The sequence below is a fragment of the Capra hircus genome, chromosome 23 (assembly GCF_001704415.2).
Source record: "Capra hircus breed San Clemente chromosome 23, ASM170441v1, whole genome shotgun sequence".
Classification (NCBI taxonomy): domain Eukaryota; kingdom Metazoa; phylum Chordata; class Mammalia; order Artiodactyla; family Bovidae; genus Capra; species Capra hircus.
Window position 1 is genome coordinate 23,229,203 of NC_030830.1, and position 144,179 is coordinate 23,373,381.

The following is a 144,179-nucleotide window of genomic DNA, read 5'->3' on the forward strand; positions in this document are numbered from 1 at the left end:
ACAACAGAGGATGAGATGGTTGGATGGCATCACGACTCAATGGACATGAGTTTGAGTAAGCTCTGGGATTTGGTGATGGACAGGGATGCCTGGCGTGCTGCAGTCCACTGGGTCGCAGAGTCAGATAACACTGAGTGACTGAACTGAACTAAACTGATTCCATTTGTAAGATAAAATAAGAGTTTATTATCATTTTTTAAAAAATAGTTTATTACTATTAAAAAAAAATAGTTTCCCTGTCTTTCACCAGGGAAGCTAAAAGGATAGAATTGTCTATTTCTAAGTTTATATCTTTAAACTCTATCTGTAACAGTAGTCATGTGCTCATTAAATAGATGAATTTTTGAAGTGAATTCCATTGAAATATAAAATACAGTTGTAATACATCATTACCCAAAACACATTAAACAGTAAAAATTTTATTTCTGATTGAAAATGATTCAAAGAAATGGAAAGATATTCCATGTGCTTGGATTATAAGTAATAATACTGCTAAAATATCCATACTGCTGCTGCTGCTGCCAAGTCGCTTCAGTTGTGTCTGACTCCGTGCAACCCCATAGACGGCAGGCAGCCCACCAGGCTCTGCTGTCCCTCAGATTCTCCAGGCAAGAACACTTGAGTGGGTTGCCATTTCCTTCTCTGAAAATGTCCATACTATACAAAGCAATACAAAGTTTAATGTGATCCCTAAAAATTACTTCTGACATTTTTCACAGAACTATAGCAAGTAATACTGAAATTTCTATGAAACGACAGAAGACCCAGAATTGCCAAAGCAATCCTGAAGAAAGAGAACCAAACTGGAGTCATAACACTTCCAAACTTCGGACAATACTACTATTTTCCAGAAGAATCATGTAAAATTATTTGTATACCTGAAAATGCTTGAACAATAAGGTAAAGAGAACTGGATAAATGAGCTTCAAATTCTTTTTTTTCTCTCCCTCTCTCTCCTTTTTTTAAATTTTTTAAAATATAAATTTCTTTATTTTAATTGGAGGCTAATTACTTTACAAGATTGTATTGGTTTTGCCATACGTCAACATGAATCCGTCACGGGTGTACACGTGTTCCCCATCCTGAACGCCCCTCCCTCCTCCCTCCCCATACCATCCCTCTGGGTCATCCTAGTGCACCAGCCCCAAGCATCCAGTATGAAATTCAAATTAACTAATGGTTGATGTTTACTCATGTCTGCGTGGACAATACATGGAAAAACATTACTCACATGATAGACATCTCTCATCTCTAAATGTTTGATAAGTATCATTGCCATAGAAATGTTCCTTGAACTTAATATATGTGATGGACATCCTATCTTTGGGTGTGTTTCAGAAGGGAAAAGAAAAGGTACCTATCAGACTAATGCCCTTTGTCTCACCAACTACTCAGTGAAATGACTGCAAGTGTCTGGAAAAGCCAATATCCAGAGGTAAAAAATGGTTTGGAATTTAAAAAGCAGGAATGGAAAATAAAAGAAGCTTGGGAAACTAAAACGACACTAACTCTAGAGCACTTTAGAAAGAAGCGCCATCCCAGTGCACCAGCCCTGAGCATCCTGATTCCTGCATCGAACCTGGACTGGCAATTTGTTTCACATATGATATTATACATGTTTCAATGCCATTCTCCCAAATCATCCCAACCTCGCCCTCTCCCACAGAGTTGAAAAAAATTGTTCTATACATCTGTATCTCTTTTGCTGTCTCGCATACAGGGTTATCATTACCATCTTTCTAAATTCCATATAATGCATTAGTATACTGCATTGGTGTTTTTCTTTCTGGCTTACTTCACTCTGTATAAGAGGGATGGTATGGGAAGGGAGGTGGGAGGTGGGTTCAGGATGGGGAACATGTATACTCCCGTGACGGATTCATGTTGACGTATGGCAAAACCAATATAATCTTGTAAAGTAATTAGCCTCCAATTAAAATAAGCAAATTTGTATTAAAAAAAGAAATCTGAGAAGAAAAAAAATAAGTGCATAATCGATTAATGGGAGGGAAATGTAGACATTCAGGAGATGAGCAGGCCAATAGTAGATACAGATTAAAAGGCAGAAAATGAAAAAAAAGAAGGCAGAAAATGGTAATGCAGTGAGAAACCATCATTTTAATGGAGCTGGGAGCAACAGGTTTTTTGAAAATTTACCTACTGTCCTTTCAGGTCTTTCTGAAAGAGAAAATAAAGAGAACAAAGTAAATACAATATAAAAATGGGAAGGTAATTTAAATGGAATGAAAAACTTATGTTTCAAAGTGAACCCACATGGATGTGCACACAAATACACACATGTACATACCACTGCATGAACACGCACACTCCCACAATATACACATGTCCAGTGGCTGAGAGCTCAAATTTTTCCAAACAGTGATTTTCTCAAAATGAAAATGGGCATAAAATGAATGAGTATTCTGATTTGATAGAACATTTAAGAAACTTCAGTTCTTGTTGTACCCTTTAAAAAGTTCCTCATCCTATTTGATATAGCTAGGCTTTTATCATTCAGTTTGTATGATGTGATAAGTATTTTGCCTTTTAGTTAATATGTGCATTCATTTTGGTTATTACATCTAAGTGATATAAAGTAGCCACAAACACTGAATTAGAGGATCTACCACTACTTCTAGTGATACTATAGAATATATCACCTGGGCTCAACCATTAAAAATATTTTCATCAACTAGGAATACATAACACTGTGTATGTGAATTTCTCTTCTCCTAAATAAAATTTCTCTTAAGTTCCTTGAGAAGAAAAATAAAATAATGATTGTGAAGTGGGTCTGAATCAAGTGACTTAGGTATATCTTGGACAAATCTTTCACTTCAGCCACTTTGAAATCCCTAATGGCTACAGAAACTAGAATTAGTAAAATTTACTTGACTGAAAAGGAAGGCCTTCATTCATTATAATAGCAGGACAAAACAAATAATAATATTGAGAGAATAATTAAATAGCAAATGAAGATGAAACCCTTAGTTGCAAAGATAAGATTCAGAAAAAAAATCAAGTAAAATATTCATAACTTAGAGTCGAGAAAAATGATCTTTAGAAGTTGAAGTGAAAGGCACAAGTAACAGATGAAACCATGTTTACATACAGGGAAACACACTTATAGGACTTACCTTGCTCCCCTTCACATTTATCAGTAAAAAAAAGAAAGAAAAATTTATTCAAAATTAATCATGATGTCAGAAAGAAGAGAGACAAAACTTTCAAATACTTCCAAAGTTATTTCTGAGAGCTGTATTCTGAGAATAAAGACTGCAATGTTCAAAGACCATCTCATCAATCAAAGAAAGATTTATTGCACTTCTGTACATGATGCACCTCCTGATGACAAAAGGGATAAAGAGATAATTATAGACTGCAAGGCAGTCTGATAGTCCTCCCTCCAGGTTGAAGGATATGGGATATCCTTTAACCATTGGTTTGTATTGGGCTTTCCACCTTTTTCAGAGTAAAAGGAAAACACACATTCATAACCAAAAAGAGATATTTGCAAAGAGAAAGAATAGATCAAAACCACCATTGCCCAATAATCTGTGCATTACATACAGCTTCATTGATATATTAAATCAATATACAGTGGAATTTCCTTTGAAATAGAAAGTATTTAAAAATACAAATACATGGAACCTGTTAAAGTTCTAATTGCATTATATTTGCATTTAAAGACAATATCTTAGGCCAAATCCCACAGTAATGATTTCTGTCTTTCACAGGAAAAAATGAGAAATCAGAAAAGTAAAAAGTTTAGTTGTTCAGTAGTGTCTGACTCTTTGTGAACCAAGGACTGTAGCCTGCCAGGCTCCTCTGTCCATGGGATTCTCCAGGCAAGAATACTGGAGTGGGCTGCCATTTCCCCCTACAGGGGTCTTCCAGACCAAGTGTTTGGACCCGGATCTCATCCACCCAGGGACTGAACTTGAATGTCCTGCATTAGCAAGTATATTTTTAACACTGAGCCACCTGGAAGGTCCAAATATTCATATATTTTGGAATGCTCGGGTAATATGCTCTATACCATTGGAATAATGAGGCTCAAATTCGTCTTTGACCAATGGACAGTATCAGAATTTACACATGCCTTTTTAGTTAGACAAACTGAAATCAGCAAATGAGAGTCTTCTCTCATCTCTTAGATTATAAAAGCATCAGTGGTATGAAAACTGGCCCACGCACGTGGCCTCTGTGACAGGAGTCCTAATATTGGATGTGTTCCAGAAAAAGGTACAAAATGGAAACAATGTCCCTATCAGACTAGTGCACTTTATCTCATCGCTTTGAGTGAAATCATAGCAAATACTTGAAAACAGAAAAAGCTAACGTCATAGGGAAAGAGCACTTTGGAATGAAAAGAAAGGAATATGGAAAATATAAAAAGAAGAAAGTTGTAAGAAGAGAATTTCATCTGGGAAAAGTCTGTAAGATGTTAATTGAGAAAGGAAAGGTAGACCCCCAGGAAAAGGTGAACATGTGATTGACATCAGATGAAAAAGCAGGGAATGTTAAGGCAACAGGAGTGCAGTCATTCTACTGAGGTGGGGAGGAGGTTTATAGGATTTCAGAAAATTTACCATATGATGTCTGACGTTGTTCTGAAATGAAAATGGAGAGATCAATGTAAATATCATGGAGAAGAATGAGAGAAAATTCAAATTTAATGCAAAATTTATATAATAGTAAACCAATGAGGACAATGATGCACACACACATACACACACACATGCTGTGGTATAGGGCCGGTTTTACCCTGAGTGTATACTCCCTGAAATAAAAGTGTTATTAAATTAGTGAATTTAGTGGTCTGCGAGAAAAATTTAAGGAAAATTTTTTAAAAATTTAGTTCTCATGGTTGCCTTTTAAAATGTTCCTTATCCTTTTAGACATTACTTAGGGTTTTATTATTCAATTTGTATGATTTCATAAGTACACTGGTTTTCAATTTACATGTACTGTTTGATTCTACTTATTATATAATGTTTTCCACAGTAAATACTAGATGAGAGGATCTTGAAGCACTGCTTCCAGAGATACTACAGAGAAATTTACCTGAGCGCCTCAACTCACATTTTAACCAATTGATACATACATAACCTGTGTTTTGTAAGTTTCTATTTTTAATAAATGCCTAATGTTCTTATTAATAAAATTCCATGAAAAGAAGGAAATGAAGTGTTACATTGCAGTGAAATGTAACTGTAATGGTTTAAGTCAAAATGTATCTTGGACAAAACTTTCCCATCTGCATTATCGAAAGTGCCAATACTTTAGATGTATATGTTTAATAAATTGGCTGCCTTGAAAGGAATATCTGCATAGGTTGCAACAAAAAGACAAATCAAAGAAGAAACAGAGTTGGGTATTTGAATAGCAAATGATGATGGCTACCATCCAGGCAAAGATAAGTTTGGAGAAAATAAAGTAAACATACATAAGTCCAATGAGAATGATGATTAAGGGGTTTAGAGAAAATACAAAAAACAGATAATTCTTTGATTATGTACACAGGGAAATTCATTAATGTGATTTACCACTTTCTTCTTCATATTTATTGACAAAATAAAAACAAGAAAGAGACTATTAATCCAAAATGAGAGCCCAATGTCAAGAAGAAAGGAAGGCAGAACTTTCAAAGACTGTTATAGTTCTCACTGCGATCCTCACTGGCACACATTTCTGAGAATTGGTGCTACAAGATTGAAAACCATCTCACCAATCAGAAAAAAACTGTGTGTGTCTTACTTCCTTATACCCCTTATTGAAAAAGGAACAAGATTGCCAGTATACCACACAAGGAAGTAGACTGAAATGCTATTCTATTTCTCTCAGATACAAGATATATCAATCATTGGTCTTGTATTTTGCCTTCTACATCTTTCAGAATAAAATGAGAATACACACTTATTCATAAGAGAGATACTTGAAAATAGATGAAAAGAACAGTATAAAGCTGCCCATCTGTCCACGACTCTATCTGTGGCAATAGTCACATAAAGATTATATACATGATAAATCAGTATATTCTTGAGTTGAATTCTCATTGAATTAAAAATTCCATTGAAAAACTATCATTAAAAGAGGTCATTCAACCTTCTAAGAAGTGTATCTGTGTATAAGAAATATATTTTTTAAAAACTTACAATAATAGTTGCCCATGCATTACACATGAAAAATTGAGAATTAACAGATACACTATGATTGAACACTCCCTGTGCTATAGAACTCCTCTTTACATATCTAATAGAAATTGCAGTTTGTGTTAATGATAAATGCAACACTGAAAATACCCAAATCACAAAACGATGTTTTGGTTCAAAAAAAATTCTGAGAATACTCATGGGAAATATTTTTACACCTGGGATTCTTTGGATAATAAATTCTGTCACAGAGAATAAGCCTTAATTTCTCATTGTCTGGTGGATTGTAACATAAATTTCACAGGCTTTGAAAGAACAAGATGGACAAAATTCACTCAGTATGTGAGATCACTTCTCATCTGTTTTAGTTTGGGCAAGTTTCATTGCCATTGAAATGAGCCCTTAAACTTGAGATATGTGCCAGAGTTCCCATCTTGCAATGTGTTCTGGAAAAATGTGCAGAATGGAAACAGTGTGCCTTTCAACTGAATGCTCTTCATCTCAACTTCTTTTTTTTTAAATTTTTTATTAATATAAATTTATTTATTTTAATTGGAGGCTAATTACTTTACAATATTATATTGGTTTTGCCATGCATTGACATGAATCTGCCATAGGTGTACATGTATTCCCCATCCTGAACTCCCCCTCCCCCACCTCCCACCCCATACCATCCCTCTGGGTCATCCCAATGCACCAGCCCCGAGCATCCTATATCATGCATCTAACCTGAACTGGTGATTTGTTTCACATATGAATGAAACAGCAACAGGTCATGGAAAGACAGAAAATACTAATGATTATGGGAAAAAAATTATATGGAGCAGAAAAAGTGAGAACTGAAAAAGATAATTAGAGAAACTAAGGAAAGAGAACATAATCTGAAGATCTGCAGCTTAAAACTTAGGGAGGGAAAGGTAGAGACGTAGGAAAAGAACAAATCAATGAAAGGTGTATAGATTAAGAGCATGGGAATATTAAGGGCTCAAGAAGTCAATCATGTGAAAGCAGTCTGTGAGTAGCAAGTTTTCAGAGATTTTACCATTTTTTTCCTGAGGATCTTCTGAAAAATAAAAGGGGAGATCAATAAAAACATAATGTAAATACAAATCAAATGCACAATTAATTCAAAATTTATGTTTCAAAGTAATCCTATCACAAGTCAGACAAACACATTCTTACACACACATACAAGCATGCATACATTGCATGTAGGTAGACATAAACTCATGCATACAGATGCATCATATCTAAGGTCTCAATTTTGTCCATAGCATGCACGCATGCTAAGTCGCTTCAGTCGTGTTCAACCCTATGCAACCCATTTATGTATCCACAAGTATACATTTATAGGAATTACCTTTGACTTCTTCATATTCATGAATAAAATAATTGAGAAAGAAGCAAATCAATATGAGGACACAATATCAAAAAGGGAAGAGGATAAAGATTTTAAACACTTCTATAGTTTTGTCTGGAGCTCTAATTGATACACATTTTGGAACCAGGAAGTTCAAAAACGATCTTACCAAAGAGAGTAAATACTGTTTTTCTAGAATACAACATTTGCTGTCAAAACAACTAAACTTGAAAATGATACCATATTAGGAGAAAGAGTAGCACTTCCTCTGGGATAAAGATGTATATATAACAAGCATTGATTTTTCGTTGAGGCTTCTACATTTTTTTTTAATTTTATTTTTACTTTATTTTACTTTACAATACTGTATTGATTTTGCCATACATTGACATGAATCCACCACGGGTGTATACAAGCTCCCAATAAAATTAAGTCCTGCACTTACATAAGAAAGATACTTATAAAGAGATAGAAAAACAGCAGAGTAAAGGCACCCCTCTGCCCAAAACTATTTTAGCAGAAGTCAGATAAAGCCCAGTATATGTATTAATTTGATATATTTCTTAATTGAATCCTCTTGATATTAAAAATTAAGTTGAAGAAATGGCATTAGAAACAGGATGCTATAGTTCTAATAATTATATTATTGTAAGGAAAAAAATGGCAACATTCTAGAATAATTGCTTCGCATATCATGTAAGTGAAAAGTAGGTCACAGGCCACACAGCACTTGGCTCCTGCTTCTTTTGAAACACAGCTGGTAAGAGGAGAGATCCATTAGAATCAACATCCCAGATAAAGTATATTATCTATCTCCATTGCTACTTTATTTGATTATATCATGAGTTCTTGCCAATGAAATAACAAAATTTATAGGATTGTTTCTTGCCTGGAACTGGTTTCCACTGTGACTTTCTCATGACCTCTTTCTGCATGAAAAGAAAAAATTATTAAAATCATTTACTTCATAATTTTTGTTAAATTCATTCAATTTCCCAGTTTTCTTACTCTGATGAAATACACATAACAAAATTCATTATCTTAACCATCTTCCAGTGTAGAATTTGACTGTATTAAGTATATTCATATTGTGCAACCATCATGAACAACCATCTTGCAACACTGAAACTTTGTACCTATTAAAAAATAATACCTATGGTTCCCTCTTTTCAATCCCTGGGAACAATAATTTTACTTTCATTTTCTTTCCTTTTAAAAAAAATTTCTCCCTTTTCTTCATGCTCCTGTTCCTGGTAGAGCAACCTTCTATTCTGTTTCTGTGCTTGGATTTTTTTTTTTTTTTGAGTTCACTTATAAATCACATCATGCAATATTTATCTTTATATGTCTGGCTTATTACTCTTAGCAAAATGTCTTCCATGCTCATTCATCCTGTCAAAAAAGGTAATATTTTATTGTTTCTTAAGGCTAAATAATATATCATTGTATCCTATACATATTCTCCTTATATACTTGTCTGTTGATGTGCAATTAGGTTTTTCAATGTCTTTGTTATTCTATAATGCAGCAATGAACATAAGAGTGAAGATATTGCTTTGAGATCCTGTTTCCTGCTAGTGGTTTTATGATTTCAGATCTTATGTTTAAGTCATTCACAAGGGAAATAATTCCAGAAGAAAAATCGGAGCATCAGAAAATAAACAACATCAGAAGTGGTAAATATCTATGTGTATATGTGTAGTTAAATCTTAGTCACTCAGTTGTGTCCAACTCTGTGACCCCATGGACTATAGCTTGCCAGGCTCCTCTGCTTGCATGGAATTCTCTAGGCAAGAATACTGAATGGGTAGCCATTCCCTTCTCCAGGGGATCTTCCCGATCCAGGGACTGAACCTGGGTCTCATGCATTGTGTGCAGATTCTTCATTGTCTGAGCCACCAGAATAAATATCTAGGTATATAAAATAGTTAACTTTTCTTTTAAAGACATAAATATCTGTTTTATAAAAAATCAAATATTGATGTGTATTTTTCAAAAATTATGGAAGGTAGGGGAGTTAAAAGGACCTATGTTGTTGCTGTTTCTATATTTTGAATAAATATAAAATGCAAGAATTAAGTAAAGTGTTAGAGCTAAAATGTCAAAAGATAAAACAATATCCTATCCTGAAATTATTTGAATAATCCAAAGGAAACTGAAAAGGGAAGACAAAGTGCAAAAATCAGAGGAGGTAAGTAAAAATATATACAAAATGGTAGACATACATCCAACCATATTAAGAATTACACCAATGCACTGCAGATCATACTCTAGAAGCAAACTGAACGCAGACTATAATTAGAAGAAAGACAATACTTACACTACTTTGAATGCTTGTTTAGCAACTTGTCAACTTCCACAAAACAACAAAAATCTACAAAATAAAAGAAACAAATAACTGGGAAAAAATTTTTAAAGTCAAAATTTGGGTATTTGCAAAGAGCAACAAAATTGATAAAATATGCATCTATCAGATCAAGAATAATACAGATCAATAGATATTACAAATCACCAACATTAGGAATAAAGGTAGAGCTGTCACCATAAATTCTGTATATATTAAAAGGATGAGAGAAGATTTTATCAACTTATAGGATAAATTGGACAACTTTTATTAAATTTTTAAAAATTCCTTGAAAATACAACCTACTAGAGGTGATGCAAGAGAAACATAGAATATCATTATCCCTAAGTCTATTAAAGAAATAGAATTTATCAAAACCTTTCCTCGAAAAATGTTCAGAACAGTGATTTCACTGGTGAATTCTTCTATTTAAAGAAGAAATAACAAGTCTTTTACAAACTCTTGCAGAAAATAGTAAATGAGGAAACATTTATCAATTTATTTCATGAGATTAGTATATATCTGAAAACAAAACCAGGCAAAGATATTACAGAAAAAGTAAGTTTCACACCAACAGCACTAATAAGCAAAAATGAAATCTTTTACAAAGAAACTGCAACTCCAAATCCAAAATATATGAGAAGACTGGGGTCAGCAGAATTTATCCCCACTGCAAGACTGTTCAATACTCTTAAGGCAATCAGTGCAACTCTTCATATTAACAAAGTAAAGGGAAAATAACAGATAATCATTTCAAGGTCTTTTAAAGAAGCATTTGACAAAATATGCCATCTGTTCGTAGTTTTGAAAAAATAAAATGTCATTGTAATAGTAATAGGGGGAATCTCCTCAACTTGATCAATGACATTCATGAAAAATCCTAAGGCTTATATTGTACTTAATGTTGAAATATTGAATGTTTTCCTTCAAGATTGAAAAACAGGAAAAGGAACCCATTCTTACCACTTTTCATCAATAATTTACTTAAGGTACTAGCCATTGCAGTAAGAAGGAAAAGAACATTTTAAAATCAGAAAGTTAAAAACTAACACTATCTCTATTTGCAGATAATGTGTAGAATATACGTGTAAACTTTCTAAGGAATCTGCAACATCTGCAACTAATAAGAGTATTTAGCAAGGTTACAGAATACTGTTAATATATAAATATCAATTTAACTTTATGGTTTAGCAATAGACAGATGACAAAGTAAATATAGAAAATGCATTTGTATTAACAAAAGTGTGAAATACTTAAGACTATACATAACAAAAGACATGCAGGATATCTTCTGTGAAAACTGCAGATTATTGTTAGGAAAAATTAAAGAAAGCATGACAGGAGAGAAATTTCTTTTCTTTTCTTTTTTTTTTTTTTTTTACAATTTATAAGGCTCATAATTGTTAATTGTCTGCTGCCGCTGCTAAGTCATATCAGTTGTGTCCGACTCTGTGCGACCCCATAGACGGCAGCCCACCAGGCTCCTCCTTCCCTGGGATTCTCCAGGCAAGAACACTGGAATGGGTTGCCATTTCCTTCTCCAATGCATTAAAGTGAAAAGTGAAAGTGAAGTCGCTCAGTCGTGTCCGACTCCACGACCCCATGAACTGCAACCTACCAGGCTCCTCTGTCCATGGGATTTCCCAGGCAAGAGTACTGGAGTGGGTCACCAGTGCCTTCTCCAGTTAATTATCTATTCTCCCTAAAATCATCAATAGCACCAACCTCATCCCCATGAACAATTCAGCTGCCTTTTCCTTTGTGGAAATTCACAAACTGATACTGAAGGGCCTAGATTAGTCAAAACAATATTAAAATGAAGAAAAAAGTGAGAGTTTATATATATAGTTTTAATTTCAATAAAGGCACATTAACTCAGAAGTATGTCATTAGCATTAGGAGAGATATATAGACTAATGAACCCGAGAAATACAGAAATCCACCCTTATTTATATGCTTAAATAGCAATAAAAGTGGCAAACTCATTCAACAGGAGAAAGAATAATTTTTCAATGAATGGCATTGGGACAACTGACTATCCACTTGGAAAAAAATAAGCAGCAACTCTAACTTCATAATATTTAAAAAATCAAATAGTAATAGAGTTGCATATAAAAGAAGTTATAGATGTTCTAGACAAGCACACAGGGGAAATTTTCAAGACTTTAAGCAAGTATTTCTTGGAACATATAAAACATGAATCAAAAATAATTTATAAATTGGATCTTAAATTTTTAAATTTTGTTCTTCAAAAGATATAATCAAGGAAAGAAAGGAAAATGTTTACAAAATAGCTGGCAATTTTTTGTGATACAGCAATGCCAGTTCTACAGGTAATCTACTCCCTTATGGGATGACAGAGCATAGTACTCTCAAATCGGCAACAAACGTCTAATTGGTACAATTCTTCTGTTTTCTTAAAAACTAAAGCTTTGATTTGAGCATCTGTATGAAGGAAAGTGGAGAGAATTATGTTTTTAAGTCTTACAGGTCTCTTTTAACATGCATTGTATTATCATGGTTTTCATATCCTCTTTTGTCATTGCTGTTTAGTGGCTAAGTCATGTCAGACTCTCACAACCCCATAGACTGTAGCCTGCCAGGTTCCTCTGTCCTTGCGATTTCCCAGGCAAGAATCCTGGAGTGGGTTGCCATTTCCTTCTCCAGGGGATCTGCCTGACCCGGAGATTAAACCCATGTCTCTTGCAAGTCTCTTGCATTACAGGTGGATTCTTTACTGCTGAGCCACCAAGGAAGCACATCCTGTTTTAGATATTAATATTAAATAAGTAAGAGTATAAAGAAGTCTTATGAGGGATTTCAGTTTATAAAGGATTGACTTTAAGTAGAGAAGCACAAGGCAGAAACAGGACTCAGAATAAACAGGACTTTATTTCACCTGACAGAAATGAATGACCGTTGGACAGATGGTGGTGGAAGGAGAATTCAGAAATGAAGGAAAGACGCAGAGACGATGGAAGGGATCCATGACCAACTGGGAAAGAGCCAGACTAGTTGTGAGGACCAGAGAGAGCAGGGTGAAATCCCAGTATCCAATACTGGAGAGCGCTCGGCTCTTCTAGAGGAGCTCTTAAGATTTTCTAACTAGGGAAGGAAAAAATAAAAGGGACAAATCATGAGGATCAGAGCCACTATCTAGACCATTTTATCTAAATTCACCATGTCTCTATCGTGCTTTCTCCCGCCCTTCATGCACACACACAGACACAGACACACACGCACATGCACTCCACTTCTAAATTCTCAGGAAACAAAATACCTTTAACTCACCTGGCTTAATTATCAACAAAGCAGTGTCCGTTTCCTCTCTTCTCTTGAGCCGCCTCTGAAATACTGAAGCCTCAGTCAGACCACCCAGCTGTCTCCCTCCCTGTTCTGTAACCAACAGGGATATGAGGGTGGCACAAGAGCAGGAAGCAGCAGAGAAGGAAACTCTGGACTGTACTTTACTCCTCCTCGTTCATACGATGGTAATAAATACGGTCTCACATGAACTTAAAGCTGATATATATGCTCATGTGAAGACACACATACATTTAAAAACCCTGTGAAGAATGGCTGTCCTTCCTGTTTTTATTATGTTCAAGAGAATAGCATAGATATAGATATTTAAGTAAAATATTATCATACCAACTTTCTAGAATTCTGTTATTCCCTTTTCAGAGTAAGGAATTGTGTGTGTGTGTGTATATATATATATATATACACGCCTTCACTACAGTGGGTTTTTTTTTTTTTTTTGCAATCTGAACTTATTAATCCTACAGTTTGTGGAAAATCTACCTGGGACAATGAGGGTGGCTGATTCTTAATTTTATAGTCCCATAATTGTTTATAACCTGTCTGTGCAAAAAGTTCTGATAAATATTTACAATTGTCAAGAGGTTGCTTTCTCCAGGATACCCCCATGCCTTAAACAATATCAATCCATAAAACTAAATTAGAGATTCTAGTAGTTGCTACAGGCAAGAATTCAGAAACAACCCAGCTTTCATTTGTTGGTCATTTGCACTAACTTTTCAGGATATAAACTAAATTCTAGGGGTTATTACCTGAGTATATTAGATACATCTTGATTCCTCGCATTTTGATACCTGCTTGAGAACACAACTGACCCTCATGGGGTGGTCAGCCCCCACGCTAACATCAGCATCATGCATTTCTTTGGCCTTGGAGTCAGTCATTCCCTGTCTGAGAATGATCCCTGCTCTCAGGTGGGCAATTTGGATGACTGAACACAAGATGTTCCCACACCTACCCCCTCCTCCTATCAGACAGAGTAGTGAAAATATGTATCCCGAACATGTTGTGGATAAGAAATGCAGAACTCTGCTATTTGGAGGATGTACTTTGAAAATAACAGAAGATTAAAAGCAGATTTTAATGGTCTTATATGCACAGAGGACATCAGATGAGCAAGCTCCTTTAGATCCTTCTTTCCTCCATGCTTTGTAGAATTTCAAGAACTTGAAGAAAATTGTGGCCATAGTTTTGTGAATGTATAGATGTCACGATGTCAAGGTGATGGTTTTCATATCTTTCTTAATCTATGAGCCTATTACTTGCTATTCACTGCCTTACTACTGGTGAAATTGTTGTTCCATATCAGTGTAAAAAAATCAAATAGGAATAAATTAAGCCAATAACACCCAAGTCCTACCATAAAAATCCTATTGAAAGTATCAGGAATTTCTGCCAAGTAAGTGTACTTAACTTTCGAAGCTACTCAGTGACAGACCTTTGGCCTATTGCTGACTGGACTAGTGGGGGTGGTTTCTCTACAGTTAACTCATTATGGAGAACAGAAAAAAAGTTAATACTGATAAATGCATTCTGGGGAATCTTCAGAAATCCTTCCCTTTAAATCCTAATCTTATTGGTAAAATGACTGGCTCAGCTTCCCTAGATTGAGACTAGCTTGTGTCTCGCTCAGATTTGTCAATCCTCTGTGCAACGTCCCTTCCATTTCAGTTTTTGGCACTTCTAAGTTATATGTATATTTTTTTTACTTTTGGATTGTGCTGTAATTTTGTGTGTCTGTGATTTTGTGCTGTTACTTTAAGTGTGAACTCCATGGCCCAACCTTTTGGTGTCAGAATGGGAATTGAGCCTGGCACAACTCTTACAGGGGCAGATGAGGAAATGCCATGATGTACATTCCTCCAAGTACATAGTTTTCTCTCAAAATATATTTTCAACAATAGAATTAAGTCAGACATCAAATAAAAGGATAATCATTTACTTGCCCCACCTAATGCTCAGATTCCTTGCTATCCAGCTTTTTACATTTTTATTAGTTCATACTTGCTTGTGCAATATGAAAAAGAGTGTAACTAAGTGCTTTTAGAACAAATGAACAGTTGAATTAATGGATTTCATATGCCTTTATATTATTTTTATGACTCTATTGTAACCTACATGTTTAAGTAGGTCATATGGCATAATTCATGCATCTTCTTTTTCAAGAGCTTGCTGATTTTCCCATCTCCATCTCTCTCCATGAATTCTCTACTGAGTGTAACCAGGAGCCTGTCTCCGTGTCATTCTCTTTCTCTTCACTCACTTCTTGGTATGTTGTTGATCTTTGAACACAGGACTTCAGAAAATATGAGAAAGGCATACACATGTTTTTATTGCCCAGATAAGAATGATTGAAGAAATAAATCAGCCGAAACTAATACTTAGCAAAGATATCTCTCAGAGCTATAAATTTGTTCACCTTTTGTCCTAAGATTGGGGAGGGGTGGTATTGTTCTTACTGCTGGAATAAGAACTTAATGTAGAAACTTTTTTTGTGTTTCAGCATTGAAATTTTGGAGAATATTCTAGGTTTCATAAAAAGGAACTAAAATATTGGTACTTTTCAGAGGCAAAAGTCATGATAAAATTAGTGCATGAGAGATATTAGAGGAAAGATTTTAAAAGGCCAAGACTTAGCTATTTCAGAAAATTTCTAATATGATTATTATGGCTTAAAATTCTTTGAAAGAAACCAATATATCCTTCATCAGGAGAACGGATAAACAAACTGAAACACACTGATGATGGAATGTGAAAGTGATAGTCACTCAGTTGTGTCTGACTCTTTGTGACCCATGGACTATAGCCTGTTAGGTTCCTCTGTCAAGGGAATTCTTCAGGCAAGAATAGTGAAGTGGGTAGTCATTTGTTTCTCCAGGGTTCTTCCCAACCCAGGGATTGAACTCAGGTCTCCTGCAGGCAGATTCTTTACCATCTGAATCACGAGCGATGTTATTCATCAATTAGAAGCAATGCACTATCAAGCCACAAAAAGGCTTGGAGGTAACTCAAATGCATTTCTCTCAGTGAAAGAAGTCAGTCTGAAAAAGCTACAATACTATATGATTTCTACTATATGACATGTAGAAAAAGGCAAAACTATAGAGATGGTAAAAAGATCAGTGGTTGCTAGGGATTTAGAAGGAGGGGAGTAAGAATGGACAGGTGGAGGGTGGAGGCCAGCTGATGTTGGTTCCTCAATTATAATGGACATACCACACCAACACAAGCTGTTACTAGGTGGAAGAGTGTTCAGGGAATAAGGGATATAGGTAAATTTTCTGTATTTTCTGCAAAACTTCTGTAAACCTAAGGTTGCTTTTAAAATAAAGTCTATTATAATGCATGTAAAATAGATTAAAGATGCCCAGAAGGCACACAAAGAGTAAATAAGCACAGGATTATTATTATTAGATGGATTCAAATGTTAACACAATGAAATACCATCCCATACTTATTATAATGGATAGAATTAAATATCAATAATAAATAGTGAAACAAGAAATTAAAACTAACAATACCAGGTGCTGGTAAGGATATGAGGCAATTGGAACTCTCAGTCGTTTCTAGTAGGAGTGCAGAATGGTACGGCCACTCTAGGAAGTTAAAGTTGTAACTGCTCTAATCACATGACCCAGTCATTTCATTTTTATATATTTACCATAGAAAAGTGGAAACTGATATTCACATACAAATGTTTACATTAATGTTTACAGCATCTTAATGGTTGTGGTAGTCTCAACCTTGGGTTTGCAAAGAATTTCCAGACATGGAGTATTGCAGAAAGGAGGGAGTTTACTAAAAACAAAGAGCAGAGATAAGGTGGGCACTGCTAGTGTCTCAGGTGCACTCTCAGTGCAAATTCAACACTTTTTTGTGGGTTAGTAGCCAATTTTTATAGCTTCAAGACAAAGAAAATTTCTGCTGCAAAGTTGGCATTCGGGTGATATAGGGTGGGTATATTTTTGCCTAATATGTGGTCAGGAAGCCTACTGGTGATGTTCATGGGGGCTTTTGACAATTATTATAATGGGGCTTCGTCAGCTTCCGAGATTACCTTGGTGCTGGGCTCTTCTGTGGCCTTGGGGCAGGACTTCAGATTAATTTATAGTCATCCCAATTGGAAAAAACATAAATGTGCTTTAGAGATTAAATGGTCAAATTACTGTACATTAATTCACTGGAATACTACTCAGCAAATAGGAATCAAGTATTAATACCTCTAATACCTTGGTTAAATATCAAAAGCTTTATTCCAAGGGAAAGGAGTCAACCTCAAAACACAAAATATACTGATTCTATTTATATGAATTTCTGGTAAAATACAAAACATACAGAAGCACTAATCTGATCAATTGTTTCCAGGTTAGGTATTAATGAAATGTTTGACTACACAAATCTATCACAAAATAGTTTTTTGGATTAATGGAACTATCTTTTATCCTGAATCTAGTAGTGGCTAGATGAGTCTATATAAGTGCTAAAACCCACAAGATTGTTCTAAAATGTAATTCATACTCCATGTACATTAAGAAACTGTCTTCCCAAGCTATACATAGTAGCAAGGCAGGAATGAACCAATACCTCAGAGTGAATGGGAGGGTAAAAAGTGTAAGGATGGAATATAGATGCTCACACAGAGGAAGCTGAAGAATATGCTTGAATACATCTGTTTCCCTCTGAATGCCACTAAGTTGGACAACTGAGAACAACTCAATTATTTTTTATTTGAATGCTTTACTTTATTGGTCTGCATTTCACTTTATACATGTAGTACAAAACCCAAAGATGCTAAAGAATACAAAACAAAAAGTTATTCTCCCCTGATTTTCACCCTTGATATTTTAAATTTGTAATCTTAAAGACATTGCAACACTCTATGGACAATCACATACACTAGTGCTTTGTATACATTCATAATGATGAAATGATTATATTTTATGATCTCTTTTTTTCATTACACAGACCACAAGCAACACATAGTTTTCTACCCTGCACCATGATTTGGGGAAGCTGTATATGAAGAAAATAAAAGGATAGGGAAAACCATAAAAATGGATAAGGAAAAATAATTTGCTTCTGGTCTAAGAAAAGTCATGTCATGATCAAATGCTTCAAGCCACACTGACCTGCAGTTTATATGATGCTCCTAGTACAGGGGATTCTGGGCTGCTCCAGGCCCCGGGCAGATGGTCAAATGCTCTGACTCACTGGGCCAAAGCCTGAAAAAAGGCTTTAAGGGCCCACCAAAGGCACCTTGAGACAAGGTGTGAATGTGAGATTTGTCTACCATATTATAAAATGAAATGCTTCCCTCCTCATATTCTAGGAAAATACACACTGTGGCCGGGTGCGCCTTTACAGTGAGTTTTGTTTCTGGAGAGGTGAGTGCCCAGTACTCCTCCTTATAGAACCTGAGGGCCCAGAAACCGTCCTCGGGTTTGATACACACCCTGCCCTTTCTCATTACATGAGGCCTACAAATCCCCAGGTCCCATGCGCCATGGCTCCCGACTTTTACTTCCCAGTACCACCTCCCTGAGGTGATGACCTGATGACCCAGCACACAGGGAAGAGAATAAAATCTCTGTGGGTCCTCAGGTAGATCTTGAGACTTCTCTGCCCAGGTTACACGTCTGTTCCCTTCTGACAAGAAGAGGGAAGGATGGGCGGTGGCTGGATCCAGAGTAATATCCACTGCAAAGACAATAACCATTTTAATATCTGAAAAAGAGGGATCAGGAAGCAGACATACTGCCATTATTAGCCTGAGGTATTTTTGAGCTTATGGGACACTCATATATTCCCACATGGACTCTTTCATCTGCCCTTTTTCAATAAATCCTCAGACTGATCCTGAGAGAGTAAGGAGTAGTCTCGCTTCTGCCATCAGGGAATAACTCACCAGCCTGGAAAAATTCTTTCCTCCAGTCTACAAAGAAAATAAATAGCCATTATCAGATATAGTACCTGAATTTCCTTGTACAAGAGATAATTTCTTCTTTCTAATGCTTCTTTTGCTAAGGATCCAAAAGTATTCTATAACTTTAGCTTGAACTAAAGCTTTCACTGCTTTCCTTATTAAATATTCTTATAAGAATGGATTCCTCTAAATTATTCTTTATATAGTGCAGACTATAGGCGTTCCCAGCAAACAGTTATCCTCTTCTTAAACAAATAGCTAAATTACATGCTTGCCTTTCATCACCTTCATTGAATTTAGTTGAGACTACGCGACTGAATTATAGGCAAGAAAATCTGCTTAGCACGGGACCATATCATTTCTAGATTTGACAATAAAATAGTTCATGTGATTTTTCTTCATTTTCATTCTCACTGTACACTTTCCTACCCAATCTAAGAACTGTAAGGCCCTAAAAATGGAAAAAACTGGAAAGAAACCTAGACTGTTTTTAAGAGAGTTGCTCTGGAGAACCACTGACCAAGATGATATAACTTATATGAGTGTGGTTAAACTGTGGAGATAATAGGAATTGCTTTTTCAAAAAAATCCAAGCTAATTACACTGCTTGTTGCAGAAAGTGCTATTGTGAAGTGAAAGCAAAATACTGTAACCAACACTTAAGAAATGTGTGGTCTTGGTTTAATGCTTAGGTAATAAGAGTGACAAAAAAAGGTGAAACCGATTGCATATAGAGACATCCATGATATGTGTGTGTGTTAAGTTGCTTCAGTCATGTCCAGCTCTCTGCAACTCTATGGACTATAGCCTACCAGACTCCTCTGTTCATGCGATTCACCAAGCAAGAGCACTGGAGTGGGTTTCCATGCCCTCCTCCAGGAGATCTTCCCAACCCAGAGATTGAACCCGTGTTTCTTATGTCTCCTGCATTGGCAAGTGGGTCCTTTACCACTAGCGCCACCTGGGAAGCCCAAGATATCCATGATAAGAGGAGACAAAACAGTTGCTAAGACAGTTTCCTATGATTATTTAGGAAACATACATTATGCACTCAGTTCAGTTCAGTTGCTCAGTCGTGTCTAACTCTTTGCGACCCCATGAATCCCAGCACTCCAGGCCTCCCTGTCCATCACTAACTTCCAGAATTCACTCAGACTCACGTCCATCGAGTCAGTGATGCCATCCAGCCATCTCATCCTCTGTTGCCCCCTTCTCTTCCTGCCCCTAATCCCTCCCAGCAGCAGAGTCTTTTCCAATAGTCAACTCTTTGCATGAGGTGGCCAAAGTATTGGAGTTTCAGCTTTAGCATCATTCCTTCCAAAGAAATCCCAGGGCTGATCTCCTTCAGAATGGAGTGGTTGGATCTCCTTGCAGGCCAAGGGACTCTCAAGAGTCTTCTCCAACACCACAGTTCAAAAGCATCAATTCTTTGGCGCTCAGCCTTCTTCACAGTCCAACTCTCACATCCATACATGACCATAGGAAAAACCATAGCCTTGACTAGATGGACCTTTATGCACTACACAGAACTAAAGGAGCTAATTTGAAGAGGGTATTCACTGGGTCTGTTATTGACATCCTATTAAAAAAAAAAAACTTCATTTAAAAATAATTATTCACCTTTTTTTCACTCATAAATCAAAATATATGAAAAGCTTCCATAATGGGTAAATTTTCAAAGTTAAAAGATGACTTTCTAGCCAAGAGTGAATAAACTATGTATGGCCTGGGAGCCAAACCTGGCCCACCCCATGTTTGTTTAAATACAGTTTTATTGTAACATAGCTGTGTGTGTGCATGTGCGTGTTTAGTTTCTGAGTTGGGTCCGACTGTTTGTGATCCCATGGACTACAGCCCATCAGGCTCCTTTGTCCATGGGATTCTCCAGGCAAGACTACTGTACTAGGTTGCCATTTCCTTCTCAACACAGCCATACTAATAATGTATTGTCTGTGGCTGCTTTTGTGCTAAAAGGGCACAGTTGAGTAACTGTGACAGAGACCATGTAACCCACAAACCTTACAATATTTACAGTTTTGGCCTTTACAGAACAAGTATGGCCATCACTGTTGTAGGCCACCTAAAATAAGAGATGAAATTAAGAGTGCACTCAGCACAAGGGAATGGTGCAATTTATTTACGGAATAGAGTGTTTTAGGAAAATTAAGAGTGAGCAGAAATCAAGATGATGGACTTTTTACAGCTTTACCAGGGAGCTTCAAGTGAGCAACCATAAAGGGGGAACTTATGAGGTTGGAAAATAAATCTATAGTTGTATTTTTCATACAATGATTGACACATGAAACTAACTGAAAGAAAATACATGAAACTAACTGAAAGAAAATGTATGAGAAACCTACTTAATTAGGAGAAAAATGTTGTTGAAATCAACATGAAGAATATTTATGGAAGGGCTGAGTAAATAACTTAGGCAAATCTTCCCCAAGACAACAACTGAGACTGGAGAAATTGTGAAAAATGATCACTTTATACTGAGACGCAGTCATTCATGAAAAAATATTTAAAATTGTTAATTGAAGAATGACAATAAAAGGATGATCTCTTTTTAAAATAAAATTAAATTAGTAATTAAAAAAAGAAAATTTTAGATATACAGAACATCTGTGTATTAATCAATATATTTATAAATAATCTGTGAATCAAAAAGAAAATTTTGAAAATACTTGGAATTGAATAAAAACGTAATTGCTACCTACCAAACTATTGAATGCAGCTAAAAGTATTGCCTAGAGGGAAATTTAGGGCTTTAAATGTTTGAAGCAGAAAAAGTATTATTTTAAGCCAGTAACCTAAGCTTCTCCCCAAATGGACTAAAAGGAGAATAAACTAAATTAGGGCAACAGAACATAATTTTGAGTCTAGAAGTCAATTTATGATCAAGTGATGTCTTTTCAAAAGTTACAAAGGCAACTCAATGAGGAAAAGTATACTGTTTTCAAGAGTTGGTGCTAGCACCATTGGATATCTACATACCAAAAGAAAATATGTTAAGATCTTTCTCTCTACCTACACAAAATAACTAACTCAAAATGTGTTATAGACCTAATGGTAATAGCTAAAACTATAAAATTTTCAGTAGAAAAAAAATAGAGAACAAATTGAATAATCTTTTTATACAAGGATAACTGAAGATGTAATATAGTAAGAATAATAAAAACCACAAAAGAGAAAATTATATTTTACTTTCACTTTTTAATTTCTGCTTTAATCAACTTGTCAGACACATGTGAGGAAAAGATGAAAAGAAAAAATACTTTAAAAATTATTGTTCTTGCTATGTTTGCTAAGGACAAGAAGTTGTGTTCTGTATTTTTTTTCTGTTAGTAGTACAATATTTGCATAGACTTTAGGAGCTTAATTCTATATTTTAGAATCATCTTCTTCAGGGCCATGTACTTACCAGGGTACAATGATGTCTTCTGCCAGCCTGAAAGTGAGCAAAATGAGATAATATTATTCCCCTTTCCTGGTCCTTCTCATAGCTTTTCCTCTCTCATCACTGGCATTCTCTAAGTATTCAGTGACTTATTTACCTCTCCATCCCTTCACTTCCTCACAATACTGTGACCATGCCTTTAACTTCAAAATGGTGGGGTCTGTGTATGTGAGTGGGAAAAATATATAAAGTTAGAAGGAAAATCAAGCTAGAAGCAAGGGAAGGAAGAAAAGAGAAAAAGAACATGGAAAAAAAAAGAAGTGATGGAAAGAAAGGTAGATAGTTTAGGAAATGAACATGGAAAGAAAGAATAATAGATGAACTGGAAGGATTGAGGGGAGGAAGAAGGAAGGAACAGGAAGAAGAGAGGTGAAAGGATAAAGAACTGAAAAGAGTGAGACAAAGACGGAAACAGTAAAGAAAGAGTAGCAAGGGGATAAGAGAAAGGAAGGAAAGCTTGAGAAATATCCATCAAAAATTACATTTTTTTTCACCTCAAGGAAAAGATATCATCAATTAAGAAAGAAAATGAGTTAATTCATTTTTACAGACTCTCTTCCATTCATGCTTCTATGGTGAGCACATACAAGGGTATATTATGCCTGACTCTTTTGGGAAGGAGGTTTAGAGAAAGGTTAGGTATTTTATTATCTGTGGAATTCTATTCAGTGAACTAACTTCTGAGTTACTTACCATTCTTAAATTGAGCTTTTCTCTCATCTGAAAGGATATGTACACGTAAGACAGGGACTCTCAAAGAGATGAAGACAAAGAAAAAAAATATGCTTTTTACTGAGGGGTTTATCTTAATTATTACTATTATTAGTCAAGCCATTGCTCTCTTCTGAAATTGTTTTTTATGAATAAAACGTTGAATCACATGATTTTAAGTGTTAAATCAAGGCAAGCAGATAAATTATTCCAAGCATGATAACTGCAATATGTAGAGGCAGTAGGGGAATGCAGAAGATACATGAAATAAGGAGTTAAGGGGAAAGAATAAAGGAAAGCAAGGGGTTACCAGCAGAGGACAATCTTGCAAATATTTGACTAAGAATACAATTACCAATCTCATTTTGCAATTTTCCTGAAAAATAAGAGTGAAAAAAGCATTTTAATGTTACAGTGAAACAAACACCTAAACTTGCTTCGAAGGATGACATACGATGACTTAAATTAGCTCATTAAAGTTTTAAAAAACCCTCAGTTTTCTCCAACACTTGTTTCAAAAAAGAAAGAAAATAAGAAAATATATTACATGTTAATATAGATAAATAAGTTTACAGTTAAAATTCAAGAGGGAAATTATCCAATTCCTCCATGAGTATTCTTTTAGTCATGGTAATCATCACATGCAATGCTGTTGTGCTATAAATCATCTGTGCAATGGAAACTACAATTTATTCAATGTTTCCAATGACAAATATTTGTTAAGTGCTTTATGTAATTAATTAATACTAGAAAACTAATTGTGAAATAGTGCTCCTCTGTTCACAAGAGAAAAATCTGAGAATCAAAGGGGTCAGTAGCATGAAAAAATTTCTGTTGGTTAATGGACAGATCAATAATTTGAATTCAGCTCTGTTTAAATGCGAAGTGAAGTCTCTGTATCCCTATGTCTCCCTATCCCTATCCCTTTTTTATCCCTATAAACTGCCACTCGTGGTCCAGCCTTCTGAGTCTTCAATCACAAGATAGAGAACAGTGGCACTCTCTGCAAGGAAGTTATTGTACTTTTTCTACAGGGTCCTGCATAGAAGAGGTTTTGAATTTTTCTTAGAATCAGATCAAGGGCATAGTAAGCACCAAGAGAGCTTTTTCAAATATATTCTCATTAGAATTTCGTTCATTTCAGAGTCATGGGAAGGAGTTACTGTTAGCATCATGGGGACAATCAAAATATAAAAATACATCAGATAAAAAGAAGAGTGAGCAGGAAAAGTGAGTTAGCTGATGAAAGCAGAACAAAGAGAAACAGGTAATAGAAGTTTCTAATATAGTAAGAATGAATAAAATTCACAAAAGAGAAAATTATACATAGGAAGTAGGAGGATTGAAAAAAGAGAAGATGTGAGAAAAATCACTATAGAAAGATCATATCTTACAAATTGTCACTAAAGTTTACCATTTTCTCTCCTGAGTTGATCTGAAAAAAATAAAAAGTAATATATAAATCACCACAATATTGTAAAGTAATTAGCCTCCAGTTAAAATAAATTAATTAATTAAAAAAGAATTCTTATGAAAGAGCTAATAGGAAGATCATATTCTGTAAAGAGTCATTGAAGTTTACCATTTTCTTTCCTAAGTTGATCTGAAAAAAAAATAAAAATAATTATATAAGAATTTTTAAGAAACAGCTAATAAGATTATATTTTGTAAAGAGTCATTAAAGTTTACCATATTCTTTCCTAGGTTGATCTGAAAACAAAAACAAAAACAAAAAAATAACATAAGAATTCTTATGAAACATTTAACAGAAAAATCATGTTTTGTAAATAATCATTAAAGTTTACCATGTTCTTTCCTAAGTTGATCTGAAAAATAAGAAGTAACATAAAAATCACTAAGAAATGGAAAAAAAAAACACAAAAACCTTCCAAAATCTCTTCACCTGTTTTATATATAATACATTACCCACTTTAGAGTGAAGAAACTTATATTTATTTTCTAGGTATTGTTCTGTAAAATATACAGGGGTCACATTGCTCTTTACCAAATGATGAAGTAGAAAAAGAAATTTTAATTTATCATGACTGAACTTAAAATCCCACAAAATGATTTCCCAAAGTCCTTTTAATGATATGGTAACATTACTGTTATCATCACCGTCATCATCACCATTATGACAGTTGACTTTCACTGAAGTTCTTTCCCCGTATTAGACTCTATGATACTTGTTTTAGAAGTAGCATTACATTTGGTCATCAGAAGTGCTCCAGATAAGTAATTACACATATGCAGAGGAGCAAAGTGAAGTTAGAGCAAAGGTACATTACTTGCTGAATTCCCCACAGTTGCTTATTTCAGAATCAGAACTTTATCCAACATTTGTCTGACATCATAAATAACTATTTTACCCAATACAAGTTATCGGTTTTGTTTCTGTATTATCCCTGGGCATTTCAGCATCATTTTTAAAAGTAGTCTTTCATCTTCTTGTTGAACAATATGTCAAATGATGGATGAGGTGTAGTAATGAATTCATTTTTAAAAGTAATGCCATTTAAAAGCAAACTAGACATGCTCTGTCCCTGAAAATAGCTTTTTAAAAGGTGAAATTCTTCTTAGGATTATAAGAGGTGTGTATGTGTGAAGTCGCTCAGTCGTGTCTGACTCTTTGCGACCCCATGGACTGTAGCCTACCAGGCTCCTCCCTCCATGGGATTCTCCAGGCAAGAGTACTGGAGTGGGTTGCCATTTCCTTCTCCAGGGGATCTTCCCAACCCAGGGATCGAACCCGGATCTCCCGCATTCCAGGCAGATACTTTAACCTCTGAGCCACCAGGGAAGTCTAAGAGGTAGAGCTAGCCATTACTTTGAAAACCATCTAAGTAACAGTTAAGAAATTTTTTTCTTTAGAGAAATTGCCTTTTTATAAAAGTGAAGTATTAGTTGTCTTTTGTTACTTTGATGACCAAGTTCTTAGATTATTAAAACTATATGGCAGTAAAATTCATATTGGAAAAAATCATAAATCTTGGTTCCATATACACCCTATTTTCAACTCCACAATGCACATTAATTCTTCATTACCTTTGACATTGCTATGTCAAGAAATTGTTAAAAGTTTTTATGGGAGTTGGACTTCCTCTTCTGTTTATGATCCTATTAACTATGTACAAATAATATCCATTTTCTATAAAATTTAACACCGCTTTGTCTGCATATTTCTATAAAATTTAACACTCTTTGGGTCCCTCTCTATTTGTTATCGTTTGCTTTGACTTTCATTGTAATATAAGTGAGTGGAAATCTGTCAGTCGCGTCCGACTCTTTGCGACCCCATGGTCTATACAGTCCATGGAATTCTCCAAACTAGAATACTGGAGTCGGTAGCCTTTCCCTTCTCCAGAGGATCTTCCCAATCCAGGGACTGAACCCAGGTCTCCAGCAGTGCAGGCGGATTCTTTACCAGCTGAACCACAAGAGAAGCCCAAGAATACTGGAGTGGGTAACCTATCCCTTCTCCAAGGGATCTTCCCCACCCAGGAATCGAACTGAGGTCTCCTGCATTGCAGGCAAATTCTTCACCAACTGAGCTATCAGGGAAGCCCCTCACTGTAATATAATTCTTCCAATAACAGGTCTCTCTGGTAAAAAGATAGAAGCATATAATTGTTAGTTATTTTTAACCAACCTACTCCAATGATCCATAATAGAACCTAATATGTGTCAAAACGGAAAAAATAGGATGTGCACTTGCCTGTGTATTTTATTATTAGACAAAGAGACTTGCAGTAAAAGAATGAAGCGTTAGATAAAGTAGCACCCTCAAACACTATGCTGTACTATGTAATATTGTGTGATACATAGCAAAACTATGTAAAGAGTTTGTCAGACACTCAAAAAGTTAAACACTGTGCTTCATATTTTTTCCTATTTCAACCAAATTAGTGAAAATCAAATTAGTCATTTAACATAATCAAAAACCTCCAATTATTAATTCATACATATAGACCTCTTTTATTTACTATATTATGTTTTACTACATTCATATTATGTACTCCAAATGAAACAAACCTAAATGCCAAGTGCTTAAAAGTATTAAAAAAAGAAAACATAAGTCACATTGTCATAACCTTGGGTTTGAGAATGGATTCTTAGAAATGACACCAATGCACAAGCAACAAAAGAAAGAACAACAGATAAATTGGAGTTGATTTTTAAAAAATTTGAAAACTTCTGTTCATCAAAAGATCAGACAGTGAAGAGACAAGGTATAGAATGGAAGAAAGTATTTGCAAATTACATATTTTAAGGGCCTAGGATCAAATATATATAAAGAAAATAAAGTTCTGACTGCTCAGTGATGGGGGAAAAAAAAGGATCCAGTTTTAAAATGAGCAAAGGTCTTTTTTTAAAAATGAGCAAAGGTCTTGAACAGACATTTCTCCAAGAAAGATGTACAATTGCCTGACTAGCATATGAAAAGATACTCAATTTCTTTTGTCCATTGGGAGATGCAAATCAAAACCCTAATGAGATACCGCTTTATAGGCACTACTATGACTATAATTTTCAAAAATAAAAAGTAACAAGTGTTATTGAGATAGAAGAGACACTGGAACTTTAATACATCACAGATTGTAATGTAAAATGGTGTCATCTTTATAGGAAACAGTTTGGCATATTTTCAATAAACTAAACAACGTATACCATATGACCCAGTAATTGCTAAGTATACACCCCTACAACTGAAAACAGGCATTTAAAGAAAAACATAGCAATCGAAAGCAATACCATTCACAATAATCAAAAAAGCATAAAAAGTCCAAATGCCTATCAACAATTGATGGATAAACAAAATGTGGTATACCTAGATGATGAACTCGGCCTTAAAAAGGAATGAAGTACTGATACATGCTACAACATAAATGAACCTCAAAAACTCTATGCAAGTGAACAAAGGCAGACACAAAAAATGTGGCATAGAGTGTAATTCCACGCATACTGGATCAGAGACAGGAAGCAGACCAGTGGCTGCCAGAGACTAAGGAGTGGGGAATGAGAAGTGACTTCTTAATGAGTGTGAAGTTCACTTTTAGGGTGATAAAATTATTTTGGAACTAGATAGAAGTGATAGTTACTCAGTATTATGAATGTATCAAATGCCACTGATTTGCACACTTCAATGGTTAACTTAATGTTGCATGACTTTTACCTCAATGGAAGTAAAAAATAAACAATAGAAGCAATCCAAAGATAAAATAACAGAAGGTCAAATCAATTCATTTACTCACGGACAAAGCCCTTGGTTCTAACAGTGCAAAAATACTCATAGACAGTTTCTCTCATAGAGTCAAGAGCTGACATTGTTCTAGTTATGTAATGTATATTTGTCTGAAGATAAAAGGCCCACCTTGTTCTGACTGCTTTTCTTCCTTCGTTGTCTCTGAAAACATATTAGACAAAATTTGAACAATATGGAAAAACAAACAGGAACAAATTTACTACAGATTAAATTGAAGCAAATTGCAAACAGGACGAATAGAGTTTCAAATAGGTTGGTATGTGTGGCAAAAACTTTTATTTTGTGTAATATCAAAATACTGGAAACCTTTCCTTGTTTTTATCTAAAACTATGATGTTTGCTTCAATGATATCTTTTAAGCGGACCAAAACTTGAAACTCACTATTTTTTTTTATTTTCTCTGCAAAACAAGTAAGATAAATATTGATATTAAAAATTGAGGTAATTAACAAATTAAAAAATTCACAAATAAAATTACAGAGAAACAAATAGTAATTCTTTCATGGACAAAATTCTATTTTACATAATGCCAATGTACCAAGAACATAGCTTTTATATAAATCAGGTCTGATTTTTCTTCAATTATATATTTTTCATTTGGGAGGAGATAAATTGTCCTTTTACTTCCTTTCCCATAATAAAAGATTAGATAAGCTCATTTGTTTCCAATAAATTGATACAACTTACAAATGAATTAAGACTTAGAAGCAAATAGGTTATTAGTCAAATCTTTGTATATGGATGAAGATAACATACCTTTTTCTTTCTTCATGTTTTCTAAAAAAAAAGAGAAATTTAAAATTTTCAGAATAAAAACTGATAAACTCTTCACCTTATTTCTATCCACCATATCCTTCCCTTCCTCTTTATTAATCCCTCTGGGGTCATTTCCTTTAAGCTTGCAGAAATTCCTTTAGAGTTTCTCATTAAACAAACATTCTGATAAATTCCTTGCTTTCCTTTCTTCCATACATGATTGCCCTTATTTTGTATTTTTCACTGAAGACTATTGTCACTGAGTATATAGACTACTATGTTGACAGTTTTCTCGTTCAACATTTTAAAGCTGTTGCTACCCTGCATTCTTTCTCCTGTGATTTCTGATGTGAAACCATCTGATCTTAAATAATTTCTTGTCTATTGTTTTCCTTTAGAAACTTTTGGGAGTCATGTCTTTATCTTTGGTTTTCAAGAATTACGATTGTGATGTATCTGCACATGCACGTGCTCAGTTGCTCAGTCGTGTCAGACTCTTTGCAACCCCACGGACTGTAGCCTGCGAAGGCTCCTCTGTCTGTGGAATTTTCCAGGCAAGAATACTGAAGTGGATTGCTGTTTCCTTCTCCAGGAGCTCTTTCCAACCTAGGCATGAAACCTGTGTCTCTTGTGTCTCCTGCACTGATTGGCAGGTGGATTCTTTACCCCTGTTATATATCTAGGCATATGGTTATTCACAGAGTTTATTCTGCTTGTATGTTGCCTAGCATTCTAAAAATTTAAATCTTTATCTAGTTTGAAAACTTTTGAAGTTTTGCTTCAAATATGTTTTTTCTTTAATTTAAATTTATTTATTTTAATTGGAGGCTAATTACTTTACAATATTGTATTGGTTTTGCCATACATCAACATGAATCTGCCACGGGTGTACATGTGTTCCCAATCCTGAACCCCCCTGCCACCTCCCTCCCCATACCATCCCTCTGGGTCATCCCAGTGCACCAGCCCCATGCATCCTGTATCCTGCATCGAACCTAGACTGGCAATTCGTTTCTTATATGATACTATACATGTTTCAATGCCATTCTCCCAAATCATCCCACCCTCTCCCTCTCCCACAGAGTCCAAAAGAAATGTTTTATACCTCAGTCTTCCTCTCTCCTCTGGGAATTTCATGGCTTTTATGTTAGAATTTTTGATATTATCTTATATTTTCTCCATAGCTCTCTTCAATTGTTTAAATATATTTTCTTTTTTAGTCTTCAAATTAAAAAATATATAGATTTGTCTTCCAGTTTCTGGTCTTTTTACTTTGTAATCTATGTTCTGCTATTGTATCAATTTGATAATAATTAAATTATACATATTATATTTTCCAGTGCTAAAATTTTGAATTGGTTATCTTTTCCAATGTTTTTTCTCTGCTAAGAATCTATATTTTTTTCACTTCTAGTTTCTTCTGCTATACCTGAGGTAGCGTGGCAATGGTTTATTTAACTATTCATTGAAAGGTATTTGCATTGTGTTAAATTTAATGCTAATATAAATAAACAAAGTTGCTATGAATATTTGTTTCTCTTCCACCACTCAGAGCAGAGTCAGCATTTGTGCAAATGTCACAGGAATAGGTCCTGGGGCCCGACTGGCAAGCAGGCCTCCACTGCAGGCCCTCTCACGGCACGCACAAGAACTTCCTCTTTCTTGCGGCTACAGCCACTGAGGCCACTTGCTGCTGTTGTCACCTCTGGTGTCACAAATCTGGACCCAGGTCAAAAGTACTATGGAGGGTTTCCCTGGTGATCCAGTGGTTAACAATCAGCCTGCCAATGTAGGGGACACTGGTTCCATCCCTGCCCCAGGAAGACACCACATGCCACAGAGCAACTAAGCTCGTGCACCACTACTATTGAGCTTGTGCTTTAGAGCCCATGAGCCGCAGCTACTGAGCCCATGCACTGTAACTACTGAAGTCCCCGCACATAGAGACTGGGCACACAGCAAGAGAAGCCACCACAGTGAGAAGCCTGTGCACCTCAGCTGCAGAGTAGCCCCACCTGCTGCAACTAGAGAAAGCTGACACACAGCAGCAAAGACCCACCCCAGCCAAAACATAAAACAAATAAATAATTAATTAAAAAAGAAAAAACAGTGGAAGATTTAAGTTGTTCCTTATCCAGTGGACATGTAAGGACTGACATACGAACACACAGATCTGACTGGCTGAGTGTCAAACCTGGGCTTTCCTGGTTGGTCAGGCAGTAAAGACAGGACTCTGCCTGCAATGTGGGAAACCCAAATTTGATCCCTCCATTGGGAAGATCCCCTGGAGAAAGGAATGGCTACCCACTCCAGTATTCTTGCCTGGAGAATTCCATGGACAGAGGAGCCTGGCTGGCTACAGTCCATGGGTTCTTGCAAAGAGTGGGACACGACTGAGCGACTTTCACTTTCTGGGCCTGACAATGCAGAATTTATGGGATTATGTAGTTCAGAATATTCTGCCAATAAAGTTATAATAATTTATATATGCAAGAGGCACATAAAGAAAATCAAATCCATCTCTTTTACTAGCCTAAAAGAGTAGAACAGTAGCTCTCCTTCTTCTTGTTCTATAATATTTTTCAGTGAAATATTTGTGATTAGTCATTCATAGCTAAGATGCTTGAATTCCTTACATTGGATTGTGTGGCTCTATCCTTTGAAGTGAGCTCCTGATTTAGGAATCTACTCTCTAATAAAAGAAAAATAAATCATATATATGACCATGAAGATTTCAACAAGGACTTCCCTGGTGTTCCAGAGGTTAAGAATCCATCTGCCAATGTTGGAGACATTGATTTGATCCCTGATCCTGGAAGATCCCTCATGCCACAGAACAACTAAATCTATGCACAACTACCAAATCAGTGCTTAGAGCTCATGTGCTGTAACAATTTTAGAGCCCACGTGCTATAGTCCATGTGCCTAGAGCCTGTACTCTATGATGAGAAAAGCCACAGCAATGAGAAGCTTGTACTCCACAACAAAGAGTAGCCCCTACTCACCACAACTAGAGAAAGCTGGTGTACAGCCACGAAGACCTAGCACAGCAAAAAATATAAATAAATAAAGAATTAAATAAATATTTCAACAAAATTATATCAGTGGTAGTCAATTCATAACATTTTTGCAGATATATCCAATAATGAAAAAAGTATCATCATTAAAAGATTTCCTGATAGATAGAACTCAAACATGACTCTCTACAGCTTCAAGCAGTTATTCCTAATGCTAACAGTTGGAGCAACTCTGGAGAGAAAAAGAGAACCTGAGAGACTGAAAGAGAGAATCTACTCTCAATGAAAAGTTATCAAAATAGTTGACAAAAGTCAACTATTTATTTATTCTGTTAATTTAAAAGAAATGTTTTCAGAAACTCTGCAGTGTAGATGAATGGTACACTTGATGAATTGCAATTTGTCAAAATTTCTCTTAAATAGTGTTGTCCAGAACTAAATTAATTAGTTCCCATCAAAAGTACACAGTGGAGTGAGCTTATTCCTGCTCTTGCCTCCAGTTCAGCTTTTATAAAGGGAAGTTCAGATCCTGCTCATCTCTATTATCATCACCATTCAGAAACCATCTCAAAGTCTGTCAGATAGCAGACAGTTCCCTTAAGATATCATGACTTTATTACTTAAGTATTTAGTAACTTACCACTTTTGTGATATTCCCTCCAGAAGACTCCAATAATTAAGAACATCACCAAGAGGTAGAGTAGGTGATTTGCAGGGAAGGTGTCTATGTCATTTACTCTGGGGGGAAATTCTGAAAAAGGTACACCAGAGAATTTTTTTTTAATATCCAGACCAATCCTATTGTTTAATTCCACACTTCAATTCCACACTTCAAGTAACCTGTAAGTCTATGACCAAGTTTCAACCTTCTTAGTTAGACTTGGGAGTTCTCATTATTTCTAAGTATCATTGAGTGGATAGCAGCAACCACTCAGAAAACAATGTGGAATTGAATATCTCAGGGTAGGCCAAGGGTTGGCAAGATGCTTCTCCCATGGGTTGTAAAGGGTTGCTGAGTGTGGACCCCCCACCCCTGCCAATAAATGAGGACTCTGTCAAATTCTGGATATGCTCTCATCATTTTGCTATATCCTATGAAGTTTAACATGATCTAGGTCAAGTATTGCCTGATAATGGCCCACAGGCCAAATCAAATCTGACATATATTTTTGGAAGATTTGTAATTTCAGACTGAATTTCACATTGCTACATCAATGGGAAAATAAACAGTATTTGTGACACAAAATTAAAAATTCAAATTCTGTTGTCATTCCATTGAACTCAGCTATGCTTATTATATACATATGGTTTATAACTGTTTTTTCATGAGAATAACAGATGAATAGTTTCATCAAGACTGAAATGCAGTGACAGTTATAACTCCCTATCATTTAAAGTGGCTGGACTGTCACAGCATTGCAAAACTTTTCTTTATATCTTTGCTTTATTGCCAGGTAACACTAAACATGTCAAAACAAGTAAAAGGTGGTGGGGGTGGGGGAGGCGGGGAGTAGAATTTGAATAAAACATTTTGAGATACATTAGGGTATACATTGTCTTATTATTGAATTACATGTATTTATTAGGCAACAATACTGTAACTTTGTTAAAAGATAGCAATATGCATTGGCATTGCCAGACTAGCACTCATTACAATATTTTCAAATTATGCTAAAGCAACCATAAGAAAAATCATAAAATTAAAAATTAAATATCTCACTTTAGAAAAGATTTCTTCATGAAAATATAAAAGGAAAGTAAGGCTGCACCAACTTAGTCAAGTAAGAGATGCCATTAACCAATGGTAAGTGAGATTAGTTTTGTTTGATTGAAGAAGCTAAAGAAATGTGTCCAGACTGAGAAAATAAACTCAAATTTATTAGTGCTTTGGTGAGCACATTTGTTCAAGTAGTTGAAGATATTAGAAAAATGTCATCAGTCAATTAAGAAACCAGGGGATTATCTAGTTCTGGGAAATAATGGAATAGACACTTTTCCCTATGCCTCTAATAACTGAAGCCCCAAGCAGTACATATATATAACAAATACAAAAGACTCTAAAAGATGTCAGCAATGACATATAGTGAGCTCTCTCTTTCTTTCTTTCTTTTTTTTTTTTTTTCTTCTCCTAATGTCTCCCTGAGTAGGTGCTGGAGAAACCAAAAATCCAGAAATGCCAATGGGTAAAGACAAAGCTTCCCAGATGCTGGTGGTGTGGTGAAAGTTGCTCAGTCAGGTCTGACTCTTTGCGACCCCAAGAACTACACAGTCTACAAAATTCTTCAGGCCAGAATACTGGAGTGAGTAGCCTTTCCCTTCTTCACGGGATCTTCCCAACCTAGGGATTGAACCCAGGTCTCCCACATTCCAGGTGAATTCTTTTCCAGCTGAACCACCAGGGAAGCCCAAATGACTGCTTGGTAAAGAATCTGCTGCCAAAGCAGGAGACACAGGAAACATGAGTTGGATTCCTGGGTCAGGAAGATCCCCTGGAGGAGGAAATGAAGCCCACTCCAGTATTCTGGCCTGGAAAATCCCATGGACTGCCAGAGAACAGCTCCAGCGGCCAGGGAATCAGACTGAAGGGATGGGCGGTGTCGGCGAGAAATGATGCAGCCTCTCAGTTTTCTTGGACTGCATATTTATTTCAAGCTTAAGATTCTCTTTTATATTTTTACAAAAGCATTAGGTCAGAGGTTTGACATTTTCAGTTCCCCCTGATCCAGATTTGTTGTCTCCATAAATCATTGCTGCCCCTCAAAAGGAGTTCCTGCCTCAGCGATTCTCTTATCTCCTTCTTCTCATGTGTCCTTGTGAATACATTGTAACTCATGCTAATGTCTGGGCTGCATACCACATTCCTCAGTTTATTTCTTATCTTTATAAATCCTGTTTATCCCTAGTATCCTGAGCTCACTTTCTCTAAAAAGGCTTCTAACCACTAATATCTCCAAAATTCTTAATCTCTATAAGCTATAGTAAAATATGCTAACATTACAACGTTCCTTAAATCTTTGGCTTCTAACTATTTTAATTATTCTTAAGCCCTAAATTCAGCAAACTCCTTTGCCATAAACATTTCCCTCACAAATAGGTTTCAGATAGCAATCCCTCCCATGGCCTCAAGCTGTGGCCTACGTGCTCATCCTGGAACACTTTTTTCATAAAGGTCCTTGATCGAATGTCAATGATTAACTTTATGAATTATTCTCTGAGCACAGCTGCAGAAGGCTTTGTGCCTTTTTATATTCCTCTCAAAAACAATAAGCACGTTAATATTCTTCTTGGTCAACTTAGCCAAGGAGAGGAAAAAACAAGTCAGAATCACAAGGCTTAACTCCTTCATCCAGGGTCCGTGCCTGTGCGACAAGGAGAGCGAGTTGGGGCCATGCCTCTGTTTTGTCAGTAATGCCTAATGCGGCTCCTGACAATGGACACAAGAGCATGGTGGGCTACAGTCCATGGGGTGGCAAAGAGTTGAACATGACTGAGTATACACATTCATGCTAAGACAAATTTCAGTTCAGTTCAGTTCAGTCACTCAGTCGTGTCTGACTCTTTGCGAATCCATGAATCGCAGCATGCCAGGCCTCACTGTCCATCACCAACTCCTGGAGCTCACTCAAACTCACACCCATCAAATCGGTGATACCATCCAGCCATCTCATCCTCTGTCGTCCCCTTCTCCTCCTGCCCCAATCCCTCCCAGCATCAGAATCTTTTCCAATGAGTCAACTCTTCGCATGAGGTGGACAAAGTACTGGACTTTCAGCTTTAGCATCATTCCTTCCAAAGAACACTCAGGGCTGATCTCCTTTAGAATGGACTGGTTAGATTTCCTTGCAGTCCAAGGGACTCTCAAGACAAAGTAACCCCCAAGAAAAGCTTGCTCTTTTTGGTCACAGGACCAGGAATGGACAACCTAATGAGATGAAAACTTTTAAGTGATAACTTCCTGACTCCAGCCAAACACCACAGAGAAAACTATAATCCCACTCCTGCTATTCAGCAAAGATTGAGTAGCCTAGTGGTTCACCTTCACTCAGTTAACGATGTGCCCCATCCTGTCCTGGTTGATGTCAGTGAGGGCAAAGTGCAGAGCTGGAACTTTCATTCCCACTCAGCAGCAGTGAAGTCAGTGCCCCTGCCCTGCCACAGAGTTGGTGGAGATACACAGAAAATAGTAAAGAGGTAGCCCTCACTCTACCAGGTGAGATACTGTCAGCAGAGGACCAAAGGGGAACCTGAGTTTCAACCCTATCCAGCAGTAAAAAAGGGCCTCTCTCCTTCGACAATGTTAAATAATGCTAAGTGGGAAACCTCTACTTCCACCTTCACTGAGCAAAATGAGATGATACCTATGTTTTCCCATACATGTGGTGCCATTTGAGGCTTGATACAATAGATGATGTAACATAAGACCCAAGATGTCCAGGATACAATAGAAAATCACATTTCATACCTGGGACAACCAAGAAAATATCATCTCAAATGAAAAAAAGGCAATACATACCAGCATCAAAATGACAAAGATATTTGTCAAGGATTTTATGTGGTAATCATAAAAATAAGCAATTACAAACTCACTTTTAACAAATGAAAAAATATAGTCTTAGTAAATAAATAAGAAGATATAAAGGATAAAAGAGAAATTTATGAAATAGAAAATACAATATTCAAAATAAAATACTCACTGAATAAGCTTAGCAGAGAATGGAGATGACAGAAGAATTAGTCAGTGAACTCGAAGATCATACTATGCTAATTATCCAAACTGAACAATGAAGAGGAAATAGACTGAAATAAACCAATAAAATCTCAGAGTCCTGTGGTGCTATAACAAAAGATCTAATGTACATATCATTGGGGTCCCAGGAGCATAGAAAGACTGGGGAGCTGAAAAAGTATCTGAAGAAATAATGACTAAAAATGTCCCAAATTTGACAAAAGACATTAACGCATATATTCAATAAGCTGAGCAAATCACAAATAAGATAAAACTAAACAAATCCATGCCAAGATACATCATAATCCAACTTCTGAAAAGTAAAGAGAAAAAACATCTTGAAAGTAAAAGAATAATTCTTTACTTTTATGAGAAACACAGATTTTATTGTATTAATAGTAGATTTCTAATCAGAAACCAGAGAAGTCTGAAGAAGGGGTAGAATATTTTTAATGAGCTGAAAGATAATAACTCAATTCTATACTCAGTGAAAACATCCTTTAGGAGTGAAAGGGAAATAAAGACATTTTCAGATTAAGGTACACTAAGAGAATTTCTTGCCAGCAGACCTGTCCTAAAAGAATGGCTAAAAAGATCTTGAAATTGAAAGAGGATGATAAAATAAGAATTCTTGGAACGTCAGTAAGGAAGACAGAACAAGGGAAGGAGTACAAACATGGACAAATATGATAGATTTTTCTTTTCTTTTGAATTTTCTAAAATATATTTGATGGTTGAAGCAAAAGTTGTAACATTATGTGATATATTTCTCAATGTGCATAGAGGTTATAGTTAATATAATTATAAAGGGGGACAGTAAATGAATTTAAGGGAGATAAATTTTCAAAAGCGTATTAAAAAGCAGAGACATCACTTTGCTGACAAAGGTTCACATAGTCAAAGCTATAGTTTTTCCAGTAGTCATGTATGGATGTGAGAGTTGGACCATAAAGGAAGTTGAGTACTGAAGAATTGATGCTTTTGAACTATGATGTTGGAGAAGACTCTTGAGAGTCCCTTGGACTGCAAGAAGATCAAACCCTGAATATTCATTGAAAGGCCTTATACTGAAGCTGAAGCACCAATACTTTGGCCACCTGATGCCAAGAGCCAACTCATTAGAAAAGACCCTGATGCTGGGAAAGATTGAAGGCAGGAGAAGGGGACGACAGAGGATGAGATGGTTGGATGGCATCACTGAATCAACGGATGCAAGTTTGAGGAAATTCCAGGAGATAGTGAAGGACAGGGAGGCGTGGTGTTCTGCAGTCCACCGGGTGGCAAAAAGTGAGCAACTAAACAACAACAGCAACAAAGTTTCAAACATGTATTCAAAGTATTGAAATAGCACCAGCAGTCTGTGATAAAGTATTCATACAGCATCCTATCAGACTGTTCTCCCATTTGTCTACTCAGAACCCTTAATTTTTGCTTTCATTGTGATGTGAGCTACACACTCAGCCTCCTAATATTTTTTTCAGAATCTGGTGACCCATCTGGACCTTCTTTTTCACAACCATTTCTTTTTTCCTTTTTTACTTTTCGATCTCGCTTTGACTCTTAACCATCCATGTTATCATGAAGCTACCGTCCCACTTAAGACCCCATGTCACATTCCAGTTCAGGGGGAACTGGTCATCTTTTAGGCCTTGTTTCCTGCTTTTTATGCAGCCTCAGACACACTCAGGAGTCCTAAGCCTCGAATGTGGTACAGAGGATCATATTTTTGATGCTGCAAGAAGGAAGTGTGATTACATTAAAAAACAACAAGCAATTATTCTCCTCTCCTTTTGAAATTAAGCAAATAAATGTGTACATTAGGCACTGTATCACTCACAAGAGCAAAATAAAATGCTATTGTGTTTTCTAGGTAGTTGTGTAAGAAATCCCATTTTCTACGTATTCATTTATTTTGAAAAATGTCATTATTTTATATATGTGTGTGTGTGTGTGGAATATATGTGTATGGAATATTACTCAACCACAAAAATGAAATTCTGCCTTTTACAACAAAACAGAGTGACCTGGGTGGTATTATGCTTGATGAAATAAGGCAGACAGAAATAAAAATACTGTATATTTTCTATTATATGTGGAATTTGAAAATCAAAACAAATATACCAATACAACAAAAGAGAAACTGACACAGATACAGAGATAGCTAGTGGTTACAAGGAGAAAGAAAGTTGGGTGAAGAGGGCAGATAGGGGAGGAGGATTAAGAGGTAAAAACTTCTAGATATAAATAAATAATATACTAGAATGTAATGTCCAGCACAGAGTATGTAGCTCATTATGTAATAATTTAAATGGAGTGTCAATACACAAAAACATCAATATGTTGCATACATGAAACTATAAATCAACTATACCTCAATAAGAAAGAAAGAGTAAAAATGATACACTTAAATATTCAGTTATGAGTGGTTTACTTAAACATTTAAAATGTCTAACTGCAAACTAACACAGGCTAGCAGATAATTTACTGACAGATATAAATTTGGCTAAGAGTCCAACAGAATTTTGTATAAATAGTAAAATATTTTCCAATTTATTTCCTAGAAACTTAAATTTGAGTACATAACAGTACTTTACAACAATATATAAAAAATAAAATCTGAAATTTTATTTGGTGAGGCAAGTCACTATGTAAGACAGAATCACATCCAAGAGAAATTTTATGACAAAAAGCAAGAATCTGAGAAATGAGCAATAAACGGGGAAAATCCTTTTTCATCTTTGAATCTGATCTTTACTTTGGAAGCCTACATGAAAAAACATTGATTCTCTTTTTACACACAGTTTTAAAGGAGGGAGGGGCAACATAAGAGTGGTATGGGTACGCGAGGTACAAACTATTGAGTGTAAGATAGGCTACAAGGATGCACTGTACAACACAGGGAACACAGTCAATGTTTTGTAATTACTATAAATGGAGCATAACCTTTAAAAGTTATGTGAAAAACTCATTCATTTAAATGTAAATTCTATGTTTAAATTTTTTCAGAAAATGCATTTGAAGTTAATAATATAGTCATATATGTCGTTCAGATTATTGCTGTTTTTTAAATGAATATCTAAGTAACTGACATAAATTTCAAGAATTCTAAAAATTTAAGTATAAGATGTAGTCATCTTTACTTAATGAAATGTCATTTTACAGTTTCATTATGTATAATGGGGTCTCTAAGAGTCGGACATGACTGAGCGACTTCACTTTCACTCTTCACTTTCATGCATTGCAGAAGGACATGGCAAGCCACTCCAGTGTTCTTGCCTGGAGAATCCCAGGGACGGAGAAGCCTTGCGGGCTGCTGTCTATGGGGTTGCAGAGTCGGACATGACTGAAGCGACTTAGCAGTGGCAGCAGCAGCAATGATATATTTTACACAAAAAGAAGTATAAAGTGTTCTCACTTCTTTTTTGTTTATATTAGTATTCTTCTTGCTAAAGATCAACCAATTCCCTACCTATTTTCTCAGCCAAATGCCTGAGAAATGCCTGAGAGAACTGATTTTATCTACTTAATTACTATTGGTACCATGTGAGCAGAAAGTTTGGTCCAGCTCCCCTTCTAGGTAAATGGTCATTCCATCTACCAGTATTTTAGCTCCTTCATCCTATCTTCTTCCTCAAAAAGTGACCAGATCACCTGCCATTGTCTTATCTATCATGTATAATTATACTTCTTCTCCTAGCATTATACTGCAAATTCACAGGTAATGGTCAACAGCAATAACATTGCTAAATCAGATTTTTATTTTGCAACCAGTGTTCTTCAGTTTTCTACAGCATGGAATCTACCATTCCATTCATTTTTTAATATAAATTGATGTGTCTTTCTAAAACATTTCCTACATCCATTCCTATCCATAGGACTCTCATTCTCTGTCACTTCTTTGTCCTCATATTTTTCCACTACTGAGTATTGCTTTGAAAGCAAGAAAATTATTATGTATATGAAATACATGCATAAAATCATAATAAGTAAGGCAATGAGGAAAATTGTGTTCAATTTAAAAAATGACATATAATCATCATTGAGGAAGTCAATGTAACAAACTACATTATCTTTCCTGTTATATATGCATATTTTAGACTCTAAACAGATTAATCAATAATAGCAAAAATGAGTACGTGATAATATGGTCTTCTACATAAGGAAACACTGGAGAAACTTACCTGTACATATCAACCATTCTAATGAAAAAATAGCAGCAACAAAAAGGTCTTCACTACATATCGCAAAGCAGTCCAATGTTTAAAGTTAACATCAAAGTAGTCCAATGCCATATTCTTGCACAAAACAGTTTTAGAGCATTATATAAATCTTATGTTACAATAATTTGAATAATACCCCACTGATGGCCAGAAAAACTTTTTCCAATCTCTATCTGTTCATGAGTTGTCCTTGCTTATTTTTCCACAGAGATGGTTGCTTACTCACCTACAGTGGCATTATACATCAATTTTTTCAGGACTTACTATGTATCAGAATATTAGCCACCACAAGTTGGATCTCTACTCCACTCCTAAATATTTCTAATTATTGCACATTAAAACATATTCACCATGGATATTAAAATTCATGAATATAAAAATATTAAAATAATATATTGGAATTCCACAGCAATGTGTTCCTTAAAAGAAGCCTTTATTTCATCGTTACACAGAGTGGCCAGTTTTGAGAGTAAAGTGTGTTAGTTGCTCAGTCACGTTCGATTCTTTGCAACCCCATGAACTGTAGCCTGCCTGCCAGGCTCCTCCATCCGTGGAATTCTCCAAGCAAGAATACTGCAGTGGGTAGCCATTCCCTTAGAGTAGCTTCCTGACCCAGGGTTTGAACAGAGGGCTCCTGCATTGCAAGCAGATTCCTTACTGTCTGAACCACCAGGGAAGCCAGTATGAGAGTATTAGTTTTCAGTTCTATCAGGTAATTTTTTATGACTTTAGAATGCAAATATCACACATTAATTGCTAATTGCTGATTATATTTTTGAAATAAGTGATGTTCTAATGACATACAGAAAAGAATGTATGGAAGTCAGATTGACCAGACTTGAGGGAGTGGAAATCCAAGTCTCATGCCTTGTACCCTGAGGTCCGCTCTATCTTTGTGACTCAAATGCTTTTGTTAGAAGCACTAGCTAGACATACAGGCTCTCTCTCTCTCTCTCTCTAACACATGCACACACAAAAGCACAAACAATATCAGCAGTATTAAAAAATAAAACTCACCTTTATGACTTTCATACATCATAGGTGATTTTCTATAGTGATCTATTGGATAAGTCACCATTTTAAGAAGGAAGTTGTTTCATGTCAGTCACTTGTGGCCCAGAGAAAGTCTCAGCTTGGTCATGAGTTACGTTGGCAGGATTTTGAAATATCTTTGTGTCCCTTCTAAAAACACAGAGAGGGAAGAGATTATATGACCCAAGGCAATATCCCTGGATCAGAGAGAAGTTTCAGTCATATGAATCAGGTTTCTGGTTCTTGAGTGCTGCAGGTGCAGCATGGAATTAACCAGAAGCAGGAAAGGAGACCCTGTACTCTGAACCTTGTATGATCATAAAACAATACTTCAGAAGCAGTTATTCATTTGAATAAATCTACGAATAACTGCATATGCACAGAAACTCAATGATAAATCTCAGATTAGATTTCTTTTTTTAATTTTTCTCTTCATGCAACTCAACCATAGAGTGTCTAGTGCTGAAACAGGAAGAACTTTTATGTTCACTTAATCATTTATGTAGACCAATTACATGCCAATTAAACTAAGCCAGAGTTGTTACTGCTTGACAATCCTGCCCAGGTCCTATCTCAGACTAATCAAATAGAAATTTCTCGGGGGTGGAAGGAAGGAAGAGAAGGTAGAGATATGAATCAGTAATTTAAAATATATTCTCAAGTGACTATACTGTGTCCTAGTGCTCCCATCTCAGTTGTGTCCCACTCTTGTATGCCCCCATGGATTGCAGCCCACCAGGCTCCTCTGGCCTTGGGATTTTCCAGACAAGAATACTGGTGTGGGTTGCTACTTCCTCCTCTGGGGATCTTCCCAACCCAGGGATTAAATCCTGATCTCTAGCATTGTAGGCAGATTCTTTACCTCTGAACCATTAGAGAAGCTCATTATCCTGTACAACCCAGAATTAAGAAATGCAGTCTTAGGCTGGCTGACTTCTCCATGCCTTCTACCCCTTATTTGTCAGCTCTGTTAAGCCCTCAAATCCAAGTGAGGCGGAAGGGAGTGTATTGTTCAAGGATCCTGTTATCAAACCAGCCACTCCTTATCCAAACAAATATTTTGAACTTCGTTCTTCTCAAGAGTTTCAATCACAATTGAGTTTTCCTGAATCTTATCACTGTCTTCATGAGTATAAAGACACCGATACCTCACTCAAAAATGTGTTGTATGTCACTAAAAATCATGAAGGTAGTTAATGTATAATTAATCTTTGAGTAAAGGTAGGGCTTAGTACTTAGTCCTAAACCCACACAGGACAAGTTATATTTTGAATCCATTGGTAAAACTTGCAGTTTGGACCTCAAAGCCCTGTTAACTAAAAAATGTATTTGCAATGTAAAAGTTGAGAGTTATGTTTTTTAAATTTATTTATTTATTTTAATTGGAGGCTAATTACTTTACAATATTGTGTTGTTTTTTGCCATACATTGACATGAAACAGCCATGGGTGTACATGTGTCCCCCATCCTGAACCCCCATCCCGCCTCCCTTCCTCAGGGTTGTCCCAGTGCACTGGCTTCAAGTGCCCTGTTTCATACATTGAACTTGGACTGGTGAACATATGGTAATATACACGTTTCAATGCTATTCTCTCAAATCATCCCATCCTCACCTTCTCCCACAGGGTCCAAAAGTCCGTTCTTTATATCTGTGTCTCTTTTGCTGTCTCACATATAGGGTCATCATTACCATCTTTCTGAATTCCATTATATGCGTTAATATACTGTATTGGTGTTTCTATTTCTGACTTATTTCACTCTGTATAATAGGCTCCAGTTTCATCCACCTCATTGGAACTGGTTCAAATGTGTTCTTTTTAATAGCTGAATAATATTCCATTGTGTATATGTACCACAGGTTTCTTACCCATTCTTCTGCCGATGGACATCTAGGTTGCTTCCATGTCCATGCAGGAGATGTTGGTTCGATCACTGGGTTGGGAAGACACCCTGGAGAAGGACATGCCCACTCCAATATCATGTGAGGATAATTCCATGGACAGAGGAGCCTGGAGGGCTACAGTCCATGGCGTTGCAAAGAGTCAGACATGAGTGAGCAACTGAACTGAACTGAAAACAAACCTTTAAATATTCAAGCCAATTCTTGAGTAACTTAACTCTGTGCCAGAGAAATTTAGTACTCACAAAACAAAACAGAGGCCCCAGAAGTCAATGAATTAAGTTTAAATGTCCAACATCCTACAGAAAGTTACTAGCTAGATGGAGGAGGGAAATACAATCAAAAATTAGGAGAGAAGAACACAAAAGAAAAAGACCTGGAATAACAGATGAGGGAATTAAATAATAGTTTAAATGCCATATTTTTGTCTGAATTATTAATATGTTCACTAATTTAAAAAACATGAAACATTATGAGAGAAAGCAAAAAGTACAAAAAGGAAACAAGTAGAATGCTTTAGAATAAAAAATACAATGTTAGAAACTTTACTCAATACTGCATATGTTAGACACTGCAGAAGTAAATAACTAAAAATTAAGACAGAAATGAAATATAACCAAACGAAAGCACAGAGGTAAATGGCATCAACTGAATTGACACACATGTGTTTTAGATCCTCGAAGCATTGTAATGAGCAGGGAGAGTGAAGAAGAAATAATTGTCTAAATGTCCCCAAATTTTATAAAACTAGAAAGTTACAGCTGGCCCCAAGCTGGGTAAACAAAAAGAGCTCCTCACCAAGGCACATTTTCTAAAATCTGGAAAACAGTCTGAGAAAAAGACATTTTACCATAAAATAAATAAGAATAAATTTCTTATAATTCTTTGTCATTAAATATGCAAACCAGAAGACTATCAAATCACAACTTGAAAGTCTGAAAAGGAAAAAGGAAAAAAAGAAAAACTAGAATTCTAAAGTTAGTGATATATCCTTCAAAATTAAGGAGGTATAAACTATTTTTTAAAACAAACAAATGCAGAGGCTTGTTTTACCAGAATAGTGCCACCACAAGATAGAAGGAGCCAATGTCTACACAGAACAAAAGACATAAAATGAAAAAAGAAGAATGGGAATTTATGGAAAGTAGGGAGACAGAAATGAGCAGAACTTAAATATGGAGAAGTACAACATCAGAATTTTTGATGTGAAAAATGGATATCCAGGAGCAGAGGGGGCCAATAAATGGCTTATAGATATTTTAAAAGACAGGGAATCATAGAGACATACAGAAACCTGTTGTATTAAAGGGCTTCAGAAGTAAAGGATATCAGAGAATTTACCAACTTTTTTCTGAAGATCTTTTGAAAAACATAAATGCAAAGATCAATGTCAATTTCATAAGATAGGCCCAAGATATGAAATTCAAACCTAATGAAATATTTGTTTTTAAAATTTACACTATTCGGATGCAGAAGACTATTCATGTTCACACACACAAAGAAGCACACAGGGAAGCAGTACTCACTTATTATTTGGTTTGTTTTCTTTTATTTGGTCCTAGGCAGCTGTTAAACACAGTCATTTCTCATATTGTCATAGCTACATTATGTAGAGTCATCTCAAACACTGTATTAGAGAAAACAGAATCACTGCTCTATAAATGCCTAGTATAGAATTAGGTTTATGGGTGTATCTATGCTCAAAGATTTTGTCCACTAGTTACTATGTAATTTTATTGAGTTTGAGTTTCTATTTTTAGCCAGCCTGAAAAAAGCTGATTTTCACTACATCATGTGGGGCAAAGGGAGGGAAAGCACTAAGTGATGGTAAAGGAAGTTTAAATCAAATGAACAAAATTTTACTTGGAGCAATCTTACATGTTATATACCTTGAATATGCTGACATTTCAAAGACATCTTGATAAAACTTATGAAAACTCTACCTGTTCTCTTGACTGCAACAAGAAGACCAATCAAAGAAGTAATGATTGGGAAAACTAAATGGCAAATGAAATGAGTAAACTCAGTTGGAATGATAAGCTAATAAGACAAACCAGATAAAAATATGTGTTTATGTGAGTTGAGGAAGATGATCCTTGCTTGTTGAGGCAAGGGTACAAGAAACAGATGAAATAATGACAAGGTCCCCAGTGGAATACATTTTTGGTACTTACCTTTTTCGTATTCACTGAATTGAATCGCCAGTCCATGTCTGACGTAGGGTGCAGCATGCTTGGGGCTGGTGCATGGGGATGACCCAGAGAGATGTTGTGGGGAGGGAGGTGGGAGGGGGGTTCATGTTTGGGAACGCATGTAAGAATTAAAGATTTTAAAATTTAAAAAATAAAAATAAATTTAAAAATAAATATAAAAAAAGAAGAAAAAAAAGAAGAAGGAAGGAAGAAACAGTTCATTCCAAATGAATGTGTTTTGTCAGGAACAGAGAAGAACAAAATTCAAAACCCTTTTATAATTTACTCTTTGATATATATTGACTTAGAGCTTCCCTCATGAGGAAGAGAAAGAATCTGCCTGCCAAGCAGGAGACCCAGGTTTGATCTCTGGGTTGGAAAGATTCCCTGGAAATGAAAATGACAACCAACTCCATTTCTTGCCTGGCAACTCTCAAGGACAGAGAAGCCTGTTGGTCTACAGTCTATGGGGTCCCAAAAGAGCCGAACACAACTTATTGACTAAAGAACGACAACATATTGACTCATATTTGTGAGAATTGGCTCATTAAAGTTCTAAAGGGCATTTCAACACCTCAAAGTGTTTTATGTTTTCTTTGTTTTTTGCATTACCCCACATGTTGGTTGGCACAAGAAGAGTTAAGATAGGCAATGAAAAATAGGAAAAGGAATGATAGGACTTCCACTGAATTAAATGATGTTCATCGTTCATCTTTAATTGAGTTTTTCAGACTAAAATGTACACACACATGACACAGGTATGACACAAAAAGTGATAAGGAGGTGCACAGTAAAGGTACCCATCTGTCTAACACTGTACATGTAGCAGCAGTTATAGAAAACCTCTAATGTACATTGCAAAAATGTATTATTAAGTTATATTCTCTATGAAAATAATATAATTTTAAAATGTCTTCAGAAAAACAGAATGTTTAAATTTATGATGATATTCGGTTTCCTTTTGGACATATCTCAGGACAATAGTTACATGTGTTCATCATATAAAATTTTCAAGAAATCTAGAGCTATATTATACTTGAACTTCCATTAAGACTTAGTCCATCTACAAATATTTAAAAGGATTAAAATTTGCCAATTTGATAAATGTGTCAATAAAATACAAAAGAATAAATTATAAGTGTTATGATTGGTTATTTTATCTAAGGTAGGGAAAATTATTAATATATTTAACAATGAAAAGATGCTAGAAGTATTTCATAGCCATATGAATATATATATATTCAGTAAAAATTAGCATAAGGGAAAATATACCATCTAGTATTATTTGTAATTTTTGTTTATAACTCCATTTTATAATAGTTACACAAGATTATAATAGTTACACAAGGTAAATGTTCAAAATAATTATAAATCCATGTCAATGAGTACACAATATAGAAAGATATCATTTTTGACATCAATCACAAGAGAGAGGAGATAAAGCTGCATATAAGTAGAGTACTTTTGACCCAATTGAAATTAAGTTGCTGTCAACTCAAAATACGTTGTTCAAACTTTTGGATATTAGATGCTACTCCATGCTCTGCACAAATAAAACATCCATGGAATATACCGAAAAGGAAGTGATTAAGTAACTTCAATGTGTCACAATAAAAGGACAACTAATTCAGAAAAAGATTGTGATGAAAGACAAAAACCCTAAAGACAGAAATCAAGGAGCAAGAAGGTAAAAGTCTTTCTCAATCACTAATTATTTCAAATGTAAATAGACTAAACTCAATCAAAGGACATAGATTGGATGCATAGACTTAAAAAATATACAGTCATATGCTGTCTAAAAGTGACTAATTTTAGATACAAATGCACACAGGTTGAAATTGAAATGATGGAAGAAAATGTTCCATTCAAATACTAACCAAGACAGAATTAAACTACTATCAGTGAGAACAGACTTTAAAGCAAAACTTGTCAAAATAGTCAAAGTAGGACATTATATATTGATAAAAGTGTAAATCACCAAGAAGCTATAACAAATATAAGCATGTGTGCACCGAATAGCAGATGCCTAGAATATATGAAGCAAACTGATGAAATTGGAGGAATCTGTGGTATTAACTGGAGACTTCAGTACTCCATTTTCAATAATGGATAGAATAACTAAGTAGAAGATTGATGAAGAAACAGAGGGTTGAACAGCATTAAACTAATCCGATTTAACAGATGTATACATAAAATTCTACTGAAAAACAGCATAATATGCATTTTTTTCTAATGAACACATCATATTCTCTAGATGGACCATGCGCTGAGCTACACACACACACACAAAAAGCCTTAATGAATTTTAAAATAATGAAGTCAATACAAAGTATCTTTGCTGATTACAATGGAATGAAGGTGGAAATCAATAATAAAAATGGCTAGGAAAATCACTATTATGTGGAAATTAAGCAACACACTCTTAAATACCAATCGGTCAAAGAAGAAATAACAACATTTTTTTTGCAAGTATCTTGAGACCTAGATACAGTGAAAGCAGGGAAGTTTATAGCTCTGTGTGTGCTCAGTCACATAAGGTGCTAAAAAAAAAAAAAAAAAAAAAGATTAAACCCAAAGCTAGCAGAAGAAAGGAAATAATAAAGATTAGAGTGAAGATAAACAAAATTTCAGCAAAACAATAGTGAAAAACAATGAAACAAAAAATTGGTTTTTTAAGAAGTTATTCACCATTTGATCTAAGATGACCATTTTAATATTTTCAATACTTATTCTGACTTGCTGAATATTAGAGTATTCAATATTTGAAAATAGTTTTTACCTTCTCCAAAATTTTCTTCGTTCAAAGCTAAATGTCAATGGTCCCTTTAAATTTTCATGTTATTCAAAATGTTCAGAGTCTTCACAATTCTGTATATTACACACTTACCATACTCCTTTTTATTTATTTTTTTTCAAATTCAATTTCCCAGCACTAAGCAAAGAACTGTACCTAAAAATGTGACCATATAAAAGTACACTGACATCTCTTGCTTGCAGATTACGTCTGCATTGAAGCTCAGAGTATACTCATCTCTGTTCTTAACTCAAAGGTAAATTATTTTAAGAAGAGGAAGGTATTTGCTTTAAATCACAAGATGACTCTGACTTACCATTTTCATGTGGCTTCTTACACCTGAAATTATAAGATGTCAGAGCTATCAGGATTGAAATACAAATGGCCAGACTAATATTGGGTAAATTATTCCAAGATGAAAATCTGAAAAATTCAACTACAGATATGTTTATGGTGTACTCACTGATCAAGCAATGCTGCTTCCTTTTAAGGACACTCTACATACATGCCGAGCTTGAGCCTCCTCCAGAGTTCAGGTAACCTCTATCTCTCTCCAGAAAGGAGACACTGAATTGATACTGGGGAGAGCTTGGGTAAACTGATGTAGGACTTTGTGTGGCTATGATGGATCTTCTTTCCTTGGTGGATGCTACATGTGCTATCAAGGACCAGAGTAAGCGAGAACAATGTGGTTACTCTCAGAAGCTTTAAACAGTTCACAGTGATAATTAAATCTCTGGAGATGGAAAAAGTATATAAATCTATTATGTTTTAGGGTCCCCACTAATGACAAGACAAAATTTTTCTTTTAGGGGCACTCTTTTCCTTATTCACCAACTGTGCATGAATAGACACTGATGATCTGTAAGCTTGGTCAAATCATTGTTTATCTTTCAAGACAGAAAAGGTTCACCATTTGGCATACTTTTTCACTACTTAAAAGGAATTAGAGCCATAATCACTAGAGATTGGATTTCTGCTCCACTCTTAAAACCTCTAAATAGTGCACATTAAAATGTTTTGATCATGCGTGTTAACACTCACTTACAATTCCACATCAATCTATTATCTTAAAGGTTTGATTTCATTATTATGCAATGTGCTCAGCATGAGAGTACTGGTTTTCAATTTTGCAAGGTGATTTTTCACTACTTTCAGTCAGTTCAGTTCAGTCGCTCAGTTACATCTGACTCTTTGCTACCCCATGAATCGCAGCACGCCAGGCCTCCCTGTCCATCATCAACCCCTGGAGTTCACTCAGACTCATGGCCATCGAGTCAGTGATGCCATCCAGCCTTCTCATCCTTGGTCATCCCCTTCTCCTCCTGCCTGCAATCCCTCCCAGCATCAGAGTCTTTTCCAATGAGTCAACTCTTCTCATGAGGTGGCCAAAGTACTGGAGTTTCAGCTTTAGCATCATTCCTTCCAAAGAAATCCCAGGGCTGATCTCCTTCAGAATGGACTGGTTGGATATCCTTGCAGTCCAAGGGACTCTCAAGAGTCTTCTCCAACACCACAGTTCAAAAGCATCAATTCTTCGGCGCTCAGCCTTCTTCACAGTCCAACTCTCACATCCATACATGACCACAGGAAAAACCATAGGCTTGACTAGACGGACTTTAGTCGGCAAAGTAATGTCTCTGCTTTTGAATATACTATCTAGGTTGGTCATAACTTTTCTTCCAAGGAGTAAGTGTCTTTTAATTTCATGGCTACAGTCACCATCTGCAGTGATTTTGGAGCCCCAAAAAATAAAGTCTGACACTGTTTCCACTGTTTCCCCATCTATTTCCCATGAAGTGATGGGACCGGATGCCATGATGGATAGATTAAAGTGAAATTACTCAAGGAGTTTGAATTGTGAGAGAAGTTTCAGAATATTCGGGAAGCATATTACCAGAAGTATCACAGACATGATGCAGAGAAATATGGGAAGAGTGATAGTATCCACAAATTAAAGTGTGCTGAAAGAAGTGAGGTAGAAGAATAATCAATATATAATGAGATAGATGAGTGAGGTAAGAACTACTTAGAGATGGCTAATTAGGGAATGAGAAAACAGTTTATCCAGACCTAAGAGTAATAGCTCCAACCCCCAAGACTTGTACCCTGTGTTCTACTCTGCCTTTGTGCCTCAAATACTTTTATAGAGACACTAGGCATTTAAATTCATGAACACAAGCACATATAAACACCAACAATAACAGGACAAAAATCAAACTCACCTTCTCCACTCATAAAGAGTTTTACAAACCAACTCATTGTCTGAGTCACCAACTCAGAAGGGAGTTTGATTCACATCTGTTGGTCCACAGTAATTGCCCAGCTTTCTTCTGATCTGGATTGCCAGAGCTTGAAATGTCTCTGTTATCCCTGTAACAGTACAGAAGAAAGGGACTGTACTACACAGGGCTTATCCTTGGGATGGAGTGCTTCAGTCATGTGACCAGGTCTTTTGCTCCCAAGTGCTATAGCTGGGTAGAGAATGGAGTTGTCTCAGAAGCAGGGAAGGAGACTCTGGACTTTTGTCTTTGTAGGATGATAAAGCAATATTCTAGTTGCAGGTTTCCATTTCCTCACTTGAATACACACACAAATGATCACATATATACAGAAAGTTCAATTATTAAGTGGCTTTTTTATTTCCTTTGTGCAGATAAAGCCCAGTGAGACTGCCTAGTACTAGAAAAGGAAGATATTTTATGTTCACTTAACAATTTATGAAAACCAATTAAACTTAAGCCAGGGTTGTTACAGAGAGGGCAATGATTCCATGTCCCTGTCCATTTTCCCTTCTGCAGTCCAAATTTAGTATTAGCCTTTATTCTTCTCAAATTCAGTGAACTTCTGAATTCTGCCTACTAGTGTAAACCTAGAGTCTGCTATGGAGTCTTCTTTGTATCTTTCTAATCCTTACATGGGTCCATATTCCTTTTATGGTGAAAAAATATGCCATTGTGTGGCTGTACCACATTTTGTTTATCCATTCATCCATTGATAGACATTTTGGTTGGGTTCACTTTTTTGGCCATTATGAAAAATGCTGCTGCAAACACTTATGTACACATTTGTGTGTGTGTGTGAATATATACTTGAATTTCTCTTGGGGTGGAATTATACAGTCATAAGGACCTGGAATGTTAGGTCCATGAATCAAAGAAAATTAGACATGTTCAAGTAGGAGATAGTAAGAATAAACATCAACATCCTAGGAATCAGCAAAGTAAAGTGGATGAGAATGGGTGAATTTAATTCAGATGACCATTATATCTACTACTGTGGCAAGAATCCCATAGAAGAAATGGAGTAGCCCTCATAAAAGAGCCCAAAAGGCAGTACCTGGGTGCAAACTCAAAAATGACAGAATGATCTCGGTTTGTTTCCAAGGCAAGCAATTCAACATCACAGTCATCCAAGTCTATGCCCCTACCACTGATACCAAAGAAGCTGATCAGTTCCGGGAAGACCTAGGAGACCTCCTCGAACTAACACCTAGAAAAGCTATTCTATTCATCATCAGGGATTAGAATGCAAAAGTAGGAAGTCAGATATACTAACAGTAACAGACAAATTTGGTGTTGGAGAACAAAATGAAGCAGGGCAAAGACTAATTTAATTCTGCCAAGAGAATGCACTAGTCATAGCAAATACCCTTTTCAACAACACAAGAGACAACTTTACTCATGGACGTTACGAAACAGTCAATCAGTCAGTCAGTTCAGTTGCTCAGTCGTGTCCAACTCTTTGTGACCCCATGAATTGCAGCACGCCAGGCCTCCCTGTCCATCATCAACTCCTGGAGTTCACTCAAACTCATGTGCATCAAGTAAGTGATGCCATCCAGCCACCTCATCCTCTGTTGTCCCCTTCTCTTCCTGCCCCCAATCTCTCCCAGCATCAAAGTCTTTACAATGAGTCAACTCGTTGCATGAGGTGGCCAAAGTACTGGAGTTTCAGCTTCAGCATCAGCCCTTTCAATGAACACCCAGGACTGATCTCCTTTAAGATGGACTGGTTGGATCTCCTTGTAGTCCAAGGGACTCTCCAGAGTCTTCTCCAACACCACAGTTCAAAAGCATCAATTCTTCGGCACTCAGCTTTCTTCACAGTCCAACTCTCACATCCATACATGACCACTGGAAAAACCATAGCCTTGACTAGATGGACCTTAGTCAGCAAAGTAATGTCTCTGCTTTTGAATATGCTGTCTAGGTTGGTCATAACTTTCCTTCCAAGGAGTAAGCGTCTTTTAATTTCATGGCTGCAGTCACTATCTGCAGTGATTTGGGAGCCCCCCAAAAAATAAAGTCTGCCACTGTTTCCACTGTTTCCCCATCTATTTCCCATGAAGTGACGAGACCAGATGCCATGATCTTAGTCTTCTGAATGTTGAGCTTTAAGCCAACTTTTTCACTCTCCTCTTTCACTTTCATCAAGAAGCTTTTTAGTTCCTCTTCACTTTCTGCCGTAAGGGTGGTGTCATCTGCATATCTGAGGTTATTGATATTTCTCCCAGCAATCTTGATTCCACCTTGTGCTTCTTCCAGCCCAGAGTTTCTCATGATGTACTCTGCATGTAAGTTAAATAAGCAGGGTGACAATATGCAGCCTTGATGTATTCCTTTTCTTATTTGGAACCAGTCTGTTGTTCCATATTCAATTCTAACTGTTGCTTCCTGACCTGCATACAGGTTTCTCAAAAGGCAAGTCAGGTGGTCTGGTATTCCCATCTCTTGAAGAATTTTCCCCAGTTTATTGTGATCCACACAGTCAAAGGCTTCAGTGTAGTAAATAAAGCAGAAATAGATGTTTTTCTGGAACTCCCTTGCTTTTTTGATGATCTGAAAGATGTTGGCAATTTGATTCCTGGTTCCTCTGCCTTTTATAAAACCAGCTTGAACATCTGGAAGTTCACGGTTGATGTATTGCTGAACCTTGGCTTGGAGAATTTTGAGCATTACTTTACTAGCATGTGCTGCTACAGCTAAGTCACTTCAGTGGTGTCTGACTCTGTGTGATCCCATAGATGGCAGCCCACCAGGCTCCCCCATCCCCAGGATTCTCCAGGCAAGAACACTGGAGTGGGTTGCCATTTCCTTCTCCAAAGAAAAACTAGCATGTGAGATGAGTGTAATTATGTGGTAGTTTGAGCATTCTTTGGCATTGCCTTTCCTTGAGATTGGAATGAAAACTGACCTTTTCCAGTCCTGTGGCCACTGCTGAGTGTTCCAAATTTGCTGGCATATTGAGTGCAGGACTTTCACAGCATCATCTTTCAGGATTTGAAATAGCTCAACTGGAATTTCACCACCTCCACTAGCCTTGTTCATAGTGATGGTTTCTAAGGCCCACTTGACTTCACATTCCAGGATGTCTGGCTCTAGGTGAGTGACCACATCATCGTGATTATCTGGCTCATGAAGATCTTTTTTTGTACAGTTCTTCTGTGTATTCTTGCCACCTCTTCTTAATATCTTCTGCTTCTGTTAGGTCCATAATATTTCTGTCCTTTATCGAGCCCATCTTTGCATGAAATGGTCAATACCAAAATCAAATTGATTACATTCTTTGTAGCCAAAGATGGAGAAGCTGTATACAGTCAGCAAAAACAAGACTGGGAGCTGACTGTGGCTCAGATCATCAGCTTCTCATAGCAAAATCCAGGGTTAAAGAAAACTGGGAAAAACACTAGGCCAGCCAGGTCTGACTTAAATCCCATATGAATTCACAGTAGAGGTAATAAACAGATTCAAGGAACTAGATCTAGTTAACAGTGTGCCAGAAGAACTATGGCCAGAGGTAGGTCACACTGTGCAGGAGGCAGTGAACAAAATCATCCTCCCAAGAAAAGGAAAGCAAGAAGCCAAAGTGATTATCTGAGGAAACTTTACAAAAAGCAAAAGAATGAAAAGAAGTGAAAAGTAAGGGACAGAGGGAAAGGTACATCCAATTAAACTCACAGTTTCAAAGAATAGCTAGGAGAGATAATGAGTCCTTCTTCAATGAACAGTGCTTAATAAAAGAAGAGCACAACATAAAGGGAAAGACTAGCGATCTCTTCAGGAAAATTGGAAATATCAAGGGAGCATTCCGCCCAAAGAAGGGCACAATAAAGGATAAAAATGGTAAAGTCCTACTAGATGCTGAAGAGATCAAGAAGAGATGGAAAGATTACAAGAAAGAACTGTATAAAAAAAATCTTAATGAACTGGATTACTATGATGGTGTAGTTAGTCAACAGGAGCCAGACATCCTAGAGTGTGAAGTCTAGTAGGTTTTAAGCAGCACTGCTGCTAATAAACTAGTGGATGTGATGAAACTCCAGCAGAACTATTCACATCCCTAAAGGAGGATGCCATCAAGGTTTTGCATTCATTACATCAGCAAATCTGGAAGATCAGGAGTGGTCACAGGACTGGAAAAGATCAATCCTCATCCAAATTCCCAAGAAGCGTAGTATCAAAGAATGTGCTAACCACCGGACAATTGCACTCATCTCCCATACTAGTAAGGTCATGCTTAAAATCTTGCATGCTAGGCTTTAGCATAATGGGAACCAAGAACTTCCAGATGTCCAAGGTGGGTTCAGAAAAGGAAGAGGAACTACAGATCAAATTGCCAACATTCACTGTATTCTAGAGAAAGAAAGGGAATTTCCAAAAAACATCTATCTCTGTTTCATCGACTATGCTAAACCTTTAACTATGTGGATCATTAAAAACTGTGGAAAGCTCTTAAAGAGACAGGAATATCAGACCATCTTATTTGTCTCCTGAGAAACCTGTATGCAGGTCAAGAAGGAATAGTTAGAACCCTGTATGGAACAACTGGTTGGTTCAAGATCGAGAAAGGAGTACAACAGGGCCTTCAGCTGTTACCTTGATTGTCAAACCAATACACTGAGGACATCGTGAGAAATGCTAGGGTGGATGAGTTACAAGCTGGAATCAAGATAGATGGGAGAAACATCAACAACCTCAGATACGCAGATGATATCACTCTAATGGCAGAAAGTGAAGAGGAACTAAAGAGCCTCTTGATGAGGGTGAAGAAGGAGAGTGAAAGAGCTGGCTTAAGAATTAAATATTAAAAAAAAACTAAGATCATGGCATCTAGCCCCATTACTGCATGGCAAATGGTAGGGGGAAAAGCAGAAGTAGTAACAGATTTCCTCTTCTTGGGCTCCAAAATCACTGTAAATGGTGACTGCAGTCATGAAATCAGAAGACAATTGCTTCTTGGCAGGAAAGCAATGACGAACCTAGACAATGTATTGAAAAGCAGAGATACTACTCTGCTGACCAATGTGTGTATAGTTAAGGCTACGGTCTTCCCAGTGGTCATGTACGATTATGAGAGCTGGGCCGTAAAGAAGGCAGAATGCCAAAGAATTGATGCCTTTGAACTGTGGTGCTGGAGAAGACTCCTGAAAGTTCCTTGGACAGCAAGGAGATCAAACCAGTCCATCTTAAGGGAGATCAACCCTGAATATTCACTGGAAGGACTGATGCTGAAGCTGAAGCGCTAGTATTTTGGTCATCTGATGGGAAAAGATGACTCACTGGAAAAGTTCCTGGTGCTGGGAAAAATCAAGGGCAGAAGGAGAAGAGGGCATCAGAGGATGAGATGGCTGGAGAGCATCACTGATGCAATGAACATGAACTTGGGCAAACTCCAGGAGACAGTGAAGGATAGGGAGGGCTGGTGTGCTATAGTCCATGGGGTGGCAAAGAGTCCAAAAAACAGTGGGCGACTGAACAACAATGGTAATTCCACATTAACTTATTGAGAAACTTCTAAACTATTTTCCACAGTGACTGTATTATTTTACACTTCTCCACATTCTTTCCAACACTTGTTATTTTCCACTTGGTGAGGGGGGAATGTAGGGAGGACATAGAACATCTGTCTTAGAGGGGATGATGCGTTTGACTCTTTGCAACCCCATGGATTCTATAGTCCATGCAGTTCTCCAGGCCAGAATGCTGGAGTGGGTAGCTCTTCCCTTCTCCAGGGGATCTTCCCAACCCAGGGATCCAGCCCAGGTCTCCTGCATTGCAAGCAAATTCTTTACCAGCTGAGCGACCAGAGAAGCCCACGTTGTGGATTACGTTTCCCATATAACTAATTGTGTTGCACATTTTTCCAGGTGTTTATTGACCATTTGCACATCTTCTTCAGAGAAATATCTGTTCAAATCATTTGTTCATTTAAAAACTTGAATTGCTTTTCTTTTTATTATTTAGTATTGTAAATTATATAGTCTTCATACTAAACTCTGATGAATAATTTGTAAATATTTTCTCTCTTCCTATAAGTTGCCTCTTCACTTTTTTGATAGTGTCTTTTGGTGCACAAAACTTTTAGCAAAGTCAAATTTATGTTTTTCTTTGTTTGGTTGTGCTTTTGGTGTCATAACTAAGAAACAGGCTATGGTTTTTCCTGTGGTCATGTATGGATGTGAGAGTTGGGCTGTGAAGAAGGCTGAGTGCCGAAGAATGGATGCTTTTGAACTATGTTGTTGGAGAAGACTCTTGAGAGTCCTTTGGACTGCAAGGAGATCCAACCAGTCCATTCTGAAGGAGATCAACCCTGGGATTTCTTTGGAGGGAATGATGCTGAAGCTGAAACTCCAGTACTTTGGCCACCTCATGCGAAGAGTTGACTCATTGGAAAAGACTCTGATGCTGGGAGGGATTGGGGGCAGTAGGAGAAAGGAACGACCGAGGATGAGATGGCTGGATGGCATCACGGACTCGATGGACATGAGTCTGAGTGAACTCCGGGAGATGGTGATGGACAGGGAGGCCTGGCGTGCTGCGATTCATGGAGTCTCAAAGAGTCGGACACGACTGAGTGACTGAACTGAACTGAAACCAAGATTTACACCTATGCTTACATTTAGATCTTTAATTCATTTTGAGTTAATGTTCCACATATGATGTTAGATAGAGGGCAGCTTCATTCTTTTGCCTGTAGATGTTTACTTTCCCTTCACTATTTATACCTCGATGTGCTCTCATTTGACTCTGGTTTCCCCAGACCTCCATCGTCTTGACATCATCACATTTGTTAGAACTGGATTGTGATTGATATTTATTTTTTTCTTTGTCAAATTGTCCTTGCATTTAAGATATAGTGTAGTTGCTCATCAAATTATAGTTTAACTTTTCTCCTTCAACATTTGAAAATAAAACTCTTCAGTCATTTTTGTTCAGTGCTTTTGTGCATCTAATTTTTGTTTGAACAGTGCTACTAAAGTGTGATCCATGTGTGCATGTATGCTAAGTCACTTCAGTCATGTCCAGCTCTTTTTGACCCCATGGATGGTAGCCTGCCCGACTCCTCTGTCCATGGGATTCTCCAGGTAAGAATACTGGAGAGGGTTGCCATGCCTTCCTCCAGGGATCCTCCTGACTTAGGGGTCAAACCCACATCTCCTGAGTCTCCTGCATTACAGGTGGGTTCTTTCCCACTAGTGCCACCTGGGAAGCCCCAAAAGTGTGATCCATAGATCAGTGCATATTTGTAAACTGTTTCTTACTAATTCTTCATGAAACAAATATAGAAAGAAAGTATTACAACATTTAGAGTGAATTGATAGAAAATGTTAGGTGTATGATATTTAATAATAAAATTACCACTCATATGTCTTTGCATTCACTTCATCATTTCTAGTAGTTTATTCAGAAAAGTATGCCTGTGATATATAATATACAATGCAAAAAACATTTACAACAACTATGAGATGGGGAAAAGATTCTTCTCTGCAAATTGTTTGAGAAACACTGCTTGATGTGGCTGGAAACTTTGGTCATGCAGATTCATGGAGACTTAAACCAAGAGGCCTCATAATCGGTGGTCCTGAGGACACCCATCAAGACTGGAATCCTTGGGTTTACAAAAAATGGGCTACCATCTGCACAATTTATAGGTTCTTATTCTAAGTCACTCAATATCTTGCAGCTGGGGAGAACTCCATGGATTTCAGTTTGAAGTAAGGATAGACTGACCCAGAGAAGTTGGCATGGGTGAAGGAGAAGATGTGGGTTTCATCAGTCATGTCATAGAAAGAAATGTCACTATCCTCATAATCCAAGAAAATCACAATCTTTAGTGGACACTTTTCAATTTGGAGAGGCTCTTTTTGGAAAATGTCTTGGCGAGAACAAGTGAGAGCCCTGTATTCACATCCTCTCTTCTCTAAGACATTGAACTTCATCTTCTCTAGATCACTGAGTAACCCACTCCTTTCTGTGGGCTCCTCAAAAATGCCTAGAGTCCATTCATCAGTGTCCTCAATGTCCACCTCCCAGTAATGTCTCCCCTTAGTGAATCCTTTCTGATCAAGTTTGAGAAGATTGCCACCTCCTTGCTTTTTACATAATACTGCCTGAGGTTCCTTTCTGAAGTCAGAATTGTTCTGATGAATGTTTTCATGATTTTCAATCACAGGAACTGGAAGAAATAAAAAGGAAAGGATAAAACCAAGATTGCATATTTCAGAAAACTGTTGTACAGGGGAAACTTCAACAAAACAGAGCAAATGTGTAAGGAGTGGTGAAACGAACACCTCTCCTCTGAAGGTGTGTGCGTTGGGGGAGGTGGAGCTGGGTGGGAGGGGTTTGATGTGTTCTCTTGGTGCTTGTTCTTGCTACCCACTCTATACTACTTGTCTTATCTTTGGATGGTCAGTGTTTCGACAGAGTGCCAGTGTGTGCATGGATCTTGAAATGTTTACTGAAGAACGATGTTCCTGCCATGTTCTTTGCAAATTAGTCCTATTTTCCTCAGTTAGTCACAGGCTCCATGTAAGCTGACCTCTCTACAAAGAACAGCTGAATTGCTATTTTGAGCCCTTTTTACTTAGTGTGGGGTCTCCTCACCTGAGGGGCTATGTTAATTTCTGTTTCAGAACCAAGTGGACCCCACAGACAGGGAAGCTTTGTCAGTATGTGAAAGGGGAAGCACGACCAGAGTAGCTAATCCTAGCAGCAGTTGTCAGTTCAGGCTAACATTGAACACTTTTCATGTCCTCCTTCCCTTTACCAGAACAGTAGTGCCTTTCTTTTCAACTAGGAAAGGATGTTAGGAAGCATAAGCAGGGTCTCAGAGGAAATCTCAGAGGGCAGGTTAGAAGGGGGTCAAAAAGATAAATAAAGAACCACTTACCATGTTCAAACTGTTCCTTCCTCCAGTCTGAAAAAGAGCAACATGAATTGAAACCAGACAAAAGTATACCCAGGGGATGAAAAGGAGATAAGATGACTTTCCTGACTCATCACCTTCTCATGGTGACTTTCCCTTCCTCCTCTAAACTCCTCAAACTCTGGTAGTGTCCAAAAACTACAGGACAAGTAGTATGCATTCTGTGCTCTCAGATTAGAAGCTATCACATAATTCAGCCTGAAGCTGGGGCTGTTCTCCAACCTAAGCCAGGTTTGGAGACCCCAGGAGTAGGGTCTGACACTCTACATGCCGCTCTACTGTGCTCTCCAGACCTCTGTGGGCCTCCTCATTGATGATGAGAGCTATAAAATATATTTTTAATTTAATTCTATTCTATTCCTCCTCTAAACCCCTCTATCTATTTACAGTTTTTCTGGCCTATGATCTCCTTAGAGTTTAAGTTTATGACCAAAGCATTTAAATGAGCCCTTATTACTCTGACCCAGATTGTAATCAGATAGCTTCTATTTTCCTCCAGAGACAGATTCCTAATGGGAAAAATAATTGCATCTGCTTCTGCCTGTGGCCACTTCTCTTATAACAGGCCTTGTGATTTTATTTGAAGATCGGGTATTCTCATTGAGTCTTGAGACAATAGGCAGATAAGGACCCATCCATAATTCTTGGCTGGAGCAGCTCTGTGGTCTCTCACTAAACTGGCCTCCTGTCAGAAGTGTAGCACTCAGATGCATGGAATCTATAAATATATGAGTCAAGGAGGACATCAGAGATCATGTATTCCAGTCTCTCTATCTAAAGAGATAAATACACTGAGGTCAAGAAATATAAAACAACCCAACTTCCCAGTTGTAATTGACAAATTTGGAATTAAAAGTGTCAAAAGTTATCCTTAGTACTTTGTTCACTCCTTTAGAAACACAGGAGCATTTTTCAGTATCTCATAAAAGAAAACCCTTAACAAAACTGCTTAATCAGCTTTAATCCTTGGGAGGAGTTCCTCTGACCTTCTCTTATCAGAGCACTCATCAGGCTGTGTGTAGTTGCCTGGTCCCTAATTTCCTTCCCCCAGTGGACTTTAAGTTCCACAAGGTCAGAGATAATAACTTGTGCCACCAACATCTAGCATGCCTGGCATATAAAAATTGCATAGATATATATTCAAGGAATGCTCTAGTGTGTTTTTGAGATCCAATACCATATTCCACATACACACAAACAGAAACAAATAAGTTATAAACCTACAGAATACATAGACACAGATTTCAGAAGGTATAAAAATAGCCAATTCCCCCTACCTCCAGATAAACATATTTATGCAGAAGATATTAAAATATTTTGAAAAACTGTTCTTCAACTTTTTCATACATAAATCTTCTGCCTCTATATTGAATTTTACTTTCTGTATTTCAAATAGGTAAAATAAGTAAAATCATAGTTAAGATACTTTTCTGAATATAAAATATATTTTCTGATATTTTAAACTTTTTTTGCAGAGCAAAAATGCTGACATAATATGTTCTTTATTCTTCCCAAATCTCCTCAAAGTCACCCTGAGTTCCATCATTCTCTTCTCCATGGGGGAAGGGCTAACAATTCACATTCATGCTGTATCCTACCCCAGTCATGTAGTGGAACTGACTAGTCAGCAGTTATTTCTCCTTCATTATCAGCTCTGGAAGACAATTGGTTATTTGAGTCTCCAAATACAAAATACTACAGAGTGATACCAAATAAAAATTTCACAACTTTCAAGTGTGTGTACGTGTATTTATATTTATGACTCTGCTTATTATGCTCAGAATACCAGAGGCATTTGGCAAGACGAGGGCCAGAGGTTTACATACCAGGATATATCAGGGCCTTCTTCCAGTCTAAAACAGAACAAATACAGGAAAGACAAGATGAGACATTAATCTGCAACCTCAAATTTGTCTTCCTTTCCATAATTTCTCTTCCACTAATCATCATGAATCCTTTAGTCTTTTCCCTGAGAACAGGGAACTGAGAACTTGTTGGACATCAGGACATCAATTGACATGACTGAGTTGCTTACCTTTGTTGTATAATGCCTTTCGTTGTTCTGAAAGAAACAATATTCAGTGAGAGACCCAGAACAGGTGTGAAAAGGGGTACAAATTCTACACAGGGCATGAGAAGAAATAAGACTCACCGAGATCTTCTTCAAGCTTCCCTGAAAGAGAAAGAGATAGAAAATCCATCAAATTGAGTTTTAGTTGCTCCTGAGCCCAGTGAGTAGCTAAGTGAACTCAATTTGACCTTCTCTTAAGGATCCCTTCGTTAAGCAGGTGAGAAGGATTAATGAATATCTTTGTCAAATGTAAAAGGGCAAACTCTAAGAAAAGTTATGTGGGAAGAATCCTGGAGTCACACAGGAAGGGAAGTGCATGCTTCCTGGGAGTTTGATTTCTTAGGTGTTTCTGGAGCTTATTTTTGAAGGATAAAAAAAGGAAGAGAAGATAAAGGAAGGCATTTCTGCAAAGAGAAACAGGTTGGGGTACAGAGGCTTGAAAGGGCATGGTATGGATTGGAGGTTTATGACCACTGCCCACAGATCTCCTAACTTCCCACGTGGTTTTCTCCTTTGCATAGGACTCCCAGGTCCGTGGAATTCTTGGCACCCTGTGTTTTCCTCAGGATTCTCCAACAATTTTTTCTTTCCCCATCTACCCTGCACACACAGCATCTGCAGCTTTTCCAGGAACCTCTGATTTGACTTGCTGCCCGATTTACTTTTGATTGAATGTGCCTCTTCCTTTTCTTTCGCCACCTTGTCTCTTTGATGAGATGCTTCCTTCCTTTTCTCTACTTCTCTGGTTTTGGCTCTATGTTCTCTCCAGCCAGTGTAGCTGATCCCGATGAGGAGAAGCACCAGCACAGGGAGGGTCCCAGCCAGGGCCGTCTTCCATGGAGACGTTCTGGGGAAGAAGGGCTCTGACACAGGCGTGTGCAGACACAGTGAGAGACCGACCTGGAGGAAGCCCCGCCCTCTCTCCAAGGCTCCCTTCAGCCCTCCTTCACTCCTCCCTGCCTGGAAGACACCCAGCTCTGCCTCAGGGTTTGTGCCTGACTGACCTGGAAGGAAGATGGCTGACGCTTTCTCCTGGCCAGAGACGGGGTTCTGGACGGAGCAGGTCACGTTGCCCAGAGAGCTGTCTGTGACCACAAGAGATGCCTCCACATGGAAGAGCCCATCTCCATCTTGAGTCTGAGATTCAGAGAGGGATAGCAGCTTCTCTCCCGCTGTGTCTCTCCACTGTACCCAGGGTTTGGGGAACCAGCCACCGGAGGAACACAGAACTTGGATCCCATGATCCTCAGGCCCCATCATGCGAACGTGAGGGGCAGAGCCCAAGCCTGAGGAAAAAAGACATGTCCATGAGGCCTGTGGTCCCTTGGGGCTCAGGAGTCCCTGAGGCTAAAGGTCTAATTGCCCATCACTAGGCTGATAAGTAAACTGAAGCTAGAGTTCAAAACTGCTCACAGTCAGCATTAGGCTTACCTCTGATTCTGAAATCAATATTAAGTTGATTCTGAAATCAACTTAATGCTTTTGCACTGTACTAGGACTGAGAGAGCTTTTGGGTCATTCCAAGCAGAAAAAAACACGGGGACAATCAAAGAAAAAGCGAGTTTAATTCCACAAGTTTTCTTTCTCTTCTGACTGGGTAAAAAAATATTTGCAGGTACCAGTATCTATCTGAATTAATACAAATTAATAAACTTTTGAGATCTTTTTGGATACCAAAATATCTACAGAAAGATTGCCTCCTTTGCTGTTTAAAAGCCGAGAATGTGGTTTTGTCCTCATTGTACAGTTTAGGAGGCTGACATTCTGCAAGGCAACATATGGAAGATCCTAAGAAACACCAGTCTAGGGATCCAGACGTTCTCAACATAGATATGCTAAGTTAACATACCTATCACGTACAGCTCCACAACAGCTTCCCGGGAGATGTGACCATCATTAAAATGACACCAATATTGGCCATCATCAGAGGCACGGACGTGTTGGATCAGCAGAGCCACAGCCCCTCTGCTGATGGAGTCCTCCACCAACTCTGTCCTACCACGGTATTCCAGCATTTGCTCCCCGTCTTGTTCCTGCCCATTCTGGTACATGAGCACCACTGGGGAGAGCTGGGTTCGGTACCACCGGATCTGCATGTGGGCTGCACTCTGCTCAGGGGACAACTGGCAGGGCAGAGTGGCATCTGCTCCTAGTGAGACCTTGATGGGCTGAGCTGGTCCCATCACAGAAAACCCGGACACTGCATGAAAATCAGAGACAGATTAGGGGAAGCAGTAGGGGATGAGATGAGGTGGTAGACCCACCTGCACTTCTTAATGTGAGACCCAAATGTATTTTTCTTGTTTGTGTTTTTTGATATCCAATTAAAGAGACAGTATCAGAAAATGTCATTATTGAGACCGCATGGCTGGTTATCTTCAAACCTGGAGTCTGAAAATTTCAACTTGAGGGGTGCCTTTTACTTTATGAAAGACGGATTCATGTCCCAGAAAGAATAAACGGTTTGTCTAAGATTATAACCAGCTCAGGGATCCTGAGTCCAAATTCTTTGTTTTCAAATTTGGGTTTTCTTGGCAGTGTAAACTTTACAAAGTATATTTTAACAAACAGTTACATCAAATTTAAACATCACTAAGATCGCTTATACTCAGTAAAGATTTAGAAAAATATTATAGCTGTGATTTTTATGAGGTCTGCTCAAATGATGTTGATGTGAAGGAGATTGCTCCCACCCTTCACCTGACTTGTCAAGCCTTCTGTTGGCAGCAGACAGGGCCATAATTTTCCCAGGTATAACTGCCTTTGAGAGGGTGCAGAGATGGGACTGGTGGACCTACTGTATAAGAAGAGCCACTGGAAACAAACCAACAAATGAAAGGTATGAGGGAAAACACTGACCTGGGGAGCCCCACATGGACACCCAGAGGAGAGCAGGGAGAACACCAGCAGGAAAGAGGCCAGGAAAACTTGCCATCTTCTTCAGAGCAGAACATGGAGCACCCTGGAAGCACAAAACTTTCACTCTGAGGATGTTGAGAAGGTGGTGAGAAGCCAGCCAGCCGAGCAAAAGTTCTCAGAAAAAAAAAAAAATCCCATGTACAAAGACTTACTTTTATACACGGGATTTTGGCTGTTTTCCCTTACAGACCTTGAGACAAACACCACCAACTCCCAACCGCTCCCATGGGGTTTTTTTTTTTTTTTCTCCTTCCCTCTTTTGTTTTTCTGAAAACCGTTTCCCCAGCAGGTGTAGGAAACGGTAAACCGTTCTCTCGTGTCCTGTGGGCTTGCTTGCTTATCTATGGATTCACCACCTCGCCAGGGCTCTCTTGAAATTGAAAACCTTGAGTTCAACGTTGAGAAATGAAGTCAGACACAAAATTCATCCACTTTCCTCAGTCAGACTCTTTCTCCTCTCCCTTCACTTGTTCAGTCATTCATATATTAATTTATTTTGACCACAAACACTCTTGTAGCTTAATTCCTGAAAGGGAAGGGAGTTTTCTCACCACAGGAGCCCAGAGCTCAAGCCCTTCTTTTTTCAGGACCCACATGTCCCACAGACACACCTACACATCCCCACATGCGTTTTTCTCACCATCCCGGTTGAGCCAAGGGGGTTTCTGGACCAAGCTCCTGGTCTCCTTAGTGCACCTACACGATCTGGCTCCAGACACAATTTGCACCTGGTTGTTCTCGTGGTCAGCCTCCAAGGGTGTGGGTGCAGGCGATGAAAACGGCAGGTTTATAACCCATTCCTCGATTAAGAGACTATTCTTAGTAAGGAGGACAAATAAGGCTGCCAAGAAGAATGGGCATTTGAATGCCTCTTCTGGAATGGGTTTAAAAAGAAAGTCTCAGCCTGCTTCCAGCACTACTACTAACTTTGAAAGAGGAAGTAATAGTTCATCCCAGAGGACTTTGGACTGGGCTGAGCCATAGAATGATAGAAACTAAAGTTGCTTTGATCGACAGTGTTCATTATGGCTCCCTGCTCCCACCTGCAAAGAACAGAAATTGCATTAGCTGGGGAGAAAGAATCATCTTCCTGTACAATGTCTAAGTCAGTGGGTCATCCAAATGCTTGATTCACAAATTTAGATGATTCAGAGAATAAACCCAATAGCAGCACACTTCCTCCTACCATAGCTGACATTGGAAGCCATGTGCAGAACTGCATGGGGGACAATAAGACATCAGGAATGGAGGACTCTGTGCTCTGAGAATATTAGGGCTCCGTTTCCAAAAAACCTTAGAGTTCCCCAACATAGAATAGATGTAAAAACACAGTAATAGAGTGCCAGATACAAAATACTCACACAGAGTTTTCTTCCCATTTCACAGTATTTCCAAGCTTAATTCATTTTTTTTCATGTCACACAGAATATTAATATGTAAGTCTGAACAAATGAATACCAAAATCCTAAATAAATATTCTCTGGAGATCAGTTCAGTTCAGTTCAGTCACTCGGTCGTGTCCGACTCTTTGCGAACCCATGAATCGCAGCACAACAGGCTTCCCTGTCCATCACCAACTCCCAGAGTTCACTCAAACTCACATCCATTGAGTGAGTGATGCCATCCAGCCATCTCATCCTCGGTCATCCCCTTTTCCTCCTGCCCCCAATCCCTCCCAGTATCAGAGTCTTTCCAATGAGTCAACTCTTCTCATGAGGTGGCCAAAGTACTGGAGTTTCAGCTGTAGCATCATTCCTTCCAAAGAACACCCAGGACTGATCTCCTTTAAAATGGACTGGTTGGATCTCCTTGCAGTCCAAGGGACTCTCAAGAGTCTTCTCCAGCACAAAAAGCATCAATTCTTTGGCACTCAGCTTTCCTCACAGTCCAACTCTCACATCCGAACATGACCACTGGAAAAACCATAGCCTTGACTAGACGGACCTTTGTTGACAAAGTAATGTCTCTGCTTTTCAATATGCTATCGAGTTTGGTCATAACTTTTCTTCCAAGGAGTAAGCGTCTTTTAATTTCATGGCTGCATTCACCATCTGCAGTGATTTTGGAGCCCAGAGAAATAAAAGTCTGACACTGTTTCCACTGTTTCCCCATCTGTTTCCCATGAAGTGATGGGGCCAGATGCCATGATCTTCATTTTCTGAATGTTGAGCTTTAAGCCAACCTTTTCACTCTCCTCTTTCACTTTCATCAAGAGGCTTTTTAGTTCCTCTTCACTTTATGCCATAAGGGTGGTGTCATCTGCATATCTCAGGTTATTGATATTTCTCCCAGCAATCTTGATTCCACCTTGTACTTCTTCCAGCCCAGCGTTTCTCATAATGTACTCTGCATAGAAATTAAATAAACAGGGTAACAGTGTACAGCCTTGACGTACTCCTTTTCCTATTTGGAACCAGTCTGTTGTTCCATGTCCAGTTCTAACTGTTGCTTCCTGACCTGCATACCAGTTTCTCAAGAGGCAGGTCAGGTGGTCTGGTATTCCCATCTCTTTCAGAATTTTCCATAGTTTATTGTGATCCACAGAGTAAAAGGCTTTGGCATAGTCAATAAAACAGAAATAGATGTTTTTCTGGAACTCTCTTGCTTTTTCCATGATCCAGCAGATGTTGGCAATTTGATCTCTGGTTCCTCTGATAGTGAGGTACATTTGCCTTTTTTAAGAAATCAAATGTGCTGAGATATAATTTGTGTACAATGGAATGCATGGCTTTAGAACATGCATTTCAATGAGGTTTCACAAATGATTACACTCATGTAACTACCACCTCATTGAACAATGGAACATTTTTGTCTCTTGAAATTCTCCTCATGTCCACTATCCATCAATCCTTTCCAAATGGGGGAAAAAAACAGTATTCTGATATAAATCATGATAGCTTAATCTTGCCTACTCTTAGAAATTTCACCAAAAATGGAGTCATACAGTATACACCCTTTTGTGCTTGGTTTTTTGGCTAAACAAAATGTTTTTTTGAGGCTCAACTGCATTGTGTGTATCAGTGCATTTAAATTTTTTCTTGCCACATAATATTACACTGTTTGAATATAGGACCATATATTCTGCGATTTTTTTCGAGGCTGTCTCCCTTCCTCATACAGGCCCATCTCCTTCCACTCAAATTCTTTCACACCACTCTAGGCAGCGCTCCTCCATAAAACTATCCTGTCTTATTTGGGCTCTGACACCTACCTTATGGTTTAGGTCTGAAACACTAAAGAACAGGAAGGGAAAACTGAAGGAGAAAAGGAACTATCTGAAAATATTATTTGCCTCTTTTTTTACTTTGAAATGTATGATATGTCTTTGTGTATATATTCTATCTCAAAATATAGCTAGACTAATATACGTTTCCAACAGTTAGAAAAAAATAAATTTTAAAAATTCACATATGTACTTAGGCATTTTTCCCAATAATAGAGAATTGTTTGAGCCAATTAATCTGTGAAGACCATTTAGAGGGAATTACACTGAATACATACCAGCATTTGTGTGTTTAAGAGAGAAAGGTGAAAAGGGAGAAAGAGGGAAACAGCTACAAGGCATTATTAATTTTAAAGAGCAGTTTTTAAAACAGTGAGAGCAGTATGATCTTGCTTGTTTGCAAAAAATAGAAAAACCACGGCAAAATAATGATAGGGTATGTATTTCTGAGTGGGGCAAATAAAGGTGTTTCTGTCTATAATTTTAATTTTTTTCTAATTTTCAGGTTTCTCTAACTTAAAAAGCTAAAGAATAATACGTGTATATAAAAACTTTTAATGCAAATATGAAGCATATTAGGAAGGATTCATTCACAGGAGATGAAGGATTAGAGAAACAATCAGCATTCTTGGGAATGAAAAATTGTCTTAAAATAGAAAACAAATGGAGATGTCAGCTCTCAGGGTAGACACTGCTGAAGATCAAAATATTGGGTTAGAAAAAGGAAGTTATTATGTGGTACTTTAAGTCAAAAAGATTTAAAAATTAGGAAATATAATTCAACATTCATCTAGAATGTTTCCCAAGATGAAAAGATAAGGGGCAAGAATCAAAAGGAAGGGTACTTCACCAAAAGCTGACTACTGCAGAAGAAGAGTCATTTATACATAAATTCTTATAACGTTTTAGAGTTACAAACAAACAGCTAAACAGACACAAAACCTCAAAGCTTCCAGGGTCCAGAAAAATTTGTTATGTACAAAAAAAAAAATAAGATTCCATCATACATGTCATTCAATATTAATTGCTAGAAAACAGTTGAATAGAGTCTTCATATTTTTTCAACAGAAATTCAATTAACAATCAAGTGAAGAAAACAAAGGGAGAATTTCATTCAAGTCAACTGAAAATTATAATTCAGGAGACAGATTCAGAAGCTCTGAGAACTCTCCCACGTGTTAGAAGTTGAAGGTACAACCGTACATATTTTTAAGACAAAAGATTGTCGTCAAAACGACATACTGGCATCTTACATGAGAGTTCACCAGAGATAGTCCAGGTAAGCATGTGCAAAGCAAGTAGCAAGTCTCCATGATTCCTTACAGAGTCAGGAAAGAATGCTGTTCTTTTAGGAAGTTACATTGCTAGTATTAGAATAAGGAAAAAAAAAATAACTATCTTTATAGTCAAGCCAGCATTCTCACCTTTGAGGAGGTCTTGTTAATGTACAATGCAGAAGCATATTACATATTACAGGGGGAAGAAAGAGACCCAAATAGACAGACAGAGAGAATTTTGTGCTTAAATTTCCCTGTCCTACTTTAAAATATAAATTGTGTTTCATCACTTTCCTGAGTAGAAACTAGAATTTTCTAAGCAACAAAACTAGCATTAAGTGTAAAAGAAAATTCTGGACAAGCAAGGAATCAGAATTTGTGGGGTTTTTTTTTCCTCATAAAACTTCTCTTATATGAAAAGTGAAGGTTGCAGGTTGAACACAAGGGCTTGGAGCAGGGAAAAGGTACAAATACTTCTGGGCTACATCTCATAGTTATTTACTCTTTATCTGACTTGGAGTAAAGTGAAAGATAGCAGATTTGGCAGATGTGTTCTGGCAGTATGGGCTGCCTAGGTGGCTCAGTGGTAAAGTATCCTCCTGCCGATGCAGGAGACTCAGGAGACTTGGATTTGATCCCTGGGTGGGGAAAGTCCCCTGGAGGAGGAATGGCAACCCACTCCAATATCCTTGCCTGGGAAATCTCATGGACAGAAAGGCCTGGGGGCTACAGTCCATGGCCTGGGGGCTACAGTCCATGGGGTCACAAAAGTTGGACACGACTTCAAGACTGAGCACGCAGGCCTGTCCTGGCATTAGTCACCTAGAAATGGAGGAATCATGGGCTGACTTAACCTCCTTTTTCTGATACCTTCTTCCAGTAGAGTATTTGCCTCCATGGTGACTGCATGGTATTCCTGCAGCGGTGACTTCATAAATTTTAATCGTATTCCAAATGTATGATAGCATTATTTATACTCATGTCAGACCCCTGCCTATTTAGGAAATGCAAATCCAAATCTCTAGTGAGATTAGATATTTAAGCAAGTTTCAAAGAGAATACTTGGAAGAAGCAGGTATTTTGGTATTAATTTTATAGGCAGATCTGGGGGAGGCTTGGCACTCTAAGCACAGTGGAGGAAGGAGTTAGGTGTCATACTGGGTCGTTCTACTAATCCATATTGTCTGAAGTGGATTTTTATTAATTAAAAACTGAAAGAAATTGTTAAATCTCACCAAGTCAAAAAGTAAAAGATTTGATGTGGCATAGTTGTTATATTATTTAAAACCTCTCTAACTTCATTTATATGTTCTGGAATGGTTCTGCTCGTTTCTGATTAATTATGGTTATAAACTATTTTAAGTTCCAAAACAGTCCTTGGAAGTTATGTGTTCATGATGAATGTCACTATTTGAAGGGGTCATCTCATTTCTTCGAATGATTTCTCTCTGAACTTTATTTTTATTTTAAAATTAATATTACCATATTTAAAACTTTGTTAGACTATGTCTGGTTTGTGAAAGGGAAAGTGAAATTTGCTCAGTTGTGTCTGACTCTTTGCGAACCTGTGGACTATGGAGTCCACGGAATTCTTCAGACCAGAATACTGGAGTGGGTAGCCTTTCCCTTCTCCAGGGGATCTTCCCAACCCAGGGGTCGAACCCAGGTCCCCTGCATTGCAGGCGGATTCTTTGCCAGCTGAGCTATCAGGGAAGCCCCATGTCTGGTTTATACTTGTTTATTTCTTGTCACTATGTCTCTTACAATCCATATAGAGATGTTCAACCTTAGATCCAGAATATCAAAAATGTAATTTAGAGTTTTTAAAATTTTTTCAGACTCTAACTCAGAATGTCTGTCATTCTAGGCAAGAAAGGCAGTTATTCTAGAACTTGTAGGATATGAAGGATCTTTAAAACACAAATCAATTATATAGCCACACAGCAGAACATAAAAGTTACTGACCCTCTTCTAAGTGGTTTACGTATATTAATTCATGTAATCCTCATGATAAACCCATTTTCAGATGAGAAAACTGAGGCACACAGAGAGCTTATGTAACTTGATCAAAACCATGAGCTTGTAAGTGACGTTACCAAGATTTTAACTCAGCCAGTCAAGTTGTAATATTTATGTTTTCTTAACCTGGATAAATACACTCTCAGAGAAAAAGAAATCTCTGGGTTCTGATCCTTTCCTTGGAAGTGTGTAGTTATTAAGTGGATTTATTATCCATACCAAGTCAAAGTTCTCTTTTCTTATCTTATTTGGCTTTCAGTTTTGAATACGTTGGCAAGATAGAGGAGAATTGCACTGCTGAGTTTCCCGAGCAGAGGCCATCTTTCTTCTAGTTTTCTGAAACCCTTAAAAAAAACCTAAGGCTTCCTTCAGGACCCCAAGGTTTCTAAAGTCTGGTCTTCCCTTGGCGTCTTGGAGCAAGCATCGCGGGAGACACCGGCAGGCAGCCCGCAGAGGGGAACCTGGAGGAACGACAACGAGCATGTATTCCCGATGCCTGCGGCAGCGTCAGTGAGAACTTCCGGGATGCCTTCATCCCTCTAAGAAGAACTTAGAAGATGTGAAAAGTCTGTGTGAGTAGTACATTTTCTTGGTGATGGGCGAGAGGGAGGGAAGTGAGAGAATCTGGTCAAAGACCCTGGGCGTAGACAGAGGACAAGCCAATTTGTATCTGCTCTTTCATCATATAGGAATGTATGGTGAGAAAATCTGTCGAGGCCAGAGCAATGTTTATGCTCAAGCCATCTCTCTCAGTGGCTGCTCACTGCCTTTTCTCTGTCTTTCCGTTCCTTGGATAAAGTGTTCTTCTTCAGAGGGGTTTAGAGAGACTCTGGTCAGGTTTATCACATCAGAGCACGGCAGTGGAAATAAGCACTGTTTTCTGGGAAAAGGGGGAATAAAAGGCCCTCTTTTGTGAACATCAAAGGCTTCCCTGATGGTCCCTGAGAGAGACACTAGGGTTTCAGGAGGCCATTTCTTAGAAGTCCTGTGAACCACTTAGCTATAATCTTTTTTCACCTTGTGGATCCCATTTTTATCTTTACTCCAGCTATATTCAGGACCCTCTCAATGTCATACTGTTCTCTACTCTGGAAAAGATGGTGTGTTCCCCAGACTTCTCTCTACTTAGAGACCTCTTTCTGATCCTGCTTTTCCAGATGTCCATGAAGGGCTCAGGTAAGAATATTTTATATTTTATATACCTGGATTCTCTTACCCTCTGAGTAGCATCATTAAACCACTCTGCTGTGTCTCCTATAGACCTAGGTTAATTCCAAATCTTTTACTTTGATACAATAATGCATTTGCCCATACACAAGGGCAGATAAATCACTATTATTTTAGAGGTGAGGACCAGGTAGAATTTCTTTTCTGTTGCCTTCTAATTCATTTGGATCTCAATTTCTGGAGGAATGCATTTCTGATGCCCAAAATCTGCCAAAACTCTAGCTTCATGATTTTCCTGCACTCCATCTTCCTTCATTGAATGTACTACCATTGCAATTTAAAAATCATCTGTTTAATATGCAATCGCTCTGTTGACTGAGCTCCACAAGGGTGGAAATCTTCCTTGTCTTGTTCACTGCCATCTTCAGCCTGAATATGTGTGACAAATTATTGCTGTGTTAATGAGAGAGAGAATGCCCATGGGTCTCTGGGACCTGTGATGATGCTGTGCTCTAAAAGGCACAGGCAGGGTATTGCAATATTCTTCTCACTTGTGACTCCATTCCACAGATTCCTTTTTGGTGATTGGCCCCTCGGAACCCATCGTGGCCATGTTGGGTGCAGACACGGTGCTGCCCTGCCGTGTGCACCCAGCCATGAACGTGGAGAATATGGAGATCCGGTGGTTTCGCAACCAGTTCTCAGAGGCCGTGTTTGTGTATCAGAATGGAATGGAGCAGGTGGGAGAACAACTAGTCGATTTCAAAGGGAGAGCTGAGCTGGTGAAAGACTACATCACTGAGGGAAGAGTAGCTGTGAGAATCCACAGCCTCCGGGTCTCAGACAATGGAATGTACAAGTGCTTTTTTAAAAAAGGAACTGATTTCGAAGAAGCCGTTTTGGAGCTAAAGGTGATAGGTGAGTAATTATCAGAAAATACAGATCACTGTAAGTGTTCTGTATGTGATTAGGGGAGGAGGATGGTGAACAAGAGGCAACAAGTAGGTATCCTTGGAGGTGTCAACATCCTAGGCACTGAATTTAACCTCAAATCCTCTTAATCTATTTATGCATTTATTGTGATGTACTTTAAAAAACAAATGATTTCCATAAATATCTATCATAAAAATAGATCATTTATTTCCCTCTATGTCTCTCCTCACATATTTTGAGGTAAAGCACCGTGATTAGCAAAATGTACCGTTCCTCCCATAGATGAGAATCCCAGTTGGCTACTGTCATGGACAGAGGCTTAACTGGAAGTGTTAGCGGTCCAGTCCCGAAGGCACTGTTTGGGGGAAATGAGGGTTTGACAGAGTAGATTGAGTTGCTGCTTTGCTGTGCTTGTTTTTTAATTTCATATACATGGACTCTTTTATGTCTGCTTTATTGTGGTTTTTTGTTTTTTGTTCACCATTATGTTTGAGATCTTCCTATGTAGTTCATTGAATGTAGTTGTAGTAGTTCATTTCTATCTCTTTTTTGTTTGTCTGTTTTGCTTTTTACATTTACATCTCACATCTATAGAAACATATTTTTGGTATAAAATTTCATAAGTTCAAAATACTTTTTTGTAATGTATCTATTCACTTATCTCCATACCAGTAGTGAACAGTGTAGGAAATCTCCACCAGATGTACAGTACATTGCTTCCCATAAACTTCTTATGGGTAACTAACATAAGTCTAATTTTCTATCTGGTTATAATGATTTATCTGTCTATTTCTTTGGTATTTCCATTTCTAAAGCTTTATACTCTCTGCCAAGACAAACATATGTTTTTCTAGTTGTAAAGTTTTCCTCATTCTTTGAATATGTTGGATTTACCTTAAATTAATACTCTCATTTAATACTACTTGTCAAACTATCTATACACTCATTTTCTCCTCTTCTTTGTGTATAACTTTAGTGGAAAAGTCTAATCCATTAGGTCTTGAAGGAAAGAGCGACAAACTCTCCTGAGCCGTGTTACTGTGATCTCGCTTTAATATCCTCCCAGTAAGAGGCCAGAGCTTTCATAGTTATGGAAATAACCTCATGCAAACGACATCATTTTTCAGTACCTTTCCTGTTAGTTTATTGACTTCTGGGTATGAAGACAAGTCCAATCTTTTAGAAGCAGTTTGTTGAATAGGACCGAGCCAGACGTGGTGGAGCCATATTTATGATGTGAAGTTTTATAAAGACAAATAATACATAGTCTTAGAAGTCAGAACAGTCATCACTCTCAAAGACATGGTGGATTCATCTAGTATTCTGGTAGTGTTATATTTTAACACGGGTGTCGGTTATGTGAATCTGTGAGTAGACCCAGCCCATGCAGAACTGAAGAAGAGGAGGAGGAGTGGAAGGCCAAGAAAGGAGTGAGAGTGGAAAAGTTAAAACATCTTGACTCTTTCATGGACTCACTTTACCTTGTTACCTTCATCTTTTAGGTAAGCTTTACACAGAGGAAGAAAGAAAATTTGGAAAAGGAAATTATTTAAGGAAGTGACTATGAGAAGCCTCAATTTAAGCAGCAGATGAAATAGACATGTGATATAGATACAGTAATTTTTTTTTTCTGAAAGAATTTAACATCGACAGATTTTACTCTGCTCCTTCCCTGTTATCCTTCTATGGCCAATTGCAGATATGCTTGTGTAGAGGAGATAGGACAGACGTTGGTACAAGTCCCAGAATCAGCTTCAATGCTCTTTTACCTTTTAAACTTCAGATAACTATTGATCTCATGGGAAAAGAAAAGAACCCCTTTCCATCCGCTGAGAACTATGGTGCTTTGTCCATCTTTCTCCACTGGCGTAGCTGTGAAATGTGAGGGGCATCTGGAAAAAATCTCTCCAAGTCTCAGATGAATGACTTTCCTCTCCAGGTCTAGGTTCTGGTCCTCGCGTTTTCTTGGTGGGTCCAGAAGATGGAGGAATAAGGTTGAAGTGCACAGGCAAGGGATGGTTTCCCCAGCCTGAAGTGCAATGGGAAGATGTGAAGGGAGAGAAGATCCCATCTGTCTCTGAGGACGAGATACAAGATGATGATGGCTTGTTTCAGATTGAGGCATCCCTCATTGTGAGAGACAGCTCAAAGACACAAGTGTCCTGTTCCATGAAGAACCCCTTCTTTGGACAAGAGCAAGTGGAAACCATTTTTATCCCAGGTCAGTGCTGCTCATTTGGGAGATAGGAGAGGAGTAAGGAAGGGATACGGGCTTCCCTGATGGTTCAGTGGGTAAAAAATCACCTGCAAATCCGAGACACAGGAGATGTGTGTTTGATCCCTGGATTGGGAAGATTCACTGGAGGGAGGAAATGGCAACCCACTCTAGTATTCTTGCCTGAGAAATCCCATGGACAGGGGAGCCTCGGGGCTCCAGACCATAGGGTTGCAAAGAGTCAGACATGACTGAGTGTCTAAACACACTCACACATACAAGGAAGTGACAGTTAGCATATGGGATGGGATGTGATAGGCTTGCTTGGTGTATGTTTTTAACCAGACTTTGGGGATCCTGTGTCAGAATCCTTCTTCCCCAGGCCCTCTCCTTGGAAGGCAGCATTTGCTGTGACTTTGGTGATACTTGGGATTTCAGCTGGTGCTATTGTGTATTTGGCCTGGAAAGAACGACAGGGAAAGAAGAAACTATCAAAAGTCAAGGAAGAAAAGCAGAAAGAAAGTAAATCTAAAGGTAAAACTGGGCATCAGACTTGGTGGGGATATGTGCCTTTACAGATTTGTTAACATGGCTGTGCATGTGGATGGCATCTTTGGGGAATGCAGAGATACGTGTAAGAATGAGTCAGAGCCCCAAGACCTCCAACAAAACACGGAGCTCAAGAACTTCCTGAGAAAAAATATATTATAATTGAGTCCATTGGAGAGGGAAAGATCACTGGTATAGGCATAGATAGAGCTTATTTTTTTTAATAGTCATAATGATAATTCTCAAAGGATTTTTTTTTGTTCTGGATACATGGAAGTAGCATTTAGAATCTGGGCCTAGTAACATAGTCTAAAAAATATTTTCTGTTAAACCCATTTTTTTTTTTCCTTTTTAGAATCGTTGGAGAGAGAGCTTGGTAAGTTTTCCATCTTCATTGCTCTAAAGTAGGAGATAGAGTCCTTACTATACACTCTATGTCTGGCATCTCACAGACTATTATTCCTTTTCAGCCAGAAGGAAAGAATTATATCAGCAAGGTGAGTTATACTGTTGTTATAGTTGGGGAAACCCTCTCATTGGCCCTTTTCTTCCGGTTGCCTTCTATATACCTTGTTAGTGAGAGAGGGACCCGCTACCCTAAACGGTATAAAATGGTCAACCACATGATATCCAACACTAGAAAAATAACAGCAATTTTTTAAACACGTATATCCTCACATATATATTCTCATCCTGGGAGAGAAGGACACCATGTGCCATGCTGGAGCACGTGGAGGTCGCGGTTGGGAGCAGAACGAATAGAGCAAGGTCTGTGGGAGGCAGGTTTTGTAGTAACAAGAGGATGAGGTGACCCTGTTTCTGTGGAAGTATGTAATTGGCTTGTTCAATTAATTGTGCAGGCTGACAGGGAGGTAAAATTCATTAGATTGAAAATCAGATGGGGTTCAGCTGTTTTGGCCAACAGGGAAATTAGCTGAGAGGGGAGACTTTCCTGATGGCTAGAGGACCTATCTGAAAAAGGCAGTGGCAACCCACTCTAATACTCTTGCCTGGAAAATCCCATGGATGGAGGAGCCTGGTAGGCTGCAGTCCATGGGGTCAAGAAGTTGGGCACGACTGAGTGACTTCACTTTCACTTTTCACTTTCATACATTGGAGAAGGAAATGGCAACCCACTCCAGTGTTCTTGCCTGGAGAATCCCAGGGACGGGGGAGCCTGGTGGGCTGCCGTCTCTGGGGTCGCACAGAGTCGGACACGACTGAAGCGACTTAGCAGCAGCAGCAGCAGCAGCAGCAGCAGCAGCAGAGGACCTATGTAGTCAGAGCAGGTTGTCCTTTGTCGTTTAGTCACTAAGTTGTGTCTGACTCTTCTGTCCATGGGATTTCCCAGGCAAGAATGCTGGAGTTGGTTGCCATTTCCTTCTCCAGAGGATCTTTCTGATCCAGAGATCGAACCTGGGTCTCCTGCACTATAGGCAGATTCTTTACCATCTGAGCTGGAGCAGAACTGTTAGGCATTGGGAACCCTGCGAAGCTCAAGGGTATCAAGGCAGCACACAAAATTTTAGGCTTTCCAATATATTCTCAAAACTTAAGCCTACCTTTTCTTTCTCCCCAACCAAAAAAAAAAAAAAATGAACTTGCATATTTTATCATAGATGTAGAATGTGAAAAATGTGAGAAATAAAACTGGAGCTGTGAAAGAAGATAGGTACATCAGAATTGTCATTGAGATCGTAAACACAAATATACTGTACTATGGTAAACCCTCAGATTTTCCCTTCCTGAAGTGATGGTCCTGTAAATGGGAGAATCTAATGCCTTTGTTTTATTTCAGACTGGAGAAAAGCTGAATTATATGCTGGTGAGTAACTGATATTGTCTTGGGGCTTCAGGTACTTTGGGATTTAGTGAGGCATTTTCAGAGCATTTTTCAGACAGAAGCTATCCTCCGGAGATTTTACTTTGAATCTAGGAGTCAAAAAAAAAAAAAACGCAAGGGGATAAAGGGAGAAGCTTCTCACTAGCTCAGAGGACATGCACTTGGCATATTCTTCCGTCTGATTTTTTTTTTTTCCTTTTTAGACTGGAGGAAGGAACAATTCAAAGCAGGTGAGTTACTTTACTATTATTTGTCTCACTTAATCTCTTCTATACAGTTGAGAAACTATTTGTATAAACTCCCAACAATACTTAACTGGTTATTCATTTCATGGCTTTCACCTCAATCTAACGCAGAAATGTTACTAGATTTCTTACCATTCTGACATCATTCACTCATTCAGCATTAAATTATACAACTATTTATTTAGTGCCTAGTAACTAAAGTGGATTTGGTCTCTGACTTTATGGAAAATGCATGGACAAACTGTGATGCATTATGAGGAATAAGAGATTGCCATGAAGAAAAAATGGTGGATTCAAGGAATTCCCTTGAGGAGTTTATATTTATTCTGAGACTTAAGTGCTGCTATTGATCTATTCATGTCAAAAAGAGCAGTTCAATCAGAAGGAAGCTTGCTGAATACTCCGTCTGAGACAGAGAAGGGCTTGTTGCATCTCAGTGCAAGTGGAAAATGGGCCCTGACCATCTTAGAATCTTCCCAGAATCACAACTCTCTATTTTTACTGCTTGCTATTCACTCTGAATATCCCTGTATCCACAAACATTTCCTAGTTAATTTAATCCTCCAAAAATTAAAGTATATTCTAATCATTCCCATACACATTCTTATGAGAAAAATTTTAATTATTGAGGATGTTTGATTTGACCAGAAGCAGATTCATTACTACTAGCATTTATACTATTGCTACTATTACTCTAGTGTTACTATAATCATCAGAAGCTAACATTTACCAAGTGTTCATCATGGACAAAATATAGTACTAAGTTCTCTGCATATTATCTCATTGTCTTCTCACAGTAACTCTGTGCTGAGGCATCATAATTATGTACACCTTCATGAGATTAAAGTGGGGCTGAGAGAAGCAAAGTAACTTCAAGATCACCAATACTAAAGGCAGAGTAATTTTCAAATTCAGATCTTTCTGACCACAGAGCCTGAGATTTCAACCATTAAAAGTATAATAAGAGTGTAAGAGAAGTACTATAGATGGCTTGGTTATCCCCTAATCTCACAGAAAAATGACCCCAAGGAAACTTAAATGAAAGTGAGTACATAGTGATTGGAAATGAGACATGTCTTAATTGTTAAGAGCAAGCAGTAAAGCAACTGGCATTAGCGGGAGGTTAGAGAAGCCCCAACTTGAAAGACATGACCCTGGGGATTTTCAGATGAGACAGACTTCTTGGTTAAGTGTTCTCACCCTGTTTAGAACACATGGCTACCCAAGGTCCTATTCATTCTGGCCTTCTATGATCTACACATCACATGTCTCCTGTGGATGAACATAGGATAGAACATATGTTGTTTTACCTAACCTTCCATTTTTCTCGTTTTTATCCATCCTCCTTTTCCCATAATTTGCATCTTTCCTAAAGCCAACCAGTCTCCACTGTGGAATGACCTTTATTTTCCTCTCCATACCTGCAGCGGCTTTCACTCTGGATCCGAAAACAGCTCACCCCAACCTCGTCTTATCTGAGAACAAGCAACACGTTTCTTTAAAAAATAATGTTTCCCAGAACGGTGATGCCTCAACACATGAAGAGCAAAGGGATTCTGAAGTCATCTTCAGTGTTCTGGGTGAGAAGTCCTTCACCCAGAGAGACACGAACAGACAATACTGGGAGGTAGAAGTAAAAACGAGGACAGAAGCTGGATCTGCAACTCGATGCGTTCTGGGCATTTGCTCAGAGACGGCAAAGAGAGAGGGCTGGTTTGTAGAAGCTCCAGAGAAGAATTTTTGGGTTTTGGTACACGAGGAAGGAAAAGTCATAATTCCCAACTCCCAGAAAAACTCTCCATCACTTAGGCAGCAGCCCCACAGGATAGGAGTTTTCCTGGACTGGGAAGCTGGGAACCTGTCCTTTTATAACATGGCCGACGGGTCCCACATCTATTCTTTCACTGGCATCACCTTCTGTGGGACCCTTTTCCCTTATTTTAGCCTTCGGGGTACTGGCGCATCTTTGACCATCTGCTCAACTTCAGATCACCCTGAGAATTGTCCTGATTCTTCTCCAAAGACCTCTCTAACTCATTTAAGTAGTTGTGATACAAGTGTCCCCCAAGAAGCTAACTCTCTGTTACAAGAAGTGAATGTCAGCACCTCCGCTGCCTCTGCTCAGGCTTCTTACAGGTATGTTGTTCAAGAAAGCTGTCCTTCTTGAAGAGTAGGTCGTTCTCATTAGGTATAAATTCTCCCCCACCCCTTTCAAAGAGCGATAGAGGGAGAAAGAGAAATGGACAGCTAAAATGTCTGGGGGATTGCCTCTAGTGTTACCTTTGGGGAAGTACTTGATGTGGGCAGCAATGATTTGTCACAAGGAAACTCCAAGTAAACATATGGGCCTTTCTTAAGTTCTAGTACTTACTATGTTTTGAAGTAAAGATGATTAAAGCTACATTTAAGGTGAAAATCTCTGTTGTCACTATTTTTGTTATCAAATATGGAGGAGGGTTGTTGTTGCTCTTTAGCTGTTAAGTCGTGTCCAGTTCTTTTGTGACCACAGGACTGCAGCCCACCAGACTCCTTTGCCATGGGATTTCCCAGGCAAGAATACAGGAGTGGGTTGCCGTTCCCTTCTCTAGGGGATCTTTATGACCCAGGGATCAAACTGCCATTTCCTGCATCTTCTGCTTTGGCAGACAGATTCTTGACCGCTGAGCCGCCTGGGAAGCCACGGAGTTGGGAGTGATGTTTAAAGAGGAGGGTACCAGCTGAATATTACTGTTGGAGATACACACAGAAATCTCAAGTCTTTTATAGGTATTGGCTCAGCTTGTCCTTTCTTCAGGCTTTAGTGTCCTTCAGCTCCTAAAGTTGGACTTTGCCAAGGTGTGGAGAAGACTGATAAATAGCTGTAAAACGATTTCAGCAGGAGACCAAGCCTTCTGGAAAGGAAGAGCCCCTCTCCCCTCTTTTAAACAAGTTCTTACTGATCAGCAAGTTCAAAACTGTATGTGAATAAAAAAGAAATGAATGTTTCAATTTATATTTTCAGAGAAAAAAAATTGTCGAAGGAATGAAGAAACATCCTCAGCCTTCATGAAGAAAAAGTTATTGTTAATACTGGCTTTTTTGTTTCTTTCTGACACAGTTCTTCCTACTTTTGAGGGTTTTCCCTTTGCCTTTAATAAACCTAAGCCTTTTCCTGCTATTTATTACAAAGTCTCCTTCTTTAAGAATATAAAATAAGAGCTTCTCCTATCAAATGAACCTTCTCTTTCTGACAGTAGAAGAGATCAACTTAGACCCCTTAAATTTTTCTGCCCTTACAGCAGATCTTTAAGTGGCAAGTCCCTTTAACAGTCTCTCTTGGAAGGTACACCTCCATAGCAAAATTTCCCTAACACACAGCCACTAAGTGGCAGTCAGTATTTGAATCTAAGAAGAATAAATCCAGAGCCCAGAATATTAATTTTACTTACAAAAAAAGAAGGACTTGAATAACAAGCAAGACAGAGGCAAGGGAAAGGTGGGGAATATATTAACAGGCATAATCAAATGGATGTGCTGGATGAAGACCTGTGGGGGTAGCAACAGAGTGAGTACAATGATATTGAAAGAGTGGCATGGAGCAGGAAGGACAATGGTTCAGTTTGGGATATTTCACTGTTGTCATAGACACACACACACAGTACCCTATTTTAATGACGTGTGTGTGTGTGTGTGTGTGTGTGCCTGTGTGCTAAGTCACTTCAGTTGTGTCTGACTCTGAGACCCCATGGACTTTAGCCCACCAGGCTCCTGTGTCCATGGGATTCTCCAGGCAAGAATACTGGAGTAGGTTGCCATGCCCTCCTCCAGGGGATCTTCCCCACCCAGGGACTGAACCCCCATCCTCTGTGGCTCCTACATTGTAGGCAGATTCTTTTACCTCTGAGCTACCGGGAAAGCCTATGTGTGCGTGTGTGTGTGTGTGTGTATGACATATAACCAAACCCTAGACTTTAGCTGAAAGTACTGTATCAATTTCGGTTCATACGTTGAAACATATGCACCACACCAATGCAAATTGTTGATAATAGAGGAAACCAAAGTGTGAGAGGGGAGGGATATGGGAATACTCTGGATTTTCCACTCAATTTTGCTGTAAACCTGGGAAAAAAACTCTTAAAAAATAAAATCTTTTAATGAAAAAAAGGGGGAATGAAGTACTGGAATATTTGACAACATGGATGAACTTTGAAAATATCATACTAAGTAAAAAAAAAAAAAAAATACAGACACACCAAAAGTCTATGCACAGTATTTTATGACTCCAATTATATGAAATATCCCGTATAGGCAAATTTTTAGAAACAAGGTGGACTAGAGGCTGCAGGGAGGGGCAAATGGGTATGACTGCTTAATGGTGATGGAGTTTCCTTTTGAATCAAAATATTCTGGAACTGAATACTAATGATGGTTGCACATATTGTGAATGGAAAAAATACCAATGTCTTGGACACTTTATTCTTTTCCTTAAACAAAACTATAGTGGATAGGAAAATTAAATACACTTTGATTACATTCCTTCCTAATTTTAATTGAATTCAGCTTTGAGGCATCATTTCAGCAATTACATATCTTTCTCATCTTAGTGATAGCATCTTTCCCATTTTGCATTCTGCCCTTGAGATTTCTCTCTTTAAGAAAGTGTAAAATCAGAGTCTGAATAAAGCCCTGAAAACTGCTTATGGTTTTTGGTTCCCTTTTAGTTAAAACAACAATAAGAATTAGACACTCCAAAATGACTAAAATGATGAATTTAATGTGTATTTTACCACAATTGGAAAAATTTTTAAGCTAAATAAAATAAGTGTGAATATACTTGTGAAAGCATAATATTACATACTAAAATATTACAGTATATAACTTCAAATATAAATCTGAGTTTAAATATGGGGGAAAAAAACCCATGATCCAAAAGAGAAAATTCCAGAATGTCACAGATGAGTAGTCTTCAAAGGACAGTGAAAGCCATGATGTCCGCCTTCTTAGAAAGTGCAGGCTGTCATTTGCAGGTGTCCCTCAGTCTCACCTCAGAAGATTTTAAGACTTTTCCCAAATCTTTATTTTTTCACATTCCTTCTTCTCCTATGTGTGGCTTCCCTGTTTTAATTCACTGTGACTTAAAACATTTTTTATTCCCATTGCATTTTATTATTTGTGTTGTACATATTGCTTCTGTTTATTTTAGAAGTATTAATTTTAAATTGTGTGCTTTTGCACTCGAAAACTAAAATTGACATTTTCATATACATGACGCATAACACATTTTCCTCTTGGACTAGTATTTCTGAAAAATTTCCTCACTCCACACTCTCAATTAACTTTCTGAAAAAGTTTGATGCAGAAAGTACACACTTTATGGGATTTTCAAGATTATATCTTAGTGATCAGATTTTCTTCCTTACATTTAGCTGTATTTTCTCTTCCTTATTTTAACTGTATTTTTTGTTTTCTCAGTCCCATTGGGATAATTGTTACCCTTCTAGAGACACAAATCAAATACTTGATTGTTCCCTGCACTTCCTCCTCTAGGCTAAGCTGCATTTTCCATTGGATTTTCTAAAGGTCTTTTGTTATCAGATATCAGATTATGATCAGCAGGCAGGATATTAGAAAGCTTGGGATATGACAGCTCACAGAAAGGATAAGCCTCCAGGTCAGATATGACACCAGAGTAAGGTTAAATCCTCTGTGTTCAGTCCCCTTCTAGTAGTTGGTGAAAAGAGAAAAGAACTGGGACTTAGAATATAACCCTGGCTTCCAGAATGCGGTAATTGTTCTCCTTGGAGGTGTGGCTGAGAATCCTTGGGTGCAGGAAAGATTCAAAAGAACCTACACTTGGAGATCAAAGAAAGAAGGGGGTGCAGAATTTCAGATAAGAAAACTGGGGAAGTATAGATAAGGCTTCCCAGGTGGCACAGTGCTAAAATTTACAGCCGAGCACTCATGCACCATAAATAGGGCACTTGTTCAAGTTATAAAAGGAGAGGCCTCCAGAGGTGTAGTCAAGGGAGATTCTAACTTGCCCTAGAGACATCTTCAGGCAGTGGAGGCCTAGAGGAGAGGAAATGGCCCAGTATAATGGTCCATAGCAACCCATCGCCCCAGCTCATTCTCAGATAATACAGAGATGCTGTCCTTGGCAACACTCAAGGCCTATCCTGTCTTATCCCTAACCTCCGCCTCTCAGTACCACGCTCCTGAGACGAGCCCCTCCCATCCCAGCTTGTGAAGGAGGCCGTCAAATTGTTGCAGGACATCTGGCTGCGGGACTGTCTGTAGGCCACAAGCTTGTTTCCCTCAGAAAGCATTCGTTCTGGGTGAGCTGTTTTTGAATCCAATGTCCCATTCACTGCAGAGAAAGAAAATCCATTCTAATAACAACCAACATAGGAATATTTTAAAATATTAATTTCATGATATTAACATCCAAACAGGGGAAAAAAGGTACGACGACTTAAGAAATTTGAAGTGGAAGAACTTTCTGGGGCTCACAAAATCACCAGTATATGAGAACTCTTCCTTCAGAGCAAGGAAAACCGATAAGTAAATCACCGTATTTTAATGATCTCAGTGAAATCAATTCATGCTGACAGAATCCAGTTACGTCTCAGCTTCAGAGCAAGGATGTCTATGCCATTTTTTTTTTCTTCCTCTCCCTCCACTAGATCACCTGGGAATGTGCGCTGGGAGATTAAATTATCTTTTATTCTTTTTGCTTCTATTATTACTGTAAATTGATCTCATTCAACACTGATCCTCAATCACACACATGTAAGCCATGGACTCTCATGTTTCATTAATTACTGAATATCCACTGGATGCCTTTGTGCTTCAGTGTCTGCTGAAAAGGTTCCCACCGCAAAGCCTGTTCCATGCTGTTTCTGTTCTAACTCACCTTTTCTGCGGCTTTTCCTCCAGATCAAGCCTACAACTCCAACAAGAAGAAGAATCGATAGAATACCGATTCCCCAAATCGGCAATCCCCAAATCGGCAGTATGTTCCGTGAATAAATCATCCTGGACTCTGAAATGGAAGCCCCAGAATCACATTAAATCCTGAAACTGGGAGAATTTCAGGATTGTTCTTCTCATCTGAGTGGCTCCTAGGCTGCAGAGGAGGATGAGAAGTGATCCTGTCCAGAAGAAATTTGGTCTGTTGCTTCCTGCTCTGCAGAAGCCGAGGAGAGACTAGAGGTTCATGCTAGCTTTCCCATTAGTTCCTCTCAGAAACACACACATTTCTCCCCCTTCTCTTTTCCAACTCTATCATCACCACAATCACTGGAACAGCAAGAACGGCAAAAAGATAAATTTACCGAATCTGCAGCCATGAAAATGGTGCTATGGAAAATTAATTTCTAATCTGGAAGAAAACCTGTCATGAGGGGCAGGGGGAAGGAATGTCAATGTTTTTGCATTGAAAAAGATATTGTAGATACAGTGATGATAGAGTCAATTCTTGGAAATTAGTAGCTGATGATATAACCAAATAACCTTATAGCTTTAGAGGGGGATTTCAGGGAGAAGCTCAAAAGAGTACTCTATAGATGTCTTGGAGACCAGCTTAGCAAGAGATAGCAATAGACTTCATCAGAAAAGGAAAAAAAAATAGAAAAGCAGTAAAATGAGTAAGCCTCAGTTGGTCTTCTTATTTAATTCACAAAGCTGAGAGGAGCACATGGAATCACTAACCTGAAGTAGAAAAAGTTGTCTTTTTCTCCTCGCCGAGAAGGGGGCTGCTGATGGAGCAGGTCACATTCACAACAGAGCTGTTTGTGACCAGTAGAAATGCCTCCACGTGGAATAGCCCCTGGCTGCCTTGAGTCAGGTCCTGGGAAAAGGATGGTATTGGGTTTCCTTCCATGTCCCTCCATTGCACGTGGGGCCGTGGGAACCAGCCTTCTGAAGTGCACTTTAGCTTTACTTCTCCATCCTTCAGTCCCTCCACGGAGATCTGAGGGGAAGAACCCAGACCTGGGAACAAAGATCAAGGAAGGCAACTGAGAGCCTCTGCAAGTGGTTACATAGTCAGTGATTTCACTGTGAGGGGAGAGAGGGGTTCAGAGGCTTGGAGCAGAAAGCAAAGCTTATAGGGGTAAGCAAAGTTTATACGCCACTTAGGAATGAGACTAGCTGGAGACTTTGTTTCCTTTTGTTTGCATATTTTTATGTTTTGTATTCCTAAAATCATTCTGGGACAGATTAAGGGATGCAATAAATTTCAAATCCAATTTTTATTCTTCTATACCCCAAAAATTAACTCTGACAAGGTCATGAATCAACATGGCCAGGAAAATGGATAAGAAACTATTCTCAAAGAACAAAATCTTACAAGTACATGTTTCCAATGGCAGAAAATGATGAAGCTCATTAAACTTATTAACTTGTGCTCCCATGGATGTTTTCTAAACATATTTATTAATTTGAATACATCACCCTTGGGAGAAACAGTTTATCTGTGAGTCAGGCGATGTCCTCAGTGGCAGTTGCCAACCTTAGAAAAATCAGTTTTCACCCACAAACATAGACAAAAGGAGATAATGATGCAGGAAGTGATCTTGTCCATCCTCCATGCCTGCCAATACCGTCAACATTTTAATTTTTTTTCTTATGTGGTGGATCTGTTGGGTTGGCCAAAAAGTTTATTTTTTCTGTTTTTCTGTTAAGACATGATGGAAAAACTTGAGCGAACTTTTGGCCAACCCAACAGTTTAACCTTCAAATTACCATATTTCCTAATAACTACATCTTTCCCAATATTTTAGTAACACACTGAAATAATGAGTCCTGTGTCATTATGGAGTAAGAATCTCACATTTCACTAGAGGTATGGAGATCCTGGGAAGGATACAAATTCTACACACAAAGAATTAGGTCTGGTCCACTTGAGTTTGTGGACGTTATATATCTATGATAGCTCCAGCACGTGGGAGAATTTACTGTACATTTGATGAGTGAATGGACATTAAGAAAATTTCAGGTGCCAGAGAAATTATCCAGGACCCAGCAAGTTAAAAGCAGTAGGAACAGACATTGAATTCAGAACATCTGTCTAGAATCCTTACCTATGATCTTCAGATCCAAATCAGCCTCCTGGTAGACCCCATCTTTTTCAAAAAGGCATCGGTACTTCCCATCATCTGAAGTCCTGGCATCATTTATCTGCAGGGTCAGCCTCCCCTCACTGATAGCATCACTCAGCAGCACAGTCCTCCCCCGATACTCTGCCATCTGCTCTCCAGCCACACGGGCCCCATCCGTATAGACAGCAGGATGACGGTGGGATCGGACCCACCGCACCTCCATGCTCCGTGCGTCAGTCCTTGGGGCCAGGGAGCAGGTTAACTGTATGTCTTCTCCCACTCTAACAAGGATGGGCTGGGAAGGTCCAATCACTTTTAAGGAAGCTGTTAAATACAGCAGGCAAAACACAATGGAAGATTCAAACTGGAGCAAACAGTGTCATCCGCAAGAACATCTCAAGTAGTGTTTAGGACCCGGGGCATCCCAGGGGGTACCTAAGGTTCAAAGTTATCCTTTACAGAGGTGGAGATTTGGTGGAATCAGGATAGAGATTGCCCCTGTGCAAGGCAGAACCATCCCATGGCTCCATCTGAAGATTATCACTAATTAAACCCACACCTGCAGCCCTTTCCTGTAATCTCATTCAGTTTATAAACCCATAAGAAAATAATTTTGCAATTAAAATCAAATTAACATTTTATCATTTCAAATTTGCATGACCTTAAACTACTTCTTAATCTGTGTAGTTCTCAGTTTCTTATACTACAAGACATATATGCCACTATCAAAATAAAAAGGTTTGCCTGAGTTAAACCTTCCCTGATAGCTCAGTTGGTAAAGAATCCTCCTGCAGTGCTGGAGACCCCAGTTCAATTCCTGGGTTAGGAAGACCCCCTGGAGAAGGAATAGGTTACCCACTCCAGTATTCTTGGACATCCCTTGTGGCTCAGCTGGTAAAGAATTCACCTGCAATTTACGAGACCTGGGTTTGATCCCTGGGTTGGGAAGATCCGCTGGAGAAGGGAATGGCTACCCACTCCAGTATTCTAGCCTAGAGAATTCCATGGACTTTATAGTTCACGAGGTTACAAAGAGTCGGACATGACTGAGCAACCTCCACTTTCACTTTCAAAAAAAATTCATATAAAAAGGATTACAGTGATAGCAATGAAGTGTGAGTGGGGCAAGAGATTCAAGATCTGAAGTTATTGGAGCCAATCCCATTATAGACCTTGATAATGGCAACGAAATTAAAACAAGGTGGCTTTTTAGTAATGAAATATGAAGAAATCCCCCTAGCTTGTTTTATAATACCTTGTAAGTCAGATCCAGTGATCATATTTCAGTGCCCCCAAGGTCCCACATATGTGAGGCTCTAAACACACACTAGTCAGTGTTCTCGGGTGATCTTGAAAAATGTTATAATGATGTTATAATGTTATAATGTTATTTTTGCCTAGAATCTTGCCCAGTATTCTTGCCTGGAAAATCCCATGGACAGAGGAGCCTGCTCGGCCACAGTCCATGGGGCTGCAAAGAGTTGGACACTACTTAGCAACTAAACAACAAAATGATAATTTATAATAGAAATCCAGGCATAAATGTGTTGCTTGTTTGGGTGAGGAATCAATGATCAAAGGCAAAATGTCCTCATTATGTATTTCTTAGGTAATCTTCTAAGTACTTCTCTAGAAACATAATTCTAATTTTCAGATTATTCTGTTCTGTTCTTGATAAAATTTGTCTCCCAATTAGTTCCAGCATGTTGTTTGCTTTGTTTTGCAATTTTACCTAAAACATATTATTTCTACTTTATATGTACCTGTCAGACTCTAAATACAAAAGTAGAAGTCAGGGGAAAAAAAAGCTAGTTTGCTGCTATTTCTCCATCTGTGTGTCTTAGAGTAATAAAGCAGACTATTTCCTCATCTCTGTTATATATATGGGTTTTTTTTTTTTTTTCTCCAATCCATGAGCTGTGGTACATATCAAGTCTCAAACTATATTGCCCTACCAGAGATTGATAATTAAGAGCTAAAATTGATTATTTCCCAACTGTAAAATGATGATAAATCTATCCACCTTTTAAATTATTGGAAGAAAAGAAAAATAATTCCCAAAAATCATTTAGCATCATGCTGGGCATGTGATTATCATTTCAAAAAATTAGTTATTATTTTTATAACCAATAACATTTGCCAGAGTAGGAACTAGGATTTCAGTTTCAGGACTTCTTATAGAAATCTTGGTTTGCCAGCAGCCTCTGAGCTCTAAGTCACAAGCTCTAACAACACAGTGGCGGCTTTGAACTCCCTGATCTCCTCTCTATTTCCAGCTCATCCTCAAGGCTCCTGAGAGCAGAGCCAAGGGAAGCTCTGGTCTTTTCATCTTATTTACCTTTGGTCCCAGAAGGCACGCACCACTTAGAAACAACAGGACATCAGACTGTACTTTGTGTGCTGGGTCTCAAAGGAGCATGTCATTTTGATTCAAATAACTCAGAGCAATGAGAGGATCTCCTTAAGGGACGGAGATGTGGGTCAGCCTGCCCAACACTGGCTCGGTTTTCTGAGCTGTAACTGACAAGCTCTGCCTATCAAGCTTTCTGCCTGCCCCAGGAGGGAAGGTATTTGAGTTGGAAGGTAAGGCTTATCGGGGCACAGTCTACAGAGTTATCTTATCTCCTCAGTCTGTGGAGTTACCTTTGACTGTCTCAAGGCCCTTCTCTTTATCTTTATGGCCCAAAGGTGTCCAAAGTATCACACTAGATTCTGGCAGAGACTGGGTGTGCTCTCCACCTTATTTTTCCTTGAAAACTCCTGTATGGGCTGAAAAGTGTGCTTAAACTAACCTAACGTTCACACAGGCACTCACACACACATTCACACATATTCCTGTAGCAGGTAACTTAAAGGAGAGCAGGGTATCGATGGAAAGAGAAAATGGTAGGTAGCAGGTAGGTAGCAGACGTCTTTATGGGCTCAGAGAAGAGGCCACAGAAAGGAGGAAAGGGGGCAAAATACAAGGCATCAAAGGAGAAACTGAAAGAGGCTTAAAAATCCGTTGGTTATCGTTCAAACCACTTATCTTAGGTACCATAAAATAATATCTGCAGTCCGACTAGTAAGTAAAGAAAAAGAGGAAAATGACCACCTGGAGCACAGGGTCCCAGGCTGCACCTAGGAAAGTCACAGCTTCCTCCCAACAGTGATGAGGTCAGGCCCACTGGGGTGAAGAGCAGGTGCAGAAACCATAGCAGGGCGAGAGGGTGCAGGTGTGGGTGGGTGAGGACCTCCAGTTATCACGACAGTACTGCTTACTCACGCCAGAAACTCACACCAGCTGTCCCGTGCCGTCCCCTACACACTCCCTCTCCTCCCGTGCAGCGGGGCAGAGCTTCCGTCTGCACCCATTTTAGGCATCTGTCTGGGGCTCACGGGGGTCCCCACGGACACAGAAAGTGGCAGGTTATGCAGTGTAAAGGTGCCTGCGTGAGACTGCACTTTGCTGGTCCCTCCAGTACTAAGGTGGGACCTGGGAAGATCATGCCCCAGTTTCTCATCTGGGTCACGAGGTGTCGCTTTCGCTGTGTGTGCTTTGTCCAGGGAGCATCGCCTTCCTCAGGGGTGGAGGGAGGGCAGAGGCTCGTGCACACTCATGCACACCAACCATCTCTGCTTACCCAGCTCTGCTTGGAGTTTTTCTGGAAAAAGAATGAGAATAATTTTAATGGTTGAAAATAACCCCCATGGACCATTTAAATGATAAAGATTATATCTATCTATAAATAGACATTTCCAATCATTTAAAGATTATTGGCTTTAAATAACTTAAACTATATATATTTAGTATATACATATATATAAAATACTATATATAGTGTATATATATAGTGTGTATATCTCCAGCCATAAATGTATTATAGTTTTTAATGCATATTGGTGCTTCCCTGGTGGCTCAGATGGTAAAGAATCCACCTGCAATGCAGGAGACTCGGGGTCAGGAAGATCTCCTGGAGACGGAAAATGGCAACCCACTCCAGTATTCTTATCTGGAGAATTCCATGGACAGAGGAGCTTGGCGGGCTACAGTCCATGGGGTTGCAAAGATTCAGACATGACTGAGCAACTAACCTACACACACACAATGCGTATTACTAAATATTAGATATCCTTCTTGATTAAAAAAGTTAGGTGCTACAGAACAGTCCCTTCAACCTTTCCTACTAATGGGAGCATCGTGATCCTAGAGGTAGAGCACTGACCTGGGATGGAGATGTCTGAGCCCTTCTCCTCGGCGAGTGAGGGGCTGTGGATGAAGCAGGACACAGCCTCTGTAGAGGCATCCCTGACCACAAGAGTGCTTTCTACATAAAATGAGCCATCTTCATCTTGGAAGTTATAATTAGAGAAAGCCAGCAAATTTTCTCCCTTGATGTCTTTCCAGGAAACCTGCGGTTCCGGGAACCAGCCCTTTGCAGTGCACACAAGCTGAAGTCCACTTTCCACAGATCCGTCCATGTGGATGTAAGGGTCAGACCCCAGACCTGCGGTAGAAAGACAGAGCCCTGAGTTCCGGAGCCCGTGGAGGCACAAATCACAGAGCTGGGAGTCCAGTGACCTTGCTCATAGGGAGAGAGCAGGAGTTCAAGGCTCTGGGGAGCAAAAGGTGGCCCAAAGTCCTCCTCCCATTCAAACGAACTCATATACACTTTATACCTTAGTCTGGATCTTTGCTGCTGCTGCTGCTGCTGCTAAGTTGCTTCAGTTGTGTCCAACTCTGTTCGACCCCAGAGACGGCAGCCCACCAGGCTCCCCCATCCCTGGGATTCGCCAGGCAAGAACACTGGAGTGGGTTGCCATTTCCTCCTCCAATGCATGAAAGTGAAAAGCGAAAGTGAAGTAGCTCAGTCATGTCCAACTCTTAGCGACCCCATGGACTGCAGCCTACCAGGCTCCTGCATCCATGGGATTTTCCAGGCAAGAGTACTGGAGTGGGGTGCTAAATTCTAGCATATGAGCAGTATTTTCATTCAGACTCAGACAGGAAAATAAGAGTTATATAATGACACTTTGCTTCTGTCGTTAGCACTGCAACCTAAGATTTGTTTCAATTTACTCATGAACTCCCTTGTGCCATAGACTTTGCCTTTTTCATCTTAATATTTATTGGGTCAGGCACTTGGACATGTTGGAGGATATCTTGACTCCAATTTAAATAGAATATTTACTGTAAAGTGAGATCTCTTCTCCGGAAAGAATATTCTTCCCATTCCTTTCGTTGGTGGTTGTGACCTGGGGGAGAAAACAGATAACCTGGGGTATACAAAATGGGAAGTCTCATGAGGACTTTCTGTATCTAAGTATTCCATTCCATGGAACAACTCTATTCAACAAAACTCTCCAACCCAAACAAAGGGGATTCTATTTTTCATAAACGACAATTTTGTCTCTACCACTTGTTGAGAACAGAGACCGATTTTCTTCACCCAGAGCCTTAGAAAATGCATGGTTTCTTTTCAGATGCCCCTGAAAGTGAAATGCCTTAGTACGGGCCCTCCCCACTCCTTATTTCAGAAGTTTGTGGATTCTTTTCATCCATCTTGAGTCCACTTGAACTTAATAACAGTAATAATCACACGCAGGTGTTGAGAAAAAGAAGGTGTTGGAGGTCAACCTCGTAGGGGAGCAAAGAAGAGAGCAGCCTCAGCTACAGAGGTTAAACTCTCCTTAGAACAATTTTCCTGATAAGGTTAATGGATTTGCCTAATTTTTTCTTCTGGGCTTCCCTGGCGGCTCAGTGGTAAAAGTAAATCTGCTTGCCAATGCAGGAGATGTGAGTTCAATCCCTAGGCTGGGAAGATCCCCTGGAGAAGGAAATGGCAACCCACTCCAGTATTCTTGTCTGGGAAATCCCATGGACAGAGGAACCCGGAAAGCTGCAGTCCACAAGGTCACAAAAGAGTCACATACAACTTAGTGACTAGATGACAACAGCAATTTTCTCTTTAGCACATGAAGTAGTCACTCTTGCCAGGGAACCATATGCTTGATTACTTTCAAATATTTGTTTTTCCACAGAGCGATCCTTTCTTCAGTGTAATATATTTCTTCCAACCCCTTCCTGCTTTGCTAACACAAAAGCATTGTGCAGGTCCTTGCCACTCACAGTGGGTATGTCCCCAGATTGTCTGTGAGCCCCAATTTCACTGAACACTAGTGTCCATAATCTCCATAAAAGCACAATGTCCTTAAGCTCTGCAGTCTCATCATTAGCTTTTTAACTGAAGGCAGCGTTACTCAAACAGTGAGTTCACATCTCAGTGACTGTGTATTTGAGGCTGAGCACAGAGTTGGGCACGACTGAAGCGACTTAGCAGCAGCAGCAGCAGAGAATAGAGATGCGGGGCTTGTCAGCTAGACTCGCTCACACAGCAGCTGCCTTGCCTTTGCACACTAACCCGTATGGTATGAATTCTTGCTTCAGCAAAACTGCTAATGACTATGTGTCATCAATTTTAAATAATCCTCAAGAATAGCCAAAACTGTGTAAGTTAAACTCGGGGAAATTGTTTATAAGTGTTTTAAAGCCTACAGAACCACTTGCCTCCAAGTGAATCAGAAGACTGGACACCAGCAATTGCCTCCATGATTAAAAGAGAATTGTTCAACTGAAAATGAGCTTAATGCAAGTTAATATACTTCCCCTTCTGAGAGTCTCTGTCTTTTCCCAGATACTCACTGGCTACTTGGAGTAGCAGGCTGGTTTCTGCAAGGTAGTTGCCGTCTTTGAAATGGCACCAGTACTGCCCGTGATCGGATGGCCGGAGGCTGTGAATCTTCAGAGCCACGCTTCCCTCGGTGACGCCGTCTTCTATCCACTCTACCCGGCCTCTGTACTCCTCCATCTGTATCTCCGTTACCTCATCTCCATCCCGATACAAAAACACAGGACTGCTGGGCTCCGAGCGGTACCACCTCACCTCCATGTGCTTTGCGGTCCTCTTGGGAAGGAGCTGACAGGTGAGGAGGGCATCTTCCCCCACCATGGCCAGGATAGGATGGGCAGAACCCATCACTCTAAAGTCATCTACAAAAGAGTGACACAGAGGAATCGGGAGATGCCACCTGGAGGAGCAACACGATTGCTTTGGGATGTCTACTCTATCAAAACGGAGGCACCTGGAGGAGGAAAGGTTTATTTGCAATGTTTTAAAGAAATCCAGCCATTATGGTATGTTTGGTGGTTACAGAGATCTTGTGTATTGAAAATAGCATGTAGTTCAAAAACCTGAGTATGAGTGCTGAATCTATCACTTACCAGCTGTGTGATTTAGAGAGAAACCCATTATTCTCGAGAAATTTATTTGCAATCTCAATTTCTTCATCTTTAAGATTAACAACTACCATCTCTACACTGCTTTTATTCTCAAATAAGTTAAAGTGTAAACTGATTTTCTAACTGAAAACTTATATTAGTTAGTGGCTTATTTTATATTTTACAGTGATTTATTTTGTAGTTAGTAATTTCACAGAGGATGAGACAGTTGGATGGTATCACTGACTCAATGGACATGAGTTTGAGCAAACTCAGGGAGACAGTGGAGGACAGGGACGCCTGCAGCTCGGGAGGATGAAAAGAGTCAGACACAACTTAGCAACTGAGCAATAACAATTTCACTTTAGTGGCTGACATTGTAATCACTTTTCCTAAATTTTAGGTAATAGATTTATTCAAAAGATTTTTCAGCTTTTCAGAATTGTTCTTGTCTTGTCCTAAGTAATGAACTGGATTTTTTTTGTTTTCCTCTGAAACAGGCAAGATTCCAATTACTAGGGCTATGTAAAATGCAGTTTTTACAAGGATATTTTTGGCAGATTAAAGGCAGTGATTAGTATATAAGAGTTCAAGCCTTTCAATAAAATTTTAAGTCATGTTTGACTTCTTTGTTATCTACAAATTGGAGAGATGTTTCATAATTCTGTATGTTCCTATACTTCCTAATTTCATGTCATGTATATTATGTTTTTTTCTCATCCTAAAATATTCCAGGGCCAGTTCCACTTTCTCTGTGCAGACCCAAAACTCCTAAGAAGGAACTTCATCTTGTTGAGTTGCTGGTGCTCACTATGGAACATAGGTGGATGTCTGCTGGTGTTCTGTGTTGATGAAATCTGAACATAACACTCGAATTGAAGTTGCGCCGTCTGGGTGAATTTACAGCTTAGGAAAGTGCATCGCTAGAGAGGAGGGCAGCCTCACCACATCACATAGCTCCTGGCAGCCTCTGTCTGGACTCTGTGATTTCCGATGTCCTGTGCCATGCTTTTCTCCCACCTTGTCATCCTGCATTTTACTGGGGGTTCTGATGCTACCCACTGACTTTGAATTCTCACAATCTGTTTTCAAGTTATAATATTTCAACCAAGAAAATTCAGCTACTGAGATTTCCAAGCCCATTTCTTGAAAGTCTCCTTCAAGTTTATTTCCAATATTTTTACACTGTTTAATTTATGGTAGAAGCAACCCCTTTTCTTGCCCTGCAAGAGTTATCCTGAATAGAAGCAGGAGGATGAATGACTCACCATGTTCCAGGTGCTGATTCAAGTGTTTTTCATGTACAGCTTCATTTAATCTTAAAGCCCATGTGAGCCTATGAGATACAGTTAGGTTGTTATTCTTATCTTAAGGATGTGAAAACTAAGGCAGAAGGTATTCAAGTAACTTTCCAAACACAACACAGCTGGAGGAGAAGGAGGTCTTTGTGGAACACAAGGGCTTTGACCCCTGGATCCCCACTCTTAATATTATACTAGCTCTTTTGAATTTGGAAGTCAGCATCCCGACTGGACTTCTGAGACACGGGAATACATGGCAAAGGGAAGAAGAGCATCCTACCTGACTGCTTCATGCTGAGAAGTACAAAGAAGAAGGAGGCAAACACACCAGACAGGCTGTATCCAGGAAGCTCCACCATCTTCCCTGGGGTAAACACAAGAGAAAATACAACAGTACCTAAATGTGGCTGTAATACACAAGTGCTTCTGTGGTTTTCAGTGGTTATGGAGATGTAACAGGGAAGCAACATTAACATCTTCCACAATCAAGTGATGAAATGGGCTTGGCTCCCTTTCTCTGCTTTTATCCATCATTTCCAACCTCTTACTTACACTGTTGTACTTTATGCTATTTGGGGCACTGAAGGTAGATTTCTGATTGAAATGAAAAGATCTTTGGGGTTAAAGGGACAATGATGCTTTGATTATAAAAAGTCTCCTTAGGTCCATCTATTCTGAGCATGCAGAATTAGACAGCATTCAATTACTTCTTCTTACCCCTCCCCTTTCAGTCTGTCCTGCAAAGTCCTTCATCTCTACAGTCTTCTGGACGTAAAGGAAAGAGCAAGAAGGCATCATAACCAGGAATCTATCACCAGGAGAACACAGGGTCAAGGGGATGCCTTAGAAAGTAAATAAAATAATCGTGGAAACGGTGATACAGAAGAAGATGACCAAGGAAATGACCTTGAATAACCTTTCTGTATCATCTTGAAGACACATAGAAATGAATAAAAGAAAAAGCCTAATTGGTAGAGATGGGCAAATTCAACATGCCCATTGTAACCAACACCATAAAAATACTTCCACACAGTTAAAATATTTTAAAACTACCAAGATTAAAATGCTAGATTTAGTTTTGGAAAATGAAACACTCAGGGTGAAAGGTATCTAAGATTTTAGTCTATCAGCTGTGTTAAGAATCTTGTGGAAAGAAAAACTTCACATCAACATATAAGAAGTTGCACAAGGGCAATAAGTTACTGCTTCTCTCCCCACCAAGACTAACACCAATACGATTTTATAGAGCAGGACGGAAAATCAACACTCATCTGAAATGGAGACGATGAACCCAGTGGTCCAGGAGACGGTGTTTTCTGTATTATGACTGTTTACTTTCTAAAGCGATGCACTGCTGTTGCCTGTTGTTGTTTAGTCGCTAAGTTGTGTCCAGCTCTTTTGTGACCCTCATGGACGGTAGCCTGCCGGGCTCCTCTGTCCATGGGATTTTCCAGGCAAGAATCCTGGAGTGGGCTGCCATTTCCTTCTCCAGGGGATCTTCCCGACCCAGGAACTGGAACCTGTGTCTTCTGCATCTCCTCCATTGCATGTGGATCCTTTATCCCTGAACCACCAGGGAATCCCCTTCCATCTAAAATATCTCTAGGAAATGTGATACAAGCCCAGCCACAAAACCACAATACCTGAAAGAGTGGTCAAATATTTTCAGAAAATGAGCCTGAGGGTTAGAAGACAGCATGGAACAGTAGTAGTTTGGCCCTTGGAAAGGATCATTCACGTCCCCTCAGATGGAAGGAAATTACCATCTTGACTTCTTAACTCCTCCTGGGAAAGGAAGAAACATGTTGTTCCAGCAAGTAAAAGCTAAGAAAACCTGCAAAGTCCATGCCAGAGTACCATCACTCACTGAGGCAGACAGAAGGCCCCACACTTGCTACAAACCAGTTTGTAAGTTTATGCTCCTTTAGACTCTTCATGGAAAAAAGAAAGAAAACTGACAAAAGTACTCTAGGAAAAAAGCTGTCCAAACCAGGGAAGCTTCTGAAGAAAGCTGTGAGAATGCATGCTGACCTTCAGTGAGGCTCCGAAAGAGACTGGTGAGAGTATAAACAGGGAGAATAAATGCCTTAACCAGGGTTCTCGGTGGGGCGGGAGGAGGGTTTGCCCTTGGGAGGCATTCGACAATGTCTGCAGATACTTTTGGTTGTCACGCCTAAGGGGAGGGGGACAGATAATGAGTACCAGCCACCGTTGCTGCTAAACATCCTACAGTGCGCAGGAAAACCCCTACAGCAAAAAATCACCCAGCCCCAAATGTCAACCAAAAAAAAGTGAAAGCGAAAGCTGCTCAGTCGTGTCCGACTCTTTACAGTCGGTGGGATTCTCCAGGCAAAAATACTGGAGTGGGTGGCCTTTCTCTTCTCCAGGGGATCTTCCCAACCCAGATAGCAAGCCAAGGTCTCCACATTGCAGGCAGATTCTTTACCAGCTGAGCCATCAGGGAAGCCTAAGGACACTGGAGTGGGCAGCCTATCCCTTCTCCAGGGGATCTTCCTGACCCAGGAATCCAGCCGGGGTCTCCTGCATTGCAAGTGGATTCTCTATCAGCTGAGCTACCAGGGAAGCCTAGTGGCAAGGAAAAGAGCTGCCACAGACCATCTGCTGCCAGCGTGCTGAAAATCTTTGACACATTTTTTTTTTTTTGTAAATGAATAAGTGGTCTTAAGCTTTAAATCAAAGCATTTTAATCGTAAGCTTTTGACATCTCTGTATTACCATTTGAATGTAAGCCAAGACTCTTCTGAAACTACATTGATATTAAATGTGGTAAACTTGGATATTGTCAAATGATATGATCGGGTATGCATGTGTTTCATCCAATTCTTAAAATTCCATATTTCATTTCATTTTCTGGATAAAGTGCAACTATTAAGATGAGATGATAAGTGGTAGTTTGTACTTAGGCGATGGGTAAATAACAGTGCCAAATTTCAAGATCTACATATGCACTGTTCAAATCCATGCCAAACAAAATTACAAATTTCCACACAGTAGGGGTTGTTAGAAGATTTTCTTTTTTCAGTAAAAAGCCTCAAAAGTTAAATTCTCAAAATGCCATGTAACCATAGTAATCAACTGGTAATAATGAATTAAATCAGCTCATGAATTTTGAAGCCTATTTATCTACACAAACTTTAATACAGTGACATTTTTATAAAGTAAAGTAACATGAGATTCCCTGGAAACACGGTGACTTTGCGTTCACCTCCATGACCTTGAGAATCTCACTTTATTTCTTGGACCTCTCCTTTCTCTGCTCTCTGAAGGGGACAATCGTTCGTAAGATGTTTCCAGCTGTACCATCACCACATGAGAGACGAGGAAGCAAGGCTCAGGGGCACAAGCACAGCTTCAGACAAGACAAACGAGTAACAAGACCCTGGTTTTCTGAGGCTTAATCTAGAGCCCCTTCTTCACCCAGCCTGCTTCACTGCAATATTGTGAGGCTCAAACACGGCAGCGCTTTGAAAACCATAGGGTGGGGTGAGTACGAAATGCCAGTAGAGGGTGTTACAGCAAGCGGCAGAGCGCCCCTGCCAGGCGTCTCTGTGCCCTGCTTCCTCGTCTTAGTCAACTCCCCATCCTCGTCCTCCTCGCCAGGGACTCTCCTGTCCACTCTCGTCTCCCTCTTTCCTTCGGGGTGAAGGCAGGGGGCTGCTGGGGTTTCTCCTCACCTGGTCCCAGGTGCGCCCTTCGTCCACAGAGCAGGTTCCACAGACAGGTCAGAGCCTGAAATGCTGCCTGGAGCAAGAATGGAGGCACAGTCACAGGGGGGCACCCCGGTCCCCTGGGCTGTGAGTGAAGGAGGTGTTAAGCTTCCTCCCCTAAACTGAAGGAAAAGCCAAATCCCTGAAGAGGAAACCCCAGTCAGAATCACATCTTCACCTCCTGGCTGTAATCCTTTGAAAAGTGAAACGTGGGTGGCAAGTGAACTTTGACTGGGTTTAGTTATGAGCTCTTCAGATCTGCAGACCAAACTGTAACGTTTACCCTCTCCCCGCTTCCCAGAAAGCCAGGCCCCACCTCACATCCGGCCTGGGCCGCCCTGGCAGAGCCTCACAGCACCTCAGGCTGGCCGCCTGTCTGGACAGCCTCTCTACCTCCCCACAAGTCAAGGACCCCCGCATAGTGTCAGGTCTCCACGGGGCTTAAATTTGGACCCAAGACTGAGTATCAAGTATCCTTCCCCTCTTCTAATGATGAGAAGCCCGAGGCCCAGAGACAGGAGCTACCTTCTCCAGGAACAGAGCGTCAGGCCAAGGTCTCTCCATGCTCGTTTATTGCTCTTTTAACCTTGGTCTTTATCTCCCTTTGATGGGTAATAAAGAGCTTAATCATTACAGACACTGAAACAAAGAAATTTAAAAAGCTTTTCAATACTACGGTTAGGCACAATAATTATAATGAGGGAAGTTATAGGCACATTCATTGTGTATGTGTGTGTGTGTGCGCGCATGTGAGCGCGCGCATTGGTTTAATTTAGATTTTCCTTTAAGTTCCCCTTAAGTCCATTCCTTAAATCAGAGAGCAAGTATCGCTGGGATCTGCAGATACAAGCATACTTCCTTTAATCGTGCTTCCCAGGTGTTGCATTTTTTAAACAAATTGAAGGTTTGTGGCAACCATAAGCCAAGCAAGTCTATTGGCGCCATTTTCCCAACAGCGTTTGCCCACTTCATGTCTCCATGTCACAGCTTGGCAATTCTTCCCGTATTTCTTTTTCATTATTATTATATTTGGGTGGTGATCTGTGGTCAGTGAGCCTTGATGTTACTCCTGCCACTCACAGAAGGCATAGGTGATAGTTAGCATCTTTTAGTAATAAAGTATTTTTAATTAAGATACATAGCTTTTTAGACATAATGCTACTGCACACTGAATACACTACAGCAGAATATAAATGTTAACTTTTATAAGTCCTGGGAAGCCAAAAGCTTTGTGTGACTCACTTTATTGCCATTTTTGCTTTATCGTGGTGGTCTGGAATCACACCCACGATATCTCCGAGGTATGGCTTCTCAAGAATTAAAAAGTTCTCCAAGACAATTCAACTGTAAATATTCATTTCAATATAAAATGTAAGCATATGCAACATTACTATGTGAAAGCATTTAAGGGAATTTTTTTTCCTGAAGTTTCTTCCTCTCCCCTAATAAGGCCTGCCCATATTTGGGCTACCTAACTTGAGATTCCTATTCTTAATGAGGAATTTTTTCCCTGCAATCTTTAGTCCAGATAAAGACCTTTCTCATGGTGAGAATAAGGAGTTTGAAGAGGAGAAAAAAAGTAATTAAACCTTGGTGAAAACTCCTTTACCCCATTTCTCTCTCTCAATGAGGGTGGAGGGGACGCTGCCCCACTTCTCCTCTGGTTCCCAGAATAGCAGTGATGCCACAGGCGTGTCTCTCCAACAACAGCCCCAAAGAGCAGCAGCAAAAGGAAAGCTACTCAAAGCAAGGAGAGGTGGGCCCTAAAGATTCAACTCTTAGAATGGAAGATTATTGCCTCAAATGCTGGCATGGATGACACAGCAAGAGGAGAGTGATGGCACAGATATAACAGTCATCATCACCCATACGGAAGGACAGGGACAACCGGGGCAGTGTGACCGTGGCATACAGCTGGAGTCAACAAGTAAATATGAGGAGTGCCTTCTCCAGCAGTCCTGCACCACCTCCTGCCTGGGGACTTAGAAATAAGCCTGGGCAGAGGGCAGCTTTTAAATTATTAATGGTCAAGAAAGTCATGGAGTATTCTGGAAATTACTAGATTGACCCCTTTGCTCTAAGACATGATAGGGCTTGACATAAAAATTCAGATCAGTAATAGGAAAACAGAACTTTATTTTTCCATACTCAATTTTGCAGTATCAAAAGCTATTTGAAACACATTCTGTATCATCTTGATGGTATATAAAGTGCTGGGATTTTCCCAGGACTTTAGGACTTGTCTTTGCATTGTGTTAGTGATCAGACACATTAGTATCCACTGACCACTTAAATTAGAGAAGGTGATGGCACCCCACTCCAGTACTCTTGCCTGCAAAATCCCATGGACGGAGGAGCCTGGTAGGCTCCAGCCCATGGGGTCGCGAAGAGTCGGACACGACTGAGCGACCTCACTTTCACTTTTCACTTTCATGCACTGGAGAAGGAAATGGCAACCCACTCCAGTGTTCTTGCCTGGAGAATCCCAGCAACGGCGGAGCCTGGCGGGCTGCCGTCAATGGGATCCCACAGAGTCGGACACGACTGAAGCGACTTAGCAGCAGCAGCAGACCACTTAAAATAAGCTCTGCTTAGAATTGTATGCATCTCTTCACAAAAACCCCTTACGTGTGCTTTCGCAAGGCGACACCAGTTTTGAAATAAGAACTGTGCCGTCCATTATGCTGTGTATTAGGATTGTTCGTTTTGTGTCGGGACATGCTGGTATTTGAAAGAGAAGGGCATGAAAACAAGACAAACCGCTCATAACACTGAGGAAAGCAGGAAAAGTGAGGATTCAGAGAAGGCGGGAAGAATAGAAGGAAAGGGTGTAATTCATCAATATGACCACGAGAGGGCAGCAGAAACCTGTTCACGGTCTGCCCCCAAGGGCTTTTGCTCAAAATCTATCACTCCAGACCCTTTCTCCCCCAGATGCTGCTGTCCTGTATGATACACGTTCATGACTCTCTCAGATAGTAGATGACAAAAGGAACCCTGAGCTTAGGATGCCTGAGATTTAAATTCTAGGTTTGCTACAAATTAGGGCAAGCTTCTTTAGATATGCACTACTCACATTAAAATAATCCTAAAAGGGTAGGATGAGAATATAACTGTGAAACAAAATTCCTATTTAGGTCTTAGGCTTCATTATTGGGAGTATGGAGTCTTGGGAAGAAGGGAGACTAAAGCAATAAAGGAGATAAATGAAAATCAGAAAAAAGGAAAAGGATTATTGTGACAGGACATCAGGAGCCTTGCTATGAATTCACAGTCAGGTGATCACTGTTAGTTTCTATTTGGGGGACCTGGTAAGAAATCTATTTCGCGAGTTGTCAGGTGAACTCGCCAGAAAGATAATAATTATTTCATGGAGTCCCTTAGCAATGGGTCTTAAAATGTAGAGTTCTCTCCAGCAAAAGGAAAAAAAAAGTCAACTCTCATATCCTGGTGGCCGAGCTGTCCGTCTGTCATCCTACTGTCTGCTTGGCTTGTTTTCTGACTCAAAGCACTGACAGTTCTGAGATGCCCACCCAAACGCTGAGTCATGGGTCCAATGTTCCCCAAAGCATGGGGTGGGCAGGTGACGCTCAGAGCTGGATGATGACCTTTCTTCATAAGTGTGACCACAGTGCAGTTGGGCTAAGGAAGGCTAACTTAGTCCTTCTATTCCTTCTTCCTCCATCAGCCTTGATGCTCTGGAACAAACTGCAGACAAGAATGTCTGACTCTCACTGCTATTTGAAAGGAACTTGAAGCTCTGAAATATTATTTGAAATAGTATTTCTTGGATTTATTCCACTTGCAAATGTGCCCCTTTTTTGGACACAATTTAAAAGATCATTAGATTTGAGAGAGGGGAACGATTCCTTCCCTTTAAGGTACTATTTGAGCCTAAAATAAGGGGTCCCATCTGCCTCTTACAGGGACAGTAGGGAGTGGAAGTGAACCCACTAGGGGGCTTCGTGTGCAGGAGGAAGCTGGCCAAACAGAAGCAAGTCAGCAACCCTGACCTCTGGGAAGGTTGTGCCCCCCAAAAAGAGTGTTGTGTTCCCAGGGATAAACAGTCTGAAGACTAGTCCAAATCCTGAGGGGACAGAGGCAAGTTATTCTGTATCTGTGACTGTATCGGAGGCCCCTCTGTGATATCTCAGGTCCATAGAGATGGAGGTGATGTGGTTATAAATGCTTGGGAAACAGCTCTAAAGGCTCCTTGATACGAATCCTCCTCCTACTCCACCCGATCCATGTCACCTTGGCCTCAGCAGGAGACACAATGGACATGGCATTGGACTTCCCTTCCCAAGACCTCCAGGGCTTAGGGCCATGACTGTGCTCCTTCAAATCAAAGGGAAGCATAGCATTACCACACGGCCAAAACCCGGGAAGAAAAAGAATCAGTGACAAAGTGAGATCCTACAGAGGCATCATTTAAAGGGGAGGAAGAATATGGTGATTTCCAAAGTCCATGCCACAAACATAGAGTAACTGTAACACTGCAGTTGGTCCCAAAGACTCTCGTTCAGATTCAGCTTTCTTAACAAAAAAATCTCCCCTTCTTACAGATTTTCCTCCAGAAGTCAGTATAAAAATTAAACATCAGTGGAACTTCTGCATCACGGTGCTTAAAATACCCAAGCATTTAGGAACGGGAGCTGAGATAAATCCTAGTTCTGAGGGTCCCACAGTCCAAGCTGAAGAGTTTCTTGTGCTGTTAGAGCCATCCCTGTCTTAGAATCCAAAGAGTGTCTGACAAACCAACTCCTCAGAAGTGTTTACATTTTAAAATGTACCTTTATATTTAAATTTTTACTTCAAAATTTACTTCTGTAAAAAAGTCACAGAAGTGTAAAAGCAATCACAAATTGCCATCCGTGGTTTTTGAAAGTGATAAAGTCATATGCAGTTGATTCTGCTGCGGGTTTTAGCTTGTAGTGATAAAACTCATGGGAAGAGTTAGTGAAGCTTATACAAACTGACTAGCAAACGAGCGTGGATGACGCAGGCCAGGAATTAAAAGGACCACAGGATGCATGTTAATACTTGTAGACTCTTCCCAGGATCCCAGAGAATGCACTCACAGAGGTAGCCAGGCATCTCAAGCTGAAAACAGGAGAATCTTCTGAATGTTTTCCGGGGGGGCGGGGTGGGGGGGGGGAGGTTAAAGAAAAGCACGCTAACCGAGCGAGCTTCCTGCCTCTGCACCCTTGTACCCTGCCACACTTCTTTCTTTCACATGTTGCTGTTGTTCAGTCATTAAGTTGCGTCTGACTTTTTGTGACCCCCATGGACTGCAGCACACCAGGTTTCCCCTGTCCTTCACTATCTCCCGGAGTTTGCGGAAATTCATATCCATTGAGTCGATGACGCTACCTAACCATCTCATCCTCTTCCACCCTCTTCTCCTTTTGCCTTCAATCAGGGTTTTTCCCGGTGAGTCGAATCTACGCATCAAGTGGCCAAAGTATTAGAGCTTCATCTTGAGCATCAGTCCTTGAAACACTGGGTTCTCCTAGCCTCCACCCAGGCTACTGCAGTTCCGCAAGTGACCAGTAGATGGCATGTTTGTTCAAGAACATGCACCGTGTTTTCAGGGGCTTTCCCAGGTGGCTCAGTAGGTGAAAATCGCCTGCAATGCAGGAGACAGTGACAAACGTGGGTTGCATCCCTGGGTCGGGAAGATCCTGTGGGGGCAGGAAATGGCAACCTTCTCCAGTATTTTTGCCTGAAGAATCCCATGGACCCCGGAGCCTGGTGGGCTCCAGTCCATAGTGTCGCAAAGAGTCGGACAGGACTGAAAGGACTGAGCATGCGTGAAGCCTTCGGAGTGAGGTGGGAAAGGCTAAGAGCTGGTCCTAAATTGTCCCAGATCTTACCTTCCAATCTCTTCCTTTCATAAATTGCACGAAATGGGAGCAGAGCCAGGAAAATTGCCGCTGCTGAACCTGCTCCAGTCTTCTGGGGCTCTAGAATTCCTTAAGTGGACCACCCTGGAGGCCTGGGTGGGATGGGACCGGAAGAGGAGCGAGAGACTGAAGGAGAAGGGAAAGAAAAAAGGAAAGGTTCCTTGAGAGAGAGGCTGCTTCCTTTCTCACATTCATTTTTACCATGTTTCATTACCAAGCACTGTTAAAGCAATGGACATGAGTTTGGGTTAACTCCAGGAACTGGTGATGGACAGGGAGGTCTGGCATGCTGCAGTCCATGGGGTCGCAAAGAGTCGGACACGACTGAGCAACTGAGCTGAACTATTGAAGAAGCAACGCTGAAGAAATTATAAATCCAGTTCTCAAGGCCATTTGCAGCTTTCAAAGAAGAGAACATAGGCACTAAATTATGATAGTCCAGTGTATGGGGGAATTAGGAAAATCTTTGTGGAGAAGATGCTTCATGAAATAAAACTGATGGAATGATTCATACTTCACTGAGTGCTGTGAGCCACCAGTGCAGGAGCTGGTGGAGGCGGAGCATCTAACAGGCACATGGAGCTCTCAATATCAGGGAAATATCTACTTGTGGGCACACGTGAGAACAGAGTATTCTAGATATTGGCAGAGAAGGAAAACTACACCCTGAAGGCCATGAAGATGATTTAAACTGGAATAGGGACACAACTGGTGACTAGTTCCACGATCATGTCCAAGATATTTAATTGACTATATCTGACTGTAATTTAACATAAAGTTCGGTATGCAAAGCTATCTTTCAAATATTCTTCGATTTTAAAAATCAATCAGGCTTTATTTTTTAAAATAATGTTACTTTACAAATTAATATGAGCCAAGCAGATTTCACATCATTTCAGATTTTTTTATTTTGATTTTATGTTCAGCATGGATTTTTTTGCATCAGTTTTTTATTTTTATTTATTTTTGGCCATGCCACATGGCATGCAGGATCTTAGTTCCCCAACCAGGGATCAAACCTGGTTGATGCTGAACTATAAGTACGGAGTCTTAACCACTGGACCACTAAAGAAGTCCTCATTTCAGACTCTTTTTGACAAATAATGACATTGCAACCTGGGAAGCATTTTATACACCTTCACAGAAAACCCTAAGAAAGTTATTAAGATGTCTAGAATGTGTGAGTTTTGTGATGGCAATATAAAAAGAAAAAACAATTGTGATCTGCTATGCTAGCAGATGAACACTGCATATAAAATTAAAAAGTAATTCCAATAGCAATAAAAGCCTAAAATAGTAATGAGTTTAACCAAAATATATATAATGTCTCAACAGAGAAAACTACAAAGTTTTGATGTCAGTTCAGTTCAGTTCAGTCGCTCAGTCCTGTCTGACTCTTTGCGATCCCATGAACCGCAGCACGCCAGGCCTCCTTGTCCATAACCAATTCCCAGAGTCCACCTGAACCCATGTCCATTGAGTCGGTGATGTCATCCAACCATCTCATCCTCTGTCGTCCCCTTCTCCTCTTGCCCTCAATCTTTCCCAGCATCAGGGTCTTTTCCAATGAGTCAGCTCTTCGCATCAGGTGGCCAAAGGATTGGAGTTTCAGCTTCAACATCAGTCCTTCCAATGAACACCCAGGACTGATCTCCTTTAGGATGGACTGGTTGGATCTCCTTGTAGTCCAAGGGACTCTCAAGAGTCTTCTCCAACACCACAGTTCAAAAGCATCAATTCTTTGGCACTCAGCTTTCTTTATGGTCCAATTCTCACATCCATACATGACCACTGGAGAAACCATAGCCTTGACTAAACAGACCATTGTTGACAAAGTAATGTCTCTGCTTTTCAATATGTTGTCTAGGTTGGTCATAGCTTTCCTTCCAAGGAGTAAGCGTCTTTTAATTTCATGGCTGCAATCACCATCTGCAGTGATTTTGAAGCCCATCTGATGCCAGAGACTAGTGAAATCTCAAATACATGGAGAAATAGAAGATGCTTGGTTTTGGATAAATGGGGTGTTGTTGAAATACCAGTTCTCTTCAACACAATCCTCATCAATGTTCTCAGCAGGTTTGCTTTGTAGAAACAGACAATTGTAAAATTATAATGTGCAAGAAAAACAAAGTGGCAAAGGCAAGAAGAAACATTCTTCAGACACATCTAAATTATATGTAAATATGAGAAGTCATTCAACCTCCTCAGTACTAATCAGAGGAATACAAACAACAAATTGCCTTGAAAAAATAATAAAAATGTCAAAACATAGCAGTCATAAGCAAGGGTGTGGAACAACGTTTCTGCCAATATACAATTGATAGGAGTATAAGTTAATACAGTCATTTCAGAGTCAAAATTACATAGTAACATTGAAAATATGTACATGCATTACAACTCTGCATCCTACTCTTAAATACACACTTAAAGAAACTGCTGCAAGTTCATACCAACATTATTCATAAGAGTAAAACATTTGCTAACCATTGAATGGATAAATACCTTTATATATCTTCATATAAATTATAGCTAAATTCACAAACATACGTGACCTTTTTGGCCCTCACCTAGATTTTCAGAGTGAGGCATATTCAGCGCTGTCTTTCTCTTGCTGGCTGCCATGTAGGACGTTACAGTCACTCTCGTGTTGTAACCAGTCACTTCCTGACAGTGTTCTGTGCTGGCCAGGCCCTGTGAGCAGCACGATAACCATCATCCCCTGGTGGAGGTGACCAGCTCTCGGAAGAACCCAGCAGTCCCACAGTCCTCACTTCTTGTCTAAATAAAATCAGCTTGAAATTAATTTCTGGTCCATGATGACTGGTGTGTAGCTGACATAGTCAGAAGATATAAAAGCAGGAAACATCACCAAGGAGGATCATGTCCATGTGGGGAGAACACTGTCTACAGCTGCTCAGATGGCTAGATTTTTTTTTTCCCCAGATAAATAAAGTATGAGAAACCATTCTGATCCTTTTATCATGAAGAAACAGCTACCTCAGCAGAGGAGAAGAGGGAGGGGAAATCCAGGAATGGTTGGTGCAATTAGGCAGCTCTCCATGGAAAGCTGTGTGTTTGGCTCCAGGGTCCAGGGACATTATTTCTTCTGGGAACTAATTTCAGCTTCTGCCTTTCAGCTGTAGCTTCTGTTGCTCCAGTTACTGGTGCCTGCAAATCCCAGGCCAAAAGTCCCTTATTCTTGGGCCCCTCTGCTTGTCGCCCTGCCATCCCCACCAGCCCCCGCCGCCTCATGATTGCTTTCAGCAGCTTCACTGCACTGCGTGGTGCGGCTGTGCTTTATTTTTCCACCTGTCACTTGTAATGGACACCTGGACTGTTTCCTGGACTGTGTCTTTCCTATTGCATGTAATTTGAAATAAATAGACTCATGTGTCCCTTGGGCAGTTTTCCCTAGGGAAGAATAAAACTGGTAGGACGGAGGAGCAATAAATCTAAATAGAGAAGAAGAATGGCAAAAAAAAAAAAAAATGTTGTCAGGAAAGTACCAAAGCCCCCCTGCAGCCCTGGCCTGTACCTTAGGGCATCAGAGCCAGTCTGAGAGGCAAGTTTTATAGGTTTATGGACCCTGACTTCTGCACCAAACTTGCTCCAACTTTCCAAAGCCATCACCTTGAGGCCTGCTGAGCACATAGGCAGATTATTAAGGGTGAGAGATGCCTCCAGAGCTTGAATATGATCCAAAGAACCAGGCCTCTCTCTCAGAGCAACTCACAACGATGTATGTTTCACGAAACAGACCTTTCATAAAAGAAAAAAAGAAAAGCGTATCTCTAGGGCCCCCACCTTTTCTCCAGGATCTTCTGTGCTGTGTACTGGACCTCTGGTGAGACCATTCTTGTGATTTCAGATATGGGGTCTGTACAGGCTGAGTGGGTATGGGGGTCATTGGCAGCCATACTTCTCCCCTCCACCCTTATCTCCCTGCCCGGCACTGCACGGCCTTTCCTGCTTGAAATGGTATCCTTCCACCTTCTCTGAGTGGGAACCAGTATAAAGCAGAAGCTCCGGTTCCTTGTTCAGTGTGATTAAGGGTCAGATCATCGCTCTTGGCTCTTCCTCTCGGCCTCCAGACAAGCCTATGAGGCTAAGCACACGCAAGCACGGGTCTCTGGCTGCTGACCACTGTCAGCATTTCAGTTGCTGCTTCCCCCCAGGGCTCAGCAGCCCACGCTGCAGCTGAATATGCTGTGTTATTTCCCCACATGTGACATCAGTGTCACAGAAGCTCGACGGAAGTTCTACCCAGGTGCAGCGAGAGTGCCACTGAAACCAGCGGGATGAGGGGACACGTGGGGACAACGTCATCCAGTGCCTGGTGGTTTAACGATGCGGAGTGAGTGCACCGGTGCGTGATCATGCGTGGCCCAGTGCAAGTAGATATGGGTGGAACATGCTTCCACCGGTCATGCAGGGTCACTGTGGGGACCCACCCCAAGGGTGATCAAAGCTCCTACCCAAGACTAGGTTTTCCAGATCATGGACTTTACGCACCTAAAGCTTTGATGATGCTGACTCTTATCTCACATTTTCATAGGAGACTTCCAGTTCACTGTATTCCCCAACACTTCCCAGAATCCCAGGGATAGCTGCAGAGTCCAGGTGAGCATCAATCCATGTGAGGGATGGAGGGCCCTTTGCCTATTCTTCCTATGGGAGTTCTAGAAAGCGAGCTAAGGAAAGTCTCAGCTCTGTACTAGAGGGGAGGCTGTGGTGATGTTACATTTCCTGGACACTGAGCATCAGGACAATGCCAGACAGGGTAACTCCAGAAGGAGAGGTGCTTTCCTCTGCTGTGAGTGTTTTCTGAGTAGATAGAAATGTGTTGGCTGCAATATGTTAAAAACGTAAGGCATCCATTAGGTAGGAGAAAAGCAATTCACGAAGGGAAGTGGTAGAATTTCTTGACTTCAAAAGCAGTATTGATAGACAGCAAGAGTGACTTTATGCCAAAAAAGAAAAGATATATATGCCTAAAGAATAGAAATAGTATCTTTAGGATATTCAAAGATACCAAAAATGTTTTTTTAAAAAAATTTCATAGTGTTATCATGTGATGTAGGTTAAGAGAAATCACAAAGAAATACAAATATTAAATGTCACATGAAAGTTAAGCCCACTGATTATTAAACTTAACCATGAACATGTGGGGGAGCTATCTGCCCCAAACTTTCTGCCACTTTGATAAATCCCAGAGTGGTGTTGATAAGGAGACTCTTTTAGGGCTGTGGTCTTACTATATAAAAGTGGGGGAGAGTGATCAAAACCAGATGGGACATTAATAACTCCTTTATCTGTGTAAATGTAGCAGCAGACACTTATTAGATAATAACACTCTAATAACACTGATGATGTCTCATATATGCATATATGTGTAAAAAATGAATAAAATGAGGGACCAGGGGATCTTCTTAGCTTTGATCAAATATGCAGGCTCATTTAGCTCTCAGAGTCACTCAGAAGGGTAACAGGATCAAAGCATTTCAAGCAGGCAGCATCTGATAATTCTGTTCAATGGGAGAAGTTCTTGGAACAACCTGGTGATGCAGACCAGGCCCTAGTCTCTGCCCACCTGCCCCCTGCAGGGGGCAGCTTAGGTGTGAGATGAATTTACACCCGTGAAAGTGTTGTCTCCCCTAGAGTCTCCTTCCATTTGGAATCTGTGCCTCTTGTATAAAGTTTATGAGCCTAGCTTCCAGACCCCTAGTAAGCACATGGCCAATTACAAGGATCACTGCATTCAGAGATGCCCATGCTACGGGTTTCCACATTGTTATAGTTCATCAGAAATCCCTCCTAGCCAAGATACAATTTATCAAGCAGAGGTCATTTTTACCATAGTCAGTTTTGTCTAGAAATGTAGCTGACATTCTTCCTTTCTTTGGTTTCTGAAAAAGAGCTGGGAAATTAGCCTAAGATTAAACTTGTCCTGGAGAAGTAGAAAGGTTATTAAACTTTTACCCACAAGAATGAAAATGACTTACCGTTATTTCTTCCTTTACTATACTAAGCATCACTTTCTTTTTCAAATTATTTAAAAGAAGCACATTCTGTATTTTGTTATCCAAAAAATGCATTGTGATGCTAAGTATAGAAAGACTTTCAAGGTTTTTAAATTGCACATCATTTAAGCAACCTAATTAGATCAAACACACCTGGAATTTCTGAGTATGTACATGAGGGGAAAAAATTAGTTAAAACATCCTGATTTTAAAAACTTCGGATCGTTCACGAACCTTCTAAATGCTCAATTAAAAAAAAAAAAAAACTGATGTGAAGAATTAAATACTATTGACCACAAGAGGGAAGCCTAGGCCCATTTTTACTATGCTTTGAGGGGGGCAGGGGGGAAGGAAAGCGATGCTTCCTGAGAACCTTTAAAATATTCACCAATAAACACAGTGTATAAGACAAAGCAACTGTCATCCCCACCTGAGGCTTGCATTTGTGGTTGGCGTGGTTTTGGTGTTTCGAATGGACTTGCTGTTTGACTTCATGTATTACAGGCTACAGAGTTGGAGACGTGATTTACAAAACTACCTTCCCACTTTCTAAGTGAGAACATGGACCAAAAGACCAGACTTCTGTAAATCTCGGTTTCCTCAGAATAAACTGGAAATATAATGGTGGAAAACACGATGGTGATATTTAATATGGTACTAATTATCTTGTTGGGTTTCCCTGGTGGCTCAGTGGTAAGGCTCCACCTGCAATGCAGGAGACCCAGGTTCTATCCCTGGGTTGGGAAGATCCCCTGGGAAAGGAACTGGCAACCCACTCCAGTATTTTTGCCTGGAGAATCCCACGCACAGAGGAGCCTGGTGGGCTACAGTCCATGGGGTCACGAGAGTCAGAGAAGCCTTAGAGACTGCACCACCATCACCATTAAAATTAAAGCATTTTGATTGGTTAGGGAGAAAGAGTGCACCAGAAAAGACTCTCATGGTTTGATAAAAACATTGGTGTTGACATTATAAAACATTTTCCAGCACTGGCCATTTCTCATGTATCATCCTATCTAAGTCTTGAAATGACCTGTGTCTTAGATGCCATTCACCCACTCATGGTCTCCCTGGATCTACTGTGATCACCTAACAAACATCTCGCTTTCAGTCTGTGCTTTACCCATGCTATGTTAATGCGAAGAAGAGCCACCTCCTTGTCATGACCTCCATTTTTTTGGAAAATGTCTTGTATTTATCATAACATTCAGACTTGAAAACTAACTATAAAATACTTTTTTTTTAAATCATTTTCTTTACCACCTTCCTCATTCTAAGCCAGTCAGTCAGCAGGCCTAAGTAGCCATTCCTCACACTTCACTTTGCCACAGATTGGCAAATATGACATATGGAATTAGAAATGGTGCTGAAAATAATTTTCCAAAATATGGAGGGAACAGGAAACAGTGCCAAAAGAGTGAATCAGTCATTGATTGGGCACAAGGAAGCAGCTGTTGAAGGCAGCAGCTCTCAGGCTTCACTGGGGTTTTTTCCAAACTAATCTGTTCTTCACAGTCTCTCAATTACCAAGTTCAGTCCATGCCTGTTAGAACAGACAAAGAAATTGAGAAGAACCAACTGGCCCTCGATGCTCAAATCATACCAGTGGAGCCTGTGGAAATATTCTGAGAGGTGGATTTGAAGTTTCCAACTCCTCCCCTGACATGAGTGTGCGTGTGTATGTGTAACTTCTTATTTACAAAAATACACAAAGAAAAGTGACTTCGAACCCCTGAGAGCCTGTACAAGCTCAGGTCTTTGAAACATCAGATATCAAATGGGGTAAAGAGAAAATGGATCAAATTCTCAGACTCTCGTCTTCCCAGGGTGGCACAGGGCATATGGCTCAGCACTTCAGTCGTGTCTGCCTCTTTTCGATCCCATGGATGGAGTCCACCAGGCTCCTCTGTCCATGGAATTATCCTGGGTTGCCATTTCCTTTTCTAGGGGATCTTCCCAACCCAGGGACTGAACTAGCATCTCTTGCATTGGCAGGCAGATTCTTTTCCCACTGAGCCACCGGGGAAGCCCCTTGTCTATATGGTAAGGAATAAAATTAAGAATATTGCATCTCCCAGGATCTCCCTGGGCCCCGGCTTCTGAATGTGGCCTACATTCTGCCAGTGAAACTTAGTATCGTGAGATTCGGGAAGCACAGACAGGCTGAGAGTTTCTCAGGTAGTGGACACAAGGGTTCACAGATGAAAATCTTGGCAGCATCCTTGGTTTCCCAAGACATTCCTTCCTCTTGGGTTCTAGAGGAGCCGTGATGTCAGCAGTGGCCCCTACAGGTCCCTCCCTCTCAGAGTTACGGGTCTGCACTGACCTGTGCACCCCCAGGCTTCCTAACAGTTTGAAGATATAATTCCCTTAATAGAGTAGAATTGTAATAAATAACTCTGTGTAGGGTGTCCTCAGGGATTTCTATTTCTTGAATGAGTTCTGACTAGTACAGAAGCTCCTCACCTTTTAATGTCAGAGACGACCTCAATCAGGTACCCTCAAAAATTCCCTCAAACGCACAGGAAGTTAGAGGTCAGGAAAAAACAGGGAACCGTGATTAATGTCCAAATAGAAACTTCTTTCTCATCACATAGAAAGGGAACTGAAAGTCTGTTCTAAAGACTCTCCAATTTAGTAATCTCAGGAAGAGAACCAATCAGTGCCTTAGGACTGAATGGCATCATACGTTGCTGGACAACACTTGGGTTGAAGGTGCTATTATAAGATGAAAAATGCAAGGATGTGTAGTCTCTGAGTTTACTATGCATTTATTGAGCATCTTGTAAGAACAAGCCATTATGGCAGCCAGCAAAGGGCAGGCATGGAAAGGTCATTCTTGGTTAAGTGTCATTACAGGAGGTTGGGATAGAGCCTGCAGTATAAGACCACATGATAAGCAGCAACTTACTCTGTAGAACTCTCATCTGGCTCATTCCACTATATCTTCAGGAAGCACAGTCCTCAACAATGTTAAGGCAGAACTGTTCGTGTATCCTCCCAGGGATATAAAAGTCCCTATCAGAGGATGTTCAAAACTCTTAATTACAATCAACCATGTATAGAGTGTTGACTCATGAATTGTGAGGAGAGTTGTAGGGCAGGGTAAGGCCTCAGCAGTGTAGAAAAGAGTGTGAACTATCCACCCTAAGTATCCATTGAGATCTTAAGCGGTGAACTCACCATCTCATGAGCCGTGGCACTGCCAGATTTCTCCTCCTTGGAAGTATCTGGATCCCAGCCTTTTCTGGGTGGTTTAACAATTTTTCTACTTTGCTATATTTTCAAAAACGTGAAGGTCCATCAACATGACATAACTTTCTGTATTCTCAATGGTGAGCATCAAAATAACTTCTTTGAATCAGAACTTTCATCGCGAGGAAAGAATGGTAAAGCATTCCTGCAGGTTATTATCTTTAATCTTCCAGTTAAAATAAGTTCTGCCCTGTATATATATATAGATATTCATCTATCTGAGTCTTCAAAAATAAGTGTGTGCCCAACAGGCTTCTCCAATCTCGAGTGATATGTGAGTAATAAGAATTAGGAATAGGCTCTCTCTTTCCAATCTACTGTCTCCAGTAACCACAACCTATGTTCCAAGGTACAGCTTTCCATCTCTCTCCAGCTTTGGGTGTGTTGGAGCTCAGTTTCTCCTCCAATGTTATCTATATATGAAAGAGCCAGGGATCCCAAGCTCTTGGACAGAATTGGCCATCTTGGAGTTTAAGACACTTGAGGAGAATCCTCAAGTAAAAAGTGGCATCTTAAGTGAAGCTTTGTCTCTCGGCACTGCCAAGATTCAGGCATTCCTCATAGCCTGACACTGTACCTTGTCTTTATATGACCTGTTGTCCCTTAAATAAATCCCCCAGCTGTCACAGCACAGAACCATGTTTTGCCATTAACTCTCACCTTAGGATATTCCCATTGATTCTGTTCTCACTAATGTACTTCAGGTAGATCCCTTTCTAGAACTTGGCTTGAGCTGGAAGAGTCTGTGGATGATTGCCCACTATTCTTGAAAACTCAGTTTTTCATTCTTTTTGTTTGGTTGTGAGTTTGTTTGGTTAATTAAGAAGTTCCTTTTCATCTAATGCACAAAGCTTCTCCTTTCCTGGACCCTTTGCAAGAGTCTTTCCCTTAGCAACAGTAGTGTCATCTCAAAAGATTTTTCTGATTGGCTGCAGCTCAACTGAGTTTAAATTTTTAATCAGTCAGACTCTATGACACCCTACATTCTCTTTTCTCATATTCCTGTCTGTTCTAATCCACCTTGAGCTCTCATCGAGACACGGACCCTCATCAAGACACCAAAGAAGAAAATGGCCATAACCAGGGTCCCAATATTAGGACTTTTCATCACTGTCCTGATCAGCCTACAGGAATTGTGGGCTATTAAAGGTAAGTGCTGAGAGAGTTCAAAACTAGGAATAAATAAGTTCTGAGAGCTTTGGAGAAACGAACTGTGGACGTTTGCAAGACAGTCTTTATAATGAAAGAGAAATGTGACAGGTGTTATGTGGGTCTAACTCTACAATTATAATAAATTGTAATTGGAAGAGTTCTCTCCTCACCACGAATTGAAGTAAGTAAAACCAAGAAATATAACTAAAATTAGAGGAGCAAAATTGAGCTGTGTTCTGATTCATGCTATTGACTTTGATATAAACCAAACTTGCAGGGAGATATTTTCTGACAGGCATTAACAAGTTAACTTTCTGTACTTTCATTTTTCATTCCTGGAAAATTAGTAAAAGTTAAAACCTCCAGTAATTTTGTGAGGATTAAATCAGAAAAAAAAATCAGAATTTCTTGGCACCTGTTCTAAACTATTTTTACCTTGGTAGCTATTTTTTGGCCTATGAATCCCAGCAGCCTATTTGGAGCACAGACATTATATTGAAGACCATTAGAAAGGAAAGCCATCAAAAAGCAACCATCCACCCAAGGGAGGGGGATGGGCAGGTATGCTGATATGAGTCGCATTTAATAGACAGCCTCTTGGGACAGTAACAGCCCCAATTAGAATGGAACTTACAGGGCCTTTTGATCACTATGGCTTAGTAATATTTCCAGAGAGTGGAAAAACGAGAAAGAAATGGAGACTCTGATGTTATTCTCTCCCATCTTCAGAGCAAATATTGTGTGGGTTTATTATGAAAAAATATTCCTCACCTGGAGTGACCCCCAAAGAGGGTGGCAAGGTGGTAGATAGGCTGGAAATAAGTAAAGACTCATGATGACAGCTGTAGGTTTCTATTGCCCAGAAAGAGCCATATATGAGGATGCCTACCATAAAGGATAACTTCCCCTGGAGTGAAAAAAGGAAGTTAGAATGTGTGCGTGTGTGTGTGTGTGTGTGTGTGTGTGTGTTAATAGCTGCAGATGCGAAATAAATTCCTGCCTATCAATGTACAGTCAGAGTTTAAAACCCACCTCTCATTTGCATACACCACAAAGGCAACATACTATTCAATTGTAGCTTTCTTATTTGAAATCAGTTATTCCTTTAGCACAGATTATTCTTCCTGTCAACCATAACAGAATGTGTCCCTTAATGATAGTCTAATTTAAAGATTTTTAAGATATAAGGGAATGGTGATGAGGTCAATCCAAATATAATCATCCCCTCAGAGGGATGCAGGATGTGGGTATGGATACAGGAAAGTCAGTGCTCTACAATGCTACAAGGTCTCACACTGAATTATTTGGGTACCATCATCTCCATTCATACATCTCATGGCTCTGGTCCTTAAACACAAAGCTATTTCTGATGCTAAAGTACTTGCTGTAGTCCTGATGATATACTAAGAAATTACTTAAAACTAGTCTCATTTCATCTTAAAAACAAACGCAGCCTAGAAACAAAACCACAGTACAATATAATGAAAAACCTACATACAAGTAGATAAAGTGATCTACTCAAGATCACTAGGTAGCTGAATGAGAGTTTGAGATTTAATTTGATTTCAAGTTCATACACAACTTTTTAAACAGTGTTTCTCTCTTCTTAGAGCTGCAGTGCCCTGAGACATGCCCTGGGATTCTGGCTTAAGGAGATTTAATTTCTAGGTCAAGAGTGTGAGGGAACATTTGTCTTATAAGAGCTGCTACTGGATTTCCAAAGAGGGAATCATTTCTCAGTCAGTAACAAGGAATCAAACAAAAGCTTCATGGGACTCCGGGTTTTCAGCCCTCATTTCCTTCGGCCCACACACTGTCCCTTTGCTTCTCCACCCCTAGCTCTGCTCAACACGAATGTCCTCCACGCAGGCCTTGTCCTTCAACCCATCCCTCCTCTCCATCACTCCTCCTTCCCACTTGGCCCTCTCTTTCTACCACCCCTGCCCGCATATGCGCATCTCACATCCTGGGTTCTTCTCCATCTTCCTCTCCTGGTTCCCACACTGACCCCCTTTCTTGTCGTTTCAGAGGACCATGTGATCATCCAGGCTGAGTTCTATCTGAACCCTGAGCAATCAGCCGAGTTTATGTTTGACTTTGATGGTGATGAGATTTTCCACGTGGATATGCAGAAGAAGGAGACAGTGTGGCGGCTTCCAGAATTTGGACGTTTTGCCAGCTTTGAGGCTCAGGGTGCCCTGGCCAATATGGCTGTGATGAAAGCCAACCTGGACATCATGATAAAGCGCTCCAACAACACCCCGAACACCAATGGTACCTCTGCTCCAGTCCTCCTAGACTTGGGAATTGTAGCTTTAAACAGATGCTTGAGCTCTTTGGTTTTTGTTACTGAGACTTTCCCCTCAGGGCCTATTCTTGTCGTATGCAAACCCCACATTCTTATGCCACCGGCCCAAAAACTTCATGAATTTTCTCCTCTCTTGATGTGCTCACATCTTGTCTTTGGCAATCATGGTCTCTCATAAAGCCTTTGCCCTGAGTCCATGCTGGGGGAGCCAGGAATGAGGTCATTGAATATGTTATGCCCAGTACTGGTTCCCCTTTCATGGAGGAGGGAATAAGAGCTGGGTATCTGAGACCACAGCATAGATTCCCAAGACAGTTTCAGCTGCTATGTCAGCCTTGGGGGGAGGAAGAGGGGCAGGGCTAAGCAAGGAAGGCTAATTTCTGTCTCTTGTCTCCCAGTTCCTCCAGAAGTGACTCTGCTCCCAAACAAGCCTGTGGAACTGGGAGAGCCCAACACACTCATCTGCTTCATTGACAAGTTCTCGCCACCCGTGATCAGTGTCACGTGGCTTCGAAATGGCATACCTGTCACTGACGGAGTGTCACAGACGGTCTTCCTGCCCAGGGATGACCACCTTTTCCGCAAGTTCCACTACCTCCCCTTCCTGCCCACAACAGAGGATGTCTATGACTGCAAGGTGGAGCACTGGGGTCTGAACGAGCCTCTTCTCAAGCACTGGGGTGAGAACCGCTCTTCAGTCTCCTTTACTTCATTGCTCCTCCTGTGATGCATGTGTCTGGTCCTTAGGGACCCCGAGGATCTGCTTCGCAACTGCTCCAGTTCTGGTTTCTGGTCTTCTCCCATTGCTCTGCTTTCCCCTCTTCTCGTCTGTAATTCCCTGACATCATCCTGTCTTCCTCTCATTTAATTAGTGAAAAAAAAAATATTCTTTTGACTAAGCATCATATATTTTGTGCTAAGTGCTGCTGCCTACCACATGCATTTCTTATGTACTCTGACTTATTTTTCCCCAGAGTATGAAGCTCCAGCCCCTCTCCCAGAGACGACAGAGAATGCAGTGTGTGCCCTGGGCCTGATTGTGGCTCTGGTGGGCATCATTGCAGGGACCATCTTCATCATCAAGGGCGTGCGCAAAGCCAACACTGTTGAAGGCCGAGGGCCTCTGTGAGGCACCTGCAGGTGAGTCTGCTGTGGTCAGAGGATGACATCTCTGGAATGATTCCAGAGGAGGAAAAGAGTGAGGAAAAGGACACACGATGCCTTTAAAGGAAAACCATCCCAGAAGTCATGGCTCCTGATTCATCACACTGGACAGAATCAGACATTGTCATCATCTGATATCCCCAAGGCCTGCATTCCATACGTGCCACCAGAGATCATGCCTTCAGTCTTGGGAACTATCTCCAGTACCCAAAATAGTTGTTTCACATTAAAATAGTGAGTCCAGTGATCTGGGAAAGCCAGCCTCAAAATTACAACACTTCCTGGCTTTATATTTCCTGAGATAAGACATCAGCTTTGAAGCATTTCCAGAATGTCACTTTGTGGGGGTTTAGGGTAACTGTATGAAGTGGAAATCTCTTGGAGACCCATGCCTGCTTTTGCCCCTCTATTCTGAGAGAAAAAAAAAAAGGTGTCAGAAGATCTAAGAGAAAGTGAAACATGGCCTGATCCCTCATTCTTTCAGGGAAGGTAGGAAATAGCAGTTCATGTTGGAAAGGTTGCATTTATGAGAGGTCGCACAAATATTAAGAGGCTTTTCCAAAGTCAGGGGTTAAGGAGTAAGAGTAAGGAATCTGAAGATAAGAGCTCAAAATATTCATCTTAAACGCTATAGTAACTACGTGTGTTCTGCTACAGGTAATGGACTTTGTTAGAGAGAAGATCAATGAAGATATTTCTGCCTTAATAGCTTTACAAACCTGGCAATGCTCCAACTGTTCACCTCACTGAAGACAACCATGCTTCAGCACTTCCCAGTCCTTTACTTACGCTGAGAGTAAGATGCCTTCCACAGTCTCCAGGTTCTAATGTCGAGTTATTCCCTGTCTACTGCTCCTTCTTGTATTGGTTTTCCCTCCATTCTCCACTGTCTTCTTATTATCACCATGTAATGCCTTTGGAATAGACCCCATAGGATCCTTATTTTTCCTGCTATGGAACCTTTGGAAAGTTCTATGGGGGCATCTCTTGTATACTCATTACTTGGAGTTTCTTCAAACTGTGATTGTCATTTTTCTGAATACAGTAAACTTCAAGTGGGTCTCAGGTTGAAGTTTTTGGTGTCTGAGTCAGTTCTTCATGGAGGCTGGGGAATATAGATGATCCTTTCATCCTGTAATGTCTAAATGTATCTATAGGCTTTGTCATTAATCAGAAATATCCTAGTTCATTAGAACTCTAGTCTCATTTGGAGGATCTGCCAGCAATCCAGTTGTCATGGTCTGGTCCTCATCTGCAAAACACTAGAGTAAGGTTTATTTGTTGAGAGATGACTTAACAACAAATTCATAGTCTGGTTTGGATTCTTATGCCTCTGAATCAATGTGATATTTGGATCATGAATAAAGTGAATCTCAAACCTTAAGGCAGATTCTGATAGTGGAGGACACAGATGGTGGGGAACAGATGGTGGTGGAGTGGTGGGCACAACAGAAGCACATGCATATACGTAAGAGGGTTGGCACAGCAGCACCATGCATTTTAGGCTTAAGGAAGGATGAGATTGGACACTAAGGGTTGGCATTGTCTATCTTCTCAACATGCATGTGTGTGTGCTAAGTCGCTTCAATCATGTCCAACTCTGTGTAACTCCTTGGACTGTAGCCCCCCAGGTTCTTCTGTCCATGGGGATTCTCCAGGCAAGAACACTGAAGTGGGTTGCCACGCCCTCCTTCAGAAGATCTTCCTGACCCAGGGATCAAACCTATGTCTTTCGTCTTTTATGTCTCCTGCATTGGCAAGTGGATTCTTTATCACAAGCACCACCTGGGAAGCCCTTTTCTTAACATCTGGTGGTGGTGGTTTTGTTGCTAAGTTGTGTCCAACTCTTGCAACCCCATGGAAAGTAGCCTGCCAGGCTCCTGTGTCCATGGGATTCTCCAGGCAACATTACTGGAGTGGGTTGCCATTTCCTTCACCAGGGGATCTTCCCAAACCAGGGATCAAACCCAGGTCTCCTGCATTGCAGGCAGACTCTTAAACTTTTTTTTTACATAACCTTTATCTTTTCTTAACATAGACTGAAGCTAATTTGCATCACATTGAATTATTATTAAAATAAATAAATAAATGAAAATGTAAGCAAATTTAGATATCATGCTTAGTGATAGTAATATTCCATATATTATAAATTCCACTATTTTCTTCAAAGTTTTAAGAGAAGCAAAACAAAAGCAAGCCAAATCAAGGCAGCATGACCTCGAAAGGACAGCAGAATATGCCATCACAAAATATGCCTCTTTGGCATAAAGATTATTTTGAGCCAATAGGTGATTTTAAATAATAGAACTTAAATTATTTGTTGCCCACAGGAGTCTACTATAGTAAATACTTCCGGTTTAGTAGAAACTCGAATACAAAAAATTAAGCCACTTGGCTAAAAGAGATTAATCCCTCTTCCCATAAAGTATTTTATTTGGTACCAAATTTCAGTCTCTGGGTATTTTCCTTCTGATAGTTATCAGTTGTCCCCCTGATGAGCCATGTTCTCTCAAGGGTCTTACAGGTATTCACGGGAACTCTAATATGGTAATACATCGGATGATCTCATCGTACCTTTAGAAACAGGAAAATGAACAATACGATGAGCAGCAGAAAAAACTTCTTCAAACGTTATTTCGTAACCTCTTAGTTTCACAGTGAAATGAGTTACCCTAATGATGACTGAGAGTGAGCTAGTAACAAATATCGAAATGTGAGAGGATGCCCAAAAAGGGGGGAAACTGTTAAAGTGATTACACAAGGAGGCCATTAGACTGAGGTGGCTCAAATGCCTTGGTAACCGACATAAGCAAGCCTAAACCCAAGTCAGTTCTAATACCTGTTAACGCACTCATATCCCAGAAAACGAATTTAAGAACAACCAATCACAAACACCCACTTAACACTTTTTCAACTCAGGCAGCCACTTAAGTTATAGCTAGTCAAATAATTTTCTTTCTTTCCTTCTGCCTCAGTTCTATAAAAGTCCTTTCCCCAACTTGTGTTTGTCGAGTGCTCCTAACCACTTTTAATTTGGCACTGCTGGATTTGAGTTCATGTTTCCTCAAACTCGTGAAAACACTTTGGTGGGCCCCAGCTTATCTGATTATAAATGATGTTGTATATTTAATTTTTGTTTAATGGCTTCATTGCCAAGTAGATATTTTTGGTTGGTTTTTAATTCTTCAGCCTTGATGAACTTTCTTGTTATTTGTAGCAGGGTTTTTTTGGGGGTAGGGAGCATACCTTGGAATCAAGAAAATGACATCATTCATGATAGCATCCAAAAGATGACAATTAGCAAGGAATAATATGATAAAAATGAGTAAGATTTCTATAGTTAAAACTATAGATCATCATTAGGAGAAATTAATGGATCTACATAAATGATTAGAATATAAAGTTTGGAGACAGTAGGGGTAAATATTTGAAAGATAATCAATTGTCTGTAAATCTATATTCAGTAAAAAAAAAAAATAGATGGGGAAACAGTGAGAAACTTTGTTTTGGGGGCTCAAAAATCACTGCAGATGGTGATTGCAACCATGAAATTACAAGATGCTTGTTCCTTGGAAGAAAAGCTATGACCAACCTAGACAACATTAAAAAGCAGAGACAGTACTTTGCCAACAAAGGTCTGTCTAGTCAAAGCTATGGTTTTTCCAGTAGTCATGTATGGATGTGAGAGTTGGACTATAAAGAAAACTGAGTGCTGAAGAATTGATGCTATTTAACTGTGGTATTGTAGAAGACTCTTGAGAGTCCCTTGGACTGCAAGGAGATCCAACCAGCCCATCCTAAAGGAAATCAGTCCTGAATATTCATTGGAAGGACTGATGCTGAAGCTGAAGCTCTAATCCTTTGGTCACCTGATGCGAAGAATGGACTCATTTGAAAAGACCCTGATGCTGGGAAAGATTGAAGACAGGAGGAAAAGGGGATGACAGAGGATGAGATGGTTGGATGGCATCACCAACTTGATGGACATGGGTTTGAGCAAGCTCTAGGAGTTGGTGATGGACAGGGAAGCCTGGTGTGCTACAGTCCATGGGGTCGCAAAGAGTCAGACATGACTGAGCGACTGAACTGAAATGAAAAATCTCATTAACATCATGGGAAGGGATTTTGTTTGCTTGCTTGCTTGATTCCTTGATTCAGTGTTTTGGGGTTTTGGTGGTTGTAGTGATGGTATGGGAGGACTGCCAACCTGATATTAAAAGTTCACGTGTAAATACTATAGTCTTAGATTAGCCAATAAAATTTTGAAAAATTAGGAAAAAAGCTGGAAGAAATAAATACAAGATAATGAAAGCTATATGAGTTAATGTTGTTATATATTAATCTAGGGTGGTGTTGGCTCAAGTATAGGCAAACTGCACAACAGAACAAAAAAGAAATTCTAGAAACAGCCGCTCACAAACACATGCTCTGGTCTATAGTGAGACTGCAGAGCAATGGGGGAAAGAGTGTCTTTTCAATCAATGCCACTAGGTCATTTGAATGTCTATTTAGGAAAAGTTACTGTGACACATACTCAAATGTCAATAAAAAACAATTTCAGATGGATTGAACAAATTTAGTAAAATTTAACATTTAAGCAAACCAGGCCTTGGATTTCAATTGCTGGATAATCTAAATTGCTTTATCAGATGTACGGCTATACAGATTGCCTATTTTGAGTCAGTTTTGGTAAATCATATAAGGTAAATCATATGGGCTTTCCTGGTGGCTCAGAAGATAAAGAATCTGCCTGCAATGTGGGAGACCTGGGTTTGATTCCAGGATTGGGAAGATCCCCTGCAGAAGGAAATGGCAACCCACTCTACTATTCTTGCCTGGAGAATCCCATGAACCAAGGAGCCTGGTAGGTTATAGTCCATGGGGTCACAAAGAGTCGGACAGAACTAAGTGACTAACACACTTTCATGTGGTAGATTAAAGAAGACTACAAAATTCTTTGGCATTTATCTCATGAAGACATAAATTATATATCCCTTCCCCATAAATCTGGACTGACCTCTACTCCCTTAGATCACTAGAATGTGATAGAAATGACTCCACACACATTTTGAGGCTAAGTTTGACTTCCCTCTCTTGGGAGTCCTAGCCATCAGGTAAGACGTTTGTCTTCATTGCTGATGGGGCCGCATGGGACTTCATGCAGAGGGAGAGTGTGTCCAGTGTCCCAGAAGAGCCTCCAGAGGACCCCAGCCCCAGTCACTGTCTGATTGTAGCCACGCGAGAGACCTTCCGTGAAAGCCACACACTAAGCCCAGTCAGCTCCCTGAACAAAGAACAATCCTCAAACAGCTGTAGTTTTAAGTCACTAAGTTTGGGATGATTTGTTACACAGAAATAGATCATAAAATGTAATGTTTTTCAGTGAATTTCACCTAAAATATCAAATCCACTGGCACAAAGTTCTTTATATTGTCCCATACATGGAACAACAGACTAGTTCCAAATAGGAAAAGGAGTACGTCAAGGCTATATATTGTCACCATGCTTATTTAATTTATATGCAGAGTACATCTTGAGAAACGCTGGGCTGGCTGAAGCACAAGCTGGAATCAAGATTGCTGGGAGAACTATCAATAACCTCAGATATGCAGATGCCACCACCCTTATGGCAGAAAGTGAAGAACTGAAGAGCTTCTTGATAAAAGTGAAAGAGAGTGGAAGACTTGGCTTGAAGCTCAACATTCAGAAAATGAAGATCATGGCATCTGGTCCCATCACTTCATGGCAAATAGATGGGGAAACAGTGGAAACAGTGGCTGACTTTATTTATTTATTTATTTATTTATTGGCTCCAAAATTACTGCAGATGGTGATTGCAGCCATGAAATTAAAAGATGCTTACTCCTTGGAAGGAAAGTTATGACCAACCTAGACAGCATATTAAAAAGCAGAGACATTACTTTGTCAACAAAGGTTCGTCTAGTCAAGGCTATGGTTTTTCCAGTGGTCACATATGGATGTGAGAGTTGGACTATAAAGAAAGCTGAGTGCCGAAGAATTGATGCTTTTGAACTGTGGTGTTGGAGAAGACTCTTGAGAGTCCCTTAGACTGCAAGGATATCCAACCAGTCCATCCTAAAAGAGGTCAGTCCTGGGTGTTCATTGGTAGGACTGATGTTGAAGCTGAAACTCCAATCTTTTGGCCACCTGATGCGAAGAGCTGACTTATTTGAAAAGACCCTGATGCTGGGAAAGATTGAGGGCAGGAGAAGGGGACAACAGAGGATGAGATGGTTGGATGGCATCACCAACTCAATGGACATGGGTTCAGGTGGACTCCGGGAGTTGGTGATGGACAGGGAGGCCTGGCGTGCTGCAGTTCCTGGGGTTGCACAGAGTCAGACACAACTGAGCAACTGAACTGAACTGAACTGAGTATCTTTTTAATGTCTGAAGGCTCTTTAGGAATATTTTTGCATTCTGGATATTAATAATTTGTAATTTAGATTTTTTCCCTATTTTTAGCCACCTTATAGGTGATTTATTTAAAAAATGAAAGAAAGAAAGGAGACCTAGTTCTGTTTATCATGCATTTAGTTTCAATTGCCTTAATTTTCTCTTTATTATTTCATTTCTTCTATTATTACGGTTAAATTTACTTTTCCTAGATTCTTCATTTAAAAGCTTAGATCTCTGAATTTTATATGTTTTTATTTTCATATAAATATAAATATACATTTATATTTTAAATCTATAAACTTCCCTCTGGAGATTTCCCTCTGGAGATTGCTTTGGTTGTATATCATAAATTTTGAAAGTCTATTTTAACATTCCAATAGTTTTCTAATTTCTCATCAAATTAATTCTTTGATAAGCTATGGATTATTTAGAAGTGTATTACTTTACTTCCAAAAACTTGGCTATTATCTCAACTAAATATTCCTAATTACAGAGTACAAAAAACTCAAGATAAAACAAAGAAATGAAGTAAAGAAATCTACCGGACCCACACATGACTGAAAATCAGGAATAAAAATTAAAACTGTGATTGAATCTTGATGAAATTCTCTTGTTGGGGCTCAGGGAAGTCTGTCCCCAAACATGGCACAATGGTATGTTGATTATTTTGAATTAATGTTACTTATGAAGTGGCTAACACAAGAGACACTCTGACCCTCCTTTCTGTCTCCTTAAAAGCAGGAAAAAATCTCTCATGCAAAAGATGTGATGGGGACAAAATAGATGATTAAATAGTTAATCCTAGTAGGGGGTTGTAAGTAAAAACTATGAGAGACCCCTGTTAGTTAATGATGACTTGAGAAAGCAGGTTCACTTAACCACAAAACCAAGCAGGCTTGCTGAGCAGCAAAACCACGCAGCAGTAGCCTAAGACATGCCCCCAAACAATAAAACGGTGGTGTCCTAAGACCCGCATCCTGCCCAGTGAGCTCAGGAAGTTAATGATCCCTAGGACACGCTCTCTGCACACATATAAAACATTCAATTGTTAACCAGCTTGACTACTTAGGGACAAGAAACCCCACCCCCACCCCCACCCCACTCAACCTGGAGGAGGAGCTAATGATGAAAACAACATGTCTACTCAAGAAAGAAGGGCTTCTCCCCCTCCCCACTTTTCCTTTGCTTATGAAATTGTAGCTCAGGAAGTTCTTGGGTTGGTCTGGGCATGTCTGGCTCGCCTGCCTGTAAACTTCACAGGTGCCCTATTCTAGTAAATCACTTCTTATCTACCGCTTCTCTCTCTCACTGAATTCTTCTCTGCAGAGGCATCAAGGACTATGGTACCAGAGCTCTTTGGAGCCCTCTGAAATGACAACAATCGGTTTAGATGGACACCCTGCTTCTGGAAGTAAGACACACTCAGCACCAGAGACAGGAATTCAACCAAGAAGTCTGTGTAAACAAATTTTGTTGCTTCTGTAATTTACTACCCCAAGCCCAAACTCTGTTCAGATTCTTCACTATTGCAGCGATCTAAACCGAAGTTTCTTGGTCCTATCAATTACTCACAAATGTGTTTCTTTGTCTAAAAAGCGTAAAAGCCACCTGCTCTGGCCACTTCTTAGATTCTGTTTCTATGAGACTTCCATGCACATGAGTTAAATTTTCTTTTTCTTCTGTTAATCTGTCTTGGGTCAATTTTATTATTAGCTCTGCCAAAAAGAGCTAAAGACAGATAGAGAGGGAAATTCCCACCCCCATTTTTTCCTACTTTTTTTTCCTTGAAAGCAGATGCTTCTCATTCCATGTTTATTTGAGAAAAGCTTTGTAAAGAAATGTCAGTAAAAGGTATTCAGATGCAAGGGAAGCTCTTAGGGTTGAATACAAAAGGGACCAGGAAAGAATGAAGATAAAGTACTGCCTCCAGTTCAGTTCAGTTCAGTTGCTCAGTCGTGTCTGACTCTTTGCGACCCCATGAATCGCAGCACACCAGGCCTCCCTGTCCATCACCAACTCCCGGAGTTTTCTCAAACTCATGTCCATTGAGTTGGTGATGCCATCCCCCCATCTCATCTTCTGTCGTCCCCTTCTCCTGTCGCCAGTCCCTCCCAGCATCAGGGTCTTTTCCAATGAATCAACTCTTCTCATGAGGTGGCCAAAGTATTGGAGTTTCAGCTTTAGCATCAGTCCTTCCAATTAACACCCAGGATTGACTGCCTTCAGTACTGGGGATTTCCAGGCCAAGGGTCAGGGGCTGAGGAAGCTATCAAGAAAGGCTATTTTCTGCAGGAGCAAACCTGCAGAATCTCTTTGTGGATTAAAAGTGCGGGTAACACTTCCATGCTGGAGAACAGCTGAAACCGATGGTTTTTCTTCTTGTGAGTGTCATTGTATTCACTTCAGTTTAGGAGACCTGCAGGAGACAAAGGAGAGCATTGTTTTACTAATTCTACAAGCAGCTTCTTTTCCTCTCTTCCAAAGGGTCTCCTGTTAAAGCAGTACTGTAAGAAGTGAGAAAAAATTCCTAAAAATCCCTGAGCTAAAGCTACTTGAGAGAGCTGGCCTTTTACTAAGTGTCAAGAAGTTTAGAATTCAAAACCTTTCTCATTATGTCTGTCTCCTGTCTTGTCATCTCTACGATCAATTTTAGGAGACCGTGTGTGTGTGTGTGTGTGTGTGTGTGTGTGTGTGTGTGTGCATACACGGGTGCGCTTATGCCTATGCACTCAGTCATGTCTGACTCTTTTCAAGCCTAGGAGTCCCTAGGCTCCTCTGTCCATGAAATTTTCCAGGCAAGAATACTGGAGTGTGTTGCTATTTCCTATTCCAAGAGATATTCCCGACTCAGGGATGAAACCCATGTCTCTTGTGTCTCCTGCATTGGCAGGTAGATTCTTTACCACTGAGCCAGAGACCAAATCTATCTCTAAAAGAGGATTAAAGGGCATTACCTGTTGGCTGAAGTCCAGAGTGTCCTGGGAAACTGAAGGGAAGATATACAGATTTACAAGATATGGAGGCAATTCTCTTACCAGATTCAATGTCCTCAGACCCAGAGCCCCATCTGAAATTTCTCGACACTGCAACCACACCAGATAATGCCAGGGCAGAAAGGAGAGCGACCCTGAGAACTCGTGACCCATGAAGCTTCTGTCACACAAACCCAGTATAATTTCATCACCCTGGGGCTCTTCCTGCATTTGTCCCAGGATCTCCACCCCGAATCACCAAGCATGTTAACCTTTCCCTTATCTCTACAGGTCATAACCGCTTATGTTTCAACTATAAGTAATCAAGGACTATTGATTTCTGGATTTCCAGGGAAATAACGGCTTTATACAGTGTCACTGAGACAGAGAACTGAGCAAAGCCATCGTTCTTTTTGCAAAAATAAAAAACGCCTGTGGGTGGGGTCTCAGCTGTAAACAGGCTCCTCACGTTTCTGATTCCTGAAGTGGGTGAACAGCCCCACCACAAGAAAGAGCAGACCCAGAACAAAGCCCCCTGTTCCACTCATCATCTTACTCTGAGCAGAGTAGACTGTGCCCCTGAGAAAAGAAGCTAGTTTTGTGATTTTTATCTGAAATACAACTTTGCTAATTGAGACTCTGAGACTGAGAGCTTCAGGAATGAGGGAGGGCAGCCGGAAGAACTAAAATAACTGACTACTGCTAGAGAAAGAATGTAAAAATCACGCTGAGTAGCTACAAGGCTCAGGTACTGACTCGCTTCAATAGCACAGCCCTGACACAAGGCCACGTGACTTCAGTGCCAGGATGGATGAGAAGTCAGGGATTGAATGAATTTAAGTATCTTCTCTCAGATGGCAGAGTAAGGCTGGACTCCTCTCAAGTCAGGAAAAGTGCCTACATTAGAGAGGATGCGCCCTTCAAACAACAATGAACTCAGGGCAACAGTATCAGAAGTACAAGCCCAATCTAAGGCAGGGACAGGTGCCCCGGGCCACGCAGTGACCATGACTTGAGATTTCATGGAGCTTCAGATTGGGGACACCTCTTTTCTCCTTGTCAGGCAGAACTGCCTCCCCTCAGGGCACAGTTATTTGGAGAAACTATCGCAGGATAAACTATTAGACGATTTCTATCACAGGATATCACACGGCTCCCCCAGTAACCTCAGCTGGAGGACAGGAGAACATAAGCAAATGAACACATGGTGTAGGGAGAGGAGACACCTGACACTCAGGGGTAAACAAGCCCCCTCCACGGTGGGTGAGGAACTCACGAGATCAGAATGCTTCTCACTCCGTTCCACTGTGAGAGGGCTCGTCTGACTGGGGTGCTCCACTTGGCAGGTGTAGACCTCTCCACTCTGAGGAACCATTTCAAGCATCACCATGGTCTGGAGGGTCCAGTCTCCGTTCTGGATCAGGCCTGTGGAGATCACCCCAGCCTCCTCTTCCTGGCCTTTCCAGAACCACCTGACTTCAGCATGGCCCAGACAGAAACCATCCACAGAGCAGACCAGGAGGTCGTGGTGCTGCAGGGGCTGGGTCTTTGCAGGATACACAGTCACTGCAGGCTCCACTGGGAGAGAAAAGGTGGAGGGAATCAGTGAGGAAGGCAGAGTAAATCTCCCTGGCTGCCTTTCTGCCCCTAGTCTCCAGTCCCACGCTCCAGTCTTGGCAGACCTCTCTGAAAACTGGCCATGTGACCCAACAGGAGTTAGAACCATGAGCCTAGACTTTAATTCTTACAATATGGGACTGTTAGATTTCAGAGATGTGGAGGAAATTAATTTTGTTTTGTTTTTTCATAGCCCCAAAGAATTATTCATTATGACCTGATGTGTTTACCAATCTTTGCAAGGTATTTAGGGTTGACTAAAAAATTAGTCACAACCTGTAAGTAGAGAGCTATTTTATTTGGTGGGAATGTTAAGGTATCTGAGCCTGGGAGACAGAATCTCAGTGGCCCTGAGAAAACTGTTCCAAGGTGGTGGGAGAGGGAGTCAGGCTATATACAACTTTGCAACGAAGAGGACAGGCAATCTAAACATCAAAAATTTAGTGTTCTTCTGTGTATGGGAAGATGCAGGAATCTGGGATTATTGAAGTCATTCCTTTCAGATGCATCTCCGCTGTCTGGGGCCAGCATCCTGCATATTTACAGAGATAGTTTTGTTTCTTAAATTCCCTTTGAGCCTTCCCACTCACACTAGATGGCTGAAATCGCTGATGACTGTGACATCCTTAAGTTCCTTGTGTAGAGAGTGGCATTGTTTGTTAGCGTGGCTCAGAAATTCACATTTGAAGGGCTGGAATTGCAGATAGCTGTGACATTTCTTGCCCACTCATATGGCAGGAAATATTTCATTTGACAATAACATATTACTTAATGCATGATTTCTGGAGCCAGAGTGCCTGAGTTCAAATACTTGCACTGCTTTGCCCAAATATAAATGGGATAATACTAATATGTGTATTAGGGTTGTGTGAGGATTAATGCACCTAAAACAATGGCTGGAACTTCGTTTTCAAAATCCTTTAGATATTTGCTATCTTCTTTTACTTGGAGAGAAAACGTGATTCAAAGTAGTGTGGATAATTGGGGAACAGCTTGAGGTAGATGGGGAGATGGAGAAAAAAATTCCTGAGAATGCTACGCTCATACCTTAGAACACCCAAGAAAGTGATCTAACTCTGGGAAACAGGAATAGACAAAGGTAATTCTGAAGCTTTATGAATTGAGTCCCAAGAAAAGCCTGAGCTCTGAAGGAGAAGGAAAGGAGCAAATAGTCATTTATTTAAAAAAAAAAAAGAACACATGCAATTACACTCAGTTGATCAATTTCTCTCCTTTGCAAAATGAAGTGAAAGTGAAAATGTTAGTCACTCAGTTGTGTCCAACTTTGCTACCCACTGGACAGCAGCTCTGTCCATGGAATTCTCCAGACAAGAATACTGGAGAGGGTAGCCATTCCCTTCTCCAGGGGAACTTCCCAACCTAGAGTTTGAACCTGGGTCCCCCACATTGCAGGCACATTCTTTGCTGTATCAGCCACCAAGGAGGCCCCCTTTGCAAAATAAGCAGTCTTTTTACTGAACTGATCATTTTATAACAGTCTCTCTTTTTTTAAGCTGACGTTTGAGCTCAGGGTAGAGTCTGAGATTCATTAATACATGTGCTTAGTGCCCAAGAAGATCCCCACACCACCAGCCACAGTAAATACAATTATTTTTTTTAAAGGTGAAAACTGTTGGAAAAGCATTTTTATAATAACACAAAATGGCAAATCTAAGGCTGACAGCAAATTTTCATTAACAATTTTGCAGTATTTTATTAAATATAAATGTTTAAATTTCTAACATGGAAAATAACTAACAGAATCAAAATATAAACTACAAACAAGATAAAATACTGAATCGAATACCAGCAAAGTGTTTATTATAATGCATAGAGAATCCATAAAACCACTGAGAAAAACACAAAGATCTAAGAGATAATAAACTTCAGATAATTCTTAAAGTTGTAATAGATGTTTGCCAATAAATATGTGAAAATGTTCAGGAACCTTAGAAATTAAAGACATATAAAATAAAAACAAAATGATATAAAATGTCAACTATTTGGCAATACTGAAAAAGATCTAACAAAGGGAAATGTGAGGTAAAGTGTTCCCACTATAAAAGAAGTAACATTAAACTACTTAAATACAACTAGCATTATAAAAATAGTAACATCAGTATGTTAAGTCCGTCAGTTCAGTCACTCAGTCGTGTCTGACTCTTTGTGACCCCATGGGCTGCAGCACGCCAGGCTTCTCTAAGAAAAGAAAGTGAAGTCGCTCAGTCGTGTCCAATGCTTTGCGACCCCATGGACTGTAGCCCGCCAGGCTCCTCTGTCCATGGGATTCTCCAGGCAAGAATACTGGAGTGGGTTGCCATTTCCTTCTCCAGGGGATCTTCCCAACCCAGGGATACCCAGGTCTCCTGCATTGTAGACAGACACTTTACCCTCTGAGCCACCAGGGAAGCATTCCCAGAGCTTGTTCAAACTCATGTCCATTGAGTTGGTGATGCCATCCAACCATCTCATTCTCTGTTGTTCCCTTATCCTCCTGCCTTCAATCTTTCCCAACATCAGGGTCTTTTCAAATGAGTTAGCTCTTTGCATCAGGTGGCCAAAGGATTGGAGTTTCAGCTTCAGCATCAGTTCTTCCAATGAATATTCAGGACTGATTTCCTTTAGGATAGAGTGGTTGGATCTCCTTGCTGTCCAAGGGATGCTCAAGAGTCTTCTCCAACACCACAGTTCAAAAGCATCAATTCTTTGGAGCTCAGTTTTCTTTACAGTCCAACTCTCACATCCATACATGACCACTGGAAAAATCATAGCTTTGACTAGACAGCCCTTTTTCTGCAAAGTAATGTCTCTGATTTTCAATATACTGTCTAGGTTGGTCAGGGCTTTTCTTCCAAGGAGCAAGCATCTTTTAATTTCGTGGTTGCAGTCGCCACCTGCAGTGATTTTGGAGCCCCCCCCCCCCCAAAATAACATCTCTCACTGTTTCCATTGTTTCCCCAACTATTCGCCATGAAGTGATGGGACTGGATGCCATGATCTTAGTTTTCTGAATGTTGAGTTTTAAGCCAACTTTTTCACTCTCCTCTTTTACTTTTATCAACAGGCTCTTTACTTCTTCACTTCCTGCCATAAGTAAAAAAAAATAATAATTTAGGAAGGTGATTTCAAAATCATGTCAACCATATAAAAATAATACATCCTAAGAAAACCAAGAAAGGAAGAAAGTTAGACCTAAAAGACATCTCAGAAAGATTGGCAGGCAATTCTTTACCCCTGAGCAACCAAGGAAGCTCCTACCTTTTAAGATCATAAAATTTAATGAAAGTGATGGAAAACACCCAACCACAAGAGGATTAATTTTACACAGGAGTCAGAAATGTCAGAAGAAAAGTGCGGAGTTCTAAAACAAATAATAATTACGTTAGAGTGTCAAAAGTTCCTGAAGAATGACATTTAAGATGTACACTAAAAGGTTATGTTGATATGAGCTAGAGGAAGAGGAGGTGTGTGTATGTCAGGGGGCAAAGGGAGGCATATTTTAGGTAAAGGTAATAGCATGTGTAGAAGCTTAAAAGAGATGTACTTCTCTATGAAACCAGAAAAATAAAAATAAAAGCAGTTCACTGAAGCACAGAGATTGAAGGTGGAGACTAAAAGATTCCACTAGAAAAAATCATAGGAACCAAGTGCTTAAAAGATTGTAGGTGATGTCAGAAATTTGAATTTATGCTAGATGTAATGGGAAACTTTTGAAGAGTTTCAAGGAGATTAAAACCATGATCCCAATGCACTTCTACCTTTTCTGCATTTCCAAATCGAGAAAACCATATTTTTCTTAAAACAACAAAACAAAAGTACTTTGTGGCAGAGCTTGTTTAGCAAATCTGAGCTGCTGGGGTGCATACTATGTCACTTCAGTCATGTCCAATTCTTTGTGACCCCTATGGACCATAACCCACCAGGCTCCTCTGTCCATGGAATTCTCCAGGCAAGAGTACTGGAGTGGGTTGCCATGCCCTCCTCCAGAAGATCTTCCCACCTCAGAGATGGAACCTTCGTCTCTTGTGTCTCCTGCATTGGCAGGTGGGTTCTTTACCACTTGCACCACCTGGGAGAAGTCAAATATGTCTCAGAGCCCTTAGAGGTTACATGTGCTTCTGTAGTTTTAATACACATTTGTTAACTATACATATATGTATAAATATATACACATATTTTATGTTTCGTCTTTATGTTTAACTAAATTGTGAAAATGTCAGGAAGAGTTAAACAACTCTTGCTAAAAGTGCGATAACTAAATGAAGCCCTTTGATAGCATCAAAGGAATGAAAAGTAGAATTACTGCAGAAATTCGAGGCATTTTCTTGAAAAACATTTGTGGCAGTCACCACTATTTGTGCATTGTAAAGTCAAGTTGATGAAAGTTAAGAAGTTGTGATGATCAAAGACTCATGAAATTTTGAAAAACATTTCATAAGGCAAGAGATGAAAATGAAGATCTTGAACTTGAGCTCATTGAGTGGATTCAACAAGAAGGTGGTGAATTTATGCAACTGTCTTGTTTTGTTTGGGTAATGAAACCAAACCAAACCATAAATAACTGTATTAAAAGATGAGTATGCGTCTAGAATTCTTAGAAGCAGCACAGCATAAGTAAAGTGTGTTTTCAATCTCTACACTACTGACGTTTGGACCAGATAATTATTTGTGACTGTGGGGGTGAGGGCTGCTCTGTGCATTGTAGGGTGTCTACCGTCATCCCTGGCTCTACCAACTAGATGTTAGAATAAAGCTCTAGTATGACAGCCTAAAGTGGACCCAGGTATTGCCAGTGGTTCTGGTAGGAAGGGGAGGGAAACAGGTGGGGAAAAGGAGGGAGGAGAGGCTTCTGACCACAAGTGGTGTAAATGAACCCACCAGAAAAAAAATCTGTGGTCAAAAAAAAAAAAAAAAAAGCCACTGTTGATTATGCTTCAGCGGAGAATTACATTAAAAAATCTGACAATATTTTATCTGTTGAAAATCTTGACCCTATGTGAAATTTCTATTTTTTTAGGAGTCCTATCCTGCTGGAAAACTATTTTTTCCACAAAATAAATTTGTTAAGAACAAAGGTTTACCAATTTCTTTGCCTTGCCAACCAATTACCAAGTCATATAATCTATCCTTCACATCATATTCTCTCTTAATTTCTCTGCCACTGTCCACTACTTATCCATAGTGGCAAATTATTATAGCCACAGGCATTTTATTCCTGTTCCCTGTTCCAACTAATTCATTTTCTAATTTGGTCTCCTGCTCCCAATAATGCAAGTGCATCAGATTGCCAGTCTTGGACAGATGTAGAACTCTTTGTAGTCAAGTCCTCTCAGAAAGTGGGAAACCAAGAAGAAGATGACAGTCTCATTTAGACAGTTTACCAAAAAAAAAAAAAAAGTCAAGTCCTCAGATTTTAAGACCCTCACTTACAGATGTATAGAACAGTCTTTTGGACTCTGTGGGAGAGGGAGAAGTTGGGATGATTTGGGAGAATGACATTGAAACATGTATAATATCATATATGAAACAAATTGGCAGTCCAGGTTCAATGCAGGATACAGGATGCTTGGGGCTGGTGCACTGGGATGACCCAGAGGGATGGTACGGGGACGGAGGTGGGGGGGTGGTTCAGGATGGGGAACACATTTACACCCGTGGCAGATTCATGTTGATGTACGGCAAAACCAATACAATATTGTAAAGTAATTAGCCTCCAATTAAAATAAATAATTTTTTTAAAAAGACCCTCACTTAGAAACAATGGCAGAGAAAAGGACACATTGGATCAGAACAGGTATATTTTACCACACAGAAATTCCCTAAGTACCTTCTTTACAGATAAGAAAGTTAGGTTTTCTTTTTAATGGGTGAAGTTGCTGTTCACTGTAGCACTGTTAGTCCAGCTCAGGTGTCCAACTTAAGGTTGCCAGATCTAGCAAATAAAAATACAGAATGTCCAGTGAAATTTGTATTTCAGATAAACTATTATTATTTAGCTGGAATTCAGATTTAACTGGGCATCCTACATTTTATTTGTCAACCCTAGCCCAACTTACCAATAAAATCTCAGAAGGAGCATATTGAATGCTTTTCTGTATTCTTCAACACAGACCCAGCACAGTCTGCACATAGTGTGAACCCTGATGGAATTTTTCAAATAAATGCAAAATGACTGTGTATATTGGAACTAGCATTCCTTGCATACTCCTCACACACTAGTACATGTGAACCTCAGAAATTTTGTCAGCAATTCAGACTTAATTAAGCCACTATTTACTAATCATAGTTCAGTTCAGTCCAGTTCAGTTGCTCAGCCGTGCCCAACTCTTTGCAACCCCATGAACCACAGCACGCCAGGCCTCCCTGTCCATCACCAACTCCCGGAGTTTATTCAAACTCATGCCCATTGAGTCGAGAAGCCCAAGCTATAGAATTAGGAAGTGTAATTTGGAACACAAGCTCGTCCACTTGGGTTTTTAACCTAAGTTAAAATATCCAGAAGCTTAATGGATTTAACAATAGTATGTTCCTCATAGGATATTGTTAAGTGTGAAATTATTAATAAACAGTGACTCTTCCTAGTGCTGATCAAGTAAATATTCAATAAATATACTGACATTTTAATTTTATAACCCTTAAGAATGCAGGCTCAGAAGATATTCTTATTTTTTAACTTCCTGAAGTGAATAATATCTTCATCATCATTTGACTTCCTCTCTGACCTCAACTTATTTCACCCCTCAACCTGCTTGCTCTGCTTCAGCCACTCTAACTTTCTTTCTGTCCCTTAAACACAACAAGCATCTTCCCAGATGGCCTTTCTCATGTTCCCACTTGTTCCTTAGCTGCTTCACGGGACTGGCTTCTTCTCATTCACATCTCAACAGAATGTCTCTTTATCAGACAGAGTGCCCTAGACACCTGAACTAAATTGGGATGAATCCCATTTTCTCTGCCACATAGCACAGATTTTGTTTGTCAGAGCCCCATTGCTCACTGAAATGTTCTTATATTCGCTTTGTGTTGAATACTTACTTGATTATTGTCTTTCTCTCCTGTCATTAGGTAAGTTCTATTGATGATAGAGGATTTTCATATCTTATTCAAATAGAATTGTCTGAGCCAAGAACAGAGTCCAGAATAGAGCAGCTGCTTAGAAAAATATTTTTGGTCAAAATGAGTAAACCCGGGATTATAGGAAGTGATCTTTGCGAGAACCCTGGAAAGCAGGAAAAGGCTCAGGGCCAGCACTCTCTTATTCTAATGGCACATTACATCCCTTCTACTCCCTGCAAGAAATTCAGACGAATTGCTTCTTTCTCCACCTACTAGTTGGAATAAACATTCACAGGGAGGAAATGGTCATTTAGAAAGAGGGAGAGTTCACTATGTTTTAAGTAGTTCAATGAATCTATTATAGTGCTGAGGGTCTGTGCCAGCTTTGGGGATTTTCAAATCTGGTGACGGCATGGTTGGGAAAAGAATTGGAAGGAGTTAAAAGTTGATATAAGCAAACATAATTGATTAAGGGAAACAGAGGACATGACGTCCAATCTTACAAAATGTGGGCCTGAGACTCCAAGAGGCTAATGAGTTCCTGCAACTTGCCTATTGGCTTTCAGCCAAATGGGATGGACACAACCGTCACACTCTCTGTACCCATTCAGGGCACATGGCTTGCCATGTGAAATGGCTGATATTTGACTATCTATGACCTACACAATCAGAATTTCACATAATTTATTCTATACTCATTGAATTATTGGATACTTGTATGCTCAGGTCAGAGAAAGGGGAGTTGTAGGAGAAACTGATAGCATAGAAAGGCTCAAAATAGATTCATGATGGTTACTAACCTGTGTTGGGTTTTCAGAAGATGCCTTCAGTTCTTTAAGACATCCCATAGATACTGCTTATCTACGTGGTCATTCTAAGTACTAAGAAACACTGCTTCAGCTCCAGGGTACTTTACCCAAGATAAATAAAGAGAAAATTAACTCTGTCAAAGAACATCTAATACAAGGATTCAAATTTTTATAAACATTTGGGTTTGGGGGGAAAAGAAAGAGGATAATGGGGGAGGTCCCTTGATACATCCTCCCACTGGGAGAGATGGCATCATCACAGATCTTGTTGAGGACATAACACGATCTTTTAGAACAAGTCTCCCTGGTAGCTCAGCTGGTAAAGAAATCTGCCTGCAATACAAGAGACCCTGGTTTGATTCCTGGATCAGGAAGACGCCCTGGAGAAGGGATAGGCTATCCACTCCAGTATTCTTGGGCTTCCTGGTGGCTCAGATGGTAAATAATACACTTGAAATGTGGGAGACCTAGGTTCAATGCCTGGGTTGGGAAGACCCCCTGGAGGAGGGCACAGTAACCCACTCCAGTATTCTTGCCTGGAGGATCCCGATGGATGGAGGAGCCTGCTGGGCTACAGTTCATGGGGTCACAAAGAGTCAGACACGACTGAGCGACTAAGCACAGCACAGCACTCCCTAATTCTTTAGATTTGCCATAAAATCTTCAGGGAAACGTTCCCTTTTTCTTGCACAATTCATATAATAAAGAGAACAACTGAATGAAAAGTTATTTTAACACTATAGTTTCTAAATTTTCTCAAATACCTGAAGGGATGGGATGCAAGGCTGTAGATGCAAGACTCCTTCATTAGAAGGGAGTTGAGAAGAAACAGAATATAGATATGACGGCTGTGTATGTCACTGTCCTAGAGAGGTCAAGTATTCAGGAACTGTTTGTTGTAGGTTGGAGTCACAATCTCTAAGGGACATGGTCTGGACATAGAGACTAAAGTACTCTTTCTTCTCCCACACCACAATAGCTCACCACCCAAGGTGTGCATACACTGGGTCTCCCTGGCCCAAGCCAAGAGAGGGCTCAGCCCCACCATCACTAACAGAGCGGCCATCCAGGAGCCTCTGGAGAAATACAGACATACCATGCTGGAGAACAGGAAAGGAAAGGGTGAGGAGAGCATGTGAGTGTCATTCAGTGAGGACAAGAACCCTCCCCCCACCTGTATCCCAAGTAACACCAATCAAGAAACTCATTTCTTTGTTCCTGGATTGGGTGATCTCAGTGTTGGACCAAATCAGCATCAGTGATCTATGACATCATCAGTTGCTGGTCATAAATTCAGTATGGAAGTCCTTCTCTGACATTTAGACTTTTCTCAACCTGCCCTGTTTTGGTGTCTGCAGGGCAGGAATAGAGATGCGGATGTAAAGAACAGACATCATCAGTCCTCTGTGATGACCTAGATGAATAGGATGAGGGGCATGGTTGTGGGAGGGTGGGCCATGAGAGAGGGAATATATGTATAGATATAGCTGATTCACTTCACTGTACAGCAGAAACTAACAAAACATTGTAAAGCAATTATACTCCAATAAAAGAGGGGGGAGGGTACTTCCCTTGTGGTCCAGTGGCTAAGACTCCACGCTTCCAATACAAGGGGCCCAGGTTTGATCCCTGGTCAGGGAACTAGATCCCATGTGCTGCAACAGAGAGTTCCCACACTACAAATGAAAGAACTCACAGGCAAGGATCAAAGATCCTGCGTGCCACAACTAAGACCCAGGGCAGCTAAATAAATACATATCTTTTTTTAAAGGTTGTTCTTAATTTAGTGTTTTAAATGTTTGATCTGGTTGTATCTGACACATTTTATCTGGGCCTGTATGGAGAGCCAGCCGTGCTCCTTGTTTGAGCCTGAAAAGCATTCATCTCTCTTGCTTGAAGATACAGACATTTCGCCAAAAGTACGTGTAAGTGTGTTTAGGAGCGGAAGTGCTAGAGAGCAGATGGTTGCAATTTAGGAGAACTGTAATCTGATCCTTTTTACACTTGTAGATTTGGGGAAATTACAACTGACATGAAGGTACCTTTCTCAATACTGAAAAACGCTATGATTCTGTGGACGCTTTAAGGAACACCATCCCCCGGTAACTGGTGATGTTACAGTATTACAGCCGCTGATTAGAGCATAATCTGTACTTCCTGACAGGAAGCGATGTTTTTCATAAACTAAAGGAAATGGAAATTTAGTCAGTAACTTAACTCGAGTGAAAAAACTTCCCAGGTTTGTCTCCTGATACCGTCCAAGTTTAGTGGCACCCCCAAAATATTCACAGAAAAAGAGGTTTAGTATAGGTGATCTGTGTGGAATGGAGGATCTTGAAGGTATCTTGTAGCATTTAATCTAAGAATATGCTAAGGCCAACTGTCCTGATCAAAGTTTGCAAGAGGCTGAAAGATCAATAAAAGTCAAAGTCAGCTGTTGGTGCACTTTTGCTTTAGAAGAATTAATAGAGAATAGAAACACCATGTTAGTCACTCAACCATGTCCTACTCTATAGTCCCGCCACATGGACTGTAGCCCACCAGGCTCCTCTGTTCATGGAATTCCCCAGGAAAGATTACTGGAGTGGGTAGCCATTCCCTTCTCCAGGGGATCTTCCTGACCCAGGGATCAAACCCATGTCTCCTGCATTGCAGGCAGCTTCTTTACCATCTGAGCCACCAGGGAAGCCTGTTAATGTTTTATATAAAAACAAAAAACAAAAATGTGTTCAATTACTTATTCCTGGCTCCCATTAGGATTTTTCTTATTTTATTGGGAATGTGTCCTTTTATTATTCACCTTCTCTTGCTTTATATCAAGAAAATATACAAGAATATGTTGCTAATTAGCAAATAGAATCCTATGAAAAAACTGTCAGTTATATATCCTTTGATGTAGTCATATAATAATCCATGAGGTTGCATAGAGTCAGACAAAACCGAGAAATTAACGCTTTAGCTTTACACAGCAGAAGTTGAACAGGACTGCTTCTCCCTCAGCTTTTAGAGCGGAAAACCCCTCGACTCTGGCCTTCCATCCCCCACCCTCTTCCTCCCCTCTCCATAGCAACAGGTCCTGTGACTCAGGAGATCCCCACGCTCCATTCAGAAGTGCCCAGGTGACATTACTAGCGACACTGGCAGCAGCGAGGCACCAGTGACCCAGGAGGTTCAGACGGCCAACACTTCTGAAAGAGGCAGTGAAATTGCCAAATCTCAGATACAACTGGAGGTAGGGCAGGTAAAAGAAACCAGACAGCTGCGATATAGCGCCACCTACTGGAATACATAGGAAGAACTCTAATTTCTAAAGGGAGAATCATTAGAATTAAGGTTTTAAATTTTTGTCGAAGTTTCACCTAAGGAAGAAAGGTGTTATTTCAGATGCACCAGTAAAGGAACAACCCATCAACCACCATGAAGCACCACGGTTACATGGAATCACAAAGAGAAAATGACAGTTCTCTAGGAACCAAATGTAAAGTCGTGCACTATTGTGATCTAATAAGAGTATTCAAAATAGCAAGCTACAAGGAAACCCAGAAAGGCAGTTCAGTGAGCTCAGGAATAAAATTAATGAGCAGAAGGAATATTTACAAAAGAGGTAGAAACTCTAAAAAAAAGAGATAAACCGAAATTCTAGAGCTGAAGAAATCAATAAATTAGGTGAAGAATGCATTAGAAGCATTGGAAGTAGAGCGGAGCACATGGAAGAGAGAGTTAGTGAGGAGAGAGAAATCTAGAAATGATACAAGTAGAAGAGGAAAGAGAATCAAGATCTAAAAACAAACGAGGAAATTCTATAAGAACTATCTGACTCTTTTGCGAAGGAAAAATTAGGATAATGGGTATCACAGAAAAAGAAAAGAGGGAGAAGAAAGTAGAGAGTTTGCTCAAAGAAATAGTAGCTGAGAAATTCCTAAACTTGGGAAAGGAACTGGATATGCAGGTCCACAAAGCAAAGAACAAACCTAATTATCTCCATGCAAAATCACCTCTCCAAGACCCATTATATTAAGCCTCCCAAAAATTAATGACAAAGAGAAAATTTTAAAGGAGGCCAAGGAAAAAGGATGGTATATGCCAAAGTGAAAGTGAAGTCGCTTGGTCATGTCCGACTCTTTGCGACCCCATGGAGTGTAGGCAAGAGTACTGGAGTGGGTTGCCATTTCCTTCTCCAAAGGAATCCTCATTAGACTCTCAGCAGATTTCTCAGCAGACACTCCACAGAAAGGTGAAATGACAAACTCAAAATTCTGAAAGGTAAAAACTGTCAGTCAAGAATAGTCTAACCAGCAACATTATCATCCGAGTAAGAAGGAGAAATAAAGGCCTTCCCAGACAAACAAAAGCTGAAGGGGGCCATCAACATAATACTTATAAGAAATGTTAAAAGTGCCCTTCCACCTGAGACAAAAAAGCAAAAGTACACAAAACCTTAAGGAAGTGATATATTGACAGACAGAATCAGACAACTGCAACTCTCTATCACAGCAGATGTTTAAACCCTTAGTTATAGTATGAAGGGGAAATGGAGAAAAAGAGCAGTAAAAATAGCTATCGCTGCCTCAATTTGGTAACAAGTTCACAACACGGAAAGGGGCATTGTGAGATAACAGAAACCCAAGAGAGGATGAGGAGAAGGATGGAACCTGCATGGACAAATGGAGACACGATGATGCCAGCAGAAAAAGGACTCTTATCTGCAAGATATTTTATATAAACCTTATGGTAACCATATGATGTAAGTCTAGGGCAGAGATATGAAACAAAAAAGAGGAAACTGAGAAAAGTGTTATGCAAAACCAACAAGCTAAAATGGCTGACAGAAGCACAAGGAAAAGGAAGCATAGCACAGCCAGAAAAGAGAGAACGCTGGCCCTGTGCTCAGCCGCCCAGCCGTGCCTGGCCGTGCGGCCCCACGGACTGGAGCCCACCAGGCTCCTCTGTCCGAGGGATTCTCCAGGCAAGAATACTGGAGTGCATTGCCATTTTCCATTTCTTGATAATCACACTAAAAGTCAATGATAGGAATTCGCCAAACACACATGATGGTTGGATGGAGTAACAAACAAGACCCAATGATGGGTACAAGATCCTCTAGGAGATGCACCTCAGGTCTGAAGACAAACGTGGGCTCAAAGTGCAGGGACAGAAGGTGATGCTCAATGTCAGCCAGAAGACAGTGATGTAGCCTCATTCATATCAGATAAAATAGACTTCATGCCAGAAAGATGGCAAGAGACAAAGATGGACATTTCAGAATGGTAAGGGGAACAGTTCACTAGGAAGA

At 39.6% G+C, this 144,179-nt stretch overlaps 4 protein-coding genes and 1 pseudogene across 5 annotated transcripts; 2 read left to right on the forward strand and 3 right to left on the reverse strand.

The window, feature by feature from the left end:
• LOC102189916 (butyrophilin-like protein 1) lies at positions 58,768-66,280 on the reverse strand. The gene is made up of 10 exons (XM_005696528.2): positions 66,010-66,280; positions 65,310-65,412; positions 64,300-64,650; positions 63,455-63,736; positions 63,113-63,313; positions 62,532-62,552; positions 62,415-62,441; positions 62,206-62,232; positions 60,344-60,370; positions 58,768-59,629 (listed from the first exon to the last, which is right to left on the reverse strand). The coding sequence occupies exons 1-10, from the start codon at positions 66,010-66,012 to the stop codon at positions 59,124-59,126; spliced, it is 1,548 nt and encodes a 515-aa protein (XP_005696585.2). The 5' UTR covers positions 66,013-66,280; the 3' UTR covers positions 58,768-59,123.
• On the forward strand, positions 72,164-81,248 carry LOC102189636 (butyrophilin subfamily 1 member A1). Its single transcript, XM_005696527.2, has 10 exons — positions 72,164-72,460; positions 72,937-73,064; positions 73,626-73,973; positions 75,928-76,209; positions 76,570-76,737; positions 77,108-77,128; positions 77,223-77,249; positions 78,551-78,577; positions 78,799-78,825; positions 80,268-81,248. Exons 2-10 carry the CDS (start codon positions 72,986-72,988, stop codon positions 81,005-81,007), a joined length of 1,719 nt encoding a protein of 572 aa, XP_005696584.2. The 5' UTR covers positions 72,164-72,460; positions 72,937-72,985; the 3' UTR covers positions 81,008-81,248.
• BTNL2 (butyrophilin like 2) lies at positions 83,875-96,838 on the reverse strand. Its single transcript, XM_018039086.1, has 9 exons — positions 96,760-96,838; positions 94,603-94,950; positions 92,126-92,407; positions 91,544-91,564; positions 87,903-88,244; positions 86,530-86,811; positions 85,733-85,861; positions 84,611-84,666; positions 83,875-83,898 (listed from the first exon to the last, which is right to left on the reverse strand). The coding sequence occupies exons 1-9, from the start codon at positions 96,836-96,838 to the stop codon at positions 83,875-83,877; spliced, it is 1,563 nt and encodes a 520-aa protein (XP_017894575.1).
• LOC102189356 (HLA class II histocompatibility antigen, DR alpha chain) lies at positions 116,346-121,084 on the forward strand. Of its 2 annotated transcripts, XM_005696526.3 has the most exons (5): positions 116,346-116,537; positions 118,569-118,814; positions 119,247-119,528; positions 119,823-119,988; positions 120,670-121,084. In XM_005696526.3, exons 1-4 carry the CDS (start codon positions 116,459-116,461, stop codon positions 119,975-119,977), a joined length of 762 nt encoding a protein of 253 aa, XP_005696583.1. In that variant the 5' UTR covers positions 116,346-116,458; the 3' UTR covers positions 119,978-119,988; positions 120,670-121,084.
• On the reverse strand, positions 129,373-133,817 carry LOC108633435 (annotated as a pseudogene).

Bases quoted from the DNA above. Each gene is read 5' to 3' on its own strand.
- LOC102189916 (XM_005696528.2), bottom strand. The intron at 62,442-62,531 runs GTGAGTCTTATT...TGTTTCTTTCAG, and splicing joins GAAGCTTGAAGAAGATCTCG to AACAACGAAAGGCATTATAC. The intron at 59,630-60,343 runs GTAAGTGGTTCT...TATTTCTTCCAG, and splicing joins GAAGGAACAGTTTGAACATG to TTCCTGTGATTGAAAATCAT.
- LOC102189636 (XM_005696527.2), top strand. From the start codon at position 72,986: ATGGTGTGTTCCCCAGACTTCTCTCTACTTAGAGACCTCTTTCTGATC. The intron at 73,974-75,927 runs GTGAGTAATTAT...TTTCCTCTCCAG, and splicing joins TTTGGAGCTAAAGGTGATAG to GTCTAGGTTCTGGTCCTCGC. The intron at 78,826-80,267 runs GTGAGTTACTTT...CCATACCTGCAG, and splicing joins GAAGGAACAATTCAAAGCAG to CGGCTTTCACTCTGGATCCG.
- BTNL2 (XM_018039086.1), bottom strand. From the start codon at position 96,838: ATGGTGGAGCTTCCTGGATACAGCCTGTCTGGTGTGTTTGCCTCCTTC. The intron at 88,245-91,543 runs GTAAGCAGAGAT...TGTATTTAACAG, and splicing joins AAAACTCCAAGCAGAGCTGG to CTTCCTTAAAAGTGATTGGA. The intron at 83,899-84,610 runs AATTACCGCATT...GAATGTGAAAAA, and splicing joins GCCACACCTCCAAGGAGAAC to ATAAAGATTTGGGAAAAGTC.
- LOC102189356 (XM_005696526.3), top strand. From the start codon at position 116,459: ATGGCCATAACCAGGGTCCCAATATTAGGACTTTTCATCACTGTCCTG. The intron at 116,538-118,568 runs GTAAGTGCTGAG...TTGTCGTTTCAG, and splicing joins GGAATTGTGGGCTATTAAAG to AGGACCATGTGATCATCCAG. The intron at 118,815-119,246 runs GTACCTCTGCTC...CTTGTCTCCCAG, and splicing joins CAACACCCCGAACACCAATG to TTCCTCCAGAAGTGACTCTG.